The sequence below is a fragment of the Danio rerio genome, chromosome 5 (genome assembly GCF_049306965.1).
Source record: "Danio rerio strain Tuebingen ecotype United States chromosome 5, GRCz12tu, whole genome shotgun sequence".
Lineage (NCBI taxonomy): Eukaryota > Metazoa > Chordata > Actinopteri > Cypriniformes > Danionidae > Danio > Danio rerio.
The window spans coordinates 9,609,896-9,728,423 of record NC_133180.1 but is presented as its reverse complement, the minus strand read 5'-3'; the positions used below and the strand labels follow the sequence as shown (position 1 = coordinate 9,728,423).

General features: G+C 35.7%; 2 protein-coding genes and 1 long non-coding RNA gene across 9 annotated transcripts; 1 reads left to right on the top strand and 2 right to left on the bottom strand.

The window, feature by feature from the left end:
- Positions 1-822: 822 nt before the first annotated feature.
- tnksb (tankyrase, TRF1-interacting ankyrin-related ADP-ribose polymerase b) lies at positions 823-64,034 on the bottom strand. Of its 6 annotated transcripts, none has more exons than XM_073950814.1 (28): positions 63,490-64,012; positions 58,077-58,301; positions 51,553-51,648; positions 51,264-51,300; positions 47,707-48,688; positions 44,596-46,433; positions 40,289-40,383; positions 38,729-38,795; positions 37,079-37,265; positions 35,222-35,340; positions 34,388-34,479; positions 32,033-32,111; positions 30,301-30,472; positions 28,646-28,725; positions 24,747-24,892; positions 24,293-24,458; positions 19,855-20,074; positions 19,662-19,771; positions 19,342-19,530; positions 16,109-16,346; positions 11,518-11,597; positions 11,305-11,425; positions 8,812-8,909; positions 7,199-7,273; positions 6,594-6,699; positions 5,262-5,448; positions 5,025-5,181; positions 823-1,260 (listed from the first exon to the last, which is right to left on the bottom strand). In XM_073950814.1, exons 6-28 carry the CDS (start codon positions 44,599-44,601, stop codon positions 1,174-1,176), a joined length of 2,877 nt encoding a protein of 958 aa, XP_073806915.1. In that variant the 5' UTR covers positions 44,602-46,433; positions 47,707-48,688; positions 51,264-51,300; positions 51,553-51,648; positions 58,077-58,301; positions 63,490-64,012; the 3' UTR covers positions 823-1,173.
- A 1,577-nt stretch (positions 64,035-65,611) lies between these two features.
- Positions 65,612-69,747, top strand: si:ch211-155m12.5. Its single transcript, NR_104068.1, has 4 exons — positions 65,612-65,783; positions 66,019-66,073; positions 69,185-69,245; positions 69,338-69,747. It is a non-coding gene; the product is annotated as a si:ch211-155m12.5 (long non-coding RNA).
- Positions 69,748-72,579: 2,832 nt separating this feature from the next.
- On the bottom strand, positions 72,580-110,206 carry agpat9l (1-acylglycerol-3-phosphate O-acyltransferase 9, like). Of its 2 annotated transcripts, NM_001099450.1 has the most exons (13): positions 110,112-110,191; positions 105,514-105,687; positions 101,685-101,751; positions 96,804-97,098; positions 95,311-95,385; positions 93,549-93,638; positions 88,921-89,014; positions 83,402-83,517; positions 77,430-77,485; positions 77,243-77,328; positions 74,370-74,498; positions 73,735-73,814; positions 73,129-73,642 (listed from the first exon to the last, which is right to left on the bottom strand). In NM_001099450.1, the coding sequence occupies exons 2-13, from the start codon at positions 105,655-105,657 to the stop codon at positions 73,543-73,545; spliced, it is 1,332 nt and encodes a 443-aa protein (NP_001092920.1). In that variant the 5' UTR covers positions 105,658-105,687; positions 110,112-110,191; the 3' UTR covers positions 73,129-73,542. The 2 variants fall into 2 exon arrangements, with proteins under 2 accessions (XP_068077371.1, NP_001092920.1); XM_068221270.2 differs by lacking the exons at positions 83,402-83,517; positions 88,921-89,014 and having other exon boundaries at positions 72,580-73,642; positions 110,112-110,206.
- Positions 110,207-118,528: the final 8,322 nt, after the last annotated feature.

The following is a 118,528-nucleotide window of genomic DNA, read 5'->3' as shown; positions in this document are numbered from 1 at the left end:
AACCTCAGGCCAGAGAAAGGCTTGAACCCAGAGGACTCCAGGGAGCAGGCGGGGACCCAGACGAAATGGTTTAATCGCACGGCTCAGACATTCCCATCTCTGATAGCTTCTTTTCTTGATTTTCCACCGAGAGTCTAGTTAAGTTTAGTGCGCCGCAAACCAGTAGTCATCACAACTGTTGCCGATTCAAACTTGAGACGACCGACTCCAACCCACTCCAAGCCTCGTGAGGACAAAGAACAACCAGCCAGCCACATGCTCAACAGAGGGAGCTTCTTCACATCACATCGGAACACATGTAACACTTCCATCTGAACTGGTGTGAACTAAATGCAACCCTAAAGAGACCATAGAAGGGTTAAATTGATTAATTTTGTTTGGCTTGGTTTGGTCTAACAAAATCCGAGGTTTTCCATCATTACATTCTCTCAACCTGTTATTTTACTTTCTTTACTCTTCTCTACACCTGTATGAATGCGTGTTTGTTTTAGATAGTCAATAGTTTCATTTTGTATAAAGAAAGGTGCCTGTGCATATTTATGAATCGAATGTCTTAAACTTTGATCATGCTACCCAGCATAAACATAAATGGGTTTTCATTTTGATAGCAATAGCCGTAATTAAAGTCAACTGTCTGTTCGAACGACCGCTGGACGATTTGTTTTTTTGGATTTAAAGAGTCGATTCCTTTGAAGCCCCGTTCAAATGAATCTTCTTCTTCTTTTTGAGCTAATTATTACTGGTGGAGAACGCATGGGCAGTTTAACTTTGAGCTATTTCGCTACAATGAATAACCAATAAAAGGCAAGTCCTATGAATGAGTCCTGTTCTGATGAGATTTATTTAAAAGAAATTTAACAGACTCCAAAACAAAAAGCAAAAAAACAAAGTTCCATTAAAATACAACTCAAATAGCATCGTTAAACACAGTCAGTTTTACACGTTTTCTTTATACTACCTGTACATTAGACTTCACAATTGCGACTATTTTCAAATAACTTAAGTAACTTGTTTTGTTTCTTTTAAAAGTGCAAATTCATAATTCATACATGGGGAATTTCATGGGTAAGACGTGGGTACATGGGAAAGTTCACATTTCCTTTGTGCAACGAGAGAGTGAGAAAGAATGAGTGAGTGAGTCAATGAGTGAGTGAGTGAATGCAGTGTTGCTGACTATGATTTCTGCTCCGCTCCTGTGGAGGACTGAGGCGTGCTGTCCGGCTTCATTATCTGATAGGTGATGAGATACTCTGGGTAGGCCTGGATGAGAAAAAAAAAAAAAACGATGACAAAACGTTAAATCCCCCTGAAATCAATTAACACAAGTGATGGGAATAACAACATTATAAATAAACACTGCTACTAACAAAGTTACTTTTGTCAGTAACAAGTTATCAAACAAACGACTTTTTTCTTTGTTACAATACCGTTACTTACAATAAATGCTGCATTTAATATTTAATATACTGTATAATGTGCTGTAACTGAGCTTATTCAAGCAGTTTGTTCAGGGATGGGACATCGGTCAGTGTATAATCAGGGTATTAAACGGAAGATACCATGATTGTGTATGCTTTGGTCATTGGATTTTCATTTGAGAAACGGATATTGGACAAACAAAAAACGAGTCGTTTTTGGATTTTCATTTTAAAATAAAATAAAAAAAACGAAAATTGAAATTCAAAGCGTTTTTTTGATTTTTGTTTTTGAACTTTAAGACGAAAATCAAAACAACGGCTTGTTTTCTTTTTCATGGTGAAAAGCGGAAAAGCAAAATTCAAAAATGATTTGTGATTTCCAATAACAAAAGTAAAATCACCAGAAAACAAAAACGAATAAAGGCTTGTTTTGTTTTTATTCTGAAACCAGACAGGCCGACTCATTCACAGTGACGCAATGCTGACCTTCTCGCCTACTATAGGCTATTATTTTTCCCACATAATAATGGTATAAAAGACATTTTCTTGTAATAACGTTAAGACATATTTTCCTCATTAAAGCCGTTTATATGGAACAACATAATTGAGGATATATGCATTATTTGCATTGCTGAATAGTTTTCTGAAAATAAAGTTTATTGTTAAAATCACTTCCACTTCGGGAAGTGTTTTTAAAAGACACGGGATGTTTGTGCAGCATGCCTCCTTTCAGATAAAATTAATTGTTCATTTTTATTTTAAAATACTATGGCTTATTGAAATGTGCATAACGAACAACTGTATTAATGCCTCCCTCACTTGAAATGACTTGTGATTAAACTTCGGGAAGCGGAAGTATTATGGTTTTAACAATATTAAAACTTTCTTTTCAGAAAAGTGTTCAGGAAAGCAACCTTATGCTTTCATGCTTACATAAGTAACCCAAAAGGTATTACATGTCCTAACACTAAAATTGAAAAAAAAATATATATATACAGATAATAATTTATTCAGATGAGGTTCAAACTTGGGTCAGCAGCGTCGTAACGAATCGTGCTAACCACTAGACCACGATGGCGCTGTTAAGCTGGTGCGTTTGGGATAAAGAATAAGTATTGCACTGTTATCTGCTGCTACTGATGACTTGATCTTTTTCCTCCCCTTTTTAGATTTCTGATCAAGTTACGTAAGATTTATTAATGTAGTGAATCATCTGATTTCTTTGAGCAGGTGTAATATTCATTCATATTAATTATTCAAATTTTTTTTATTTACTAAGGTGCCTCTTTTTGGAGTCGAATGATATCATCATCATTAACCTGCAGGCTGCATTTTGCTCACGGGGCTGTGAGAAAATAAATAAAAAGAGCAAAGCTGCGGCAAAATAATGAATAAAAAGAGTGAGGCTATGGTCAAATAAATAAATTAATGAAAAAAGTGCCAGCAGCTAGGGACACCAGCCCTCACGGCCAAAAAAAAACGGACCGGCCCACCGGGAGTTCTACCGGTCCTGCTTTTATGTAATGTCAACATAAAGGTTGTTTCATGTAAAACATGCTAACAAAACATAAATATATTCGATTACCGGCCCTTATACGAGAAATATGTTGCCTTAATGAGTAAAATAAGTCTTAACAAAATCCCGTTATAGCAAGAAAATATCTTTTATAACATAATTAAGTAAAAAAAAATAATAGCCTATAGAAGGCGAGCAGGTCAGCATTGCGTCACTGTGCATGAGTCGTTCTATCTGGTTTCGGAATGAAAAAAAAAACAATTCTTTATTCCTTCTGGTGGTTTTATTTTTTGTTATTGGAAATAAAGAAAGAAAAATCAAAGGATTTTTGAATTTTGCTTTTTCGTTTTTCACCATTAAAAAGAAAAACGAGTTGTTTTTTGGTTTTCGTTTTAAAATTCAAAAACAAAAATCAAAACAACGCTTTTGAATTTAAATTTTAGTTTTTTTTTAAAACGAAAATCAAAAAACGGCTAATTTTTGTTTTTTAAAAACCATTTCTAAAATAAAAATCCAATATCCAAAACATACACTGACCGACAACCATCAACATAACTGATAATGACTGGTGTGTGTGTTCGGGGGTGGGACATCAACATTACTGATTGTAAGCTGAGAAAAGTTTATATACTATTCCTTCTATGCTAATCAAGGACTACTGAGACATTCCAAGCATGGGATGGGTCCTCACAGCTACAATACACATCTCTGCCATTTGCTTTAAGAAACCATGTGCTTTTCACCATACACACATCATCTGCTCGTGATCGTCCTTCATATAACTGTGTCATGTTTGGTGTCATTTGGAAGTTTATGACTTCAGTGTTGTAGTGATGAAATCAACAGAGACATTGATTGATTATATTTCAATATACAATATATTTACTATTGTTGAGTTATGGCCTGAGGAGAGTATGTTAATGTTCTTCTCCCCCACTTTATCTCCTCAACTTTGCTCTCATGTCCATCTGGTTTTGGGGGTTGGTTTTCACTCATGTTTGACAATGCTTTGCTCAGGGAATAATAAGGAAAGGTAACTGTTGATCTGGGAGAATGGCTTTCACTCTGCATCTCCCGCACACCGCTGCGCACAGGGGCGGACTGGCCATCTGGCAATTCTGGCAAATGCCAGAAGGGCCGGACCAAATTTTAAATGTGGGCCGGTCAGTTCTTTTTAAATATGTATTGTTTTTAAGTGCAGACAGCTTTTATCTCTTGCTAGATGTGGTATTATGATGATGATAATAATAATAATAATAATAATAATAATAAATGTTAAGCATTTGGCCCAATCGGCAACTGCCGCCTGGTTTCAAGATGGGCCGACCCAATCCGAGGTTACCCGGACATAATTAAAATCTGGCAAGAATGTCATATTATTTTACCATCTGTACACTAAATAGTGAATGTGCGTGTCTGTGGGTGGGGGTCGGTGTTGTAATGTGGGCTGGTGTGGCTACAGTGCCAGGGCTGAATTTTTGTCCCAGTCTGCCCCTGGCTGCGCAGCCTCATATGCTAACAAAGTTTTCACTGGCTTTGTTGCTCAGCAGAGCATATGTAACAGCTAACTTTTTTATACAGTATGTTAGTTTGTTTCATTCTACAGTATATTTAAACATGTAACTTAATAAACAACTTTGCCTGCTTTTAGGCGTTAAGATTCCTCTCTTTATCAATGATGGTAACAACTTTAATGGAGTCAGATTAATTACATTGGAGTGAGATAAATAATGGATTTAAACACGCCATCCTTCAACTGCTTTCTGTTTCCGACTATTGGAGACTATTGGTTAAGAATAGCAGCGTAAGCTTCAAGCCTTAAACTGATGATGACTGGTGTGTGTTACACTTAAATGAATGACACATGTAAAATCTCTCTAATCTGTATTTGATGACTAGTCTATGCTTGAGCTATTCTTAGATGTTCAACGACAGCCCAAATTAAGCCTTGTTTTAGCTAATACATCTATGTTTAGATGTCGATTAGACTTCTTTTGAACACAAAAAAATGGCATGTACCTAATGTGAGTCTATGATTTTATTTGCTGTATTTAGACGTCTATTAAACAAAAAAATTGCACTAAACGTACCTGTTCTCCGCGATAGATCACATACTCTGCGTAGGCCAGGCCGTTGACACTGGGACGGCCGATCACAGAGTGGTGCCCAGGCGGAGCGTGGGCCATCTTCATGGCACTGAACTGCAAGAAGGATTTTCCCAATGTCACACGGCAGAACAACATTTGCCTGGAAATCAACACAAAGGAGAATTAGGACATCATCCAGTGCATTATGCCGTTGTGTGTTATTGTGGTTGTTTGTGTTACCTGTGGCACAGGTAACAGGAACGATCCTTGTGAGTTGGGCATCCTGTACCACCACCGATGCCGTAGACGTACTGGTTACTCTTTGAAGAGTTCTCTGCAAAATATATACCCGCTCCAAACATGCCGCCGATATACGCATGACGCTCATCAAAGCCTTTATGGATGATGGCGTTTATAAACGGAGATCCTGGAAAATAAAAATAATATTAATTGCACATCACTTATATATTGAACCAAATCTATAACACGTATTCCATAAATGTGTGGTTTGATGAATACGAATTTAGCACTGAACTATGGAGGTATTAATTATAATGCAGATCAATGTTTAAAAAAATACATTTGAATGTTTATCTGTAAATAAAACATGGTCAGATTTGTACAACTGTTTCTGAAATACATTTTTAAGTAACTGTTTTCTATTTTTATATATATTTTAACGGTGAACTATTATGCAGAAATCACTTTTATAGGGGGTTTAAACAGTTGTGTGTCAGCAGTGCATGAATATAACCAGCTTCTAATGGTAAAAATGTATTAATTTAATTTTCATAATCACACTTGATAAACAGAAACACTTTGATTGGCATTCTCTCTTTGTACGCGTCATCAGAGAGAGAAAGCACCGCCCACTAGTGACCATCTCTCCCTCACTAGCATAGGACGTTAGTCTTGTTTTTAAATCTGCCACTATGCTGACACACAGGCATTTGTAGCTTCGCCCTCTTTTGAAAAGGACACAATCACATTTGAATTTAAAGCGACAGCCACCAAAATGGCACAATTAGGATCAAAGCCTAAAAAGGAGTGTTTTAAAGAGTTATAAAACATGTGATATGTTGAGCTAAAACTTCTTGTAAAATGGGGCATAATAGATTCTCTTTTAAATAGGAATTTATTCAGTTATGCAAAGCTAATTTTTTAGCATAAATGCTCCAGTCTTCGGTGTCGCAAGATCCTTTAGAAATCAGTATAATATGCTGATTTGGAGCTCAACATAAAAAAAACTAAAGAACCATTTACTTGTCTTTAGTAATATTAATAATCTTAACAATAATTTTTGTGAAAAGCATTATAAATATAAACTTTAATTGAAATGAATTAAGATCTTTATTGTCATATTTCACCAATTGAATGCAATCCTACTAAAGAAAAGCTAAAATAAGTGTTTTTGGAACATTTGAAGACTGTTGTTGAATATTTCTGCAAAGACTATGACACATTTTTAAGAGAATCTGATTGATAGATATTACAAGAATACATTTCTTTTTTGTTTTGAAATAAATACATTTCAATTGCACAAACATTTTCCTTATTGTTTTTGGATCTTACCGTGAAACAGCATTCGCTCATTGTGGTGATTGTGATTCTCGTCCGCGATCTCTTTCTGCCTGTGTGTGTATCGTTCTCTCAGTTTCTTATTCACCACCTTCTGGATCTAAATGCACACGACAATTTCAGTTTTAGACTGAATATCTGACTACAACAGACCTATTTAACATGTATAACACACTCAAATATGGTGCCAGGTCATATACTGTCAAGCAGTTCAATCAAATGTTTCAATTAAATATGTTTGGTAACAGTTTACATTAAGGTTGTATTAGTTAACGTGAACTACGAAAATGAACAAACAATGAAAAATATATTTGTTACAGTATTACATCAAAGTAGTTAATGTTGGTTAATGAAAATAAAGTTGCTCATTATCAGTTTACGTCAACTCACAGTGCATTAATGTTAGCAAGCATGAATGTGGTTGATATAAGGCAAATGTTGAAACCTCATTAATAAATGCTGTTCAAGTATTGTTCATTATTATTCCACGTTAGTAAATACATTAACTATTGAAAGCTTACTGTAAAGTTTGACCGTGTGTTCCAATTTAAACAATAGATTTATTTAATGTGTAAAGGTGTATGTGGACAACGTTTTACCTTAATGACATTGTAACGACTGAAAACGCCACCTGCATTTCCGCCATCCCTGTGTTCCCGAATTGTGCTTTGCATCTGTGACAAAAACAAAAACCCCATCAAACACAAATCCAAAGCGGACAGATATATGAAATAATCGAAAAGTGTTCATGCAGGGTATATAAAGGATTCAGAAAATGAAATTCAAAACCTTTTAGGACTCTTTCCATACATTTCAAGACCTCATCTGCACTTTAGGTTGTAACCGGTAACATTGGCGACATTTTAACTTGCAGTATATTTAGCTAATAACAATTGTAAGAACAATCTACATTAGTGTGGGCAGATAGTGATTTAAAATAAAAACTGAAATATGTTGTAAAAACAATTTGTTTTTGTGAAATGATACAAGATAAAACATACCTGCAACCTAGGGTTATCACGATACTGGAATTCGATACCAATCGATACCGAAATTTTAAAAACGTCCTTCTCCCGCTAACATTTAAGTGTTGTTGAGCTCGTTCTTAAACAGCGTTGATTGGCCACTGTGTTCACGTGCTCAACAGAAATGACTGTGATTGGCCGTGAAGGTCACTGAACTCACCGCTGTTTACTGAGTGTAACCACAGATACAGGGACACTGGAGCGTTTTAAAGATGCAAAGATCAGCTGGTCTGTTTATGAGCTGACATACGAGCGATTCGCTGATGAATTGACTGATCCACGCTCAAATGTTAGCTGGAAATGAACGTTTTTAAAATTTCAGTACCGATTGGTATCGAATTCCAGTATCGTGACAACACTACCTCCACCTAAGCTAAAATATCGTGATATACTGAATAAAAATGCTAATTTACTCTCTTCTAGCAGGTGGCTCCTATACAACAACTGCAATGACAGCGTTTCATTGCCTACTGCAGTAAACAAAGCAGCGTGCTGTCAAATCTAGGTATGGGACAATAACCATTTTCAAGGTATATATTGGTTTGGAAAAGTCAAGATTTTAAAACCATCAAAATTTTCGTCCATACCGTTTCTATGGTATATTAAACATTTTTTATTTACTTTTTTCACATAGTTTATGCATCTTTTAAAAGAAATCCAAAATTTTTTTTAAATTGTAAAGAAATCAGTGTTTTCGAAACTATTGAAGACAGCAGAAGTCAATAAGTCATTTGAATTAATTAGCCTGGCTTGTTTACTGCTCCAAAATATTTTAAATGTTTCTTAAAATAAACTAAGTTGTGTTCAAAGGGGAAAAGGTTGTCATTATTTACCCAGATGTTTAAAAAGAATATATGTTAGAGCAGTGATCACAATACCATGAAACAGTGATATTTTTATCCAAGGTTATCATAGATATCAAGGTTGTAAGAATCATTTACCAGGCCAAGCCTAGTCAAATCTAGCAGGACTTTACCGATTGGATAAACTATAAAACAACCAAATATTCTCTGATTAAATTCAGGCAAGTTTTAGCATACAACGATACATTTCATGAGCAAAAATGATACATAATTTAATAGCTTATAAAATAGCATTTAAATGGCTTAACATTTTTAACGGCTTTGAATTTCTTTAAATTGATTTATTAACTTTTAATACTTTAAGACCCTTTTAAGATGCTTTACCTCTTCCTCAACGGACTGAAACTCCTTATCATCCACAGCCAGGTCAATCAATACTGTGCCCTGATTGGTGCAGTGGAACGTCAGGTATGGATTGGCACCTGTCAAATCACAGTTAACCAGATTAAAATGCAATAAAAACAAGCATGTAGTGATTCAATAATCTCTCGACTCATATCACGGTTTTAATTTCACTATTTGATATTTGAGATTAGAGACATACAGGTATTAAAAAGGTGTTCTTTCATGAAGCTATTGCTGCACTTGTCTTTGTGAAATTGAAAAATAACAAAAGTAAATAGAAATTTTTAAATATACCTCAAATTAAATAAGTTACACAAATCAATTTCTTGGTTGGTAAAAAAGGTGCACAACCAACAGCAACCAACCAACCAACAGTATCTGAGGTTTTCACTAAAGTTACAAGTACAAGCGTGAAAGCAAAGATTGAAGGAGTATACGGACGCTGTGACACGTTACGTGATAGATTCAAAAGACGGAAGAGTCTTTATATATAGACAAGATTAATTAAATATCACGTTTAACAACTATAATGAGACGCCATCCAGCACTGCTCTCTTGAGTTTTGTCCTCAAAGCACCCACTGACTGCTGGAGTTTAGACGCGCGCATACACTGCAGCGCATGACAGAGTGTGTGTGTGTGTGTGCTCATGTGTTTACAGCGAAATAGTGTGGAAGGAGGGCTGTTCAGAAATGCTAGATGAAACGCTAATGTGGATGTGGATCGTTTTAATTCTAAAATGACATTTTAAAACTACACACGACGCATGCAACGTGCGTAGCTGTGCATTCATACTTCTGCACGCTGTTATGTTTTGCTCAGCAATAACGCTTCCGAAACGCTAGTTGGCACTGAGGTGTAATATTCTTCTGTGTCGAGTTTCTTCTCTGGTATTTTGTTGTTTCTAAATGATCCCTAATGTACAAGTGGCTCAAACTTGCTCATTTTGAAGCAGGAACCGGCGGACGTGCAACAACTGTAACCATGAGGTAAACACAAAACAAAACTTTCCATACGGAGCTCCTTCACGGGACTCCACACTCGCTCCATCAGCCCCTTCCACACTCGTCAGCGCTAATCACAGACCAATTCGACCAATCACACAGCTTGCGCTACGCGTCGTTGTGACGTGTAGGTACATTTTTTGAGAAGGGAAGGGGGGGTTGAAGGATTGCGATGTCGGCTCCGCATCGTGATGTCTATCGGTGATGGACAATAGCATTGTCTATCGACCCAACCCTACTGCAACATGAACCGTTTTTCATCTAAACTAGACGGCATCATTTTAAAATTTGAAGCAAAAATGGAAAGGTCAGACTTTAGATTTGTGAAACTATTTTCATTCTATTTAAGGGAGAAATCCCAGCCTGTGAACCAATGAAGATTCTGAAGCCCGCTGGGATTTAAATGAAACTTGAATGGTGTCTTTTGGAAATGCAAGTGTAATATGTGGAAAAGACTGTAATCACGCTAAAATAAAGTATTTATCCTAAAAATTCGGCTTTGCATAACAGGAATAAATTCCAATTTAAAGGGGAACTATTATGCCCATTTTTTAAAAGATGTAATATAAGTCTCTGATGTCTCTAGTGTGTGTGTGTGTGAATTTTTAGCTCAACATAGCCTTAAATAATTTTTTATCTCTCTTTAAGGCTTTGATCCTAATTGTGCCATTTTGGTGACTGTCACTTTAAATTCAAATGAGAATGTGCTCTTTTGAAAAGATGGCGGAGCTACAAAAGCCTTTGTTTCAGAATAGTGGCATTCAAAAACAAGACTAACGTCCTGTGCTACTGGAAAGAGCTTCCCCCTCTAATGTTGTACAACGGGAGATTGTCAATCAGTGTTTCTGCAGACATTTTTATCATTAGAAGCTGGTTATATTCACACACTGTTGCCACACAACTGTGTTTAAACCCCTTTTTAAACGTATTGTTTAATTCATTGTGTTTGGAATTTATTGTAGCTGGATGGGTGTTGGGTAGCTTTACACGGACATTCGAAAAATAATGCCTCATTCGCTCTGGGTGGCGACCTGCTGCAAATGTAGATCTACAGCACGGAGAACACAACCGGCCACTGAGCAAGCTGAGAGAGGATCATGTGAGCTCCACTGGTTCTCCTATTGGCTGTCGCTCAAGAACGTCGCTCTTCATTTGCATAAATTTGAAGGATTCTTAACTTTATCTATTTGCTAGACACGCCCACCTGGTCTCCAGTGGTCATTGATCCTCACCTAGGTCACCGGAAGTTGCTCACTCTGCTTTGAAATGAACAGTCGCTTGTCGCTGCGAGTCGCTCGTAGTGTGAATGAGGTTTAGGATTAAGACCTACAACACTATTTCAGTGGATTTAAGACTTCGTTATTAATATTTAAGACAGTTTAAGACCCTGCAGGCACTCTGAAAAATATATAATCAAAAAAAAGAGGAAAGACATGGTGTATAGATGTTAAAAAGAGACAGATGCTCACCCTGCTGTCCTCCCAGCAGCCTCTCAATGCCTTTAATGAGTTTATGACGGTGTCCGTAAGCGTTGATTCCTATCTCCTTGAGTTCCTCATGACCCATATCAGCCAATACGTCCAGGGTGATCTAAACACACATGCCATTACAGATATGATGAAACCCCGAAACACTGTGTCAGAAGAAATCCACAATTTAAAAATGATCTCTGTGTTTCTCACCTGTTCTCTCTCAAAGATGTCCCTCAAATGTTCAAGGCCTAAACTCTTCAGGAACTGGGAGATGTTCATATCCAGGACAGCTACGGGTAAAATAAAAAGTAGCCAATTAACATTAAGAGTTTAGCCAGATTTTTAAGTGGATCACAGTATAAGCAGTGTTGTCAGATTTCAGAATGACTCTCATGAAGCGGTTCTTTTTAATGAATTAAAGTCATGTAATCTAATCAATGCAAGACTTAGTCCTAAACAAATGACTCTTTTGAGTTTGTAAATCAAAGTCATAGAGTGCAATGACTCATAAACAGGTTCTTTTAAGTGAATCTAAGCCACAGTGATTCACAAACACATGCATGTTTTGAAATGTTTTAGTGATTCAAAGTTATACAGAGTGATGTAATTCCTGAACAAACAGTTCATTATTTAAAGAAGTTCTTTTTAGTGACTCAAAGTCATTCATGTGATCAGTTTATTATGGGTTTTCAGTAGTTTCTTTTTAGCCAATCAAAAGTGATTCAGCATGATTAGACTAGATTTAATGTGAGACTAGATTTCACATTAGACATAATTTCAGAACAAATTATTCATATGGTCCAGTTCTTATTAGTTAATCAAAGTTCTATACAGTGATCACTGTAGTCTGATTTCCAAGTGGTTTTATTACGGGAAAACAATAATAGAGAATTTAAAAAGCATATTAATAGAGAAGAATTCTGTATGTTCAGTTTGAAGTTATGATTCAGTTCTTTTCAGCTATTCAAAGCAGTTTAGCATGATCAGTGTATGCTGACTCCTAAACAAATGACTCTTATGAGGCTGTTCCATTTAATTGAACCAGATTCTTACAATGAAGACATATTTCCAAATGAACAGCACTCAAAAGCGTGTTCTTTAAGTCAGATACATCTTGATCAATGTAGTCTGATTCATAGACAAGCGATGGCAGGCATTTCTGTTAACTTACAAATTGCGCAAACTGACAATATGCCTAATGAAAATGCGTCCGTTTTGCAAAAACACATGCAAAAGGATGTTTTTCAGGAAATTAGAAAAAAAGAAATGTTATTTTGCAAAACTGCAAAAGAAACTTTTTTGTGCGTGTATGTGGTTTTATCGATCTTTTAATGATTTAAATGATGCGTTCATCTGGAAGTTATGAACCTGCTCTGGTCCAACTAAAACACTTACTAATACATATAATCATATTCCTTGTATTCAATATGAGAGTGTGAATTAATCAAATGTAGAGTCCAATGTTGGATGAATAAATAATAATAAAGAAAAATAAACCAAAAAATGCTCAATTTATTGATTTATATATTTGTTTTGCCTCTACAGAAAATAAACGTTTTAAGGGTGCTTTTACACCTGTTAATCGATTCATTTGCTCCTAATAAAGGATTAAAATTGTTACATTGTTGCTCTTTGTTGTTGGTGTGGTTCGCTTTCACATGGCAAAGTTTCTAAACGGACCAAAAGAGCTGGAACAAGTCACGTTGAGTAAACTCTCCTCACATTGGTCAGAGTTTCACGATTTATTTTGCAGAGTCCCTCTCAGCTGTCAGGGGGGGTGGTGGTTTAGTGGTGTTTGACAAGGTTCACGCAACGTGTCTGAAGAGCGAGCAGGGATCCGGTGGGGAGGGGTGAAAAGGGAACACAATGTATTTGAGGACCGGGAGGGAGACGCGCGATTTACGGGAGATTGTCGCTCATTTGCGGGTATCCGGAGTCTTTGCATTTGCGGATAACTCCCGGAACTTCCAGCCCTACTCATCATTCTCTCTTAATATAGCCGTATGCCTATTAAGTGTCCATAAAGCACTGTGATAAAGCAGGGCTTGGATCGTATCGCTTTCTCACTACAATCGATCCGCTCCAGAGTTAGTCTCAATCAAGCTGAGACCACCTCATTCTGGCGATCTCGGACCGATTGATTTAACGCAGATCCGAGCGCGATTTCTGGTTTCACATTTGCCAAACGAACCGCCCTAACTGGGAAAACGAAACAAATTCCGAAACAAAAGTCTAGGTGTGAAAGCACCCTAACTACAGACTACACTGAATTTTCCCCTCAAATAAATTGTACAGGTGCTAGAGCTGGGCAAAGATCAGTCGCAATTAATTGCATCTAAAATAAAAGATTATTTTTGTTATATGTGTGTGTATAATAAATATTTATTATGTATATGTGAAACACACACATATAGAAACAAAACTATACACAACAATTCTGTTTACTTATATTTAATTTATATATAATTTGTATCATATATATATATATATATATATATATATATATATATATATATATATATATATATATATATATATATATATAAACATTTTCTCAAATATATGTGTGCATGTGTGTATTTATATATGCATAATAAATATACACAGTACACAAACGTATAATATGTCAAAAACAAACTTGTATTTTGGATGTGATTAATAGCAACTAATCTTTGCCCAGCCCTAATTAATGCATTATGCCACGTTTAAACCACATGCAGTGCTCAGCATACGAGTACACCCCGACAAATCTCTCATTTAAATGCATATTTTCTGTAGGAAGCTTTATAATATTATATTTGTGCATATACATTCGATTAGTCAGTACTGAAGACAAATCTGGAGCTAATCTAACAAAATGACTTACTGTAATGCTTCAAAAATTAGTAGCCTAAATGTATATGTTGGGGAAAAATATTAAATGAAATGTTTAAAAATCAAGAGAAACACAAAATATATGCAATCTAGGTAAAATGTTTACTTTGTAATTGTTTTTGCAATATTTTGCATAAATTTAAATGTATTATCTTTCCATTTCTAAAGAAATTCTGTGGCTAAAATATTATTTTAATAAATACACCCGTTTAATAAATCTGTTCTGTTCAAATTTACCAATATATATTACCCATATTCTCTGAGAAATGGATAAAAATATTAATTTTCAAAATGGGGTGAACTCATATCTGCTGAGCACTGTATGTGGCCGGTCTCAATGGCATTCTTGCCATTAAAGCTTTTATAGCATGCATACGTCTCCTTTGGTAAAAAATAATCATGTGTTGACAGCGATACAAGTAAACAAAACATCTGTCGCAATGACTTTAGGAGTGACTTAATCACGAGAGGTTGAAATTTAGTCTCATAACAATGGTAAATGGAACAACATTATTTTATAATAGTTATTTATCGACACCTAAACTATAAAACTATTAGAGCTGTGAACCTACACTGGTCTCACGCTTCGGTTACGATTATCATGCCATCAATTCGGTTCAATTCGATATCTCGTTGCATTGACGGTGCTTTCCATACACAGTTTTATATTTTCTTCACAGCAGCAGTTCTTGTTTTAAAATGTATGAATATATTTAGATTTATATACTATTTGTAACGCAATTTTGTCATTTAATATAAACAGTCAGATAGCTATTTAAACTTTACCTTTAAACAACACGAGAATTTATAACAATTAATATAAACTAATATAAATATCCCGCTCGCTTTCTGATCCTTGTCAAGTTCTCTTACACCCCTTTGATTAGTCACACCCTAAACAAAAACAGCTGCGATTGGCTCTTGCGCCCTGCGCTCTTCACAGATGAGTGACACGGATAATCGGTGATCACAGCTGATCCATGATAGACACGATGGAGAAAAGTCTGCAGACACGCGCTCATGTATGTATCCGATTCCAGAAGTAGGTAAAACAGCTGAGAAAAGAGGAAAAACCACGCCAGCAGGTCAAATGGGCTCACAGTGAGAGTGTGTGTGTGTGTGTGTGAGAGAGATTGAAAAAAGAGAGAAGGAGAGAGAGAGAGAGAGAGATAGTGAGGGGGGGGGGGGGGGGGGGGGGTGGAGTACTTTTTTTCTCTCAATCACAGTGAAATAAATAAAAATAGGGGCTTCTGCTGTAAGCGACAGTGAAAGACAGTCCAGCAAACACACACAGTGAAATTGTGTACAGCTTCTGATTTTTATGTAGTTGGAGCGTTGTAAATACTCGCGGTCGCCTTCCTCACCATAGTAAGCTACTGCGACAAAGCGCATATGAGATAAATGACGTCAGTACACAATAACCAGTTATGATTATTACTGAATCGATACCGAATTGTCCGCGTCTGCATCGCGGTGCACCGAAGAAACAATTAATTTTGACACCCCTAAAAACTACACTGAGAACTTTTGAGAATAATTATAATGAGCTTTTCTTATTTACATTGGGACTCTTCAGTTTCCGTTTAGGTAGGACTTGCTCCATGATTATTGGTATGCCTGAGTCTAGCAGAATTACATGAGCAGCAAATGCTCGAAGTGTAATAGGAGAGGACTCTCATCCTCTGAGGTCATATTTTAAACTATTACCCTCTGGAAGAAACCTGAGAAGCGTCAAATGCTCCTCTAACAGATATAAATTAATTTTGCTTCAGAAGCCATAAGGTATTATGAAGTTATTATGAAGCATGCTGGGATGTGTTTTTTAAATATTGATTTTAAGTGTTTTCTGTTTGCATGTTTGCGCAAATTTGTAATGGGAATGCGCCTGCTTACGAACCAGTTAGTTTGTTTCCTTGTATTAACGCACCATCTCCTTCTTTGCGATCAGTGCTGGAGGCTCCATCAGCGGGTCCCGCGGCTCCTCCACTGGCTCCGTCACATAGAGGTCCAGCCAGGTTGTCGATGCTGGAGGCGGCGGAGAGGCAGGAGGGTGTGGAGGCGGGAGAAATGAGCGCGGCGCTGAGCACGGTGGCCTGCGGTTTGAAACAGCTAGGCAGGGCATCAGGGGGCATCGCATCCATCAGCAGAGCACGGATGTCATCAGCCTGACAAACACACATCGATTACAATTATTAACTTAATACTGTTTAGGGGTAAAGTTAAATTTAAGAACTCCTCAAACACTTTCAAGGTGGAATTTCAATTAATTATCTAATAAAAGTAGAATTCTAGACCCTAAATGCATCAAATTTTATTTTTAGTGTGGTTTATTCATAAACTAATTTCGAGAGGATCACGTGCTTATAATCAACACGGCTGGCTCCTTATTAGCTCCGTAATCAGCCCCATTAGATGATTACGGAAGCATTATAAATAACCTGAGTTTATCACTCCAGTTATCTTCGTCTTCGTCTTCTCACGGTGACAGCAGGGGAGTTTTCGAGACCTACCTGATCTCGAACTCTCCTCTCGCCCTTCTAACGGGAGGGAGCCCCGGGCTCGAGGATATTACGAGCTCAGGGCTCTCTCCCGGGACAGCATGCCAAATACGCTTTATTGATTATCAGCTAAGTGTGAACTCTTAAAATGAAAACATTTATTTTTAGATACTACATCTTGAAAATTAAGTTACTTAAATAGTTGAAATGCAATGAAATAACAGAATCGTTTACTTTCCTAAACAGCAAATGCATGAAATTTCTATTTATTTTGATGAAAACATTTTATTTCAGAATATACTGAATATAGAAAAATGTATTATTTTTAATACAGGGGACATATTATGTCCCTTTTTTTAAAGATGTAAAATAAGTCTCTGATGTCCCCTTCCCCCTGAGAAGTTTCAGCTTAAAATACCCCACACATAATAGCCGCATTTCCACTATCAGGCCAGTGCGAGCCAGGGCTTTTATTGGGCCGGGCCAATCGCCCGGAAGGTTGAGTAATGAGGCCGAAATCATGTTGCGTCTCCACTGTCGGGCTAGTAGGTCACAGAGCGTCACGCAAAAACCGCCCTCCCGAATCAAACGTCACAAAACCTGCCCACTTTAGCGGGAATCAAGCAGATAAAGCACACCATAGAATCATCATGAAACGAAACCATTAAAATGAAGACAACCGAAACAAACAAATGACACGTTACTGTACAGCAGTACATTATATGTCTATACGCACAGACCTGTGTATTTACATTCATTACATTTGTTTACTCACCGAACGACTGATTGTGCACCGAGTGCTCTCGCCACTAACGGAGGGACCCAGCACAGAGAGCGAAAACATCCATAATATAAAGCCACAGAAATTCTCCTTTATAACTCGATATGGCATGTATTTTATAATATCCTCGTTTTGATAGTCGTGTTAAGTGTTTCAGCACAAGAGAGAGTAGCCTAATAAAATATAGCCATATTTGTTGCGCTCAGCAGCTATTCACTAAAGCTCTACATTTAAAGTTTCATTTATAAATTTGACCACGTCATACAAAAACACAAACACTTGTTTGAGGATATAGAACACATTTTGTGTTTGGACTTTCCCCCAATGCGTTTAAAGCTGCGCTGCGCAGGACTAAGTGACAGAAAAAAAAAGGTTGGCTAGATTCTGTTTTCACTCGAAAAATGCTGTTTGCGCGATTTGATTAATTTCATCGTATCCAAATACTTTATAAATATTATTTCAAACCTTCACCGGTGTTTATTATTTTTAGAAAATATCTAAAATCTTTTTTTTTCAGACAGGTCTTTGTAAAATGAAAGATATATATGGCTTTAAAACGGTTTGATTTATGTATTGTATATAGGCAACCTACATTGTTCTAGCTAGCTTTTGTTTACTTTATATTGGTCTATTTATTTAATGCAATTTTATATATATCTGATATTTGTAATTCTTTAAATTATATTTCAATATAGCTTAGGCTATTTTATCAAGATATGACACTATATGGTTTAAAGTCTACGAAAGTGGGCACGTAATTTATTAAGTTTTATGTCTTTCTGTTGTATTTATATTGTGTATTAAGAAAAGGCCGCTCGCCGCATCAACAGAGCTGTGAAGGAGCGCTCTTGCCCGGTCTGACACACACATACAGGCATTTAAACGCGCACAAAAACACCTTTTAAACTTGACAAAAACATACGGGTGATCATACGCAAAAAAACCCAGACTATAAGGCTAGATGTTTTCTTTACCTTATTTATTTATTTATTTGTTTGGCGCATGTATGTGCGATCAGAAAACTGCCCGCCTCTCCTTTCACTCCGCCCCGAAGCCCCAGCTGGCCCTCCTTGGCCCAAGGTATTCGGCGGGCCAAAAAAGGCCGGCCGCTGGCCCCAAGAAAGCCCCGCTTTGGCCCGATTAGGCCCCGGAAGAGACAGTGGAAACGTGACTGGCCTTGGCTTACCCTGGCTCGCTCGCTTTAGGCGCGGTAGTGGAAACGCGGCTAATGTTTTATTACTCTTTGAAGCTACCCCTTTTAGGCTTTGACCCTAATTGTGCCGTTTTGGTCACTTTAAATTAAAATAAGAGTGTGCTCTTTTCAAAAGAGGGGGGAGCTACAAATGCCTATCAAGGCTTGAAATAAACTTTTTTTTACATGGTAGCACAGCTGCTCCCAACTAAAAAAAAAATTTTAGAGCACCAAAAATAATTTCAGAGCACCTACCAAAATTTATGAGGACCACTGCAAATTCAGAATGATTTAGTATAGGCAACAGTTATATCTATATATATATATATATATATAGGAAGTTCTGGAAGTTCTGCTTGCCTGTACATATATATATATATATATATATATATATATATATATATATATATATATATATATATATATATATATATATATATATATATATATATATATATATATATATATATATATCCTATGTACAGGCAAGCAGAACTTCCAGATTGAGGAATAATTATGTATCTCTTAAAACTCTATAAAAAAAAAACCTCATTAATAAACAAAACATTATACATCTGAGCAGATGAAACTATATAAAAAATGTCTTTATTGTTATCTTTATAGTTCTCATGCTTGATGTAAATGGCCTTAAGGGAACACTATCTTGCAGTATTAGTGTGATTATATACCGTGGCGAGGTCCAGAGCAGTCTGTCCCTCTTGATTCTTCATGGTGGGGTTTGCACCATGTGCCAGTAGCAGTGCACACAGCTGTGTTCGGCCCTTCTGAGCAGCTTCATGCAAAGGAGTGAAGGCCCACTTATCTGTCGCATTTACACACGTGTTGAACTTGATCAGCAGGGCGGCGATGTCCACATGCTGGACAGAACCAGAAAACAGACCATTAAAAACAGCATTAATGAAGCCATGATCATTGCAGCTCATAACTGGGCACAAGCACTACGACTAGACAGATGATTGATATATTGATATATTGTGTAGCCTCTCACCCCATATGAAGCAGCATTATGCAGAGGAATCAGTCCTCCTTTATCCTGAGCGTTCACATCCGCTCCATGCTCCAGGAGATACTCGGCCACCTCCAAGTTATTATAGCCAGCTGATCAAAGACAAGTGAATTCACCATTAAAACACCAGACAGAGATGACGAATGGATATTAAAGGTCTAGAAAACCACTTTACCCGCAAGGTGCAGCGGTGTGGAGTTCCTGCCCTGTGTGTCTCTGCAGTTGATGTTCTCCGGGCTGCAGAGTTTCTGCACTCGGGCCAAACAGCCCTTCTTGGCAGCGTCCAGCAGAGCGGCGTCTCCACGCAGCAGGTCTTGAATGTCCGTGTCTCCATCTTTCACCATGTCCAGAGCCATGTTACCATCACGGTTCTTCTTAGACGGGTCTGCACCATGCTAAAGACAAAGTAGGGATCATTAAACGTACTTTAATTATATTTAAAAATGTATATAAGAAAATATTTTTTTTTTTCGGCTAATGCCAAACATGAACTTCAAATAAGGGAAAATAAAGAAAATGAGTCTGGTTGAAAAGAACTTGAATATTACATTTTATATGGGTATCACTTTATTTTGATGGTCCCTTTTTCTCCTTTTTTCCCACTTTTCTACACAACATCGTTGGGATCAGTCATCCAGAAACATGGATTCTCCTACCACTGCTATGCTGATGATACCCAGCTATACCTCTCTTTTCACCCTAATGATCCCTCGGTTCCGGCTCGCATCTCAGCCTGTCTATCAGACATTTCACACTGGATGAAAGATCATCATCTTCAGCTTAACCTCGCAAAAACGGAAATGCTAGAAGTTTCTGCCAACTTGACTCCACATCACAAATTTTTAATCTAGATCGATGGGGCAGATTGATGACCAGCTAAACTTCTCTAACCACATCTCTAGAACTGCTCGATCATGCAGATTTGCACTCTACAACATCAGAAAGATCCGACCCTTTCTATATGAACATGCAGCTCAACTCCTTGTTCAAGCTCTTGTTCTCTCCAGACTGGACTATTGCAACTCTCTACAAGCCAGGCTCCCAGCTAACTCAAACCTCTTCAGATGCTTCAGAATGCAGCAGCAAGAGTGGTCTTCAATGAACCTAAAAGAGCACGTCACTCCGCTACTCACTAGGGCTGTAACGATACACGATATAAAATCGAAATCGCGACACTCAGATCTACGATCCTGTGTCGCGGTGTGATAAGGGAGAATCGCGACACACCACGTGACTACCTTTCCAATAACGTCACGCGTGCCTGCAAAAGTTGAGCTAATGAACACTTTTTTTCGTTCGACATTACAAGCACTGCTCCGTTAAAGCCCTCGCAATATTTAGCCGGGAGAGCTCGCACGGAGCTCTTAGTAAGGGACCGTCTGAATGTGTCAAGAATATCAAAAACAAAACCAACTTAACCCCGCTTGACAACTGACAACGCCAGAAACATTGCCAATGCTGTCAAAGCGGCCGGATTTTCAGCGCATATACGATGATTTGCTCACACTAATAATGTGGCTGCGCAGAGAGGGATGGTCGTTCACCAGATGTCAGGTAACAGCGCAAACCTTTCTGTAACCGTGCTGTGCGCTTTCTGTTTGAACCTTTGAGAGTGTTGACTGACAGGTGCGTGAGGTCAGAAAACACGACGAAGCTTTAAGTTAAGATGAACACAGTTTCTATAGTTATACTTTATTTAGAGATAAAGGTATATGGCTCTGCATATAATCACTCTATCTTGCTGGAGTTTATAGCCGTTTCGCTTTACTTCAGGACGCATTAACACCGCTCGAATGGTCTAATCGTTTTTTTAAGTTATTCAAAGCTGTATGAATATACAAATCTTGAATATCACAATAGTATTAAATATTACAATTGTAACAACACAGACAGCAACACTTTTGCACAATTGATACCCAGCTGATTCAGTCGTTTCATAACATGACCGCGCTTCTTTTCTTCCTTTTTCCTTGTCAACATAAAGGCAGTGAGGTGCGCCTTGTTTTTGGCCCCTTGTTCAACTGCAAGACATGCTTAATTTGCGGGACGATAACGTATAACCCGTGCCTACAGACACATTTGCCAAAGAAGCAAAATGGAAAAAGAATATTGCTGTTTGATACAGACCTGTTAATGCTTAACCAGCGCTTATGTTGACCTGGATCTGCGTAATAAACGCAAGAAATAGGCTTTACTTTTTATTTTACAGCTTAAAGCATGTACGCAGATTAATGCAATATCATATTTAAACAACAAAACTGTTTACAAAAAGTCAACATATGCACGCGTTGTTGCTGTCTTTTCATCATGCAGCGCGCGCACTTGAACCGCGAGGGAGGGAGATGAAACCATAGGCTATATCAGGACATAATCTTTAAAATAATGATTTCTATTAAAAATGTAAAAGGTTTTGTGATTATAATAATAACAGCGGGGCATTAAATAAATGCATATTTTCCGTGGAGCGGGCAATTTGAGGAAGTCAGCTATTTTTATTTGACGGAAGAAAAAAACATATGATTGGAAAAAAAGCCCATGCCGGTTATTAAAAAGAATCAGTCAGTATTTTCGTTTTGTAATATAAATTAATTATTTAAGTGAAAATAATTTAGGGAAGTCCTATTTATTTTATTCATTTTATTTAGATTATTCTGCTCTTCTGCTTCTGCTAAACACTGCAGGTGCGTGAAGATGCTCTGTTGTTCTGTTCCACTATTAATATATAAAAATAAATCAGTATTTTAAAATGCAATATTTAATGTGTCAGACACAAAATAGACACGTCAATTTGTTTAATATAAAATTAATAGTAATCTGACCAGTTAACCGGTAATAACCGATTAATGAGCGGCGGTTGTCGATTAGCAAAATTAACGAAATGAGCATCCCTAGTAGCTATTTAATTTACTTTTTCTATGTAAGAGAACTTGATTGAAAAATAATTTTCAACATGCTTGAACCATCTACACAATGCAGTTTAGTTCTGTTTGGTTTTTCAACAGTATTTTGTTACAAAGAAAACAGAAGTGATATAGCTTTGGCTATTTATTTATTTTATATATGGCTATTTATATTGTTAATAATTTGCATAGTTAATATTGTTCTTTGATGTTTAGTTTATAAAGATTTTTCCAATGTTATTTAAGAAAAAATAGTTTTAAAAATCTTTTTTTTCCCACCCCACACGAAAAAAAAAAATCGTGATACGAACCGAATCGTGGGTCAAAAATCGTGATACGAACCGAATCGTGGGATTGGTGTATCGTTACAGCCCTACTACTCACCCATTTGCACTGGCTGCCAGTTGCTGCTCGCATCAAATTCAAGGCTCTGATGTTTGCTTACAAAGCGATTTCTGGCAGTGCCCCTTCTTATCTGCTCTCACTTCTTCAGATTTATAGGCCCTCCAGAAACTTGCGTTCTGTGAATGAACGTCGCCTCGTGGTTCCATCCCAAAGAGGGAAAAAACCGCTTTCCCGAACGCTCGTACTCAATCTGCCCAGTTGGTGGAATGAACTCCCTAACTGCATCAGAACGGCAGAGTCACTCGCTGTCTTCAAAAAGGGACTAAAGACTCAACTATTTAGTCTCCACCTTCCTTACTAATATGCAACTACCTCTCCGACTCCTCAACTAACTAACTACAAAAAACAATAAATAAATTACTAATGCTTTCCTTCTTAAGACTTTACACACCGGAAACTTGCCTATAGCACTTATTCATTGTTGCTCTTATAGTTGTGTAAATTGCTTCCTTGTCCTCATTTGTAAGTCGCTTTGGATAAAAGCGTCTGCTAAATGACTAAATGTAAATGTAAATAGAAGTTATTTAATTTTTAGTTTTTTACCCATGCCGTACTAAAAATGTAGCAAACCATGACTTCAAATCTGAGGTACAATCAACTTTGTGTATATCATTCTACCACTGTAGATATGAATACAAAACCTGCACTCAATGCAGTGACAGTCATTTACATTCTGTGTGTGTGTGTTTGTGTATCTGAGTCAGTAGTTTATTTTCAACATTTTATTGCATTTTTTCCAAATAATATACAAACTTACAAATGTGTATAAAAAATAGAAGTCCAACAACAACAACGTTCCCCCACACCACTACCGGTGTGTGGTACATTCTACGTCACTTCCGGGGTGTGGTACATTCCCTTTCCGCAGGGAATCTGTAATTGTAAATTTGTTTCGGGATTTGTAAAAGTGTTTTGCGTCTTGTTTATTTGTTTTCTAAACTGTAAATTTGTTTCGTCCTTTGTAAAATTGTTTTTCCTATGTAATTGTGTCTGATGATAAGTAAAAATGTTTTTCAAAATGTAAATTTGTCTCGAGCTTTGTAAAAGTGTTTTAAACTTTGTAATGTTGTTTTGCACTTCCCGGCCACCGTAGTCTACAGAACAAACCATCGTTATACAATGACTTGCCTAACTACCCTAACTTGCTTAATTAACCTAATTAAACCTAGTTAAATGTCACTTTAAGCTGAATACTAGTGTCTTGAAAAATATCTAGTAAAATATTATGCACTGTCATCATGGCAAAGATTAAAGAGTTATTAAAACTATTCTGTTTAGAAATGTGTTGAAAACATCGATGCGTCAAACCTTGAGCAGTAGTTTGCAGATCTCGTATTTGCCCTTTGCTGCAGCCTCATGTAGTGGTGTGAACTTCCAGAGATCGGCCACGTTCACAGATGCTCCATGTCTCACCAGCAGCTCCGCCACCTCGTAGTGACCATACGAGCATGCGTTGTGCAGAGGAACCAGACCCCTGATGAAGAGAGTCGACAAAGAGCAATGCAGTAGCCTAATGATTGTACATGTATTTGTACATGTAAAATACTGAAAACATGTAACCACCGACTTCCATAGTATTTTTTTTTCTAACTAAGTCAATGGTTACAGGTTTCTAACATTCTTCAAAGTATCTTCTTTTGTGTTCAACTGAAAAAAAGAAACTCAAAAAGGTTTGGAACCACTTGAGGGAAAGTACATTCAATCTTTTGGATGAACTATGCATTTTAAAATTGAGATGTAATGCTATTGAAGATGATCATACCCTTTATCTTTAGCGTGCACATCGGCCCCGTGATGGAGCAGATACTCCACCACAGCCACCCGGTTGTAGCCTGCGGCGAAGTGTAGCGGTGTAGAGTGACGGCCCTCCAGATCCCGACAGTTCACGTTCTGAGGAGAGCACAGTTGCTGGAGGAGACGCAAACAAAACATTTAAATAACAAATCAGACTCAAATAAATAACACAGTACTGCATCATACAACTAAGTGAACTCCAATACTTTATTTCAGTCCTTTTTAAGAGATTATCTTAAAAATAGTGTGGTCTAGAACAGTGTTTCTCAACCACGTTCTTGGAGGACCACCAGCACTGCATGTTTTGGATGTCTCCTATGTCTGTCACACCCATTACAAGTATTTAAGTCTCTGCTAATCAGCGGATGATCTGAATCAGGTGTTAAGTTAAGGAGGCATGGAAATGTGCAGAGCTGGTGCTCCATTAATGTGGATGAGAAACACTGCTCTAGAGTACTTCAAAAGGAAACACAATGTGCATGTTGCTCTTGTATAATGCAGGGTATCTGCAGGTTATCAAGAGTTATATTTAAGACTTGTTAGAACACAAAATGAAATTCAAGACCAATTTTATAGTACAGAATTTACAAAAAATAAAAAATAAATTCTACAATTCTGTCTATTTTGTTCAGCAGTAAGTTTGACACCCAGTGGTTGAACTAGGTATTGCATTGCTGGATAAAACTAACAGGAGCGCCTAACGATCGAGTCTAATAGCTGATTTAAACAGTGTTTTAAATAAAAGTAACGGCATACAATAGAAGGAATATTTTCCATAATAAAAGGAGTTTTTGTTCTAATCAAAATCTCGAATTGATATATTAGAAACGGTTTCTATTTCTTGCAGCTGAACAACAGAAAACTTTGACAATGATCACCTCTGGTACACCTCATGTTTTTAAATAAGTGTTAAATGCTAATAATGTGAGTTTGAATGCAATTTTACATGACATTTCATGGTTTCCGCTACATTCAATCTTCCATAGTGGGGCGCCACACCTAAATTCATCCCGCCACGGCTACATTACAGCTTCTCATTCATTCATTCATTTTCTTGTCGGCTTAGTCCCTTTATTAATCCGGGGTCGCCACAGCGGAATGAACCGCCAACTTATCCAGCAAGTTTTTACGCAGCGGATGCCGTTCCAGCCGCAACCCATCTCTGGGAATCATACACACACACATCCACACACACACTCATACACTACGGACAATTTAGTCTACCCAATTCACCTGTACCGCATGTCTTTGGACTGTGGGGGAAACCGGAGCACCCGGAGGAAACCCACGCAAATGCAGGGAGAACATGCAAACTCCACACAGAAACGCCAAATGAGCCGAGGTTCGAACCAGCGACCTTCTTGCTGTGAGGCGACAGCACTACCTACTGCGCCACTGCCTCGCCCCATTACAGCTTCTCATTCAAAACATTTTTTTTTTTTTATCGCGGGTTATAATACCACCAAAACGTATTAAAGGGTAAGTAAATTATAATAGTGTGAACTTTTCTATAACCGTAGTAGTGATGTGTGTCATTTGTTTACCCTTTAAGGCAGGGGTCTCAAACTCGCGGCCCGCGGGCCATTTGCGGCCCTCAGTGCAATATTTTGTGGCCCGCGCCGACCGCTGTACACTGACAGAATCAGCGGAGCGGGTAGAGAGAGCGCTCCCCGCTCGGCTGATTCTATCCATACACAGCGGTCACTGGCATTCCCCGCCCGCCGTGTAAACAAAGGGGCCGGGATGCCGGTGACGTCACCACGCACCCCGCCCCTTTGTTAGACGCTGTGACGGGCGGGAAGTGTTAGGAGGGAACTCGCGCTGGCCAGAACCAAGGTAAGCTGTTCCCGCCCCTGCCTGCCACTTAGCTACCTATCTGCAGCCTGCCACCTACCTAGCTACTGCCTGCATCTTATATATATTATAGGTAGATACAGACTGGTACAGACTGATGTGACTGGAGTGGGGTGGGGGTGTTTTATTTATACATATATGCGCCTTTTTTTAGGTGAGGGAATGGAAGTTTTGAGTGAGTCTAGACAGGTCTAGACTTAATGATGATCATCTTCAAGCCATACTGAGGGTCTCAACTGCTTCCGCTCTAAAGCCAAATGTGGTTCAGATTTGTGAGAAGAAGCGCTGTCTCTGGCAGCAAGAAGTAGGCATAAGATGACATGTTCAGAAGAACTGTTCATAATCTTCACTCAATGTTCTATTAATGTTCAGGAAACTTCATGTTCAGAAGAAATAATTAAAACTGCTAATAATGACATTTGAGGACTTTTTTTTTGTGAAATCCCTTATGCGGCCCAGCCTCACCCAGACTTTGCCTCCTGCAGCCCCCAGGTAAATTGAGTTTGAGACCCCTGCTTTAAGGTGTTGTGCTGACTGTCGGACAGACAGGCTGACAGGTGCGTCATGCGTAAGGCCAGCAAACATGACGTATAGCAGTTTCACTTTACTTCAGGACGCATTAATGCTACTCTGAAGGTCTATTGAAGACATTCATAAATATTCCTAGCAAATCAAATAGCTAATTGCTTGAGACATACTTGTTACACAAACGCACTAAATCGCACCCAGCAGTGTTTGTTCGAGAGCGCACAAGAAGATCTGTGCTCTTGAAGCGGCTTAAATTTGAGGGGTGTGCAAGAAGTTTTGTGCAAGAGCAGAGGAAATCGGCGCGCAAGCACAGAGATTCGCATGCTCATAGGCTATTACATAAAAGCGACTTCTAATACTGCACTCAAGACATTTGTCATTGAAATAATAACGCCACAGGTAGTTTGTAGATCTGTGTAAAAAAAAAAGGCCACAGCTGGAAAAAATCCTAGAGGAAACACTGCATTTATTGCCATACTACAGAAAGCAGCAGATAATCCACCTAAGATCTAAATAAACCATCTGAAACTGAACTTTAGAACTGTGACAAACTAACATATCAGTGATTCAGCTTCTACATTTAATGATGTTAAAGAGGTTTAATATGTATTAATTAGATTATAAACTTTACTATTTCGTTGGAGAGCAGTGAGTGCACTATTCTGTGCTTCTAAATGGCTGTGTTTAAATTACTGTCGTGTTTTGTCTGGTGCAAACAGCCAAATCGCTAATCACTGTGAATCTTGTCATGTAGCATGTTGTTAGGACTCACGGTTACAATGTGACCTAGGGACTGTTCCATGGACCAAGCTTAGAGAAAAAGCCAGGCTTATTTTGGTAAGTCAGGTTTATTAATGCCGGATTTGGTTTCATAAATAAAATTTACGATAGTTCAAACTCAAGTTACTCTGGCAACTTATGCTGGGAAAGTAGCCTGGTCTGGGGCAGGCTAACTCTCAGGCTTAATCAAGGTTATGAAGCTTAATCAAGATAATATTAACATTCACCTGCTGTATTTGATGCCATTTCAATTCACTTAACCACTTAATAATGATTAAAACTTTAAAGTCACTTAATAGTATATACATGTATGTATGTATAAAAAAAATGCTGAAATATAATCGGCTAAACTGGCATCAGGCGGGTTAAAATTACCAAAACAAAGACAGACGTTCTGGCACATATTTTGCATTTTCAAAGCAGAATATCTGACTTCAGCATTGTTTTTCAGATACACAATAATGTTCATTTAGGATGTTTACTAAATATCTGCAAACAAACGGTATTTTAATGCTTTAGAAGAGTCAAAAACTTGCATACAGCACCTTTAAAACAATTGGAGGAAGAGTAAATGATGGCAGAGTTTGTTAATGCCCAATGGAGTCGCTAATAATGAATGCTTCTGTATTCTTTATGTCAAATTGCAGAAGTGAAACTCATTAGCAGCATCTAAAATAGCATCTAAACTCGGATAACATCCTTTACCTTCACTGTATCAAGGTCGCCAGCTTTAGCAGCTTCGAGCAAGCGGTAATCCACATCTGAATTACGGGGAGGAACGTTCTCTGGAGAAACAAAGACAGGGAAATCATTATAGATTCAGTGTTTAGTGTTCCTTGGAAAAATGGACAGATAATTAATTCATAAGCCTGTGATAAGACATACAGCTGAAGCACTCCTGAATTAAAATTTTAAAAAATATTTCCCAAGTGTTCATGAAGAGAGAGAAGATTTTTAACATATTTTTAAACATAATATTTTAATAACTAATTTCTAATAACTATTTTCCTTCGTCTTTTAAATATTGACAGTACACAATATGCTTATGTCATTTAAAATTGAATTTTAACTATAAATTTATTTAAGTTTATTTATTTATTTAAGTTATTTTGCAAGGTACTAGTTTTCAGCTTGCACTCAAGTGCAATTTAAAGGTTTAATTAGATTAATTTGGGAGTTATGTTAATTATGCAAGTCATTGGATAACACTGATTCGTTTTCTAATATAATACTGTCATGGTTTATGGGTCTGTGTGTTCTTTCTGTATGGTATGTGTTATGCTGTGTCTGTTGTAGTGTGCGAGGGTGGGTAAGTCTGTTTACCTTTTTCATAGTAGCTTGCGTTCGAATCAGCTGACCTAATTAGCTCGCTCCAGCTGATGCCCGTTTTGCTGGCTATATATACAATCTGTGTTTTACTGGATGATTATCAGTCCATTGTTGTTTTCACGTTCCTGTCTGTGTTATGTTCAGGTTTTCTCTCTAGTCTACATCGTGGGGTGAGGTGCTCGTTGGCCATGTGGAAGCTCTCTGTTTCTGGATGTTCTGCAAAGTCTTTCTAAAATTTTGATGACTTTAATACTGACCACTGTTGCACTTCTATTAAAACTGTCCTTTACTCACATTTGGATTCTTCCTGTGTCTGTCGTGACAAATATTAATGTAATATAATATAATATAATTAATATAATATAATATAATATAATATAATATATAATATAACAAAATATATTATTATACAGTATAATATAAAATAATACAATATAATATAATATAACATAATATAATGTAATATAATATAAAATAATTTAATATACTATAAAATAATATAATATAATACAAAATAATATAATATAAAATAATATAATATGAAATATAATTTAATACATTATAATATAATAAAAATATAATATATTATAAATATAATATAATATAAAATTATTTAATATAATATAAAATAATATAATATAACATAATTTAATATAATATAAAATAAAATAATATAAAATAAAATACTATAATATAATATAATATAAAATAATATAATATAATATAATACACAATTTAATATAATATATTATAATATAATAAAAATATAATATATTATAATATAATATAATATTTTTGACCTCACAAAAATGGTTTTAAAAATGTTTAAAAACTTACAGAAGTCTATTCTAGCCAAACTAAAAAAAATAAGCCAGAAGAAAAAAAAATTCAAATGATATTATAGCAAATGCAGTGAAAATCTCCTTGGTCTGTAAACAGCACTTGGGAAATGTTTGAGTATAGAGTACAATTTCACAGGAGGGCTAATAATTGTGGCTTCAACTGTATGTACTGTAATATGGCAATCGTACCATTGAGTATTTGCTGAACGGCTTCATTCCCCATCTGTGATGCAGTGAAGCCCTGCAGTGAGACGATTGAAGGATCTGCTCCGTAACTCAGCAGTAATCTGCAGGTCTGGATGTGACCAGCAAGAGCAGCCCTGTGCAGAGCCGTCTGACCCAGTGTGTCCGCAGCGTTCACCTAAACACACAGATGCAAAACTTATTTATGAAGACCAGAAAAGTCAGCTTTTCCATTACAGAAATATACTACATTTAAAAACACTTAAAATAAAAAACCAAGTAACATTTTAATGCACATTTGCATTTATCAAATAAAGGCAAGCTTCACAAGCGTAATAGACTTCTTTGAGAAACAAAGATGTAATGAGTCCAAATCTTCTGAATTTCATCTTAAACACAAATAAATACGATATAAAAAAACTTAAACAGAAAAACGTTAAAATATGCTGATTTTAATTCATTTTTGTGCAAACTTATTTATTTTATATACATTTCTTATATATATTGTCCTTATATCTTATATTTGTTTATCTTATAATTAGGATAGCAAAATGTTACAACTATGGATTCAGTACATAACAAATAATGGGGCTAAAGAGATAATCAAAACAAAACCGAAATTGCAAATTTCACATTTTTGCAAAACATTTTTTTTTAATTTTGACATAAATAATCATAATCAACAAACGAGAAGGTCTCCATGTCATAATGAAAGTGTATTATGGAAATTAAGTAATTAAAATAACAAAAAAAAAATACTAGCAATTAATATTAATTATTATGCTGCTAAGAAAAATACAATTATCAAAGTTTTCTTAAATATTCATTTCACAAGTAAAATTTCTCCTACTATTGTTTTTTAGTTTTTAAATTAATCTTTTACTACAACTACAATTTTAAAAATTTATTAATAGTATTATATTATTATTTTTAGTATTGTACTATTACATATATTTATTAATATTAAGCCATTTTGACACAAATAACAAGATTTAATTCCATTTAGAAAAAAGGTGTAAATTCACGAAAAATAAAAAAATTTCCCCAAATTATTTTAATGAAAATATAGTATAGACACTGTGCTCAGCATATACGAGTACACTCACATTAAAATCTCACATTTAAATAATATTTTCTATAGAATGCAGTACAATATTATATTTGTGCATATGCATTAGATTAGTCAGTTCTGAAGCCAAATATGGAGCTTATGTAACAAAACAACTTACAAGATCCAAAAACAAGCTAAAAAAAAAATACAATTTTTAAAATAGGACAAAATACATAAAACAAATTAAGAGAAACAAAAACAATATCAAATTTCGTTGATATTTTGTAGTTTGTAATATCTGTTCAAAATTTTGCATGGATTTAAACGTATTATGTTTCTATTTCTAAAGATATTTAGTGACTAAAATATTATTTTAATAAAAATACCTGTTTAATACATCCGTTTTAAAACGCTCTAAAATAAATGACCTAAATTAACTGAGAAATGGATAAAAATATTCATTTTCAAAATAGGGGGTATACTCATTTATGCTGAGCACTGTAATAGCTTATTACATTTGAATGAATAATAATATTAATAATAATAAAAATAATAATAAAAGAATTGCAGAGTAACATCCTAACACATTTAAAATATTTGGTGCGCAGTCTGATAACAGTTATTTTATGTTTAAACTAGTTGAAAAGTTAAAAATATGTTTTAACTTGCTGTTGAAGACATTGGTACCTTTGCTCCGTGTTTCTGCAGGACTTCAAGCACATCATTATGACCTCGTTCAGCTGCTACGTGAAACGGGGTCATGAAACTATGAGGAGGGACAATAAAACAATGTTGAGAAACAGCAGCCAGGAGAAAAAACGGTATCAAACAGGGTTCCTGACTTTCGCTGAATAAAAAGCTGAATTTCCATGACATCTAATAAACATAAAAACAGGCTGGTGTTGTGCTTATACATTACTAATACAAAATGATAAATTAAAAAAGGGGTTTTTGCTTGAATATAATTTTGCATGACTTTAAAAGCAACAATGGATCATCTTCTTCAGATTATATTTAAAAAAGTACTTGTTTGCATGTCTGTGAAGAGCTCCCTTTGCCATGTGTGATAGCTTGATAGTAGTTTTACCATTTAGCTTATTTAGCCTTTCTGTCATCTTCTTTTTAACATACAGTTTTTCAAACGCTCAATTTGAAGCCAACGCTCTTAAAATGAATACCATCTTGACATGCTTGGCATATTTAACAGTCTGGTCGCTGCATTTACTGTTTGTTGTTGCCTGTCTGCTTTCTGTTGATTTTTTAGAAAGCACATTAGCTAACAAAAAGCATTGCGCTACATAAAATTGTCATTGCCATAACGATAGGCGTAAAACAACAAACTATATTTATATACAGTCGAAGTCAGAATTATTAGCCCTCCATCATTTCCTAAATGATGTTTAACAGAGCAAAGAATTAGTAGTTGCTTAGGGAGGTGGTTCGTAGGTTGCTAAGCGACCATCAACTATTTTTTGCTGACAAAACATCGCAGTCACTCTTATACAAGTTTTATTTATGGAGAAAAATTACAATGCACTGCAGTGTATAGGTGTTCTGTGTTTGTCTGAGATAATTAGTCTTTATAAAATATGTGTATTCCATATAAAGTATTAGGCTGATCAGTCAGTTCTTCTCACGCAACTCACAATGCACTTGGGCATTCATTCAACTGGGTGTGTCTGGAAGGCGTGAGCACATCACGCCACGCACCTCCATTGGAAATAACGAAGTTGCGTGAACTCTAGAAAAGACGCGATATGCGAACAGCCCCTAAAAGGCCGCCATCATTTGCGATCTCCAGCAGTTAATCTTGCACAGACATGGTGGATTCACCTGATTCGTTGACAAATGGGTTGCAGATTTATTGCATTGCAGTTCGCAGGTCCTTCACAGAGCATTTTCCCCTTTGCAAAGAAACTTTTCAAAGACATCTGTTTCTTACTCATTTTGCTGCTTGTGGGTTACATTTGGGCGCTCGAGTGACTTGAGATGTAAGCAAGAGAATATGGTCATTTTTCAAAATAAAAACCGGTCAGACTCTAAATAAAAGGAAAATAATGAATAATTTCTTGTGTGGCCCAGTATCAATTGATCCACGGACCACAAACCACCGTTATACAATGGCTTGCCTAATTATTCTAACTTGCATAATGAGATCTTTGAACAACTAGAGTTTTAAAGCCAATGATACACTTCCAGTGAAAGGGTAATGTGACTGTTTTCAATTTGACAAGGTTGTTTTTACAGCATCGATGTTGAAATGTAATTACAATACATTCAGTTAAATAGACTCAAGCATTGATTTAGTTTTTTAAGTGTAAAACAAGATGAAGGACTGATGTAATAACTACTAACGCCGTTAGTAGCAGCATGCTAGCACAGAAATTCCATTGAAAATACTGAGGTAAAATAAACGGTCATATTTTAAAGACATGGCGAGGGGAAATGGAATTTAATACAGTGCTTCTTGTCCGGTCTGAGACTGTGTTCATATTGTTAATCATCAGGCAGTAAAGATTGCTCATTTGTAAAGAAATCAGATCTTAAACGTGGGAATTTTGTAATGGAAAGACAGTTCACCGGAGGCCCTTGGGCTGCCTGGCTGAAAATTAAAAGTCCATGTGCATATAGCCCACTAACCAAATTAAGCCTTTAAATGTCACTGTAATCTGAATACTAGTATCTTAAAAATATCTAGTCAAATTTAATGTGCTAACATGATGGCAAAGATAAAAGAAATCAGTTAGTATAGAAAACAGTAATAATAACAATGTTTAGAAATGTGTTGACAAAAAATCTTTTCGTTAAACGAAAATTGGAGAAAAACATGCAGGGGAGCGAATAATTCTGACTTCAACTACATATTGATAAATAGACACATAAATATAAAACGACAAACAAAAATACCTGATATTCCATTACAAAAAATATACAAATATCCCGACTTTCAATGCCTGGAAAACAGCTTTTAAAAATTCTATGCTATTCCAGAAATTCCATGACTCGTGGGAACCCTGATCCAACATGAAATCAAAGACTCACTCCTTGTTCTTCTCGTGAATGTTGGCACCTTTCCTCAGCAGTAACTCTGTGACCTGTTTGCGTTTGGGATGAGGAGAGGCTACGGCGCAGTGCTGTGCATAAACAGATGGGGAGAGATTTTAATAAAGACATCATTGGCTAGATTCCCATCCAAAGATGCTAATTAAATGTATGCACAAAACTGGAATATCCCATAAAACATTTATAAATATAGCACAGTTTCCAAACAACGTGTCAAAGAGAACAAAATCATCCTTCCTGATAAACTAAAATTAAATACCAGATATTAACAATAAAACCAAAATTTGCTGTATTAAGAAAAGCGACTGTGGGCCTTTTTTTATTAAATAATAAAATACTTGTGCATCAGAAGACAAAGACGTGGCTTTTGGAGACATGAGATGCTCTTTCGGAGCGGAGATGCTCAAGATAGTTTTGGAGGTAATAATAATACTGAACCACTGTGATGATGGACTTTGGCTGAGGGATTTTAGAAAGACCAAAACAACATTTTAGATGGTTTAAGATGTGATCGGCCTGCAATCTCATTGTGCCTATTTTTATCATCACATGATCACTTAAAACAAAATCAGATGACTTCAATGCGTACACTGGAATTATTTAGTAAAAGTTCGTCTTTATCGTAATTTATTGACATTTTTTTCTTATTTGATAGTAAGTGTATTATACTTTTTATTAAAATTTATGCACATCATGGCATTTTTATTAAACGTTTTTTCATGGGATATTCCAACATGTGGATAAAAACTGGTGGATGGAAATACTGCTATTTAAATCCTGATGTTCCAGAGAAAACAATGTTCTTGCACTCACCAGAGCGGAGTCGTGCGAGTGCGGGTGTTTGAAGCTGATGATTTCTTGAGCTGTTTTCTTGACCTTCGCCATGTCCGCCTCACGGGCCGCTTGCAGAAGCGAGTGTCCTTTAAATTCATCTGGATGAAGGAAATCACAGAAGCTCAAGTGACTGAAATCGAGGCACATTTTGCAAGCTTGTGTTTTGATTCAGTTCTTATATAGATTACATTCAATTTTGAATATTTAGAAAAAAAACTCAGGGAAAGTTCATTAGGTAAAGAAAAAACATCCTAATTGTTGTCGCAAACTCAGTTATTAGATTAAAATTATATTAAAAAGGTAAAACTGAACATTGAGCTTTATACATTCATATTTAATAAAGTCATAACTAGGCTCACACGAAACATGCGCTCGCAGAAATCTGAAGATTTCCACCAATTTTTTGCCCATCGAGTCAACTTTTTTTTTTTTTTTTACTTGTGTAAATGCATATAAATTTTTAATTATTCAGTTTTTAAATGAATTTCAGTAATATTATTGACTAATAAAGCTGGGCGGTATCTATATTTATTATATGACTGAACACCATTGTCAATATCGGGGAAAAATTCGGTGTGAAGCGCTACAGTTTTATTAAAATGTGTCTACTAAGCGCGCGAATTGGAAGCAGTGCAAATAAGCTTAGGGTGTTAGCTTGTCATTTCCAATGGAGGCGCATGACTTGCACGGCATGCGCACTAATGATGGCTGGTTCCTTTACTTGAAAGCTCAGATTTGATTATCATAATTTGTTTTGTTTACAGAGTTTGAGGTTTACTGTATCATTATTATTGACCCCTTAAAGTTTGCTTTGATTGTTTAGTATACACTTTACTATTGCATCAAATTATCAAGTCTAAAAGTCTCTTTAACAGTTCTGTTTATTTTATTATAACGAGATCAGACATTGTTTAAATATTTTTTGTTTTTGACTATTGAAGTTATTTACCTTAATAATGTTGGTAGATAAAAATAAAGTTGTGAAATAAAACAAAAATTCTAATATTCCTAAATGTATTGTTAAAAAATATTGAATTATTACCGATATCAAATTATATGATATATCGTGACAATTTTTTTGCAATATCACCCAGCCCTATTGACTAATATGAAAATATTAATTTGATTTATTTACATTACAGTTTGTAAAGTAATCTTTCCTGTCTTTTAGTAGATATATTATATGAGAGACTTGCTTTGTTTACCAAATAAGTGGATCTAATTGGAATTTAAAAATGTATTATTCTTTATTTCACATATTAAGTTTTTAGTTATGATACTCTCAAAATCATTCCACATATATCTGCAGATTTTGTACAAATTTCTGTGCAGAAATAGCAAAAAATATCAGCAGATTTTGTCTGGCTAAGGTCATAAGTAAAAAATAAAAGAAAAAGAAAGAAAAAGAAAATAATTTGTAACCAAAAATAAGAAAGATTAACTGAATTTTTTATATATATTTATTTTATGAATATGAACTTATTTTATTTCAGTTGTTTCATTACAAAAACTAATATAAAGATGAATAAAAACTATTATATACTAACAACTATATATACTAATTTATACTAATATATACTAAATAACAACTATATATACTAATTTGCTATAAAAATACACCAGTTTTGTTTAAACAGTAAATAATAACAACAGTTTGAGTAAAACACATAATACAGTACAAAAATGCATCACTGTTCCCCTCTAAAATTCATATTTCTAACTAAAGGTTAAGTTGGTTAGTATGAAATATGTGATGTTGAAAAGTTTAATCTGACACTGATAATACTTCAAATCAAAATTAAGACACCCAATCTCTGCGCGGTGAAAGTGACTTACAGGTGAGTCTCTCTTTCAGCTCAGGTGTGGGAGCCACATCCACCGCACTCTTGCCGTGGCAGTTCAGCAGTGTTGGATCTGCGCCGTGACTCAGCAGCAGAGAACAAACCTCCACTCGATTCTTACTGGCCGCCTCGTGCAGCGGCGTGAACTGCCAGAGGTCCATGGCATTAACACACGCCCCATGCTGAGAGTGACACACACATATACAGCACTCAATCATAAGAGAAACTCATCAAAAAACAAAGGGCGACACTACATATTAAGTGGCCTTAACTGTGATGTAATTACATTTAAATGAATCTTTCTTTGCAGTTAGGGATGCAACGATTATAGATTTTGGTTGTACGATTATAGTCTGAGGAATAAATGTAATGTAATGTATTTTTTTTTATTTAACGCCATCTCAGCAACCAAAGCTATTTTAGAACATTTCAATAATAAATATACAATTAAAAATCAACAAACAAGTCGGCGCAATAGCCTAGTGGTTAGCGCGTCAACATATGGTGCAGTAGCACGTCAGGGCGTCCCGTGTTCGAATCACGGCTCAAGGACATTTCCCTACCCTTCCCCGTCTATCTACAACTTCGTTTCCTGTCTAAATACTGTCCTAGCTAATAAAGGCAAAAAGGCCAAAAGTAAAATCTTTAAATCAAATGAATACATAAATTGAATAAGATTTTTAGCGCTAATTCACTTGGCTAAAAATGTCCTTAAGAGAGTTCATTTAATACAGGACAGTCCAGTAAAATGTGTTTTACAGTAAGAGGAATAGTGCAGCACAAACACTGAGTAGGGTTTTCACCTTGGAGAAAAAAAACAAAACATGGGTTATTCTTGTATGCACAATACGACATCTGGTGAAAATTCCTTGATCAAATCTGATCTTAAAATGTCTTAAAATTCTATGTGAGATTTCAGGTTAAACTTCATGTGATTTATTATTTTCTAATGCATCCCATTCCTCTTGCCACTTGCTTAAAATGTAAACATTGATAAAAGGTAGTCTTAGAAATAAACACGATTATCACAGATTCATTAATTTCAAAACACTACTAGTTTAGAAAATCACATGAAAACTCCTTATATTTTAAGTGTTATTTACTGCTGCTCAGTAACTAAATATAGCATAAACATTTAACATTTAAAAAACAAACAATAGCCCAGTTCTCTTTGAACCTAAAAACAAGTGAATAAAAGTTTTTGCGTTTAAAAAGTAACAATTTTACACTAAAAATAAATGACAGAACAACGAATAAATAAATAAATATATAGAAATAAATACATAAATAAATAGTATTTGTTTAATGGAAATCTAAGGGTGCTTTCACATCTGTAGTTCGGTTCATTTGGTCTGGACAGAGGGCAACAAATGATACATTGGTTTGATACATGATACATGATACACTGGTTTGTTCAATAGCCAATCAAAAAAAGTCTTCATTTCTTAATGTAATATTTCATTGACCTTGGCAGTATTAAGCTTATTTTATTTTATCTGGAATAAAAAGACTTTCCCCAGAAGTAAACAACATAAGTGATAAGATAATCCTATTCTCTTCTACTGTAAATCATAGTTAAAGCCACTTAATTCAAAGTGTGATTATATCAGGGTTAATTTGGGATCAGATACACATCCTCCATTACCTTCAGCAGGAGTTCTGTGACCTCATAGTGACCATAAGAACAGGCATTATGCAGAGGAACCAAACCACTGATGGAGAGAGTGAACAAGCAAAAGATGATTATTTCAGAATAATAAGAGCATCATTAACAACATTTACAGGATAAATGAAGTCTCTGATGTCCCTAGAGTGTGTATGTGAGGTTTCAGCTCCGAATAAGGCACAAATAATGTGTTGTAACTCCTTGCAGCTGCTCTTTTTAGCCTTTGTTCCTAGTTGTGCCGTTTTGGTGACTGTGGCTTTAAATTCAAATGAGATTGGTTTCTTTTTAAAAGAGGGAGGAGCTAAAAATGCCTATGTGTCAGCATAGTGGCAGATTTAAAAACAAGACTAATGTCCTGTGCTAATGAGGGAGAGATAGTCACTAATGGGCGGGGCTTCCCTTTCTGATGACACGTAAAAATGGAGAAAGTCAATCAAAGTGTTTCTACAAACTGTTTTTATCACGTGTGATTATAAAAATAAAATTAATACATTTTTACCATTAGAAGCTGGTTATATTCACAGACTGTTTCCACACAACTGTGTTCAAACCTCTTATAAAAGTGATTTCTGCATAATAGGTTTAATCCTTCAATGCTCACAACAGTGGTGTCTATATGCAAGGTCAGGTAAATCCTGGTTTAAGAAGATGCAAAACCACTCTAAATGCACTTCATTACCGTACGTTCACACCGAAAGCGGCGAGAGCGTCCAAGGTCGCTCTGGCCGCCCTGGCGACAACGCTGTCTGCCTTCAGCTCCGGCGGCGAGAGCGTCAAAACTCGCTACATTGATCTCGTATTTAAAGGAGTCGTTGCAGCATGTCAGTTACATTCCTGCATTAAACAAGTTTCTAGCGTGAAAATGTTGCGCACTTCTTATCAAATTCATTTAACAATGGAAGATCAAGTTGTGTGTGGTGTGGCTTTGCTCTATTTATCCAATATGTGTCCATATGTCTGAAATATCCTGAAGCAACAGTACTGTTTTGTACAGTCACGTCGCTTTTTTAAGATAAATTTATGTAACATTAATGAACATCAGTAACCCGCCAGTAACTTATTTAATGTATGTTCCTGTAAGAAAACATTGTAAATAATTGGAAATCCGGCGACCACAATCATTAAACCCTTGGGAACAACTGTGGTCGGAACCAAAGTTCACAGGTCTGTGTTACTTTGAACTCCGATCAAGCAGTGGACGTCTTCATTCTGATTGCTTGCCGCCGAACCGCGTAATAGCTCATTACCATAAAGTTGACTTGATTTCAACTTTCCTCGACGCCCACGCCAGAGAAGACTGGCTGCGCTGCTCCTCGCCGCTTATCGCCGCCGGCTCTCATTGAAAATGAATGACTTCTAGCTACTTTGACGCTCTCGCCGCTTGCGGTGTGAACATACGGTTAGAATGGACAGGTTTGAATAGATTAGTTAAAACCAACGCTATTGGCTCTGATCACATGACTGTGCTAAAGAAGTCTCTGGAGTTGAAATTCGGGGAAAGTTTAAAGGAAGATAGACAGAAATATAGGCGCTCCTCACCCTTTGTCTTTGGCATGGACATCTGCACCGTACTGCAGCAATAACTGCACGATACGCACACGATTATACCCAGCGGCCAGGTGGAGAGGAGTGGACTGCAAAAGAAGACAGAAGTTTAAAAACCTGTGTGAAATGTAAACGGCTAACTTAGTCAAGCTAAATTAATGATCATCAATAATGCTCAATGCACATAACCACCAACCCAACCTCGAACTTAATTATGTAAACCTGCGTGTAACCCATCCCGTCATTAATTTAATCACTATGATGGCTAATATCAGCTTTTCTGTGTAATGCGTTTCAGTTTTAAAATGATGTTTAAAGGGTTTTTTGTTTTACAAATGGAGAAGCAGTTACCCTAAATTCTACATTTTGTACTGTAAACATATCGCCATAGTTAAACATCTTAAAGGCCTACTCACACCAAGGAGAACACAAATGTAGAACCATCAAAAGATAGGTGTCTTCACACCAAAGCACAAAAAAAGAACATGAATCAAACCATTTGGTTTAAAGGGGTCCTATTATAGTTTTTACTGTTAACTATTTATTAGAGCAGGGATTCTCAACCGGTGGGCTCCAAGATAGCTTAAAATAACTCACAACATAATACTACAATTTTGGGATTTCATTATTAATATGCTATATTAAAATGATCAAAGTAATGCACTTTCACCTGTTCTCTGATTTATCAAACTTGGCGCAAAAACAGCCTCATGATCACGTCTGCAGCTAATACACGCAAGTCTGTTTATTCACAAAGTGAGGTGAAAGTGAAAGTCTCTCTTTGTGTATCAATGGTGTTTCTGCCATACAATGTAAAATAAACTTGCATATGAGCTTCAGATGAGCTCTGGCAGAGCTGTTTACTGTTCCTGTCTGCGATCTCCCAATAATATCTAGCCACAAACTCAACCGCCATCAGATCGACGCGTTTGAACAGATTTAGGGTGTTTTACATTTTTGAATAGTAGATATTCAGTCAATCTAGTTTAAAGCAGAAGCTGGTAATTAACAGTCTTCCTATTGACCTGTGATTCTCTTTGAATCTGTCTTGAGTATGTCTTACAAAAAATACATTCATCTATCTATCCATCTATCTATCTATCCATCAAATTATCTATCTATACTGTATAATATATTTATATATATATATAAACAATTTTCATAAAATTTTATAGAAACTGTCAGACAAGCTAGCCTTCAAAAATTAATCGGAGAAAAAAGTGGCCCCGAAGTGAAAAAGATTGAGAACCCCTGAATTAAGAGACAAATGGTGCCGTTTATTTATGAATTCTGCAGTGACAAAATCATTCCAACGCAGTTAGGGGCCAGTCACACATTTTTCCTTTCCAATGCAATACTTTTCTATTGTTTTTGCACATAAACACATGCTTGGTGGACATGTGACTATTACGTATTACACACTAGGCTTGCACGATTAACCGTTTTAAAACGGAAATCACGATCTGAAATAGTGCTATTTTCAAATCACAAAAGCAGAGATTATTTTAATTATTACAATGGAGAGGAATGTAAGAAAGAGTAGCCTAATTAAAATGTTCCAACTAACGTTACTTAAAAAGCAGACAACTGATACGGAAAAACCCATGAACCCCTATTTCACTGCTATAGAGAAAATGAAAGCTGTAAACACTCTCTCTCTTTCTTTGTGTGTGTGGACCTTTGACCTCATTCAGAGGCGGGAACTGGCAGACGGGCAACAACTTCAATTATAAGACAAACACAAAACAAAAGTTTCCATCTGGAGCTTTCACAGCTTTCTAAAAGTTTCACAGGACTCGAAACTTGTAAATACTCGCTCCATCGGGCTCTCAGCTCTCAGCACCACCCTTGCTCATCACCAGTACACCAGCTCGTCACTCGTTGCGACGTGTAGTTACATTTTTAAGAGGTGCGGGTCAACATATAGGCAAAGAGCATAGAATCGCCAAGAGGCAACACTCTGTTGCTATTTCGGAAACAGCCACTAGATGCTTGTGTCACGCAGTGGTCATTTTGTAGTGAAAATTCCAATAGGAAAACGTCACGGTTAACTAACACAAGACAGAATGAATCAAAATATAGAGTTAAGTATGAGTTAAAACGAGTGCGTCCCCTTTGAAAAGTAACATTTTTAAACTTTTTAAAACAATATCCCAATGAAAACATACAATTTCTAAAATGTTGACAAGACATTTAATAGATCTAATATCTAAAATATCTGCTTCACATTTAACATAAGGTTAACAAAATAACTTGGAGTACTATTTTTTTTTTGTTTTACTCAAATTAGGGTGAAGCAAAAATGGGTATACACAACAAACACTACATTATCTGGTAGTTTATATGGCCTCTATGTTTTTAAAAGACAACATTAAAATTATGAATATATATATATATATATATATATATATATATATATATATATATATATATATATATATATATATATATATATATATATAGATATATGAATATAAAAAATATTCTTGAAAAATACTTGTATTATAATAATAAAAATAATAATACTCCAACAAAAAGCACTGATATCAACATCCCATTTTGAAAGTCATGCTAATTTAATAAACATTTCAGTATTAATTTGTATTATGCCAGTGTGTAAACTATTAAAGTCATTTAAAGTAATTTCACCTAAAAGTGACAGTTTCAAGAAAACAAGTAAGGTTAATACATAAAGTATGTGCTGATAATCACCAGTCTATGATAGTAAGTGTTGTTTCGTCATCTTTCAGGTTGTATTTCAGCTTTGATGCGCTTTTTAAACGAATTAATAAAAAACAAAGCAGCTGCTTGCCATCGCGACAGCAATAAGATCCAATGGACAGCCGATTGCTTTCACCCCAGAATGGTGGGATCAATGGGCGCCACTTTTGCAATGGATTGTTCTATTGAGTGTTGCCTCTTGGTGATTCTAAGCTCTTTAATATAGGCAAAAAATATGCAACCGTGCGAAGGCTGGGCCGGAAAATTCGCGTGTGTTTAACGCAGAAGTATAAATCAGCTTTTAGACTCTCCAGAAGACAAAAAAAAGCTGTCTCTTTGATTTATGAAGATTATCTGTCCTACAAAGTCATCCTAATCAATTTAAAATGTAGAACTCTTCCCAAATTGAGCTATTAAAGTAATTTGCTGAAATTATATTTCATAATTTCATACATTGTCGCAATGTATAATCACAGAAAAACAAAACATCGCGTTGGCAGTTTTTTCCAATATCATGCAGCCCTACTTTAAACTATAAAAAATGGTCAAAGTAACTTTTCCAAACTAAAAATATAAAAAACATAAATCACAAAATACAGAAAACTGCTCATTTTCGGATTCGTTTTACAGTATAGACCAATAAGTTTGTAATAGCAAATTGGCATGGTTCATGACTTAGATCCTTTTATTGCACAATTATTTTGAAAAGAGAAAATGAAGGGGTTAAAAAAGTCTGCAATACTGCACCTTGGTGCAAATAGGCCTTTATTCTGAATCACGTTAAAAGAGATGATTGTAAGTGACCAGTAATAGTAACTTCAACTAATCTAAGCACAAAAACGTTAACAAATCTGTTCCCAGTTCATGCAGTGAATACTGATGACATGCCATTACGATAGCCTGAACACAACCACAGCAAACAATCAGCAAGACAACATCTCAACATCCAAATGAAGATCTGCCTCAAAATTATGATGCATTCTCTGAGAATATTATTCGGTGCAGGATGGAGAGGCAACATTCATGTTCATATCACTATTAATGAGGGCTAAAAATAAAAGTACAGCACAAGCAATGGGCAACAGTGCAACATTTCTAGCATAAACACAATGGATCTAAACAGGATAGGATGTCAATCAAAAACCAGGAGTTAAACACCATATTTGTGGAGAGCATGCGTGCTGATCACAACAAATCAAACAAATGGTTTCAAGAACGTGAGATAAGATGCGTGGATGTGCGTTTTACAGCTGGAAACATGGTGGAGCTCTGGCAAAGACAGACAATTTAGAGAAGTGTTGTAGTAGAAGAGCAAAACAGTTAAAGGAAGATAAATGAAAGCCTTGTTTTGAGAACCTGCAGGAGCTGTTGAAATGTTAGCGGAGCTATTGGTTGATTGATGGATTGTGACCAGCAGAAAATAAGGAAGGTTTCTGTGCATTTTTAAGTGTGAACCAGCGTATGGATGGATTTTTAGGGACAAAAATTAACAAAAATGAATACAAAATTCATAAGGTAAATAAATGAAAAATCACAGAAAACCAAATAGAACTAATTTCTGTTTCACAAAATAAACTTACCAGCATTTTTTGTGATGTTGACTGAATGTCGCCAGAACAAAAAACAAAACAAAACAAAAATTAGCTATGATCTAGCATATTAGCCCACTGTGGTGCTTAAAAACTAATAGCTGAGCGTGCATAAAGGACTAAAGTATGCACAATATCTTCAAAACGATTTTAAGTCTATAACTACTTTCATTTTGAAAAGTGTGTGTCAGACAAAAGTCTTGTTGTCCATTCTAGTTGTAAGAGCAACGAATAATAACTTGACCCTAGTTGATCATTTGGAAAAGTGGCAGAAGGTCAATTTTTCTGATGAATCATCTGTTGAACAGCATCCCAATCATCACAAATACTGCAGAAGAACTCATTCTTCAGCAGGATAGTGCTCCTTCTCATACCTTCACATCAAACTTCCTGAAAGCAAAGAAAGTCATGGTGCTCTAGGATTGGCCAGCCCACTCACAAGACATGAACATTATTGAGCATGTCTGGGGTAAGATGAAGGAGAAGGCATTGAAGATGAATCCAAAGATTCTTGATGAGCTCTGGGAGTCCTGCAAGAACGCTTTCTTTGCCATTCCAGATGACTTTATTAACAAGTTATAAATAAGATATATTACTATTAATAATTGGATGAAGTCGTCAAAACTTATGGGAGTCATAAACAATACTAATACTTTTCACACTACACCATGACTTTATATTCTATACTGTACATTATTTCTGTTAAGTGACAAGACTTTTGTACAAGTCAGACCTTATTGTGCCAATGAAATCATTCAAAATCAACCCATGATCATGTGTTATTTTGGTCAAATAAGTGTAATCTAGAGGCCTTTGCCTTTTATATTAGCCACTTCTGATAGCAAATGATCAACTAGAAGCCACGTTATTATTTGTTTTTCCTCAAACTTGAATAGGCGACAAGACTTTTGTCAGGTAGTGTATACTCTCATTCTGGACTAATAATAAATGAACTTTGCTGCTGACTGCAGCAGATAAAATAATATGTATATAGGCCTGAAAATAGTCCCCAGCTAGGTAACAGCAGTTAATTAATTCTAACTCTTCTAACTCTAACTCTTTTAAAATTAAGTAAGATGCTAATGCTCTAATTTGATTCAAAGATTTATGCTAAGCTAAGCTAATGGCCCGTTTCCACTGAATGGTACGGTATGGTATGGTTCGGTACGCTATTATGGCCGTCAAAAGGCTCACCAAACCAAACTGGACCACTTTTTTGGCACCCTTTTGAAAGGGTACCAAACACGAGAAAGGGTACCAAACACGAGAAAGGGTACCAAAAGGCGGAGCTAGATGCGCAGCTGAACGCTATTGTTTAACAGAGATACATCACCCGCTTACGCAACAAGCCAGAATGAAAACACAGCCGAGAGATCTTTTACAGCGTAAATACATAGACACAGATAAGAGGCTTTCACTGACTGTCGGCTATATTTTGTGTTGTTTTTGAACCTAAATAAGCACTAAATGTATGCTGTGTGAAGTTCTTCTGTAGTTGGTAACATATCAGAGACTGTAAGTGGCTGTATGTGTTTATATATGCTGCATTTATTAAATTATCTCATAATTACAGACGTTACAGTAGGTTATTTCGCACTGTCATTGATCTGCAGTTATAATTAAATCATGTTCATAGAAAAGTTAGCAATAAACATTCAAACATAAGTATTTATGTGTAAAAGCATGTGTTTTGTGAGAAGTGTTTCTCATATGTTATGCGAGCGACCCTACAGCTTTACTGTGGAAATTTTCTCGAGCGAAAATTACGTCGACTGAAACTTTGTTGTACACCACGCCCACCAAAAAGGTACCCTTAGGCCCCGTTTACACTAGTACGTTTTAGTTTTAAAACGGCGTTTTAGAATGAAAACGATCCGCGTCCACACTCGCGTTTTGCCCAGCGTTTCTGAACAGCTCTCCGTCCACACCAAAACGCTGAAAACGCACATCACGTGACCACACACACACTCTCTGCCAAGCGCTGCAGCCTGTCTACCCAGATGAGAGCTCTGCTAGTCGGACTTCTCATCAAGCATCTCCCGCTGGATCTAATCTCACTATATTTATTAAACGGGATATTTCATTCATCTTGTTGTCTTTATATAACGACATATTCCCTGACTTTGGTCATTGGATTTTTTCTCAGGTAACGTGGCTGAGCGCAAAGATAAGTTAATGATTAATGAAACCACGTAGCCTATTCTGTATATTGACTGATCGCTTGCCTTTATTTCCTATAAATGTAAAAACTTATTGTATGTTATACTTTTATAATGGCCATTATCGATTATTAAAACTGATATTCAGCAAAAGAGAGGCTGTGTTTCGTATTTTCACTGATATTGAAAGGAGGCAGTTGTTATCGGCTCCGTTTTGTTATAAATATCCTCACAGTGAAGATGACGCTCATATATGCAGCACGACGCCTCAACATTTCTGCTGTCTGTTAAGTTGCTAATATTAAAATGAAAATAGGCAGTTCCTTAAATCATGTTTACATTTTATTGTTGAGAAAGTGAAACAACGAAGCCAGGGTGATGTGAATGAAGTTATAAAGTACACTGTTCCCTTTGAAGATTTACCCGTGTCCTCGGTATAGTCTGCTTTTCCATATCAAACTGAGAAGAAGAGACTGCAGCCTTGATCAAACTTGCGAAGTCTGAACAAGGAAAAAATGCGAGACTGAACTGTGCGTGTTAGGCTACTTAATATTCAGGAAAAGCCCCAATCAGAGAGGCGAATGTCAGCAGCCCCGCCTCCGTTTTCAGATGTCTCCGTTTTCCATCATCCACACAGAGACGGAGCAGCAGCGTTTTAGAATGAAAACGGCCTCTCCAGCGTTTTCGAAACGCTCCGTTTTCGGCGCTCGAGAACTCCGGCGTAGTGTGGACGGATGGCGTAACCGTAGCAAAACTTATGCGTTTTCAAACTAAAACGCACTAGTGTAAACGGGGCCTTAGAAGTGGAAACGCAAGCCTGATAAAGGTGACCCGTACCGACCCGAACCGTACCGTACCAGTCAGTGCAAACAAGCCATAAAAGGGCTCCCACTAGACCCATAGATGGGTCGAATGGATTTAAAAAAATTCTCAACCGTTTAACTCTAGGTATGTTGTAAAATGTAAAAAAGTGGAGCCTTACTTTAAGCATCAGAATACAAAAATGAAGATGCCAACAATATTCAGGTGCTACTAATAGAAGATAACTTAACTACAGAACATTTCACAGAAAATAATACAGACTCTGAAGTCAATAAGAGGAAAATCACACAGCGAACTCGTTCCTAAAAAGCCCTTCTATTATAAAGACCCAGAGTTCCAGAGGGAAATCTGACGTATGAAGTGACCTGAAATCATCAGGGATTTAAAGGGAAGATTGAGGTCCTGTTATTATGTTGTGATTAGAGAAAGAAATAGATCATAAAAGCTTTGAGCTAAAACTTCGTGAAGGTCAGATGTGCATCCGATGGGAAATAATTATCCGTAGAAAAAATCCCTTTTAAAAATGACCGACTTCTAAAAGCAGCACAGGGTGAATAAAGGGGCAGTTAAGCCTCTAAACAAACATTTTAAGATGACATCAGCCATACGTTGTCCAGACATGAACTCATTATAGAGGGGAAAATCTGGGTCAGAGCCGTTTCCTCTAAAACACACAGTATTACAGAAAGAAAACACTCACATGAGGGGATTTGGGATTGTCTTGACCTACATCAATATCATTTACACAAACATAGAAATACATGAAATCACATCCTGTGTTTGAGATTGAACTCAATTTAGAAACAATGTGAGACATTTTGGGCGTTTACGACTTTCCAAATATATTAAACATTAAATCATTATTTCAATAGTGATTTTTACAATGTAGATTGCATCAAAGCTGCTTAACATAGATAAATGTTCATTATATTTCAAATTGTAGAACATTCCAGTATGTCAAATAGAAGTTAAACATCAACATCAATATGATTAATGCAGATTATAAGAATTAATTCGGATCTGTTACCTTGCGTCCATCACTGGCATGACAGTTGACGTTAAGCGGGGTCAAAAGTGCCATCAGTTTTTCCTCATTTCCGCTCCTAAATAGCAAATGGGAGATTTAAAAAATTAAATTACGGTTCAGTCTGAAAAATACAACACTCTTAGAAAGGGACACAACATCTTTTGGAATTGTGCAAGGTTGTGCAGCTTTTACCTTTAACGTTTTGCTATACCTCTATGCATGTATATGTATGCAGAGGTTTACATTAGGCATGGGCCAGTTTAAGATTCTGATGGTATGATAATAACCTTAAATAAAAATATCACAGTATTGAGATTACTGCTCTAAATTATATTCTTTTTAAATGTCTGGGTGAAAAACAATAACCTTTTTTTTGAGAAACATTTAAAATATTTTGGAACAGTAAACAAATAATTGACTTCTGATGTCTTCATATGTTTCAAAAAAATTTTTTTTTTTTACAATTTAAAACAGCATCATTGGATGTCTTTTCTGCTGAAGATGTCTAAAAAAAAAAAAAAACATGAACAGTATAGCAGAAAATTTTGATTGTTTTAAAACCTTGACTTTTCTAAACCAAGGTATACCTTGAAAAAGGTTATTGTCCCATGCCTAGTTTACATATTTGGTCATATATGGTTTATATATACACGAGTATATTTTTATGTGCGCAAATATATGTATGCATATGTATGAGTAAATTGTACTATAATCCACTTTTATTGACATTTTATTCACACTCATTGTTTGTGAGTTGTATATGCATTTCTGATTAGGCCTGTCATGATATTTATTTTTTGTTGTACGATATATTGCATCAAAATATATGGTCATATTTACATTTTATGCCACTCACTATATATAATGCCAGAATGACAATATATCACCACAATGCAGGTACACTCTTCCAAAGAACAGATAATATGTTATACTTAAGACTACAATAAGCTACAATTAATTGTAAGAATACATTTACGCTACAATATCTGCTACCAGATCTATTTTCAGCTGTCAGGCACCCACATGAAAATATACTATAGTAATTTAGACCAAATACTATAGTGTTTTTTTTTACCCATACTGACACTAACTCATTTTGTTTGTATTTAACAGCATTTCCATTTCAGGGTGAGAAAAAGTTCACTGGAGATAAAGATTATATTAAGATTTTGCAACTTTTTTTTTTTGCTAAAATCTCTAAACCTGTATTTGGACTAACACAACAGTGTTAAGAATCGATTCTAAAGAATGAACTGAATAAAATGAAGATGAAAATGAAAGCCAACACAATTGGCTATATTTATGAGCAATATCACACGAGTAGCAGTGTAATATGGCTGTATATCGGCACTAGTGGGAGGCCGCAGGCCGAGTGCCCCAACCAGTGCCGATATACAGCCATATCGCACTGCTACGAGTGTGATATTGTGTTTATACAACAGTTTGACAGCATAATTGTGTATATAAAAACAAAATCAAACATGGAGAGTCTCAAAAACCCTTTATGAGGAACTACTTTCTTCCGCTTTGGATTAAAATCATAAGCTGACAGTTAAACAGCTGAGCAAGCATCTTTTAAACTTTAGATCGGTAGTGTCTGCTTTTTGCTGGCTTTATTTTTTATTACTTAATAATATCATGGCTATCAGCCAATCAGATTGGAGAACCAGACAGAACTGTTATATATATTATAAATATATATATATATATATATATATATATATATATATATATATATATATATATATATATATATATATATATATATATATATATATATATATATAAATATCCCATTCTCTTTGCCATACTATTATTATTTTTATGAACAAATTCAGTTGTACTCGTGACTGGTATTTGATAGTTTGGTGATTTATTTAACTAATTTAGAAAAGCAAACATCATTTTGCTAAACATCATTTTGGAAACTGTAAGAAATCCTGTTAAAAAAACAAAACAAAACATTGGTTTCCATTTGTAATGACACTACATTTATACACTACATGTTTGACTGTATAAGTGCATGGTGTGTCATTTGGAAATTAACTATAGTGACTAGTCTTTAAAAGAATAGTAGCAAAAATGGATAACTCAATTGTAACTAAATCTGGAATTGTCTGGATTTTTTTAAATATTAACACATGGTTTAATTTAATTTTGCACAAGAAAATGCATTGTTGGAGCCCCTACAAATTAAGACTTTCACAGATTCTGTTTTATTCCTGTTAAAACTAAAACATGGAATAACAGTTGTGCAACTGTTTTTGAATGATATTTTATCATTTCTTTAGTTTTATTATTCTTACATTGAGTTTCATATGTTTTGCTGTACAACAGTAATATATTTCTATCACAATTTCTTTAAATTAAACAAAACCTTAATTACGATAGGTTGTTGCCAAGTACATTTCTGTGTACATGACACAATAAGTTCTCACATAAACTGTAAAACACTGAAGATGAAATTTATATCCTCATACAGTGAAATAACACACACAGAAAATACCACATGCCATTCATTCATACAAACAAACAAACTGTGATTTATTCATTCAAAACTACAACCATCAACAACTGACCAAAACTCACTTGAAATGTTTATTTTAGCAAACCATTGATATTAAAAGACAGTTATTGTGCCATAAGCTTACCTCGCTGCTTCCAATAGTTCATCCTTCTTATATTCACCTGAAAAACAAAGACAGCAGGTGTCAGGCAGACTCTAGATGATGATTTTGTGTCAGACAGAATCTGCAAAAGTCTAACATGAATACAATGGAAAAGCATTGGAATGGAAAAACGAGTCAATGAACTCTTACAGTGTGTAGAACACATACAGCACATTATCGCAATATTAACAATGCCTTCAATTTATGTCTCTTGTTCATTATCGGCCTGTGTGTGTGTTAATAACTGTAAAGCATTAACTCTGAGTCTTACCAGTGAGGACGGTCTTAGCAGAAGGGTCTGCCAGATCCAGAGCTGATTTGCCGTCAGTGTTTCTGATATTTGGATCAGCACCGTGCTGAAGCAACACTGTGAAAAACATAACACCGTCACAAGACTGAAACTAAACAATACTAAACTCAGTGCAACAGATAGTGTTACGGTTACCACTAATAGATTTCATTAACTCTTATTGTGCAAATTGACCTTTCATTATGTTTGTGGCTGTAGCCTAGAGTGCAATTTGCTGTAAAAAAAAAAAAAAAAAAAAAAAAAAAACTACCGTAGAGCACCGTCTGCAGTTAAAAACTAGCCTAAAGTGCCATCTGCTATAAAAAGTAACCTAGAGCGCCATTTGCTGTTAAAAACTAGCCTAGAGCGCCATCTGCTGTTAAAAACTAGCCTAGAGCGCTGTCTGCAGTAAAAAAAAACTAGCCTAGAGCGCTGTCTGCTGTAAAAAAAACTAGCCTAGAGCATTGTCTGCTGTAAAACCTACCCTAGAGCGCCATCTGCTTTAAAAAAAAAAACTAGCCTAGAGCATCGTCTGCTGTAAAAAAACTATCTTAAGGGCCTTTGTTGTCAAAAACTAGCCTAGAGCGCTGTTTGATGTAGAAAAAAAACTAGCCTAGAGTGCAGTCTGCTTTTAAAAACGTGTCTAAACGCTGTCTGCTGTAAAAAAAAAACTAGCCTAGAGCACTGTCTGCTGTAAAAACTAGCGTAGAGCATCGTCTACTGTAAAACACTAGCCTAGAGCACCATCTGATGTAAAAAACTAGCCCAACGCATCATCTGCTGTAAAAAACTAGCCCAAACAACATCTGCTGTAAAAAACTTGCCAAGAGCACCATCTGCTGTAAAAAGTAGCCTAGAGTACTGTCTGCTATAAAAAACTAAACTAGAGCACCTTTTGTTGTAAAAAAACTAGCCTAGAGCGCTGTTTGATGTAAAAAAAAAAAAAAAACACTAGCTCAGAGCGCAGTCTGCTTTTTAAAAAAACGTGTCTAGAACACTGTCTGCAGTAAAAAAAAACTAGCCTAGAGCACTGTCTGCTGTAAAAAACTAGCCTAGAGCATCGTTTGCTGTAAAAAACTACCCTAGAGCGCCATCTACTGTAAAAAAACTAGCCCAGAGCATCATCTGCTGTAAAAAACTTGCCTAGAGCACCGTCTGCTGTAAAAAAGTAGCCTAGAGCACTGTCTGCTGTAAAAAACTAGCCCAGAGCACTGTCTGCTGTAAAAAAACTAGCCTAGAGCATCGTCTGCTGTAAAAAAAAAACTAACCTAGAGCGTCATCTACTGTAAAAAAACTAGCCCAGAGCATCATCTGCTGTAAAAAACTTGCCTAGAGCACCGTCTGCTGCAAAAAAGTAGCCTAGAGCACTGTCTGCTGTAAAACAAAACTAAACTAGAGGCACCTTTTGTTGTAAAAAACTAGCCTAGAGCGCTGTTTGATGTAAAAAAAAAAAACTAGGCTAGAGCACTGTCTGCTGTATATAACTAGCCTAGAGCACTGTCTGCTCAAAAAACCAGCCTAGAGTGCAGTCTGCTGTAAAAAAAAATATTTAAAAAACTAATCTAGAGCACCATCTGCTGTTAGTAAAACTAGCCTAGAGCACTGTCCGCTGTAAAAAAAAAAAAATAGCTTAGAAAACTGTCGGCTGTAAAAAAAAAAAAAAAAAAAAAACTAGCCTAGAGCACTGTCTGCTGTAAAAAAACTAGCTTAGAGCACTGTCTGCTGTAAAAAAAACTAGCTTAGAGCACTGTCTGGTGTAAAAAAAAACTAGCCAAGAGCGCTGTCTGCTGTAAAAAAAACTAATCTAGAGCACCATCTGCTGTAAAAAAAAAACTAGCCTAGAGCGCCGTCTGCTCAAAAAACCACCCTAGAGCGCCATCTACTGTAAAAAAAACTAGCCCAGAGTATCATCTGCTGTAAAAAACTTGCCTAGAGCACCGTCTGCTGTAAAAAAGTAGCCTAGAGGACTGTCTGCTGTAAAAAACTAGCCCAGCGCACTGTCTGCTGTAAAAAAAAAACTAGCCTAGAGCATCGTCTGCTGTAAAAAACTACCCTAGAGCGCCATCTACTGTAAAAAAAACTAGCCCAGAGCATCATCTGCTGTAAAAAAACTTGCCTAGAGCACCGTCTGCTGTAAAAAAGTAGCCTAGAGCACTGTCTGCTGTAAAACAAAACTAAACTAGAGCACCTTTTGTTGTAAAAAAACTAGCCTAGAGCGCTGTTTGATGTAAAAAAAAAAAAAAAACTAGGCTAGAGCACTGTCTGCTGTATATAACTAGCCTAGAGCACTGTCTGCTCAAAAAACCAGCCTAGAGTGCAGTCTGCTGTAAAAAAAATATTTAAAAAAACTAATCTACAGCACCATCTGCTGTTAGTAAAACTAGCCTAGAGCACTGTCTGCTGTAAAAAAAAAAAATACTAGCCTAGAAAACTGTCGGCTGTAAAAAAAAAAAAAAAAAATTTTAAAAAACTAGCCTGGAGTGCAGTCTGCTGTAAAAAAAAATGTAAAAAAATAATAAATCTAGAGCACCATCTGCTGTAAAAAAACTAGCCTAGAGCACTGTCTGCTGTAAAAAAAACTAGCTTAGAGCACTGTCTGCTGTAAAAAAAACTAGCCAAGAGCACTGTCTGCTATTAAAAAAACTAATCTAGAGCACCATCTGCTGTAAAAAAAAAACAGCCTAGAGCGCCGTCTGCTCAAAAAACTAGCCTAGAGTGCAGTATTTTGACTAAAAACTACCCTAGAGCACCATCTGCTGTAAAAAATAGCCTAGAGCGCCGTCTGCTCAAAAAACTAGCCTAGAGTGCAGTATTTTGACTAAAAACTACCCTAGAGCACCATCTGCTGTAAAAAAAACTAGCCTAGAGCACCGTCTGCTCAAAAAACTAGCCTAGAGTGCAGTTTGCTGTAAAAAAAAAAAAAAAACTAATCTAGAGCACCATCTGCTGTAAATAAAACTAGCCTACAGCACTGTCTACTGTAAAAAAAAAAGTAGCCTAGAGTGCTGTCTGCTGTAAAAAAAAAGAAAAAGAAAAAAAAAACTCATCTAGAGCACCATCTGCTGCAAAAAAACTAGCCTAGAGCACCGCCTGTTTAAAAAACTAGCCTAAAGTGCAGTCTTCTAATTAAAAACTAGCCTAGAGCACCATCTGCAATAAAAAGCTAGCCTAAATCACATCTGCAGTTGGACTTGAAACTCTTTGTTTCCATGGTATTATGGAGCAGCTGAGCTTCTTGGTGCCTAAAATCCAGAATTGGTGCAATCTAAACTGAAACTGGCTTTAAAGTACAGGCTCCTGATTTATGGAAAACTTGATTTCACACTTTTACACAGTTACAGTTATCATACTCTGACAAACCCCATTCACAATGTAATCATCTGATCAGAGCCACTGTCAGTTTCCCACAGTCACACACACACACAGAGTGCTGTTTCAGCACAGAGGTATTCAGAGCTCTATGACATCAGGGTGTAAGAGACAAACACTGCAGGACAACAACATTACTATCACAACACAGCCATACTGCAGCATGCTGGAACACAACATCAGCTGGTTTCCACCATTCCATTCCACCATTGTGTTTAGAGAATATAAATCTGTTATAAGCATCCAAAGCTTGCAGTTTGTCACCTCCGCCTAACTGAATCAAAGGTTTTATTCACGTCACATCATACTTCAGTTTCTTATCAAACCCTGACCAATCAAATGCTTTCTAGTATCTGAAATGCCTCAGTCTCTTCTCATTTGCTTTTCATTTGATGCACTTAAGCACTCTCACTGGCAGAACAGTGATTAAAAAAACAAAACGCTATTGGCTGATTTTTTTAAAGGGGAGGAGCTACACTATGTCCCACCCTCTCTTCATTTCTCAGTTGCGATTACATCAAACATTAGCCATGTTTCCATTCAAAAATGCGAATTAACTTTAAGCGTTTCCATTCAACAAGTCAAAGAAAAAAAAAATCCCTTCCTGGTTAAGTGTCACCACATATCAACAGTAAAGACGGAATTTGCTGCGGAAGGAGAAGCTGCGGGAATCTTTTCTTCCTTAATAAATGACTTCAGAAGGCAGTATGCTGACACGCAGTGAATACACGGTGGTGCTTGAAGGTGTGAGACGTGGAGCACAGATGCTCTTGATTCTGGAAGTCATTAATAATATGATAACACTAATACTGAAACGGTTAAGGCATTTTAGGGTGCTTTCACACCTGTGAATCGATTCAGTTGTTCCGAAACAGGGATTAAAATTGTTACATTGTTGCTCTTTGTTCTTGGTGCGGTTTCCTTTCACACGGCAAAGTTTCTAAACGGACCAAAATAGCTAAAACACGTCACGTGTGAGTAAACTCTCCTCACATTGGTCAGAGTTTCACGGTTTATTTTGTAGAGTCCCGCTCAGCTGTCAGGGGTATGGTAGTGGTTTGGTGGTGTTTGACAAGGTGCGCGCGACGTGTCTGAAGAGCGAGGAGGGATGCAGTGGGGAGGGGTGAGAAGGTGCATGACGTATTTTAGGACCGGGAAGGAGACACGTGACTCCTGAAACTCCCGGGAGACTTAGGATGTCTGTTGAATGACCTCCCGGCTCCTGCCCTACTCAAAATCTCTCTCTTAATATAGCCATATGCCTATTACATATCCATAAAACACTGTGATAGAACTGGCTTCAGAGTGTATTGATTTTCACTACAATCGATCCGCTCCAGAGTTCGTTTCAATCGAGCCGAGACCACCTCATTCAAGCGATTGTTTTGGCGCGGATCCGACCGCAATTGCTGGTTTCACATTTGCCAAACGAACTGCGCTAACTGGGCAAACGAGACAGGTTCCGAAACAAAACTCTAGGTGTGAAAGCACCCTTAGATTGACCAAAACAACATTTTAGATGTTCTACAATGTGCTCAGCCTGCTGGTTTGTCCATTCACACACATTTTTATCATCACATGATCTCTCACAACAAAATCACACTTTTTAAAACACATACTGGAATTTGTGCTGTAAAAGTGTTTCCATCATAGTTTATTCGCATCTTTTCTTATCGAATAAAAAGTTAATCCTACGCAGTTATGCGAACAAATCTTTTTATGCGCATCTTGCGGTTTCCATCGACTTATTTTTTTTTTTTTGCGCATATCCAAAATATGGATGAAAAAGCTAATGAATAAAAAATGCACATCACAAAGCACTTTATGGAACCTTTAAAAAGATTTGCTTTACGTTAGAATGGAAGCCCAGATTCTGAGTTATTAGATAAGATATGAAATCGTTAGAATTGCAGCAATCTCTGCAGCAAACTATTTTGTCAGAAAGGTGGCTAATTCTAAAGAAATTCATATTATTTGATTCCTTCACCTCATTGAAGGATGAGCAAATCATACTAAAACATAAGAATCATTAGAATTAAATACATAATCAATAAACGAATATAATAATCAATAAATTAAATGTAACTAGCTACCAAATCAAAACTTTACGAATCGCCATGAGTTTAGACTGGAATTTGGTGTCATTTCAGAATCAGTTCACTTGCAAACCAAATATATACAGATAATTTACTCACCCCCTTGTCATCCAAGATGTTAAAATCTTTCTTTCCACAGTCTAAATGAAATTAAGTTTTTTGAGGAAACATTTCAGCATGTTTCTTCATATAGTGAACTTTGAATTTCAAAAAAATAATAATAATAATTTGTGGTATATATATATATATATATATATATATATATATATATATATATATATATATATATATATATATATATATATATATATATATGTATATATATATATATATATATATATATATATATATATATATATATATATATATATATGCTGCATAATATGTCGTTTGAACATCGATACCGCAATGTATCTGCAATAGTCACATCGCAGGATTTGTTAAAGATTAGAAAAAAAAAAAAGAAATTATTATTTTAAAATCATTTATACAATGATGATCATGCTATTTTACGCTTGATTGTTAAATTTCTGTACCTGAATACGGTTAGACTCTCCAGAAAACCTTTCATCTTTGCTCTGTTGTATGTGTGAAAGCTTGTAATTTATTATGATCAATATTTTATATATGATACAATGCACAGAAAAAGACTTGACCATACCAACCAATCGATATAAAATCAAATCTTCCCAAAGAGCGTTGCAGCTAACAAGAATACAATATATAATGACAGAAAAACTAAATATCGCAATGTCAGATTTTTCCAATAACATGCAGCAATTAAATAAATAAATAATATTTGTTAAATGGGGTCATGTTGAGCTATTTGAAGCTGCATTGATTTGAAAGTTCAGGCATCTAAGCTGAGCATCATATAAGTCCATTAAATATAGAAAACATTAAGATTCCCTTTCGACTAAAGAAAGAAATAATCTAATTGGATGACAAGCGCGTGAGCTGTAAATGATATGTTCTATTCTGAAAATTAACCAATCCTTTAATGGCCTGAAGGAGCTAAACTGATATAATATGAATCCATACCGATGCAGACGTCTATTTTGCCTTTGATGGCGGCCTCATGCAGAGGTGTGTAGTTCCAGTTGTCTCGAGCGTTGGGGTCGGCGCCGCTACACAACAGCAGGCTGACCACTTCTGCGTGGCCGAATGAGCAAGCGTTATGGAGCGGGATCAGACCACCATCATCACGGGAATGAACGTTGGCTCCGGTTTGCAGGAGATGCTCGACAACATCCTTTCTGCCGAAGCCTGTCAAACATCACAAACGCCAATCAGTTTAAAATGGAATCAATCGAATATGAAGAAATGAATTAGAATAGTGCATAAAATCATGAACAACAGGTTTAATGTTAAAGGCATAGATCACCCGAAAGTGAAAATTCTGTCACCGTTTACTCTGCACCATTTCTTCCTGTTATGTTAAACGCAAAAGAAAATATTTTGAAGAAAGTTGGAAACCGGTGGCCATTGACTTCCATAGAACTGTTAATCTCAATGACTGCCTTTTTATATTTCCAACATTATTCAAAAAATCTGTTTTCAACAGAGAAAATAAACTCATAAAGCTTCGTACTACATATGGAATCTGTACCATTGCTGTATTTAAAAATACTTTAAAGTCTGTCTATGTTTTAATAATTGATTATGGTTTATATTATTTTTGAGTGTGTATAAATGTTGTGATATGTATATTTTTGTAACTTTGTCCTATGCTTGACCAGGACTCCGCAGTACAATTTTTTACTTGTAGATTAATCCCAAATTTGTAACGATTGCAGAGAGATCAGCTCTCGCCTCATTCAAATCAGTTCACTTGACACTCAAAATTGAAAGTTGTAGGCAGCAATTACATTATTTAAGCAATAGGTGGCGACAACCAGCCATCCAAAAATATGCCACTGAATAATTCTTCAAAACTGATCATCTAGCAATGAAACATGAAGTTTTATAAGTGAATAACTGAAGAATTTATTGAAAATGAGACTAAAAATAAATGTGGGTTGTACAAAGTAAAATGTTAGATTTCTGCATATAGCGTTATCAGCAACAGTAGTAGTAACAGTGAATTTTTCACAGTACTAAATATTTAATTTTTAGTCAGCAGATTTTTTTTTTTTTTTAATTACAGCTTCTGTGTTCTGTTTGTTATAACCAAAAGTGTCTTGCAGTGCTGTTTTTGTAATAAATGAAAAGCAAATTACATTTGTCTCCTCCCCTATTTGGCTGATTCGAAAAATGGTCCGATCTGTGACAAAAAAACCCAGTGTGATTCGAACCCTGAGATTTGTGATCTAGGGTCCGTTCTTCGTATCTCGCTTAAAGGATCTAAGATGATTTGGCAGATCCTGGATCTTTCAATCTTGATAACTGATCTCTCGCTAATTTGGTTCTTCAAACAAGTTCATGAATCAGATTAAAATGTCTGGATGAACTGATCTGAGATCGCTGCGTGTTGTGAAGGACAGATCTATCGATCCTCGAAATCATGATCAGCAATGCAGCGATTGGCTGACGGCACAGCAGCGTAATGACATCATCTGATGTCATCATCCATGTGAGCAAAATTACATCAAATTAGTAGTAAACGGCTTGTTAAATATGACACGCAATAACTTTAACTTAACAATAACCACATTTGTTGTGAGCTGCAGGCTTTACACTTTCATGTGTCAAGAGTATTCATCATGTATTTAAATGCAAATCAATGTATTTAGTTCTACATTTAGAAAAGATTTTCTTTATTATACTAGCCGTTTTTTTGACCAGTGTAAAAAATAACTGGTTGTTTACAAAAGCATTTTGATATTGGTAAAGGCGTCTGCAACTTTTGTGAAGCATCAAATCACTGGCATATTAACTATCAAAACATGTTTATGACTGCATAAATGTATTATTGCTTTTAAAAAGTCACATATTGTGTATTTCTATTATACACAATTTGTACTAAAGCGATCTAAAAAGTTCATATCAATACATTTTCTCTTTGCACCACCAGGTGGCAGTCTTTGTACTTTCATTTCGAGGGTGCAGATTGCATAAGTTTTATTAATATGTATAACATTATTTATTTTATAAATAACTATAACTTTATATATATATAGTTAAAAAAATATTTACCATTTTCCCAAGTGTATATAACTACTACTGTAAGAAAATATCAGAATTCGGAACATACTTTCTGTATTATCTTTGCTTGAACTGAGCCGATCTAATCCTGTTTATATGAATTGAACCTGCTCCCGATCAGGTTTGACCTAGCAGAACTGTTGCTATGACAACAACTCTCGGATCAGCTTTGAAGAACGAAACGATCCTGGATCGTGTCAAATCGTCAACATCCAAATACAGCCAACTGAGTAATCCATGTGCGAAGAACGGACCCCTGTTACCCCACTAACTCAATGGGACTTTTTAATTAATTAATAAATAAATAAAAATAGAAATAAAAAACACTTGAGGGTGAGTAAATGTATTTTTTGGGTGAACTATCCCATTTGAAATAATGTATTTGTGTTTGGTAATTGTGCAAGTTTAAAACTGCATTTCTTTAAAATGGGTGAACTACAATTTTCATGACATTTCTTTCTTCATTAAACATAAAACAAGATCTTGAAAGACTAGCTGTCATTAGTCGGCTAATTTAAACACTTCTGCAGCATTACAGACAATCCATACAGTCAGTTGATATGAGATCACCCAAAATTGCACCCTTAGTAATGGTGAAAATCTTTTGTTATGTAGAGATGCCACACTGCGGGACTTTACCTGGCTTATGACATAATAGACCTTTAACCATTAAGCAAGCTTACAAAGGTGTTATTAACTAATTTTGGATTCCTGAACAGTAAATCTAAAGGTATCCATAATTAAATATGTACTTAGACTATATGATTCACGGTATGCACAGACATACATTTTCAGCGTCAAATTTAAAAAAAAAAGCTCCACACCCTAAAATAATGCTGGTTAATTTGCATTTCAGTCCACGCTGCTCATTTTCGACTGCAGGATAATTTACAGTTTAAAATAATAATTATAACACATTTTTAGTAGATTTTCAGTTCACACTCACAGGCATAATGTGCAATAAAGACGGCTCTTTCAGGACTGTGCAATCCATCACAGCTTCGCATTTACACCTCAAAAAACTTCTTTTACACATGCAAATTGGCTTCAAATGACACATTATGAGAGATTATGACGTGACACATGAACATTGAGAACAGACAGTACATAATTTCTGTATAAACACCACACACTTGTGTATTAATAGTTATATTTCTATATTAAAATTCCATGCTTATATATATAAAAAAATTATAGTAGCTCCAAAAAAACACAAGTATGACATTTTATTGTAAGTAGAAGCATTAGCATAAATATAATAAATGCAATTGAGGTAAAGTTGGTTTTAAATTCATACATTCAGACTTTCACCATAATATAATCTCAGAAAACTATGCTTTGCAAATTATAAAAGGGGAAATCATATTAGCTATGGAAGGTAAATCCTGCCAATTTTAAATAAATCAAATAAACATTGGAAATGAAAATGAAAATCAGATTAACAATTTCATTTAAAAACACTGTTTGCAAAATATCTGCGAAAATTGAAAAGGAAATTAAATTATTTAATTTTCATTTTCACTTTGACAACACATTGTCCCTGTCAAATTGATAATTAAAATGAAGTTGCCAATTTAACATTTCATTTTCACTGCATTTCCACATCAAGTGCCACTTCCACTGCCATTATTAAAATAAAAAGCCAAACTGAAAAATTAAATGTTAACAGTTGATTAATTATTGCTAACTTTGTTTTGAAGTCATGCTTAAATGCGATTTGAGACCGAATATTCAAATAACGTTAGTGTGGTAAACAATATAGGGACATTCCAATAGAGATAAGCATGTTTTGTCCGCTTTTTTTGTTTGTTAAACTGACAGTTACTAGTGGTGTGATGGATCATAAATCTCACGGTTCGGATCACACTATAGTTTTTGAGTCAAATTTTTCTGATCAGCAAAAAAGGGAGACGACAAACGTAATTTGCTTTCCATTCATACAAGAATATTACTTTAAAAAGCATTGGTTTTAACAAACAGAACTTAGAACCTCATCATCATTTTCATCTGCTTATCCGGGGCTGGGTCACAGGGGCAGCAGACTAAAGCCTGGTTTATACTTCTACTACAAATTATATACAAATTAATTAATACAAATTAGCCACTAAATCAAAAAGTTACAAATTGGCGTGAGATTGTGTTGGTTTAACAGTATTTAAGTACAGAAATTGAAGAATCAAACATAAAATAACATGGTCATCATGAATCTAATCCTGTGATGTAACTAGGGCTGCACGAAATTGGGAAAATTTAACATTGCAATATTTTTTTTAATTTTGCGATATCTATTGTGATATGAATACAAATTCACCAGATGACTTAATATCTCTATTTGAAAAGAATTTAGAGTTAGATTAATTGGGATGATTCTGCAGTGAGAGTGCATCTCCATAAAATATAATAAAAAATCCTTTAAAATTTTGGGGTCTATTTTCGTTGTGGTCTGTGCTATTTGCAGTGCATTTCAGTAGCTGCAAGTGTTGATGGTATTTTCATGCACGTGTTTAGTCAGATATTGATGAACAAATTATTACTATTTTCATCTCCATAAAATCTAATAAACAATTTATTAACTTTTTGTTGCCCCAGACACATTTTCGGTGTGGTCTACGCTATTTGCAGTGCATTTCTGTATTTGCATGTGTTGTAAGTATTTTCACGCATAACAATCTATAAATACAATCAAGAAAAGGACATAATTGAAATAAAACGTTTTATTGTTTTCCGAGTCTAACAGTATTCAAATATAGTAAAATATTAAAATAATAAAAAAATAAATAAATGTAATAGTTAGTTAAGGTCGGAAATAATGCAATTTCTTATATCTGAATGCTTACAATTACAGGCATTAAAAACACATGCAAATAATAAATTAAAACTTAAAATTGCATTTATCCTGTGGTGTGACTATTGCGAATCGATATAAGTTAATGCTGAATGCTAATGCTGAAACGATATATTGTGCAACTCTACTGTATACCACGCTAATTTGAATAATCGGCCTGAAATCGCATATGAAGCATTCAAAACAACATAAGCATTATTTAATTCACTGTGAAAATAATGTTGTACTTTGATAGTCATTAGCTGCTAATGTGATTTTCCTATTTAGAATGCTTTTATGAAACTGTAATAAGGAGAAAGTCCGAATGTATAAAACCAACTTTACCTCAGCCAGTGTTTATATTATGGCATGTATATACTCACTCTCCGACTTTCGCGTTCAGTAAAATAGTAAAGCATAATTAAAAAAATGGTCGGAGTGTGCGAATATAAAACCAACGTTATCCTCAATAATATAAACGCATACCTGCAGCGAAATGCAGAGGGGTTGATTTTCGTCCGGCCATGTCTTTAGCGTTCACATTCACCGAGTCCACCAGCCTCTTCACCCGCGACACATCTCCATTCCGACAGGCCTCGAACAGCTCCCTGAACGCCCCGCCAGCCCCGCACACCGCCTCCCCGGGACTGGCGGCTCCGGATCCGGGGCTCTGGCTGCCCGCGGTCGCGCTGGAGCTAATGCTGCTACAGCTGGAGCTGCCGAGGACTGACGGTCCCCCCGCGGCCGCTGCTGTTACCGGGGCGGGCCGGTCTGGGGAAGAGGCGGAGGCGGAGGAGGCCGCTGCGGACTCCATCGTCGATGCGCCACATTCTGCTGCGCCAGTGGCTGAAGGGCTCAATAAACTCGCGGAATCGGGAATAATAGCGGACGGCGATTCAGGAGGAGGGGAAGCGATTACGGCGTTTCGCGGAGACGGTTGTAGGCTGCTTTGTTGGTGCTGTGAGGATCGACGGGACACCGCCATTTTCCCCCCGAAGCTCCGTCTGTCAACAATAACAGCTGGAGCCGCAGCGCTTCCGTTCAGTGCGAGTAGGCTTCCGGTTGGGGGAGCTAGTGATCTTGTGGAATGTTTCCGTTTTAAGATAGTTTATTATATTAATTTAAATGCACTTTAATGTCATGTTAAACTTTTGTTATTATAAAAATATTATACATTTATGTGTCTGTCTACTTACCCTTTTATTTATTGATCTCTCCATATCTGTCTATCTGCCTCTTTATTTGTCTGCCTGTTTTTTTCTATCTATCTATCTATCTATCTATCTATCTATCTATCTATCTATCTATCTATCTATCTATCTATCTATCTATCTATCTATCTATCTATCTATCTATCTATCTATCTATCTATCTATCTATCTATCTATCTATCTATCTATCTATCTATCCATCCATCTATCCATCCATCCATCCATCCATCCATCTATCTGTCCTCATTTGTAAGTCGCTTTGGATAAAAGCGTCTGCTAAATGAATAAATGTAAATGTAAATCTATCTATCTATCTATCTGTCTGTCTGTTTGTCTGTCCATCTAACTGCTTATCCATCTGTCTGTCTATCTGTCTGTCTATCTGTCTGTCTATCTATCTATCTATCTATCTATCTATCTATCTATCTATCTATCTATCTATCTATCTATCTATCTATCTATCTATCTATCTATCTATCTATCTATCTATCTATCCATCCATCCATCCATCCATCCATCCATCCATCCATCCATCCATCCATCCATCCATCCATCCATCCATCCATCCATCCATCCATCCATCCATCCATCTATCTATCTATCTATCTATCTATCTATCTATCTATCTATCTATCTATCTATCTATCTATCTATCTATCTATCTGTCTCTCTGTCTGTCTGTCTGTCTATCTATCTATCTGTCTGTCTGTCTGTCTGTCTATCTATCTATCTATCTGTCTGTCTGTCTGTCCATCTAACTGCTTATACATCTGTCTGTCTATCTGTCTGTCTGTCTGTCTATCTATCTATCTATCTATCTATCTATCTATCTATCTATCTATCTATCTATCTATCTATCTATCTATCTATCCATCCATCCATCCATCCATCCATCCATCCATCCATCCATCCATCCATCCATCCATCCATCCATCCATCCATCCATCCATCCATCCATCTATCTATCTATCTATCTATCTATCTATCTATCTATCTATCTATCTATCTATCTATCTATCTACTGATTTGTCTGTTTATCCATATATTTGTCTGTCTGTCTGTCTGTCTGTCTGTCTACTTATCTTTCTGCTTATTGGTCTCTCCATTTGTCTATCTGTCTGTTGGTCCATCAGTCTGTCTGTTTTCATGTTTCTGTGTTTGTCCATGTACTTATCTTTCTATTTATTGGTCTCTCTACTTGTCTGTCCATCTCTTTAGTGCAGGTGTCAACAGTGAACACTAAACTGAATCAGTGTTCAGAATCGTTTGTCTGTTTTGTGACTCTCCTCTCTGTGCTTATTCAAACTGTTCTGTCAGGCTTTGTGAGGCCCTGTTACTATGGAAACAACAACAAAACCCTCCTGTTGCAGTAGATCAGGGACGCACAGGTTGTTTGCAAATCTTTAAAGCATTTTAATAGATGAATGAATTCAGGCTGAGATTATTTTGAGTGTTTAGAATAGATGTAAAAGACTTGTGTTTTAGTGAACTGTGTTGTTAATATGTAGTTGTGGAGATGTCTGTTTCCCCTCGAGACACTGACGGAAAGCAGGATTCCTACTTGAAGAGGTGAGTTATGGTTATGTAGCTACACGTTTGAATTGGATTTAAACACTTTTAATAGTTGTGATGTATTAATAGTTTTTATTATAATCAAATTTGGGTGTCCGGTTTGTATGTAAGAGTCCAACTCAGAACCAGGCAAGTTTTTAATGCTTTATGTGTGATATAAATGATGGTGTTGTGTATATGTTATATTTATATGGTGATGTAAATGATATATAAGTTGAGTGTTTATTCACAGGTATTACAAAACCCTTCCTGAGGAGAAAAGATTGATGATGGAAAAGTCTCTAATGGTATGCTGCATACAAAATGACATTGTTATGAAAATATTGAGATATTCAATGCATTGAAATGTATGAATGAAAGTTTTCTTGAGGTGTAACAATATATAGCATTAGAAAAGTTAAATATCATGATTAGTGTCCACAAAGTGAAGGTTTAGACCAGGCGTCACCAATCGTGGTCCTGGAGTGCTGGTGTCCCTGCAGGCTTTAGCTCCAACTTGCCTCAACACACCTGCCTGGGTGTTTCAATTATAGTAAGACTTTGAATAGCGTGTTCAGGTGTGTTTGATTAGGGTTGGAGCTAAAATCTGCAGAACACCGGCCCTCCAGGAACAAGTTTGTTGACCCCTGGTTTAGACAGATTGTAGTATTACAGTTTTTCTCAGTGGCTTTAATACATCTTTTAGATCAGAATTGAAATTCTCAAAACTCCCTGATCAATCTTCAGATCATTGTGTCGCTTGTGCACATCAGAAAAAAAGCAGTTTCTCGTTTCTTTTAACAAGTTGCAAATGCTTGTGTACATTCAAATGGTTATGTACAATTCTCTGATGTTTCCTACATTATCCACTGCTTATATCATGTTGATGCATTATAAATGCATTATAATGGTCTCTGTTGACCCCCACAACATGTAATCATTTGTTCAAAGCCTTTGCATGCAAAATGGCGGAACAAGCTTATTCATTCATTTTTCTTTCGGCAAGTGTCTTGAAAAATATGTAGTATTTAAATATTAAATATTATTTTCTGTCATCATGGCAAAGCTAAAATAAATCAGTTATTAGAGATGAGTTATTATTATGCTTAGAAATGTGTTGAAAAAATGTTCTCTTGGTTATACACACATACACAGTTGAAGTCAGAATTATTAGCCCCTCTGAATTATTAGCGCCCCTATTTATTTTTTTCCCCAATTTCTGTTTAATGGAGGGAAGATTGTTTCAGCACATTTCTAAGCATAATAGTTTTAAAAACCTATTTCTAATAACTGATTTATTTTATCTTTGCCATGATAACATTAAATATTATTTTACTTGATATTTTTCAAGACACTTCTATACAGCTTAAAATGACATTTAAAAGCTTAACTAGGTTAATAAGATGAACTAGGCAGGTTAGAGTAATTAGACAAGTTATTCTATAACGATGGTTTGTTCTGTAGACTATCCAAAAAAATTTGCTTAAAGGGGGTAATAATTTTGACCCAAAAATAGTCATAAAAAATTCCAAACTGCTTTCATTCTAGCCGTAATTAATCAAATAAGACTTTTTCTAGAAGAAAAAATATTATCAGACATACTGTGAAAATGTCCTTGCTCTGTCAAACATCATTTGGGAAATCTTAAAAAAAAAAAATAAATCAAAAGGGGGCTAATAATTCTGACTTCAGCTGTATATATATATATATATATATATATATATATATATATATATATATATATATATATATATATATATATATATATATATATATATATATATATATATATATATACACTGTATATATATACTGTATATATATATATACTGTGTGTGTATGTATATATATATATATATATATATATATATATATATATATATATATATATGTATGTATGTATATATATATATATATATATATATATATGTATGTATGTATGTATGTATATATATATATATATATATATATATATATATATATATATATATATATATATATATATATATATATATATATATATATATATATATATATATATATATATATATATATATATACATACTGTATATATATACTGTATATGTATATATATGAGCAATTCCAGCGTTATGGATGTGACATTTGCAGTTAAAACTCAGAACATAAATTTTTTATAGAAAGTATATGTTAAGATCATACTGAAACTTTTGTTCATATTTTCCAGAACAACTGACCACAAAGTTATGGGACCAGAAAAATATAAATCTGTAAACATGTTTTGTACTGTAAATGAGGAAAATAAACAAGTGTTATGGATGTGACCACAAAGTCTGCGGGTTGACAGTAGACAACAATCTTTGTAGAAATTCTGTGAATTGAACTGCACAACCCAAAAGAAACAATAAAAATCAAAAGGATAAGAGTCGGCTCACTATAGAACAAAAATGATTGGTTTTATCTTATTTATTATTTTCACTTTTATGAGGAAAAAGTGTCGTTATGGATGTGACATCTCTCCGTTATGGATGTGATGTGACAGTTGTGAAATTGCCACTTGTGTGATTTTGGTAAATCAAATATAGTAGTTTGAAAACATGATGGATGCAGTTTTGAGTATTTCTAAAGTACTGTAAATTACTTGCTTACCCAAAAAACCCAGCAATGGCTTCCGTATATTGGTGAAAACATAATTTTTTTTGTGGCAAGGTTGACATTTGCATGGAATTGCTCATAGTTTAAGTCAGAATTATTAGCCCCTTTTGATTTTTTTTCTTCTTTTTTTAAATATTTCCCAAATAATGTTTAACAGAGCAAGGAAATGTTCACAGTATGTCTGATAATATTTTTCTTCTGGAGAAAGTCTTATTTGTTTTATTTCGACTAGAATAAAAGCAGCTTTCAATTTTTTAAAAAACATTTTAAGGTCAAAACTATCAGCCCATTTAAGCTAATTTTTTTTTCAATAGTCTACAGAACAAACCATCATTAACTTGCCTAATTACCCTAACCTGCATAGTTAACCTAAATAACCTAGTTAAGCCTTTAAATGTCACTTTAAGCTGAAAAGAAGTGTCTTAAAAATATCTAGTCAAATGTTTACTGTAATTATGGCAAAGATAAAATAAATCAGTTATTTGAAATGAGTTATTAAAACTTCTATGCTTAGAAATGTGTTGAAAAAAAAATCTCCATTAAACAGAAATTGGGAAAAAAAATAAACAGGGGGGCTAATAATTCTGACTTCTGACTATATATATATATATATATATATATATATATATATATATATATATATATATATATATATATATATATATATATATATATATATACATACATATATATATACACATACAACTAAACAAAAAAAAAGACTTTCTCCAGAACAAAAGCAAGTTTAAATGTATGGGCTAAAACACATGTCTCTCTTTATCCAGGATGCAGATAATAATGAGCAAGCACACACCATTGGTCTAAATAAGGGTGTTTTCTCAAAAGGTGAGACGTAAAAAACCCATCCAGATAAATGAAAAGTGTATGATCAGATGTGTGTATAAAGTTAATATATGTATCTCTGTGTGTATTTCCAGATCCCAAAAAAGAGCACATTAAACACAGAAAGGCTGAAGATTCTGAAGATAATGATGCCAAAAAGGATAAAAAATCATCCACGTGCACTGTGTTATAACACATCATACACATCACACATCTTACCCATGCATAATTACAGTACCTCTCTTTGCCAGTCAGATACAATTGAAAATGCCATATCTTGTATTAGCAGTATTATTTGTTTATTTTAGATTCTGAACATGCTTTTAGAAATGTTCTCCTTTTATATAATAATAAGAGGTTTTGTGGCAATTTAATATAAAAAAAACTAAAGCTAAGCGGCAACGTCTTTACTCATAAGGCCAGGTTTTATCATTGTTTTGAATGGAAAACGTGAATCTATATTTTGCCCAATTCAATACAGCAAAAAAAAAAAAAAAAAATGGAGACAATATTTGAGTGATACATTTAAAACAGCATCTACAGTGCATTACAACATGGAAATGCAACAGACACACAAAACCACATGGGGTTTACCCATAATGCCTTGTGCATGAGCAAATGGTGCAGCTGAGTGTCATAAAAGCAGTCAACAACATAATACAAGTGTAAAGTAAACACAACACAGCTTCAGTTTACCTGCTCAAACAGAAATTACATATAATGTTGCCTTTTGCATGTTGTTTCTTGCTTTTAATTCATTTAAAGTTTTCTCAAGTATACACTGATGAGATAAACCTGATCTGAAGTGAAGAAACACATGGTCGGTATAGTTAAAGCTTCTTTGAAATGTGTTTTTTTTCCCCAAATTCGACTTAGTCCCTTTATTAATCTGGGTTTTTCACAGCGGAATGAACCGCCAACTTATCCAGCATATATTTTACGCAGCGGATGCCCTTCCAGCTATCACTGGAAAACGTCCACACACTCATTCACACCCATACACTGACAATTTAGCTTACCCAATTCACCTATAGCGCATGTGTTTGGACTCGTGGGGGAAATCAGAGCACCCGGAGGAAACCCACGCAAGTGAAGGGAGAACATGCAAACTCCACACAGAAACGCCAACTGACCCAGCCAAGGCTCGAACCAGCGACCTTCTTTCTGTGAGGCCACAGCACTACCTATTGCGCAACTTTAAATCATTACAATTAAATCAAATTTAATTTGACATAGGCTGCATAACAACACAGCCAAACAAGAGCGGATTATGATTTACTTAGCTGGGGATAATGTTAGCATTTTAAAAATCTTTGTTTACAGTGAACTCTTAACTCAACTATTTTTCTTACCTCCGTCTAAAATATCTTAATTTGTGTTCCAAAGATGAAAAAAGGTCTGGTTTGGAACGACACAATGGTGAGTAATTATTAACCTAATTAAACATTTTGGGTGAACTAACCCTTTAATATTACACTGCTCGATTCTGATTGTTCAATCATGACATTCATTGGTGCATAATTAAACCGAAACTAATAACCGGGGCTCATCTGTGCATAGGATACTTACAAATTATTTAGAACTTTTGTGAGTATTTTTGATAAACTATACCCTGCTGAAAAATCCAGCTTAAACCAGCCTGGTTGGCTGGTTTTAGCTGGTTGACCAGCCTGGTTTTAGAGGGGTTTTGGCCATTTCCAGCCTGGTCTTAGCTGGTCAGGTTGGAGAATGACCAGCTAAATCCAGCTAAAACCAGCCTGGTTTAAGCTGGACATAGCTGGTTTGGGCTGGGCTCCCAGCCTGGCTAGGCTGGTCAAGCTGGTGTTAGCTGGTCATCTCCCAGCCTGACCAGCTAAGACCAGGCTGGAAATGGCCAAAACCCCTCTAAAACCAGGCTGGTCAACCAGCTAAAACCAGTCAACCAGCCTAGGCTGAGGCACAATATGCTGTTATTCATGCCTCTGTTCTTGACTGTTTGGCGCCATCTTATGACTGAAGGTTGTTGTTGGTTGTGACCAATGACTAGAAAATGGTTGTGACTGAAGGTTGCGTAGTTTGAAAAGTTGCATTCAGCCGTTATTCTTTCTGTAAACTTTTAATGAAATGGTTAGTAAATTACATCTCAGATCAATGTTTTATGTCTTATTGTTTAGTTTTGGGGAAAGCAAAAATTAAAGCCCTTAAAATCTTACACAACAGCTGCTAATAAACCTGTCAAGCGTTTTTTTTCCCGACAGAACCTACCGACTATAGACACATTTGAATGAAATATTACTAAAAGTTGAATAATTAACCATATTTTTTTCATTGTTAGTTCACGTCAACTGAACTAGCGCTAGTAAACTTATTGTGAAGTGTTACAGAAAAATACACCACCTGACTTGTTTTGGATCATTTGGTATTAAAAGTGGCTTATATGAAAGGCAAAGCCTTCTAGATTACGCTTATTTGACCAAAATAAAATGTGATCATGCCTTGATTCTTAATTATTTCATTAGGACAGTAAGGTCTGACTTGGCTTAGACAAAAGTCTTGTTGCTTGACAGAAAAAATGTACAGTATAGAATATAAAGTCATGCTGCAGTGGAAAAGAGTTACTATTGGGTCTGACTCCACACATCTCTGCAATGACTCAAATCACTGATTAATAAAGTCATCTGGAATGGTAAAGAAAGCGTTCTTGCAGGACTCCCAAAGTTCATCAAGATTCTTTGGATTCATCTTTAATGCCTCCTCCTAAATTTAACCCCAGACATGTTCAATAATGTTCATGTCTGGTGACTGGACTGGCCAGTCCTGGAGCACCTTGCTTTCAGGAACTTTGATGTGGAGGCTGAAGTATGAGAAGGAGCGCTATCCTGCTGAAGAATTTGCCCTCTCCTGTGGTTTGTAATGTAATGAGCAGAACATATGTCTTGATACCTCAGGCTGTTGATGTTGCCATCCACTCTGCAGATCTCTTGCACTCCCCCATACTGAATGTAACACCAAACCATGATTTTTCCTTCACCAAACTTGACTGATTTCTGTGAGAATATTGGGTCCATCCAGGCTCCAGTAGGTATTCTGCAGTATTTGTGATGATTGTGATGCAGCTCAACAGATGATTAATCTGAAAAATCCACTTTCTGCCACTTTTCCAAATAATCAACTAGAAGTCAAGTTATTATTTATTTTAATACTGGTATCGACAACAAGACTTCTGTCAGGTACTGTATACTTAGTAGCCTATAAAAATTATCAATTCGTAAAATGTTACTAATTTCCATAATTAAAACTGCATAATTTTTGTGAAGTATTATTACACATGATATTAAACACATCTGACAAAAAAGCATTAAAACCACAAATGTTTATTTGCTCTGGGAAATAAATTAGCATACAGAGAAATTTATGTTAACCCCCAATCACGCATTTACAATTGTGTCCTTTATAAAAAGAAGAAAAAAACATCAATGAAATGCAACTGATATCATTTCTGACAATTACATCTCTGCACAGAAAAGCAGTGCACCCTATATGCCAAACTGGGATGTAATAAAGCATTGGCATTTCCATTCATATCCCCCCAATATTTAATAAATATCTTTATTTTTATTAGCAGCAGTAGTGTAAACAGTCTATTTAGCACATTTTCAAAAGTGATTTATTTTCTCTGCAACACCAAAACTGAAATTACAATTCTGTGCTTTTCACATGACTAAAAATACTGCATTCAAAAGCTTTTTTACCCAATTATTTAACTCTCAACTCTTCACAGAAAAGCAGTGCAGCCCACGCCAAACTGGGATCTACAGCATTTGCAATTAAAATTTTAGTTTTATTTATTTTTAATATCTTTCGACTATATCCTCCTAGGGCCTGAGTGTCCACATACATAGACAGCACATTTTTAGCTCTTAAGTGGCTATTTAAAATACTTTGAATGTTTTATATTTTGTTACAGACATAGTGTCATCCTACAAACTGTTTTGCAGCATATGAAATGTCCCAAACCCTATTTTTAACTGTCTAAAATAAGAAACAATTTAGTTTTTACTCTCTGATAGCAAGTTTAAAAAAAAAAATCTATGTTAAATATGCATTGAAAAAAAATTTGGGAAAAAGTGTTTTATGCAAAGTCGGACCACAAGTTCACATATATAAACTTAATTTTTCTCTAAAAGTACATCATATCAAAAGATGATTTTTAGATATTCTAATTAGGTTCCAATAAGGCCAAATAGCCAAGAGAGATAAAAAAAATGCATATAAAAACCACCTTGAACCTTAAGAGGGTATTTTCTGGTATAAATAGTGTTTAGTCGCTGCTGTCTTCCCCCACCACCATGTGGCTGTACTTCTTCTGCTGTTGCTCTTTAAATGAATCCTTCACCTTTGCCCTCTTCAGACCACCGTCCCTGTAAAACACACAAACACACAAAATAACAAACCTTCCCCTTCAATTCAATCAATTGAATCGGACAGCTGAATACAAAATAACTTCACTCACCAGGCCAAATCTACTAAACCTCCTTGTTGAGCAATAGTTGACTTCACCCTGTTGGCAAACTGCACAGCGTCCTCTCCTTCCTGTGCACACAGGAAATGAGTCAGTAAGTGTCATCAGTCATATGAACATTCACAGTGTGGCACAAAAAAAGTCTGGTGAAGTGTTTTGAAGTGTGCATTTTTATTCCATGTTTGACGTAATCTTAACCAAAACATGAAGAGAGGGTGCAACAGTGTAGCTCCTCCCTTTAAAAAACAGCCAATAGCTTTTTGTTTTCTCACAGCTCTGCCAGTGAGAGTGGTTAAGATAAAGAGCATCAAATGAGAAGCGTCTTAAAGGGGGCGGGGCATGTCAGATACTAGAGAGCATTTGATTGGTCAAAAGATTTGATGAGAAAATGAAGAATGAGGCGAGCTGAATAAAACCGTTGATCCATGTAGGTGGAAGTGACAAACTACAAGCTTTACATGTTTATATCAGTTGTACATCTCCTAAATGCAAATTTCGTCACTTTTTTGGTGCGCACTAGCTTATAGATATCCTAAAAACTAACAATACTGTCACTAATATCTAAAAGACTTCATTTTAATTTCATAAAACCTTTAAAGTCTGTTTGAAACTGCTCGATCGCTCACCTCGTGTGTCATTGGGGGCAGATACCAGACGTTGCACACAATGGCCCAGCTGGTCATCATCCGCAGTAGATAACTCATAATACTATATTTGCTGCTGTTCCAGAAGGCATCTCCAAACTGAGGATCATACTAAATATAACACAGACACTGCATGAGTATCAGAGGGCCAACACACACACACACACACACACACACACACACACACACACACACACACACACACACACACACACACACACACACACACACACACACACACACACACACACACACACACACACATAGCAGTATCCTAAAGCAAATTTTATTGTATAAAAAGTAATGTATATATATATATATATATATATATATATATATATATATATATATATATATATATATATATAATCATAAATATAATAATTGTATTAATTGTATATACAGTATATATACAGTTGTAATCAGAATTATTAACCCCCCTGAATTATTACCCCTCCTGTTTTTTTCCCCAATTTCTGTTTAACGAAGAGCAGATTTTTTCAACACATTTCCAAAAATAATAGTTATAATAACTCATTTCTAATAACTGATTTATTTTTTATCTTTGCTTTGATGACAGTAAATAATATTTAACTAGATATTTTTCAAGACACTCCTATACAGCTTAAAGTGACATATAAAGGCTTAACTAGGTTAATTAGGTTAACTAGGCAGGTTAGGGTAATTAGGCAAGTTATTGTATAATGATGGTTTGTTCTGTAAACTACTGAAAAAATATAGCTTAAAGGGGCTAATAATTTTTACCTTAAAATGTTTTTTTTTTTTAAATAATTTTATTCTAGTTGAAATAAAACAATTAAGACTTTCTTCAGAAGACAAAAATATTATCAGACATACTGTGAAAATTCCCCTGCTCTGTTGAACATCATTTGGGAAATATTTAAAAAAGAAAAGAAAACTTCAAAGGGGGGCTAATAATTCTGACTTCAACTGGGTATATATATATATATATATATATATATATATATATATATATATATATATATATATATATATATATATATATATATATCACTCCTCAGAATTTCTTGGACATATTACAAATAGTATTTCGCATTATTGCACATTATTTTGTGTATAATTACATATACTGTAATTACATACATAAATATATAATTTACAGTATATATGCACGCATATAAATATTTGCAATATATTTGTTTTTACAAAACACATATAGTTTCTATATACTTGAAGGCTATATCACAAATTTCAAGTTTTTAAGCAATACATGTATTTATTATGCATTTATTCTTTTTTTTGATACTTTATTAATCCCAAAGGGATATTCATAAATTCCAGCAGTATCCACAAAAAGTATAGATTAAAACAATAGCAAAATAAATAAATGCACCCATACTCAAAATATATTCACATCTATGTGTTCATATACCTATATAAACATGCATATACAGTGATATACATCAGTCACATACATACATTCATTATAAAATCGTTTATAGTGCGATTTTCAGTATAAAAGGAAACACAAACAAGGGTGTAATTGTAACCTTGGGGATTGACACAAACAACTGAGGTTGGATCTACAAGCAGGTTTATTCAGTGTTCAGGCAAGCAATGGTCAACACAGGTGCAAACAGATGTATAAAGGCAAATCCAGAATTGTAGTAAATATAACAAGCAAGAGGTCAAAAGGCAGGCGGCAGACAGGGATAACTAAATAAACAAGGCTGGGAAAACAAGGCTAGGAAAACGCGTTGTAAAGTCACTGTGGTAGATAACAAGACTCTGCAAACTGAATGAGTGAGTGTGTAGCTTAAATAGTGTGTGCAATCAGTCTCTGACAATCCTCAGGTGGTGTGAGAGTAGCCAGTCTAGATGAGGAAGCATGTGTGAGTGTGAGCAGAGTGCATGTATGAAAATGTAGTCCAGAAATGGCGGATTTGTAGTCCATGGTGATAGTTAGTGAAATCCAGCGATCTTATGAAAGATGATCGCTGGTAATCGTGACAGTAATAGGTGCAATATGTGCTATGTTAGTTATAGTCTAAGGGTGCTTTCACTTTTTAATCCCGCCTGAAAGAGGTGGTCTGGGGTACGGTTTATGCGAACTCTGGTACGGCATCAATACAACAAACTAACATTTTCATAACGTTTGTTCGTTCGTTTGTGTGTGTGTCTGGGTTACATTTCGTACCTTGATGACAAGCGGGACTGAGCCAGGGCAAACACAGTGATAATGTCTGCTTGTCTCCTCCAAAAACAGCTTCTGCAGACACTGTGTGATGTTCTGAATGTTTATAATATTTTTGCAGCAGATGGACGCGAGTCGCTTTCTGTATGTCCAAAACCAAAAGCTTCAGTAAAAGCAGAATGACTGCGATGTGCGGAAGTCTTTCCATTTTGGCACTTTCGTGACCGTCACCTAGCAACGGCTGTAAACAAAACAGCAGCTCGATGACGCAAGTGTACCGGTGTTCAGAAGGAAAGAAGACAGTGTGAACACAAACCAACCGAGGAGGTGGCAAGAGGGGACAAATCGAACTTGGGTCAGTCCACACAAATAAACCAAGTGTGAAAGCACACTAAAAGCAGAGGACGAGAGATGAAAAGTGTCGGCATGTAACTCTCCCACCCCGTGTGGAATTAAAAAGCCAATAATGACCTCCTTAGTCTCTCGGTTAAGAATGTCAGTGACAGCAGTGACAAAGGATGCTGTGTATTAGGTGTATCAGATCGTCCTTATTATAAGTTCAACTTTAAATTCCTAAACAGTCTCTCACTACACCGTATGTTAAAATGAATTCAAAACTGAGCTGATCACCTTTGCTTTATAATGAGAATGTAAATAAAAGACAAGCATCGAGACTTACCTTTATAGCCACGGGGTAAATAGTTCCTCCAATTTCGAAACTTCCCTTTTTAAACATCATTACTGATGTATTATTGATGCAAGTTCCTGCAGGGGCAACCAGGTGCAAGTGTTAAAACTTCAGGCTGGACCTGACTTACCACAGAAACTGAATCTCAGTGTTTTTCTCACTGTCATTATGCTCTTACCCTCAGGAAAGATGAGTATTGGCAGCTTTGTTTTGGCATTTACGTGATCTTTTAACCTGTGATAGATGAGAAAACAAGAGATCAATGAACAGAGCTGAGAGGTTATCAAATGCACTGCAAAAACATTGTTTTCCTTATACTTACCCTAGATGTTTTTGTCTCGTTTCTAGTACAAAAACATCTAAAAATTCTTATATCAAGAAGCATTTTCTAGTCAAGCTAAATATATAGGTCTCTACCACAGACCCAGCGCAATAAGGCGCAAGATGTATAGGGCGTGCTTTGTTGCTATTTTCAAACCAGCGCAGCCCTAATTTTCCTGCTTTGCGCCGCATTGTTTAAATAGCAAATCCATTTGCGCCACTTTTTTGACTCATGGTTGTTTCAGTCTAAAAAGCAGGTGTGTTAGGCGCATTGTTGTAACAATGCTATTTTGAAGAACTAAAATAGACTGTGCAGTTGACCCGCTAAAAGCAGGCCTAAAGTCCAGCGCAGAACAAGTTAGTTATGTGCCTTAAATGCGTACACATTGCTTAATACACACAGGATTTACAACAAAACACAGATATCTTCACAAATGAAACAGAATTAATTGATTAAAATGTTACAAAAATTTTTACTTTATACACAAATATAAAAACCATGCAAATCCATGCTTTTTTCATCTTGGGGGGGCTTTTTTCAGTTGCTTCATGACAGTTTGCTTTTTTAGCAGTATTATTTCTTATATGCATATTTATATTTGTTTTAATAAAAACATGTTTAGATTTGTCCCCCTGTCGGATTTTGGAGACGTATGCATCACCATGGGTCATAAGAACAGGATGTGTGTTTGGATAGAACTCAGTTTCTAAATTGTTCATTTATTTGTTTGCTGGATATTAGAACAGAATTTAGAAATAGTTTTGAAAGTTTACAAACAAAATTAAATAGGTAGGCTAATGGATGTCTTTAGGAGTGCATACAACACTATTTCCTTATCCATGTAAGTAAATGAGTAAAGAGAAAGTAAAGAGGCTGAATGGAGGAGGCTCATTCTTGATCCTCGTGCTGCAGATGCTCTGTTCAACTGTTTTCTCGCTAGTGAAGCACTCAGTTTTTCTGCCTACAAAGTTTGTCTTGTAAATAGCAAATGTGCCATGGTGTGATGCAACTGACTTCTAAAGGGAATTGGAAATGAGACTCTGAGTGGTTTATGCTCAAAACACACCTATAACTCAATAAAAGAATAAGCTCAACCCTGTTAGACCATGCACCAGGGCGCAAAGCAGATTTATCTGCCCCTAAAATAGCAAAAGCTTATTCAGGCACATCCTTAACGCTTTTGCGCCATGCGCTTTAGACTTTGTGCATAGATCGTTAAAATAAAGCCCATGGGCTTGTTTTAAGAAATAGTATGTCAAAATGAATTGAGTTTTTCCTTAAAACGAGCAAAATAATATTGTTTTTCCCTTTGACATAAGGTTATTTTACTTACCCAACTAGCTGATTGTTTTTCTTCATTATTTTTAGAGCTTCTTTTTGGTTAAAGTAGCTATTAAAGGCTGAAAATTGAATTTTTTAATTGATTACTGTGAGTTCAGTTCCTGTTCATTTTATCAGCATTACGTCACTGTGTGAAAACAAATGGTGTATATCCTGAGCCTAACCCTGTGCGGATTAGCTAGGTCAATCTGCAGTTAATGTCAGAATTATTGACGTTATTAGTATCTTTTTTCCTTTATTTCTGTTTAACAAAAAGAAACATTTTTTCAACACATTTCTACACATAATAGTTGTATTAACTCATTTCTATTAACTGATTTCTTTGCCATGATGATCATACATAACATTTTGCTAGATGTTTTTCAAGATAGTAATCAGCTTAAAGTGACATTTAAAGACTGAACTGGGCTAAGGCAAGTCACTGACTGTATGGTTTGTTCTGTAGCTAATCAAAAAAAAAAAAAAAAAAAACTTAAGGGGGCTAATAATATTGACCTTAAAATGGTTTTCAAAAATTAAAAAACTGCTTTTATTCTAGCCGAAATAAACCAAATAAGACTTTCTCCAGAGGAAAAATATTATAGGAAATACTGTGAAAAATTCCTTGCTCTATTAAACATCATTTGAGAAATATTTGAGAAAAAATTCACAGGAAGGCGAATAATTTTGACTTCAACTGTACATACATCACCGCTGGCAGATTTTATTGGCGATGTAAAATACTGTATGTTATTGAAACAGTAAATAGTTTTGGAAAGTCTCATTCATGCAGAGAGGAGCTGTACTGACATGACTGTGGAAGAGCTGCCCTGGGCGCTACTGAACTGAGCTTACTCGATTTAAAGGGATAGTTCACAAAGAAATTAACATTTAATCAGCATCTATTCACCCTCAAGTAGTTCCAAACTAGTTTCTTTTGTCTGTTAAATACAAACAAAGAAAACTTTTAGACACTGACATCCAGGGGAAAATGTCAAGTCAATAGTTACAGGTTTCCATTCATTCATTTATTTTCTTGTCGGCTTAGTCCCTCTGCTAATTCAGGGTCACCACAGCGGAATGAACCAGCAACTTATCCAGCATGTTTTTACGCAGCGGATGCCCTTCCAGCCGCAACCCATCTCTGGGAAACATCCACACACACATTCACACACACCCTCATACACTACAGACAATTTAGCTTACCCAATTCACCTGTACCGCATGTCTTTGGACTGTGGGGGAAACAGGTTTCCAGCATTCTTCAAATGATCTTCTTTTGCAATTAAAGGTATGTATGTAAGTTTGACACCCAGCGGTTGAACCAGGTATTGCATTCCTGGATTAAAACAAACGCAAGCGCAGGTTTCCAGATTGAGGACTAACAGGAGTGAGTCTGATAATCAAGCTTAAAGGCTGATTTAAATTGTATTCTATATGAAAGCAACGACACGCAATAGATGGAATATTTAGCATATTAAATGGAGTTTTTGTTCCAACCAACTACTACTTGCTATTTCTTGCAGCTGAACAACAGAAAACTGACAATGATCACCTTAGGTAAACCTCATGTGCTTTATTCAGTGTTGAATGCTAATAACGTGAGTTTGAAGGCCATTATACATGACATTTATTGCCATACTACTGAAAGCAGCAGCAGAAAGTTCACCTCAGATCTTGAAAATAAAATAAACCATGTGAAATTGATCTTAAGAACAGACTCAAAACCAACACATATCAGTGATTCAGCATCTCCATTTAATAATGTTAAACAGTTTTAATATGTATTACAGTTTTTCTCAGTCGCTTTGGTGCATTTCTCACTACACTATTTACATTTGCACAACAGTTAATGCATTTCTCAAAACAATAAGTGCAAACTGCAAAACCTAGCTGATAACCTGCAAAAGCGCGTCACATGCTCAAAATGGATAGTTCATTCCTCAAAAGCAAGTATTCATGTCAATCAAACTGTGAGTATTGTCGAAATGAAAAGTCCTGACACCATTGTTTATGAACAAGATAGTCAAATGGCTTAGTCATGTTTTCATTATGACAGTTTACTCTGTACATTTTTTCAACGCAAAAAAAAAGTCAGACTTTGTTGACACTTCCTGAAAATGCTCAAGACAGCACTATAGACTATTTGCACAGCCATTTGAAAACTACAGTAAAGTGAGACATCACTGCATTGAGTGAGTTATCTGAGTACAAGACACTGAATATGTATGTTTCACATTTTTACTGCATTTGCTCTTTGCAATCCTAATTTACTCACAGCATTGTGCAAAAGAATAAATACACCCTTATTTACAACAAGCATAAACTCCCTTTAGGTAGAGCTGTGCACAACTGTACACAATATTGCAGTACATATTGGAACTAAGCCTACAACATACACAGGTCTGTAAATCATGTTTCTTAAATATCAACAAACATATAATGGTATTTTAATGCTTTAGAGGAGTCAAAAACTTACACACAGCACCTTTAAGATGAACAGTTGATCACTGCAAGTTTTTGTTAATCTTTAATCAAAAATTAAACCATTTGCTCTAAAACGGCAGTCCTTATCCGATGATGTGAGGTAAAATAACATACTTAGCCGTGCCCCCTCCACCCATTGACTTGGTCGGCACATCCGGGAACGCCCACAAAAACATCACTACCGTTTGTGCTGTGTTGGGAAAAGAACCCATCATTATGAATGTATGGAGAGCTTGTTTGGTGCTTTGTCTTAACTTTATTCATTTATTCTCCTTCGGTTTAGTCCCTTTATTTTATCAGGGGTCACCACAGTAGAATGAACTGCCAACTATTCAGCATATGTTTTACACAGTGAATGCCATTCCAGCTGCAAAACAGTACTGGCAAACACCCATACACACCTACACTCATCCACTACTGCCAATTTAGCTCACCCAATTCACCTATGGCGCATGTCTTTGGACTGTGGAGGAAACCTGAGCACCCGGAGGAAACCCACACCAACACGGGGAGATTTTTTTAATCATTAAAGACATTTTTGACCAAGGAACTATTAAAAGAACACGAAATGTGCACTTTTATGGCTGTGTCTTACTTTTGAAACCATCTCCATGTATGAAATTAACAGAGTGTATTAGTGTGCCACTAATTCCCAATGCAACCTGAGTCTTGGATGCATGTCAGAACAACGTGTGTTGTTTTAAATAAATGTTTCTGTTGTGCTGTGAGGCACATAGCAGCTGACTCAGACTGATGTGTCCCAGCATGCAACCGGGAGAAATTCTGTCTGAGAAATATGACTTTATGCATGGATAGTGGAAGTCAAAATTATTTGCCTTCCTGTGAATTTTTTTTCATCTTCAAATATTTTCCAAATGATGTTTATCAGAGCAAGGAAGTTTTTACAGTATTTCCTACAATGTTTTTTCTTCTGGAGAAAGTCTTATTTGTTTTATTTCGGCTAGAATAAAAACAGTTTTTAATTTTTGTAAAACATTTTTAAGGTCAATATTATTAGCCCCCTTAAGCAATTTTTTTTTTCGATTGACCACAGCAGTGGCTCTCAAAGTGGGGGTCGCGAGACAATGAGGGCGGAAGGGGGTCGCTTGGTGATTTCTAAAAATCTCACATTTTATTAAACTATTAAAATGATAATATTTTATTAATTATTATATTTTAATGTTGACCCCTGGGGTTATTATGCTGGATTAACATCACAGCAATAGTGTTAGTTGCAGTAGATTGATTTTGTGGTACAATATTAAACTTTGACACCTTTCTGGCAGTCAAATACATTAAAAATGAAGTCCACGACTGAACAAGGAGAATAATCTCCAAGTGGCTCCAAGCCTAAAAAAATGTAACCAAGAATAGTCTTTTTCTTATAAACATTGTGCTTACCATTCTCATGAAGTGAGGTTAATATTAAATTAAACAAATGAATAATGATTGTAAAAAATATATGGTTGTTAGACTTACACTTTTTTTTGTTGCCAATATGCCTATGTCTATATAGTTCCTATTGGTGTGTGTGCACCATTGTGTGCAATATTTGTATGCTTATAACCACTACAAGCATAGTGGGGGTTGCGAGCCACTGGAGTTGTTATTTTAGGGGTCATGGGCTGAAAAGTTTGAGTATCCCTGGACTACAGAACAAACCATCGCTATACAATGACTTGCCTAATGAACCTAGTTAAGGCTTTAAATGTCACTTTAAGCTGTATAGAAGAGTCATGAAAAATATCTAGTCAAATATTATTTACTGTCATCATGGCAAAGATAAAATAAATCAATTATTAGAGATGAGTTATTAAAACTGTTATGTTTAGAAATGTGTTAAAGAAATCGGAAATTAAAGAAATCATTGGGGATAAAATATACAAGGGAGCTAATAATTCAGACTTCAACTGTATATATACAAAATGCAAATGGCAGAGACATTTTAAAAAGCTTAAAACAATTTTATAGTGATTTCTAATTGATTAAAAGCAATCTAGTATTGTTTATTGCTGTTTTACCTCTGTGTCACCAGGTGGCGGTCTCTCATCTCTGATCTCTCGAACCAGATATGAGGGCAGGATCGCTCCATGGCTCGCTGGAGGACTCCCATTAAACCACCATGAACCTGCCCCACCTGTTTGGCAACAAAATGTTTTTTTTTTTGTCAGCAGTTAGTTTCACCTCTGAAGTGCAGTGTTAATAAGGCAGATAATTTAATCCTCAATAACTAATGCAGCAGCTCTCAGATGTTTGTTTGGGTTACAAATGTAAAAACATTCATTCATTCATTCATTTTTCTTTGGCTTAGTCCCTGATTTATCAAGGGTCACCACAGCGGAATGAACCGCCAACAATTCCAGCATATGTTTTACACAGCGGATGCCCTTCCAGCGGCAACATAATACTGGGAAGCATCAATACACACTCATTCACACTATGGCCAATTTAGTTCACCCAATTCACCTATAGCACGTGTCTTTGGACTTGTGGGGGAAACCGCAGCATTTGGAGGAACATGCAAACTCCCCACAGAAATGACAACTGGCCTAGCCGGCACTCAAACCATTGACCTTCTTGCTGTGTGGCGACAGAGTTAATCACTGAGCCACTGTGTTGCCAGATTTAAAAAAAATTATACTAGATAAATGATGTTTGTTGGAAGTAAATATCCAACAAAATATTTTAAACGTGTTAAAATATTTGAATTAAAAAAAAGTTATAAAAACAGTTTCAAATGTGACTTAAAATATCATAAAAATAAAGAATGAATAACAATTAATAAAAACTTTAACTTTCTGTGTTTTTTTCCAGCTTCATACAATTTTAATACAACGTAAAATATAGATACACAGTAAAAAAAGTCCTAATTTTCACAACTTGTTACTGTAATTTTTCACATTACATTACATGAGTATCACTTTACAGGATTTAACTGTTTAAAATTATTTTAAAACAGTAACATAATTTTATTGTGAAATTAAAGCAGGTTGCATGATTACTGGAAATTACTGTAAAAAGGATCTATATCTTTTGCATGTTGTTTATAGGAATTCAAACTCTTTTTATTTTCATTCAATATAGACATTACTACAAACTAATTTTCATGCTAGTATTGGCACTTTTTCATATTTAGAAATAACAGAATGTTGTTTCTAGCCCATAAAAACTATCTGGTGACATATTTAAAAATAACTTGAAAGAAAATCATCCTGTTTTGAAGCGACATGAATGTCATAGTAAATTTCCGTTTTTGGGTGCACTGCACCTTTATTTAGTTTAATAAGGCTAACATGGAAATATGAAATCATTTTTAAATGAATATAACTCTGTGCTTAGCCAAAAACATAATAAACTGGAACAAAAGTAATTGACTCACAAAACCAAACACTGTTAAGCATTTAAAATGATTTCAAAGTCAGGGGAAATGCCAGCATGAATAGCAGAGGAAAGCCTGCTTCACAGTAAAATAGTTTATTCTTCAAGATAATACTGTGAAACCACAGTAATGGACTTCACTATCTGCTGCAAAGTTACACTATGTGGCTATAAATTCACAATAATTTAACAAAATCACAGTAAATTACTGTGAACTACCTCACAGTAAATTCCTGTGAATTCACATACAGTATTTTACTGTGAAAGTATTGCAATTATTAGCCAGTAATTTACATTCAATTTATGGTCAAATATTTTACAGTGTATATATGCTGGAAATCAAAAACGAAGCATTCCAAAATTACTCATAATATAAAAAAAAGGAAAAAAAACATGAATTTTCTGCATTTTCTTTATACATTTTTAATGTGACGAATAATGTAAACAATTATTATAAAATAGCTCTTGTAATATCCTGTAAAAAAAAAAAAGTAATTATAGAAGATATGTGAATTTTTAAATAATAAAACATTTCGGGGCATTTTCTTTCAGCTTTATTTGTTTTATATGCTAAAACTAAATTATTATTTACATTAATAAAATTAATTTATTAATGTATAATTTACAATAATAAAATTACATTCTCAAAACAACATGGACAAACCTCCAAACCACTTGGCAATTGTTCACAACAGAATTAAATTTCACATTCATTTCATCAAATTGCAAATGTCCAAGTACATCTTTGCAGTTGATTAAAGAGCCCATATTATGGGTTTTTGAAAATTCCCCTCCATGTACTGTGTAACACAGCTCTAAGTGAAGTGAAGTATCCAGCTAAGGCTTAAATCTGTTAGTGTACAGTGTTTAAAACGGTTGATTCATCTATAAAAGAGTCGACTCATAGTGCTTCAAACGAGTCGCCTTGATACCGAGTCATTAGGTGTTTCGCCATGACGTACGAACGAAACCAAGTTATTCACGTGCACGCGCAAACCCGGGAGATTTCAAACCTGAGGCCCCGCCCTCTGACACAGAAACCCAGACACACACACACCCACAAACACACGCACACAAACATGCCGGTCGATTAAAGTCACACTGCAGATGGATATATTGAGTCTCTACCCAAACATGAAACCTCAGCATTATAACCAAGCAGTTGGAAACTACTGGAAACTTCTGGAAGCTACATGCTACAAAGAATACTTCATCTGCGTTTGTTAAAGAAAGGATCAGTAAAGAGTAACTTACTGATGGACGTCAGGATGGATTTTTCTTCCTCCATTTCTCAAGTGTAAGTACGTGCGATTAAAGTTGTTGCCTCGTTGACTCGAGCTTGCAAATGTATTTAGTTGTGATTTGTTACTTGTAACCGCGTGTACTGTATCAGGTTAACTGGCTATATTCTCTTATCGCGTGCAAAGACACGTTAAAAACGCGACGCGTGCTGCTTTGTTAACGGAGCTCCGTGGACGAGGAGTAGTGTGTGTGTCTGTGTGTGCGTGTGCGCGCGCTGTCGTCCGGAGGTGTGTGTGTGTGTGTGTGTGTGCGCGCGCGTTGTCGTCCGGAGCAGGGTTAAGTGCGTGTGTGTGTTTGTGCAATATGTGTGTGTGTGTGTGTGTCTGTGAAAAGAGCAGAGTGAGAAGCAAGGAGATCTCCTCAACTGTTTTTGGAGTTTTTGCTCAATAAAATAGTCAGTCGTCTGTATTTTCATGTCCATTGTCTGTATTTACATTGACCCACTGGCAGCTAAAATCCACGCCTACACTATCGAGTGTGTATGAACTGTGATTACTTTTTAAATTGCTGATTAGCTGTTGGCCATTTCACTCTCTGACTGAAGGCAGTCGACCAATCGCAACAGACTGTCATTGGTCCAATCAGTGCAGATTAGCTTCGCGCTAAGGAGGGGTTTGGGAACAAATGAATCACTGGACGATTCATACGGGAGTCGCTGGGATAATTAGGTAAAAATAAATCCAGATTATAAGACCATGAAAGTGTTTTTTGACCTTGCATGCATATTAGACTGTTGTTGGAGACCCTTACAACCAAAATATGACCCTATTTCATGTATAATATGGGCTCTTTAAGTACAGATAGCCGACATTTAGCACACTTTCCAAGAGAATAGATCTTGTTGATCTAAACTGATTGTTGATTCTCAGTCTAATGATTGTTCTCTCCAAAATGTGTCAGCATCATTTTATTGTATATGTCATTACATGCACTATAGTCTGGTTAATTGTCAAAATACGTCAAGACCATAATAGCATGAATAACATACAGTAGGCGAAACCTTGGAACATTTTAATACAATTTATTACAGCTTTTTATTCTTTTTGCTCTGATAAATGGAAGTTACTTTGTGTGTAGTTGATCATTACAGTAAAAAAGGAGTGACCATTTCCTTGGCAGTATGAGTGCAGTGTGTGACGTCAAACCCTGGAGACTACTCTTATCCTAAAATCCTATTTCTTTTTTTCAGTTTTATATACAATTGTGTTATGTTAGCTAGTAGGGGTGTCACGATTTCGATTTTTAATCGAAATCGATCGAAATTTATGCTCAATTTCGATTATCGAATCAAAAAATAGAATCGTCGATGCTGCCACGCCCCCATGTTAGCTTGGCTTGCCAAGCGGGAAAAAAACAGGCTTGTTGAAATGCTTGTTGAACTGCAGAAGCAGGAGACCCGTCGACAGAACTTAAACCCTCTCCTCTTTCAATGAAGTTGCCGGTGTTTAAACATTTTGGATTTCCAGTGAGTTATGTTGACAACGTTCTTGTTGTCGACAAAAAAAAAACACAGTTTTGCAAGCTCTGCTATGTACGCATTACGTACGGTTCGTCCGATAGACAACACCGGCATCGCGATCCTCCGCCTGCCCCCATTGCAAATGCGCTCGCGAAAAGTACACACTCAGGCCCTGTTTACACTGTCTTTGTTTTTAAATGGCATTTTAGAACGACAACGATTTGACACACACAGTGGCGTGTGGCATTTCTGAGCAGCCCTCCTTCCTCTCTACCTCTGAAAATGCACATTACGTGACCACACAGACGCACATACAGCCTTGCGCTCGAGACAGCAGGTCCAGGCAGTCAGAGGACTGCTTCAATCTTTCACTCACTTGTACTTAGTCATTTTAGCGAACACTTCAGATACTGTTGGCTGGTTCCTGTTGGTTGTGCGTCTTTTTTACCGACGCCATTATAACGACACAGATCACTGCCTATTCATGAGTCCCTCAGAAAAAGTGATTGACAGGTGGTAATTATGTGTGTATCTTGCCTTTATTCATTTACTGTATGATTTGTTTATGGGTAAAACAAAGACCATGCAGGTCAGGTAGTTTAAACGGTGGGCTACAAATAATTAATTCGTCATTAATTAATTAATTATTCATAATCGAAAATCGAATCGAATCGTGCCTTTAGAATCGAAAATGTAATCGAATTGAGGATTTGGAGGATCGTGACACCCTTATTAGCTAGACAAAAACAGTACAGTAATCATCGTCAGTGAAGGACTGGGCTAAGACTGTAAGGTGGACATGAGGGATATTTTAGCGGTCCTTTGCTATAATGACAAAGCATCCAAACATTTTCACTTGCAGTGCTTACACAATGCTAAAGGAACGAAGCATTTAGGAGGCACAGACTGTTCAAATGAGAAAGAAACTTAGTTGTGACACATGAGTGAACTGTTTTTGGAAAGGTATGAGTTTTTGCAAGTGAGCTATAGTGTTGTGCTAAACCAGGGGTGGCCAACCCTGTTCCTGGAGAGCCACCTTCCTGCAGATTTCAGTTGCAACCCATATCAAACACACCTGAACCAAATAATTAGGACCTGAACACCACGTGATAATTACAGGCAGGTGTGTTTGATATGGACTGCAACTGAAATCTGCAGAAAGGTGGCTCTCCAGGAACAGGGTTGGCCACCCCTGTGCTAAACTGTAACGCTGTTTTGCCAAATGATCTTAGAATTTTGAGAATGTAATTTCTGTTTCAAGAAATGAGTCAAACCAATGGAGAAAAACTGTAACATGTTAGGTATTCAAATAATCTTAAAATATTCGAAAAATAATTTAATTAATCATATAAATAATCAAGTGACGAAAGTGCTAATGGGTGTTAATTCTGTCTCACTCACCATGGCATAACAGCCGTCATTAGCCAAAATAACCACATCAATGGGTGAAGTGTGATTAGCCACACAGATGCCGCCTTTCTTAGGTCTGTTCTGTCTGAAAAATGGAACAGCATTGCAGTTAGACTGATTTAAATTACACATTTGTCAACAGGTTTGTTTTAGTAGATGCTATAATTACACTATTATATGTAAATAATGCAATTATCTCCACTGACAGTCATTCAAAAGTAGTCCTTAACAATAATAAATTACTATGACAAATTAAGCAATTGGCAAGCCATCATAATACTACACAAAAATTCCATTATGCTAAAGTTGATGCACATTCAGTGACTGCTGCAAGAACTTCATATAGAGCGATCATGGTCGCATGACGTTTCCAGCTCATGTGATTGGCTAATAAAAACGTGAATTTTGAGCAAAACATTTAAACAACTGCAATGGAAATCCAAAACAAGTGGTAGGGATGGGCAGTGCTGCCAAAACTTTACATAGTTTTAAAATTACATTAGTAATTTTATTTCACAGTAACAATACATTTTGAGATATAAAATAAACAAAATGGATTACTTCTGAAATCAAATAGACTTCACCTTTGTTTCTTTTGTTTGGGTTAAATATATTAGGAATGCACACATTTGGATTTTTGCAGATATTTATTGAGATTGCAGATAAACTTTTTGTTTTTGAGAATTGTTCATTTACAGGTTAATTTACACTCAGGTTTGTGGTTTTGAATCCCCATAAGTGTTAGCTTCTCACAATTTTATGACCCCGGTTGATGATTTCTTCTAGATAGAACTAGCTTTTTTTATTACTGTAACACAGCAGCCTCTGACGAAACGTATCATAGGGTAGGCACTAGGACCCAGCGGGAGACTCCTTGGGAGCAATATTTTTTCAAAAAAGCAGACACTGAATGGGGTATATGCCGAGCTAGTGTTTTTCCCATACTGATAAACTTCCGGTGACCTGTTATTGTGAATTTTTTTTCTAATTTATACGGTTCCTTTAACAGTATCGATGTTGTAATGTCATTAAAATACATTCAGTTATATAAACTTTGGCATTCATTTAGCTGCTCAAGCGTAAAACGAGACAAAAAGCCATTTACTGTCAGAATAGGCAGTTCATTGAATAGACTGGGGTAAAATAAATGCTCATATTACAAAGACATGGCGGGGAAAAATGTAATTTAATGCAGTGCTTCTTGTACAATCTGAGACCCACTTTATATCGGATTTAACTCAGCCAGTGGAGATCGCTGATTTTGAAAGAAAACTGACCCTAAATGCGCCAATTTTTGCATTGGCATACTGTTGACCGGAAGCGCTTAACCCAGGTTACTTGCAAATTCAAAGTCCTATTAGCATGCCTCAGCATATACCCTATTAAGCTGTCACATATGAAAAAGTATTGATTTTTTGACAATTCTGACCAATATATATTAATCAAGATTAAAAATTTCATTAAGATTAAGCACTTCGTGTTATTTGTATGTTTTACTCTCATTTTCCTAGCTTAACGTCGTATAACTAGGCAAGCATTAGGACCTGGGGGAGTCTGTTAGTCAGCAGAGGCTGCAAAGCTACTCAAGTAGGATATTGTACACAGTGTTATTCTGTTCTCACATTCCCAGTTTTAATTCGGTAACCCAAAACAAAGGTAAAACCCAAATCACAGGTAAAAGTTCATCTCAGATTGCTGACCTGATCTTACTACGAGCACTCCAGTCACACCGACTTAAGCCCCAGTCAGATCACATGATTTTTATCCTCGGTTACGAAAGTCACTATGTCACTAATTAAAATTTTTTTTTATCAATAACCATATATTTCCTTTTTAATATTAAGATATGAAATCTAAATGTATTTTTTCCTGCCAGGGTTGCTTATTAAACACTCCCTCGTCTGAACTTATCGCGAGTGAGACAGAAAAAATGAAAGCACATCAGCAGCAGCAAGGAAAAATCAGATGCTCAAGACATAATCTTTAAAATAATTACATATTTTAAAATTAGGAAATGTATGACAGAGGTTTGTGATACAACAATTACAGTGGAGCATTCATTAAATCATTATTTTCCTTGGAGGGAAACAAATCATCCACCCGTATAGTTGAGTACTGAACGGGAACAAACAAAAATATAATTCATGTATTTTTCCTGGAAATATATATTTTTTAAAAATTTAGTTTTGTATAATTTTTATCTTAATTTTAATGCATCTTTTGTTGGTCAGTTATCTATAAACAATAATAATGAATAACATTTGAGGTGGTGTGCTTCAAAACAATTTCGCTATATGTGCCAAAACACAAATTGCCGTGAGATAGTGTTGGTTTGTTAAATAAAATAATAATCTAGCTTAAATAAAATTAACATGAAATATCCACAGTTTTTAAGAAGTCGATATTAAATAAGAAGTCTATATTGTTTTCACTATTAATGACAAATTTGAATAAGCAGGAAATGCCAATGTATTCACAGCACTGAACATGTTCCCTGATTACTTTGGAAGAACAAACTCTGTTGGAAGGATGAGAGAACTCAGAAACTCATTGTGAATGTAGATATTTGCAGAATGGAGAATTGCATATTTGTTCCAGTCTGTCAGATAAAATTGCTTAAAACACCTTAATATTTTAGAAAAGGTAGTTAAAGATTGCATAACCAATGATTAATCTTATCCACCCACGACTCACCCATATGTAAATATGCAGCCTATTTTTTGATTACCTGACCAGCTCATTAACGGCAGCACCAGTGGATTTAACTGAGAAATTCCTATTCCTATCCTAAGTGTTCCTATTGCACAATGTTACCCATGCAACAGAACTCTTTGTGAAGAACAAAAAAAAAACTAAACATGCTAGACTTTCTGCAATGGTGTCATGAGGGGTCGCATACATGGTATTGGTTGTCGTGAACTATGCCATATTACACAAGAGGAAACAATTGAATCTTGTGTCACGACGCCCATATTTAGTTTACGAATCCCCACAACACTCTATGTCAAGGAAATTGTGCCGAAATCGTATTAATTAATTAATTATAATTTCTGAGAGACAGTGCATCTGCGTCCATTAGCCAAAGATGGTTGACGTTGTCTATCTACAAGATGGTGCCAGGACCGCATAATAAGCCCTTGCTTAGAAGATTAAAACTGTTTGTTTTCTATCTACAGCTGATCAAATCATTATTAAAATTGTTAGTAACATTCTAAGTTGATTTCTCTCATTTATATAGATTGCAACTATGCAGTTTATTTATAAGGACAGTGCCTATTTTAATAGTTACTTTCCTATCCCGGTTTTCAACAGTTTTATTCAGACACCTCACCCCCGAACACCCCTTCCTTATCGCAAACACAACAGCAGTCTGGTAGGGATTGCGCCACTTTTTCCGGGGTTAATTATTGTGATAACCCGATTGCAACAGAGAAATACTGTAGACTGTACCACTGTAAGAAGATATCTCTGTAGACGGAGGGCATTTCATGTCAAGTTCAGCCTTATAATCTTCAAATGTCGGCAAAATCACCTGTTTTGTCAACACTTTATACATTACACTTGAGAATCATTCAGAAACTAGCTATAAAGTGACATTGGTGAAGTAGTACCGGCTTCTGGTCAACAAAGACATTTTACCGTAATTTTATGGTTTTTGTTTGGCAGCCGTAGCTGCCAGTCATTTGACCTTTTTTTTACGATTTTTTTTTTACAGTGTGTAGTACCGGCTTCTGGTGTTTTGACGTCAGCTGCTGATGTGAATGAATGGTAGAAGAAATTAGTTCCTAATACAAAAGGGTTTTTAGACTCTCTGTGTTTGTTTTTCTGATGTGCTATTGTGCCGTCGAATTGTTGTATAAACAATATTACACGAGTATCAGTGCTAAATCAAATCAAATCAAATCAAATCACCTTTATTGTCACATCATCAGCAGCACGTGTGCTATGATGATGGAAAAGCTTAGGTGCAGACAGTGCAAAATACAGACAGTGCAAATACAATGACTTGTGTGATATTGCTCATATATATATGTATACAAAGTTTTTCCCTTTTATACTTACAGGTTTCTGTATGTATGTGTGTATGTATATATTTGTGTATGTTTGTGTGCACATACATATATATATATTTTGTATTTGTTTTCTATTGTATCAACCATGCTATATACATTTAACTAAGTCATAATTAAAGAATACTGTTATTACCATTGCTGATAAACATGTTCACTAAAAACACAAAGTTTAAGTCAAAATTCCCAAACAAAATCTATTACAATTTAGCATTTATTCAGTGGTAACACTATCGACATACTGCACAGCCCTAATTTGTGGGTTGCGAAACCGTTGCTGAGTTTTTTTTTTTATGATGTACACAAATTGAACAGTTTAATATGTGATCCTAATCCATATCCATATTTTTTAAACAAATGATTCTTAAAGCTTTTTAAAGCTCCTTGAAACACCCTTTACTAATTATGAGCTGTTATTTAATTCCAGACACCACCTCTGTCTGAAAGCAGCCGCCTTTGTAGAAAGTTGACAACAAGCTTGTTCATGGAGCTTCCGTGTCTGAACAAGTCTAAAGCAAATTAATTGAATGGTTGTTAAATGAAACTCACTTGTTGTGGAAGTGAATTGTAGCTGAAAGGCCTCTTGCACAGATCCTGTAGCACATCAGGTGGACCAGCTCACTCAACCAATTCTTCACTCTGAAACAACAAACGGCTGTCATGAATATAATTAGGATTATGTAAACCTTTGATGGACGCACCCAGATAGAAAACACACACATGGATATGGACAAACAGGTGCAGCAGGGGTTGAATTGAAGAGCAGTTCGTTTGAAAGAATTTTTAAATATATTTTGCCATTTTTTAAACATAGATGTCTTCCAATGTAAACAGTCTTTAAATTTGTTAAATAAAAAGTGCATGATTAATAAAGATAGATTGTAATATATTGGTAACACTTTACAATAAGGTTCATTAGTTAATGCATTTACTAACATGAACTGATCATGAACAACACATGTACAGCATTTATTAATCTTAATTAAACATTTACTAATGCATTATTAACATCCAAGTCCATGCTTGTTAACATTAGTTAATGCACCGTGAGTTGACATGAACTAACAATGAACAACTGTATTTTCATTAACTAACGTTAACTAACATAAACAAATACTGTAGTAAATGTATTGTTCATTGTTTGTTCATGTTAGTAAATTCATTAATTAACATTAACTAATGAACCTTATTGTAAAGTGTGACCAATATATTATATATATTCAGGATATTACAAGAAGGAGTCTATATTTCCTTCTTCAACATAATCAAAGTAATATATTTAGATAATTTCTACCTGCCTGTGAAATACTTAAATGGATGTTTTATTTCAGATATGGAATAGATACAAATAGATCAATCAATGGACTTGGCCAGCAGACCAATCAGAGCAGAGTTGGCTTAGAGAAGGGAGGGGCTTACAGACTTTAAACATTTGAACATTTGATTCAAATTAACCAAAATCAACATCACTGCAAAATGTTTCTAATATTAACTGCAAATTCGGAGAAAATGGCAACGCTTTCTGACCCAAGATGTATTTAGAATCCAACACTATATTAGGAAACTTTAAAATACCATATGACTTGATATCCAAGAGCTGTATTGTATTTGTATGATATATAGTGCTGTGCAAAAGTCTCAGGCCAACATTAAATCTGTTGTTTTACTGATAGTATAATGGATATATGTGATCTTATACCACAAAACCAGTCATCATTTTTGTATTTTTTTTTTAATTAAGATTTATACCGGGTGAATAAATTATCTCTCAGTCGATGTAAGGTTTGTTAGGATAGGAGTTAGGTTAGACTTGACAAAAACACACCTGATCATTCATTTCATTTTCTTGTCGGCTTAGTCCCTTTATTAATCCGGGGTCGCCACAGCAGAATGAACCACCAACTTATCCAGCAAGTTTTTACGCAGCGGATGCCCTTCCAGCCGCAACCCATATCTGGGAAACATCCACACACGCATTCACACACACACTCATACATTACGGACAATTTGGCCTACCCAATTCACCTGTACCGCATGTCTTTGGACTGTGGGGGAAACTGGAGCACCCGGGCGAAACCCACACGAACGCAGGGAGAAGATGCAAACTCCACACAGAAATGCCAACTGAGCCGAGGCTCGAACCAGCGACCCAGCGACCTTCTTGCTGTGAGGCGGCAGCACTACCTACAGCGCCTCTGCATTTAATCAGTTTATTAACCTAATTCAGCCTATTTTATGTTGAAAATTCATTACTGTGCAGTCGTGAATGATTCATGCGTTTGTAAGTGTTATAATGTCACTATAGCATTACCTGCAGTTAGGAAGGAAACCCACTGTTGTTGTGCCGATTACCAACCAGGTCAGCCCTATAGTTGTAAGAGTAATTCTAGAGAAAGGAGGACAGATGCATGAATTGAAGGGGAAAGCATACTCATAACTGAGTAAAAATAGTGCCTTTATTCAACAAACACACCACGCCAATGAAAAAAAAGCACTGAAAATAACAAATACACTAGTGATGATTTGAGCTAATTAGCTTTTTTTAATGTAGGGCTGTCACAATTATGAAATTTGGTTGACGATCAATTGTTTAAGGTGCCATAAAGTGGATCGATTCAATAACTAAAATTGTTCTCTGTTGTCTACATTGCATATATTCATAATCTATATATCATGCATTTTGCATTCTTTGCATTCCATTTTGTTACAAACTAAGAGTCCCGTATACATTGTGAGTTTAACGTAACTTGGATAAACTTTAAATGCAAGAGTTCACACTTGGCTGATGATTGATAATAAAGCTTGTTTGGCATGTTTGGCATGTTGTCCCGGGAGAGAGCCCTGGGCTTCCTCCCGTTTGCAGGGCGAGAGGGGAGTTTGAGCTTAGGTAGATCTCGATGAACTCCCCTAACTTATTTCTGGCTAATAGAATGGCTAAGAAGAGATGTACACTTTCAAAGAGCTTGGCTATGGTATCAATTTGGTATGTTCAAATTACTTAGATTGCTTGTTTTTGGACTGTGGGAGGAAACAGGAAAACCCGGGAAAAACCCACGCGATCATAGGGAGAACAAGCAAACTCTGCACAGAAATATCAACTGGTTTAGTAGGGACTTTAACCAGAGACATTCTTACTGTGAGTCAACAGTGCTAATCACTGGGCCACCGTGTCACCCATCTGGAAAGAAGGGGCAGTAGGGGTGGGTAGAGGGAGGGATTCTTCAAGACGAAGATACTAAGATAAAAACACTGGTTATTTATGGCAAGTTAGGAATAGTTAGGCCAGCATTAGGCACATTCAAATCAAGACTGAAAACACATCTGTTTAGCTGTGCCTTTACAGAATGAGCACTGTTTTACGTCCACTATTATGTCTTTCTTTTCCTTTTTATTCTTTTATAACCTGTTTTTAACAAATTTTAATCTGTTTTTATATGTTTTAATCACTTTTATTTGTTTTTATGTCACTTTTATTCCTGTTTATGTCAAGCACTCTGAATTGCCACTGTGTATGAAATGTGCTATATAAATAAACTTGCCTTGCCAACCTTAATTCTTCTGAAGGTGAAAACCAAACAATATTTATACTTGGTCTAAGAATTCTTTTGATATTTGAACTAGAAACGTGACAAAACAAAGTAAGTAAAGCTTTGTTTTGCACTGTGATTATTCAATTCCCCAGAAAAGTGTCAAACAGAGCAATTCAAATCATCTTGTGAAATATCATATTTTTATTATAAAACATCATATTTTTCCAATATCACGGAGCCCTAATATAAATTATCTTAAAAAATGTGACTCTACCGTAGAGGAAGAAGTATGCAGTATCGCACAACCACACCGACCACCCACAGTACAGTGAGCCTGAGAGAGATGTACTGGAAGTTGTTGTTGGTTCGTGTGAGCAGGTTCCAGGACACCAGCTCCTCTGAGGTGAATCTCTGCGTCACATCGTCCTCCACGATACTCTCGAAACCTTTCCTGCTGAAGTACAGGACGTCACTCAGAGTGAAGTCTCCGCGATCTGCAGACTTCGGCCTGTTCCGACGCAACTCTTCAATCTCCTGCTCCAATGATGAATTATCACGCTGAATTAAACCTGAGGCACACAAACAGGGGTTAATTATTCGCTATAATAAAGATATGAATGCCTCGTATAGTCACAAATGCTGTATTTGTTTAAGGAGAAATACTGTAAAATAGTGATGTTGTAAAACGACTCTAGACCACAAAACCAGTCATGAGGGTTTTTTAGTTTGTTTAATTTTTTAAATAGAGGTTTATACAGTATCTGAAAGCTGAATTTATAAGTTTCCATTAATGTGTAGTAAATTTTTTTCCAAAATGAAATGCAAATATTTAAAAATCTGTCTTTTATGTTAGAAGTCTTTTATTTTCATTCATTCATTACTTTATTCATCAGGGGTCGCCACAGCAGAATGAACCGCCAACTTATCCAGCACATCTTCCAGTTTCAACCCAGTACTGGGAAACATCCATACACGCTCATTTACACACATACACTATGGCTAATTTAGCTTACCCAATTCACCTATAGCGCATGTCTATGGACTGTGGGGGAAACATATAAACTCCATACAGAAATGCCAACCAGCGAACCAGTGACCTTCTTGCTATGAGGTGACAGCGCGAACCACTGAGCCATCGTCTTTTATTAAATTAAATAGATTTTTTTAGGTTTGTACATAATCTGAAAGCTGAATAAATAAGCTTTCCATTTATTTATGGTCAATATTTTTTCGAAGAAACAAATATTAGAAAATCTGGAATTTAAGGTGTTAGAAAAATCGAACTATTAAGAAAATGGCATTTAAAATGGTCTAAATTATGTTCTTAGCTATGCTAATAACTAATAAAAAATTGGATTTTGATTTGCTGATTTCAGGACATTTACAAATTGCTTAAAATTGCAAAAAACAACTATTTTGTAGCATATATATATATATATATATATATATATATATATATATATATATATATATATATATATATATATATATATATATATATACATATATATACATACACACACACACACACACACACACACATATATATATATATATATATATATATATATATATATATATATATATATATATAAACATTTTATTATAAATATTATTGACTGTCACAAATGTATTCAATAATAAAATGCTTGTAGCAAAATAAGCTTATCATGAGTAAATCATGACAGGACTTTTAATTTGTAGCTAACCTATCTGTTATAAAAATAGGGAACGCAGTGCCCAAAGAAGCACATTCTTCATACTGTATGTCCAGGTATAAAGTATTCTTTCATCAACTGAGATGCTGATTAATCAGTGATGATCAGTAAGGTATTGATAAAGTGTTTATAAATCTACTGGAAGGTTTCACTGATAAAGATGGGCTGAAGTCCACCACGAATACAGCAGAGAGCAGCTTTAGTCATTGTATAACGTCTGATTGCTTAAGCAGTAGATAAGCAGAAATCTGCCTGTGTCTTCACACATCGCTGATCAAATGCAAAGGAACACAGCCGTCAGGAAGGAATAGTTATGAATCCTGAAAAATCTCATTCAATAACAAAACAATGGAGATTTCAGTCATTATTTACATTGTGCATATCATTTGCATTCTATTTTATAAACCTCGTGTTATTGTGTTGATTTTAGGGAACACTCCACTTTTTTTAGTAATAGGCTTATTTTAGAGCTCCCCTAAAGTTAAACATTTGAGTTATACCATTTTTTAATACACTCAGCCGATCTCCATGTCTGGCGGGAGCACTTTTAGCTTAGCTTAGCATAATCCATTGAATCGGATTAGACCATTGGCATCTCACTCAAAAATGTCAAAAAAAGAGTTTTGACAATTTTCCTATTTACAGTTTGACTCTTATGTAATTAAATTGTGAACTAAGACCAACAAATATGAAAAGTTGCTATTTTCTAGGCTAATAGGAACTAACCCTAATTCCACCAAAGTAATCAAAGAACTTTACTACCGGACCATTTTTTATTACAGATTGGTGGGTTTTTACCAATTTTTGCAGCTTGACAGTGACTTTAAACTGACATTGAGTTTTGGTCTGTCAATATGTGCTACACACGAAAAAATGCTGGGTTTATTTAAACAAACATAGGGTTTAAAATGTAATTTTATTATTAACCAAAGGTTAGGTGTGTCCATGTTCGATCTAACAATATGTTAGTACAACCCAGAATGTTTTATAGCGTTCTGCTCAAAGATTTATGTTAAGTTATTGTTTTTTTATTAGTCATGGGCAAATTCTATTTAATTTTTCTTTTAAATGTATAATAGTTTTCTAATATATATATATATATATATATATATATATATATATATATATATATATATATATATATATCAGCACAAATCAATCATATAAGAAGGATTTCTAAATTTCCAAATGATTTGTCCACATCAGCCGGAAGTTGCTGAAACTTTTATTTCACTATATTGTTGTACCATTTGCTTCAGTATTTGGAGTGACGGTCCTTCTGTTATCATCATTAGAGGGTTTCCATAGTTAATGCATATTAATACCTTCTATTACTGTAGATTGTTATGAGAAAATGATGCGCAAAAAGAAAGCCCCGCCCCCTACTCAATATCCAGTTTAAGTTTGAGAATGATTTCTAAAGGACCATCTGAAAAAAAATGACCATGTGAATAACTAAACCAACACCAAAGTAAACCACAGTAAAAAAAAAAAACCACAGTAATGACATTAAAAATTAAGCTTTGCATAACTGAAATAATTTACATTTTAAAATATATTAAAGTAGATTTCAGTCCATCTAGAGCAGGGGTCTCAAACTCAATTTACCGCAGGAGGCAAAGTCTGGGTGAGGCTGGGCCGCATAAGGGATTTCACAAAAAAAAGTCATCAAATGTCATTATTAACAGTTTTAATTATTTCTTCTGAACATGAAGTGTCCTGAACATTAATAGAACATTGAGTGAAGATTATGAACAGTTCTTCTGAACATGGCATCTTTTGCCTACTTCTTGCTGCCAGAGACTTGACAGCGCTTCTTTTCACAAATCTGAACCACATTTGGTTTTAGAGCGGAAGCAGTTGAGACCCTCAGTATGGCTTGAAGATGATCATCATTAAGTCTAGACCTGTACTTTGACTTATTGAAGTCCTAGGGAAAAAAGTGGGGGAACTCACTCAAAACTTCCATTCCCTCACCTAAAAAAAAGGCGTATATATGTATAAATAAAACACCCCCACCCCACTCCAGTCACATCAGTCTGTACCAGTCTGTATCTACCTATAATATCAACACAAGATGCAGGGCAGGCACGTGCACACATAGGGCTCAACCTGTGCAGAGCACATGCCCTTTTTAGTCTTGCATAGAAAGTGCCCTTCCAAAATGATCAAAAGTGCCCCCGCGACGCGACACACCCTCGGTCCCGCCCTTCAGTAGGTGCGCGATAACACCGCTCTTGAGTACGCGCGCGACAACACAGCTGATCAGAACGCGCGCGACAACGCGCATTGAGTGACAAGCGCGCTGTGTACGGATAGAATCAGCGGAGCGGGGAGCGCTCTCTCTCCCCGCTCCGCTGATTCTGTCAGAGTACAGCGGTCGGCGCGGGCCACAAAATATTGCACTGAGGGCCACAAATGGCCCGCGGGCCGCGAGTTTGAGACCCCTGATCTAGTGTGTAATAATATTTTACAGTATTACTGTATTTGTCTGCATGAGTCGGAAGTTGCTACGACTTTTATTTCAGCATGTTGATGCACTTCCAATTGAAATGGAAAATTGAGCAGGGGGCGGGGCTTTCTTTTTGCGCATTATTCCCTCATAGCGATCTAACTGTAAAGGGGCGTGGTTAGGAATACTGTGACTAAAGCTGTCAAATGGACTGACTTAAAATTCAGTTAAAATTTTATTTACATTATTTTTATTTTGCTAGCTCACATTGTTATTCTTAAGGGGAGTAATTATTCCGTTCATTAATTAATCCGTTTGTTTTGATAATCTTTAATGAAAGTCTGACCATTTGCTTCAGCATTTGGAGTGGCGGTACTTCTGTTGTTGTCATTCAGAGGGTTTCAATAGCAACTGCATATAATTACCTTCCTTTAGCCTTAGTTTGCTATGAGGAAATGATGCGCAAAAAGGAAACCCTGCCCCCTACTCAATATTTCGTTTTAGATGAAAGTACATCAGCATACTGAAATAAAAGTCTCAGCAACATCCAGTTCACGCTTTAAAAATCCTATGATAAATAATAAAATAAATAATATAAATATAATAAAACAATTTAAATTATAAAATGTAATAATATTAAAATAAAAATAATATAAACAATAAAACTTATAAAATAAAAAATAAAAAATATTTTAAATCGCCCAACATTTGGACAGTAGTCTAGATGTTTGGGAAATTTAGATGAATTAGTATTTTGAAATAACTTTGTTTTTAATATTAAACACCTGTATCTAGATGGAATGTATGGATGTTTCCCAGTAATGGGTTTTAGCTGGAAGGGCATCTGTTGCGTAAAATATTTGCTGGATAAGTTGGCGGTTCATTCCGCTGTGGCGACCCCTGATTAATAAAGGGACTAAGCTGAAAAGAAAATGAATGACTGAATCTAGATGTGTTTTGTGACTGTATATGTGTGTAAACTCACCATTTGATGCAGACTCTTTCAGTATTTCCTCAGCTCGACTCGCTCTTTGGATTCTGTGTGTTGCCCACTGTAAAAAAAAAACACACACCAGACAAACATAATACATTCTGCATTTCTTCCTGAGTATAGGAGTTACAATTGCATAATAAATCACAGGTCAAAGGACAGTAAGCATAGTGATGATGATACAGCACATTTCAGTTTGAGAAATATACAGTACATCATCTGATTGAGCCACATAGTGCATTTGCCAACAAAACTGCTTAATTTCCCTTTAGCTAGTATGTGCAATGGACTCTTTTCACAAGACTGTTATGACGCGTTTAACAGTCATCATCATTTTAAATCCTTGGAACTTTTTAATATTTCGATTTTTTTAAAGACATATGTATACACTTATCGGCCACTTTATTAGGTACACTTTACTAGTACCAGGTTGGACCTGCTTTTGTCTCCAGAACTGCCTTAATTCTTTGTGGCATAGGTTCAACAAGGTACTGGAAATGTTACTCAGAGATTTTGGTCCATATTGACATGATAGCATCACACAGTTGCTGCAGATTTGTCGGCTGCACATTCATGATACCAATTTCCCGTTCCACCACATCCCAAAGGTGCTCTATTGGATTGAGAACTGGTGTCTGTGGAGGCCATTTGAGTACAGTGAACTCGTTACGTTCAAGAAACCAGACTGAGATGAATCATGCTTTATGACATGGTGTGTTATCCTGCTGGAAGTAGCCATCAGAAGATGAGTACACTGTGGTCATAAAGGGATGGACATGGTCAGCAGCAATACTCAGGTAGGCTGTGTGGCGTTGACACGATGCTCAACTGGTACTAATGAGCCAAAAAAATATTTCCCACACATTACACCACCACCAACAGCCTAACTGTTGAAACAAGGCAGGATGGATCCATGCTTTCATGTTGTTGATGCCAGCCGAATGTCACAGCAGAAATCGAGACTCATTAGACCAGGCAACTTTTTTCCAATCTAGTCCAATTTTGGTGAGCCTGTGTGAATTGTAGCCTCAGTATCCTTTTCTTAGTTGACAGGAGTGGCACCCGGTGTGGTCTTCTGCTGCTGTAGCCCATCTGCCTCAAGGTTGGATGTGTTGTGCGTTCAAAGATGCTCTTCTGCATACCTCTGTAGTAGTGAGTGTTTTTTTGGGTTACTTGAACTATTCTGGCCATTCTCCTCTGACCCCTGCCGTCAATAAGGCATTTGCGCCCACAGAACTGCCAATCCCTGCATACTTTCCTCTGTTTCAGACCATTCTCTGTAAACCAAGTAAATCAGCTGTTTCTGAAATACTCAGACCAGTCCATCTGGCACCAACAACCACGCGACGTTCAAAGTCACTTTAATCCCCTTTCTTCCCCAATCTGATGCTTGGTTTGAACTGCAGCAGATCATCTTGACCATGTCTACATGCCTAAATGCACTGAGTTGCTGCCATGTGATTGGCTGATTAGAAATTTGCTTTAATGAGCAGTTGGACAGCTGTACCTAATAAAGTGGCCAGTAAATGTATTTATTTTTATTTATGTTTTTTTATTTATGTATGTATTATATAATGTATTGTATGTATTACATAATCTTTGCATTAAATTACAAAAAAAACAAAAAAACAATTACTGCTTATGTGAGGCTTTCTAATGCAGTGTCTATGGGGCAGGACAGTAAATTTGACGTTGCTCTCTCCTCTGGCTCCGGTCTCACACTATTTTTGTCCTTTTACTGAAAGTCTTGATAACATCATCGTGGAGGTTTTCTTTTATTTTTCAGCAAATAGGATTGTAAAAAATTATTTGTTGTATTCTCCTATTCACTCTCCTCTAAGTTTACCCAACTATTACCCAACTTCTGCAACTGAGAAACCTAAAAGGGAGATGTAAGATCTGTTTCACGCTGTAATTCTTAAACTTTAACACAGTTTTATTAAAAGTAATACATGCAGTATTGTGATCTCATATCAGAATAGATTATATGGAACTTATCATTCATTCAATTATTCATTTTCCTTTGGCTTAGTCCCTTTATTTATCAGGGGTCGCCACAGCATATGTTTCACACAGCGGATGCCCTTCCAGCTGCAACCCAGTACTGAGAAACATCCATACACACTCATTCACACACATACACTATGGGCAATTTAGTTTATTCAATTCACCTATAGCGCATGTGTTTGGACTGTGGGGGAAACAGGAGCAGCCGGAGGAAACCCACTCCAACAAGAGGAGAACATGCAAACTCCACACAGAAACTCAACTGAACCAGCTGTGAATCGAACTAGCAACCTTCTAGCTGTGAGGCGAAAGTGCTAACCACTGAGCCACCATGGAGCGTTTCATGTATGCAAAATGATTTGACACAGCTGCACTTTATTTGACGTAGGGCATGGTTTTATTAGACTTTTTGGAGGTGGACAGAATGAAAATTGGGTGTTAAATGCTACATAGGAGTCACATTTTGTCATTGGTTAATATATTACCCAACAGCGACGTCAACAAGAAAAAAAAGAAAGACGTCACAGCAAACAGTAGTAGAGGTTGTTGGTCATTTTTGTTTAATTTCTAAAAATTATTATTTCTATTAGAAAAACAAACTGCACAACTAATTTACATTAAGACCATTTATATTTATGGTTTTCATTTCATTACAATTTTTATTCATTCTTTCATTCTCTTTCAGCTTAGACCCTCATTTATCAGGGGTCTCCACAGCGGAATGAACCACTAACTATTCTAGCTTATGTTTTACACAGCGTATGCCCTTCCAGCCATAACCCAGCAAGGGAAACACCCATAAACTTTCCCATTCACACACACTCATACACTATGGCCATTTCATCTAATTCTCCTATAGCACATGTGTTTGGACTGTGGGGGATACCGGAGCATCTGGAGGAAACCCACGCCAACACGAGGAGAACATCCAAACTCCACACAGAAATGCCAACTGGCCCAGTCAGGACTCAAACCAGCGACCTTCTTGCTATGAGGCGACAGTGCTAACCACTGAGCCACCGTGTCGCCCAATACGATAGACAGAGAATCACATGCAGAATAATGTAATTATTTCAAGAAAGAAAAAAGAAAAAATATTACAGAGAGAGACTTTCTTTTTGAGTAGCTACGAGTCAGAATTACAAAAAAAATTGATTTTGGATTTAAAAACTATATTTTTTGTATTTGCCAACATAGTTTTGTAAAATATTTTAGCTTCTTTGATTGTATTTTTTAATTGTTTTCTGTACAATAAAATAAACAATTTTATAATTATTAATATTATTAAAATGGTGTTACGATGACTCAGTGGTTAGCACTGTCGCCTCACAGCAAGAAAGTTGCTGGTTCAAGTCCTGGTTTCCCGCACAGTATAAAGACATGCGCTAAAGGTGAATTGGATTAACTAAATTGGCCGTAGTTAATGAGTGTGTGTGTGTGTGTGTGTGTGTGTGTGTGTGTGTGTGTGTGTGTAAATGTGAGAGTGTGTAGGGTTTACCAGTACTGGGTTGTGGCTGAAAGGCCATCTGCTGTGTAAAACATATGTTCGTATAGTTGATGGTTCTTTCTGCTGTGACGACACTAAGCCAAAGTAAAATGAATGAATGAATTATTTTATTATTATGCTATTTTTATTTCTGTTTTAATTCATTTTAGTTCATTATCATTCTTTAAAATATTTAAATATTTACTATTTTAACTCAAACATTATTTTGCCAGGACACCTTTTTTATTATGTTTATGTATTCAATGTATTTTTTTCATTTGAGCTTTACCGTTACTCACAAAAAACAAAACAACGTCATACAGTACATACCTCTAAGGTTTTGATAAGGAGCTTCATGTAGGTCTCTGTGATGCCCAGCGAGATCCCAAACATTGCAGGCAACATGATCAGGACTATAACACAGCTGAACCAAACCTTTAGCACGGGGAACAAAACCGCCCAGTAGCCCTCCATGACCAGACCTTCAACACATTCACCACAACACTGGCCCAAAACACATCAAAACAAATCTGTCATGCAGCATCAGCATTTGTGTGAAATAAGCACTAATTAAATAGCAATAATACATAACCTATGATATGAAATGACAGATGATGTAATACAAAAAAGTCTGAAAGTCTTTTAAATTTTAAATACCTTTTAACCATCTATCACTTAAAAGCAACTTGAATACATCCCACATGAAAAAACAGCAATTTATAGTAAGTACTGTAGTGTTTTTAAAGCATACTATAGTAAAGTACTTGATATAATCTGTTGTGGTGATTCTATAGTTGATATAATAATACAATTATAGCAACATAAACGAATTGCCCTCGACTGTACTACAATTTCTTCAAATATAGGGTATACTGTATATTTTAACAATTCACCACAGATTGCTATAGCAAAATCTAAAGTATACTACAATTTTCTGTAGTATACTTTAGTAAAAGTAGTTACTGGATATATTATAGAGTTTATATACTACACTGTAAGATTTGTAACTGAATCTGTGAGGTGCTGTGAATCTGCATGTGAAGTGCATGCGCACAGATTTTATCTATTTTATTTATTGAATGGATTTAATCGTAATAATCTAGGAAAAGTCTGTAAAATGACAGTGTTTTTCTGTAAACATTTAAATGAAAATATCTGTAGATTTCTTATTTTTTGCACTTTATTTTAATAAAGAAATTTTCCCGTAATTTTATGGTTTTTGTTTAGCAGCCGTAGCTTCCAGTCATTTGACCTCTTTTTTTAACAATTTTTTTTACAGACAAGTATTTACAATTTATTACTTTAATTTAACGTCATTTAAAATATACTTAAAAAAAAGGAAAAAAACGGGAAAACACACTGTTTTAATAATATGGGAATTGTATTGAATGAAACAGGAAAATTGCTGCAATTTGTCATTAATTATATAGTTAAAGTACATAAAATAACAGTCAAGCTGTCAATTTACAGATATTCTTTGTAATTTTTACAGGCTTTTGAATATTAATTTAAAATAACAGAAAAAATACTGTATAAATAATACTGTAATTTCCCTGTATAAAAAACAAAAATGTCAGTGAATTGTCTTTAATGATAAAGTACCTAAAATGAAAGCCAAACTGTTAATTTAGAGAGATTGCTTGTCATTTTAATAAGATTTGAATATAATTTGAAAAGACAAAAAATGACTGTAAAAGATTTAGAGATATTTTCTGTAAAATTAGTTTATTATACAGTGTATAGAACCCTAACTATTATACTTATCCTGTAGTATACTGTTATTAAATACTACAGCATACCATGGTATTAACTGTAGCGAACTGTAGTAAACCTGTTGTGTTGCAAAAACTACAGTACACTACAGTATTTATTACAGTTTTACAGTTCACAAAAGTTAAAACTACAGTATTACTTCGTTACTAAATACTACAGTATTTAACACAGTTTTACATTAATACTACAGTAACATTCAATAAATACATGTTGTAAATTGTAATTCACATATTACAATATAACTTCAGGAGGCGGGGTGATCTTAATAAATTGCTGTGGCAACGTGAAGCCTTTTGGATTTTCACTTTAGACACATTGTCTCCAAAAGGTTTAAATGAGGAGTTTGACATTCGTTCTTTTCTTTAATATTCCTTAAAAATTCTATAATGTTTAATTAGTTTTCCAGGGATGGGTTGCGGCTGTAGGGGCATCCGCTGCGTGAAAATGTGCTGGATGAGTTGCCGGTTCATTCCACTGTGTCGGCCTCGGATTAATGGGGTGACTAAGCCGGAAAAAAATTAATGAATGAATGAATGAATGAATTAGGGGTTTGGTTTAAAGGTTTTTTGGCTATATTTTGTTGTATAGTCTGGTGTATCCTGGTACATTGTTTTCTTTTTTATAATTTGTGATGTAATATTATGGTTTATTTTATTTTGGATTTTCACTTGAAATATCTAAGCTATATTTATGAATGAGTGTGTCTGTATGCATGTATTCATATGTATATATTTATATGTGTATATGAATGATTGTATGTGTATACATATGCATGTATGTATATGTGGACATATGCGAGAGGATATCATGTGATCCGGAAGTGTACAAAAGGAGCACCTGATTGTGATGAACACTGTATGATGAAGAGCCGTGTGGCTCGAAATGTTTCACGCTTTGTGTCAGCTTTTTAAATGTAATAAATTTGTATTTGTGGAGCTTTAGTGTTGCCGCCTTTAATAAATATGTAAATTATAATATACACAGTATAATTCGCTTTGTGGTTGAAAACAAAACACTATGGCAGTGGTTCTCAAACTTTTTTCATCAAGTACCACCTCAGGAAAAAAATTGTCTCTCTAAGTACCACCAAAATGAGCAGTATTGAAATACAGTAGCGTAGTAGGCCCAGTAAAGCAGCTACAACTCTGCAAAGTAAAAAAATAAATAAATAAAAAAAAAAAAAAAAAAAAAAAGGGGGCAGATTACCTCAGAAATATAGGCTATTTGTCATATTGGCATATTATATACATAATTTTTGATAAATTTTGAAATGTGTGTAGCATGTACATGACATATTTCATTCCTCTGCGTACCACTAGAAGGAAGCCTGCGTACCACTAGTGGTACACGTACCATAGTTTGAGAACCACTGCACTATGGTATTTACTCTAAATTACTATGCCATTTGTTTACTTTTTCAAAGCAATATAGCTCAAGTATTTGAATTATTCTGTTGTGGTAATTCTATAGTCATTATGTTCATGCAATTATGGCAATATAAAAAAGCTGCTATAATTTAAACTACTTGACTATGTTTGCTTTAAATATGAGGTATATTTTAAATTTTTGTTTTACTGTTCGCTATAGTTAATATTACTGTAGCATTCAATAAATACATGTTGTAAATTCTATAATATACAGTATAATTCACTTTAGTTTGGTTCAAAAACACTTTCATATTTACTGTAGATTACACTGGCATTTGTTCACTTTTTCAAAGCATACTGTAGTATTAACTGTAGTGAAATGTAGTAAACCTGTTGTGTAGGGAAAAACTACAGTATACTATAGTATTTAATACAGTTTTACAGTAATACTACAGTAGCATTCAATAACAACGTGTTGTAAATTTTATAATATACAGTATAATTCGCTTTGTGTTTGAAAACAAAACACTATCATATTTACTATGGCAATTTTTTAAAACTGTTTTAAGGTATACTGTTTACCCTGGTGCACTAAGATTTATAACTAATTTTAAATCCCTTATTCATTATTGTGTGCTGTATGCTAGGGTAGGTTGGTCTGCTTTGTCTATTCGAAGGCTCAAGCATTCGCATATCTTTGTTTACAAATCTAAATAAGCTTTACTCCAATCATATCTCCAGAATTACATATGTAAAAAAAACTGTCCTTAGCTATGGCCTTCGGTCACAGGATATTTATTTACTGTCTGTTCCCAAAGTGTGGACTGAGATGGGAAAAAAGGCTTTTAAATACGCAGCCCCTTTTGCATGGAAATAATCTACAAAGACAGTTGCAGCTTAAAGAATTGATTTCGCTAAGGGTATAAATGATTTAGAAATTGAAACACGGGCTTGTAGATGTTTTGAATAGTTTGCATGTCAATGTGTGATTCATGTTAACTGTTAATGGTTTTTTGTTTGTTGTCTGTTGGACCCATGTGACATGTATACTGCCTAATCTTGACCAGGAGGCTCTTGTAAAAGAGATTTTTAATCTCAATGTCTTTCCTGGTAAAATAGAGTTTATAATAGTAATAATAATAATAGTAATAATAATAGTACAACTTGTAGTGAACTGTAGTAAACCTGTTGTATAGCAAAAAATACAGTATACTACAGTATTTATTACAGTTCACTATAGTTAATACTACAATATCATTCAATAAAGACGTGTTGTATAGTCTATTATATATATATATATATATATATATATATATATATATATATATATATATATATAACTATATATATATATATATAACTATATATATATATATATATATATATATATATATATATATATATATATATATATATATATATATATACAGTATAATTACTTAGTTTGGTTCAAAACACTATATTTATTATAAATTACTATGGCATTTGTCAACTTTTTCAAAGCATACTGTAGTGTTAACTGTAGTGAACTGTGATAAACATGTTGTGTAGCAAAAACTACAGTATACTACAGTATTTATTACAGTTTGTACTTTAATACTACAGCATTCAATTACATGTTGTAAATCCAATAATATATATGGAGTATTATTCACTTTGTATGGTTAAAAACACTATCGTTTTTTATAAAATTACCATTTAATTTGTTCACTTTTTTAAAGCAATATATCATAAACAAATAGATGAAACTAAGCTTTCGTTTTCTCAAGGAATAAATCTCCAACTCACCCAGTTTCATGAACAGACAGCAGCTCTACAGGACAGAAAGCAGAGAATGCTCCTCTCTGTCATACTCCACTGACCCTTAACATGATTCTTCTACTGAAGGTGTTTAAAAGTCCGTTTGAGGAACTTCTGCTGCCTTCACTCGGAGATTGAGAAATAGCAATGCTGGAAGACATCCTAGACCTGTAAAAAATGTAGAACAAAGTTCAGCGGGAACAATAGAAAGGCGCGCCATCTTGCGGTTGTATGGTGAAATGCGCTGGACTTACGCACAAAGATGAACTTTAACCATGGAGTAAAGATGGTTAATGAGGACATGAACTTTTCTCATTATCATCAACGGGTTAATATAAAACAATTCACCTTTACTTTTACGCATTTAGCAAACAATTTGACTTAGAGTATGGGGTTCCGTTTGTGCCAAAATTTCCATGCCTGGTTTCTGCTTTGTACTTTACATTTGTCTTTGTCTACTCTCATTGCCCTCATGTTCAGGAAAATCAGCATTGTTGACGTACATGTTGTCTGTTGGTGTCGTCTTAATCTGTCGTCCTGTTGGTTTTTCTCTGTTTTTTACTGTCATATTTTATGGGGTATTCTGTCATCTGGGGCCTCATGTACGAAGACTTGCGTGGAAATCTTACTAAAACATTGCGTACGCACAAAGCTGTAAATGTGCGTACGCAGAAAAAAATTCAGATGTATGAAACACTGCGTACGCCGAGTCTCACGCATATTCTTTTGTACATCCGAATGAACGTGAAACTGAGCGCAACATGCACGAGCACAAAACCCCTCCCTGCCTCCTCCCCCGTATGAATATGCTAATGACTATGCTAATGTAAAAACCCAACGAAAAAGCAATGGCAAAAGCAAGCAAAAAGAGAAACTTTGAACAGAATGTGAAATGGAGGTGCTGCTTTCGGAGGTAGACCGGAGAAAAGCGGTGTTATTTGCAAGTTTGTTCGGCGGAATTAACAACAAAAGAAAAAAAATAGAGTGGGAGAGTTTAGCTGATACGGTTAACACAGTTGGGTCTGAACATCGCACTGAGTGCATTTAAAAAAGAAATAGTGTGGTTTATATCTGTAAAATGTTGTAGTACCCTTCGCAGTCTCAGTGGCGCACCTCATAAGAAGCATATGATCATGTACTGACACGTTCTAGCATAAACTCGGCTCGAATCCAGTGTCTGATGAATTCATTCTTCTTTTTTTTCCCCGCTACATATCAGATTTTGCCCACTATTTATCACGAGAAAGACAAGTAGGAATCATCAATAAGTTTGTGCATCATATTTTATTTGCACATTTATTGAATGGAAATGTTTCTGATTCACGCATGCAAATTTATCTTCACATAGTGTCTTTATAGCAATGTGCGTGCAGTAGATCGCTCAGATTACATTGGGAAAACAGGCGACCGCTGCAAATTGTGCTTTAATGTTTAGCTGGTCAACTGTATGGTATGGAAATCTTACATACCTACTATATGAACCCGTCTCATACAGACGCCATTGCAAGGATCAGACACTTTGTAGAGAAGAATTTAACACAACTGCCTCTAGGAGTCGCCAATGGAAATAAAACAGACACGCACAAAAAATGTGCGTACGCCTGCCAGAAACCTGCCGTGAACCTGCGCAAATTCCCACGTTCAGTTCATTGTTAGTAAATCCAAACGTGAGCGATTCTGAGCGTGAAACCTGGCGTACGCAAAGTTTTTGTGCGTACGCAGCGTTGATACATGAGGCCCCTGATCTGTTGTATATTCATCTTTACTGTCATCCTTACAGTTGTTTATGCTGTCGTCCTTATGGCCATCTGTTCTGTCATCCTAACCGTCGTCTATGCTGTCGTTTATACCGTCATTCTTACCCTCGTCTTTGCTGACGTTTGTTCAGTCGTCTATGGTGTCGTTTATAATGTCATCCTTACTGTCATGCTATCGTTTATACTTTCGTCTATTCTGTTGTTTATACTGTCATGTTATAAGGATTACAGTATAGACGACAGCAAGGATGACCATATAAACTGGGGACTAAAAAAGGGACTAAGCTGACAAGACAATGAATGAATGAATGAATGTCTTATAATATGCATTTAGCTTTACCTAATTATCCCAGCGACTCCTATTTGATTTGCTCAGCGATTCCAAACCCCTCCTTAGCGCGAAGCTAATCCGATGACCCAGTCTGTTGCGATTGGTCGACTGCGTTCAGCGTCCAATCGCCAGGTTCGCCTTAGTCCCTTTATTAATCAGGGTTCACCACAGCAGAATGAACGACCAACTTATCCAGCATACGTTTTACGCAGCGAATGCCCTTCCAACTGCAACCCAGTACTAGGAAACACCCATACACTCTCATTCACACACACTCATACACTACGGCTAATTTAGCTTACCCAATTCCCATATATATACTGCATGTCTTTGGACTGTGGGGGAAATCAGAGCACCTGGAGGAAACCCACACAAACATAGGGAGCACATGCAAACTCCACACAGATATGCCAACTGACCCAGCCGAGGCTCAAACCAGAGACCTTCGTGCTGTGAGGCGACGGCGCTACCCAGAGTTAAGTTTTTTTGAAGTGTAAAAGAGCACATTTTTCCTGTAAGAGTTGTTTTAGGTGTTTATTTGGGTGAATAGAACTGATTATACAGTTTGTACATTATAAAAATCACTCAATGAGAAGTCGCTATATACACACACAGCTGTATAAGTGTGTTGGTTTTACTTTATGACTGTAAATCAGTGTATTCTATGTAAATAAAATGACAAATGCTTGAAATGGCATGACTATACTAAGAGTTAGACAAGTGACCAAACTAGTTATATTCGAAAATTTGCATGAAACATTGCCACCTACTGTACATGGCTGGTTTAATGAATGCATTGAATTATTCAGTCTTTCATAGCCGTCACCACAAAAATAATGTGTAAAATTAAACAGTATATGAGGTTAAGCATCTTTGTGTTTTTAAATCCTTGCAACATTACAGTGACTCTGGATATATGTGCAGGCTGTGAAAAAGCACATGTGATCCATATGGATAAGAAATCTGTTCTAAAATTATCCAGTCTTTAATTAAATAACCATATCAAGATGAGACAAAAGAACTCAAGCTCAAAAACAATATTTCTGAGAGATGAAGCAGGAGAGTGGTGTTGCAGAGAGCGAGCGAACTCACAAACAGTTCACAAGGTAAACATCAGAGGGTAAGCGATCTCATACACAGTTTATCAGGTAAACATCAGATCTTAAGTTAAACACAGGGCCGGAGTGGGACACCTTTTCAGGCCTGGAGTTTCAAGCCTCAGACCCGCCCACTTCAGTTCCCGACTGACTATATTAAAATAAGGTCATTTCGAATCAGTTTCTAATGACACTATCACGTCTTTTTTGGAGAAAACAAAAAGCTGCTTTAGAACTTCAAATGTTCAACAACCCTAACAGTATTATGTCTTAACAATAAAAATGAAAACAATAAATTACTCTAACGAGGATCGAAGCCGGGTCCGCAGCATCTTAACCTAACGTGCTAACCGCTGGACCACAACAGCTGTGTACAGTAAGGAGACACAACTGAGTTTTATCATCATTAAAATAGATGAAAAGAGAAGAGTTGTGGTAAAATTATCAATAAAAAGGCTGTGGTCAAGTAAATAAATAAATTTAAAAAGTTTGACTGCTGAGAGCAACAGATTCTGGAGCTAGGGACACGGCCCTCGCGGCCAAAAAACGGACCGGCCCACCGGGAATTGTCCCGGTCCTCCCGATTAGCCAATCCGGGCCTGGTTAAACACCAGATAACCTTTAGACACTTCCCTTATCCAGTTGTATTGGCATCCATAGGCAAAGACAGACATCCATGGGAGAAGACTAGAGGGAGAGAAGATGAGGTGAACCATCCAACTTCGATTCTATTTGGTGAGTGAGTGCACTGCAAAAAATGCTTTTCTTGTTTAGATTTGTCGTTTTTAGTCCAAATATCCAAAAGTTCTTAAATCAAGAAGCATTTTCTAGACAAGCAAAACAAAGTCTTGTTTTAAGAAATAATATGCCAAAATGCTTTTCCTCAAATCAAGCGAAATTATCTGCCAATGGGGTAAGCAAAATAATCTTGTTTTTCAATTTGTGAAAAGATTAATTTGCTTACCCCATTGGCAGATTATTTATCTTGATTTAAGGAAAAACCCACTTCATTTTGGCATATTATTTCGTAGACTAGAAACAAGACAAAAAAAATCTAAGTAAGAAAAAGCATTTTTTGCAGTGTGGAGGAGGTAAGTTTATATAGTGTGCGGTGATTGCGGGTACAGGTGCATGTAATTAGTATTCAGGTGATTGTGCACGGGTGTGGTGAGAGGTGGCTGGTGAAGGAGACTAAAGCTGCGTCCCAAATCGCATACTTATGCACTATTCTACGCCATTTTGTAGTATAAATAGTGTAAGTAGTGGGTTCACACTGAAAACTCTAAAAATAATAAGTGCACTTTAATCACCCGGATGATGCACTCATTCAGCCGCTAAAATGAAGTGTGTAATGATGGACACTTCACGCACTCAACGACCGCAGGTTTGCTTACGTAGCGGAAGAGGCGGAGCTATCGGACGCACATGTTGAATAACTTTATTTAATTTGGATGGTGAAAGCAAAATTCTTTTACGAGAGTGATTATAGCGCCTCCCGATAGTGATTGCGGCAATACTCACGGCAGGTATTATTAGATAATTCGGCCGTTTACTTCAATGATTTGGCGACCGTCAAACGTCATCAGGGAAACGGTTTGAATTTCCGCTTAGTAAAAAAAACATTAGTGTGCCATTTGGGACGACACTACATACATATACTACCCTGTTGAGTGTGTAAGTGCATAAGTACATAGTGCATGAGTGCATAGTGTATAGTGTGCCATTTGGGACGCAGCTTAAGGCTGTTTCTCAATATGCGTTCTTCAGCGGTCTTGCGTCCTCGTGTTCTCGTGCAACGTCATCATCAGCTGCCTAAGTTCAGTTCCAATACTCAAGACCGCAAGTACGGAGGACGCGTGAAACTTCCCGGATGTGTTCTTGATATCGAGGACGCACCGATGCAGACTTCAGCAGCGAGCTCGCTCTGGAAGTCCCAGAAGTCATTTCGACTGGGGGTGGGAAGCGCTGCATTTTATTTAGATTTATTATTAAAGTTCAGAGATATCACTTATTTACCTCAGGAGTTTCCCTAAATGAAACGGTGTAAGTAAACATTAACATGAACATCTTAATAAAGGAATAAACACATTAAGGGTGTTTGTTTGATGAAATTCGTATTAAAATTCGTTTTATTTATATTGTGCAGAGTATATTTATAATGTTTTTATGCAAAGTATATATTTTGAAGAGGGGGGGAAACAATAAATCGTTGTATGAAGGCTGTAATGTTTAAATAATTTCCATTTAAAACGCGTGAAGGTCACATGACCATCAGGAAGAACGCAGCATCCCATTCCTCAAAGGACGCATTCTCTGCCCTCGCGCTCTCCTGAGTTCTTTCTTCCGAGGACACCTGGCAAGACCGCACTCTACAAGAACACAATTCCATTCTCTGCGTTCTTGGAATTGAGAAACAGCCTAAATGACTAAATTAGCCAAAGTGTATGAGTGTGAATTAATGCGTATGAGTATTTCCGAGTACTGGGTTGCAGCTGGAAGGGCATCCATTGCGGTAAACATATGTGAGGTTGGTGGTTCATTCTGCTGTGGCAACCCCGGATAATTATTGGGACTAAGCTGAAAAGAAAATGAATGAATGAATGAATGAATGAATGAGTTAATGGCTTTCCGGTTACTCCAAAGGAGTATGCTATTGTATTCGATGCCATACCTTAACAACTTCTTCATTTTATAAGAGAGTATGGAAATTAGAAGGTCTTTAGGCAAATATGTTAAAGAAAATCCTTTTTAGGAGACCTTGATATTATTTAACAAGGTTATACTAATAAATATATTAGAAATATTATAACAGGTGATACAGTTATATATAAAAACTTAAAATGGACCAATGTCTTTATGAAATATATTAATATAATGAAATATATTAATTCGATAATTAAGTAAAAGTTACTTTTAAAATTTTGCAGTTGGAGTTTCTGTGTGGAGTTTGCATGTTCTCCTCATGTTGGTGTGGGTTTCCTCCAGGTGCTCCGGTTTTCCCCACAGTCCAAACACATGTGCTATAGATGAATTGGATTAACTTAATTGTCCGTAGTGTATGTGTGTGTGTGTGTTTGAATGCAAGTGTGGATGAGTGTTTCCCAGTACTGGGTTGCAGCTGGAAGGGCATCCGCTGCGTAAAACATATGCTGGATAAGTTGGCGGTTCATTCCGCTGTGGTGACCCCTGATTAATAAAGGGACTAAGCTGAAGGAAAATGAATGAATGAAGTTACACATTTTTTTTGCATTTATTATGTCAATATATGCAACAAATTTATCTTCCTTGTAGAACTTTTTATTATTTTGGGAAAGATTCATATACATAAAAAAATTGACTGGATCAAAGCTAAATTTTGTTCACTTTCTTTAAGAGACTAAGGACTACTGCACAAGTCTGGAGAACATTGTTAAAGGGGTGGTCCACTACAATATCATATTTTAAACTTTAATTGATGTGTAATGTAGCTGTGTGAACATAAACAACATCTCTGAATATAAGATGTTTAAAGTTCAATGCTAAGGGAGACATTGGCTTTTACAGAGTTAGCTTAGCAAAGCCTTCAGCGAATGAAGTTTGGGTACTGCAAAAATTAATATACATCCGGGCTAATGAGATCACAAATGCTTCAGGTTACACGCATACACACAGCGCAATGTCCAGAGGCGCTGTAAAGCTAAAATGGCGTCCAAACGCTGCAATTTCCACAGAGCTTGTTTTGTTTCTGTATTTGGGTTTCCAATAGACATGACACAAGTAGAAAAGTGCTTACAGTTTAATTTTAATTATGTTCCAGAGAATTATAATAAATATATAGCTCTAGCATTTGACAAAGGACAGCTTTCAGAATCTCTCCCAGTTCAGTGCTGGATTCAGCTTCAAACTCCTCAAAGAAGGAGCATCTCCAACCATAATAGACAAAGCTGTGGATTGTGAGCCACAATCTGTAAAATAATCTTGTTAAAATTGGTCTATGACATGCACAGTGTCTAGCGCTAACAGTATGTTGTAGCATGGATGTAAATGATGTAAACAATTGGTAATTTAGCTACAAATTCATATTTATCTGTCAAACCGCTGTAAACACCCACAATCTTCACCAGCACTGCAGTGTCTCTCTAACATTATGTTAGCTGACAGTCGGCGCCAGTAGCCTAGTGGTACTGCATGCTGACATATAACACCAAAGTGCTCATGGCGACCCAAGTTCGATTCCCGGCTCGAAGTCTTTTATTGATCCTTCCCCTCTCTCTGCTCCCAATGCTTTCCTGTCTGAATTCTTTACTGTCCTGTGATTATAAAGGTGAAAAACCCCTAAAAATATTTTATAAAAAATGTTAGCTGACCAATCAGAGCCTCTTTAGGACAGGCCTTTCAGAGGAACTAGGAAATATGACTGTCACTTTCATGTTAACTGAGTAGCAGTATATAATTAAAGTAAGGTATATGAAAAAAATACTGTGATTTTCTACAAATAAAGCATAAGCACACATTTGCATCTTATAAACACATCTAAACCTTAAAAATACACTCTGGAGCACCCCTTTAGTAGCAAAGAAGACTTATAATATTCTTCAGGGATATAAGATTTTTAATTACTGTATGTTTAGTATGTACACTCTGGCGTATTGTTTTGTATATTACTGTATAATTCAGTTTTTTTGTTAATAAAAGAAGATAAAACAGTGGGCGTTTCTTTTTTTTTTTGCTGCAAGCTGACTGGATGTGGTAAAGTATGCATTTCAATCAGAACGATTGGGAAAAGGGTTTCAGGAGAGTTATTACACCTTTTTCTTAAGCCGCCTTTCCACTGCACACGAAAAACGATAAGCAACAAGCGACAGACCGAAAGTCATTAATTTGCAATGGAGAGTAATACGGGAGCTGCGTGGAATTCCGATCATCTCCTTATGAGAAAAATTTGGATACGAATTGAGCTGCGGATCCGTTAAAATATTTGAACTCCTGCGACTAGACCGTATGTGACCGGCCGACCGGATGTAATGTATTCCAGTGTTTTCCAAGCAGGTCCGTGCATGCTAGATGAGAAATAGTAGTTTTTTCATTATTTTTTTTGTCTCCACATTCCCTCCAAAATTTTTAGCGGTCTATGAGTTTCTGAAATTCCTTCATTCAACCATAAACGTACAGAGAATAATGGCTCTTGCTTTTGCACCCGTAATTTTAGATTACAAGAACAAACTTTTTTTCTTAAAAGAC

Bases quoted from the DNA above. Each gene is read 5' to 3' on its own strand.
- tnksb (XM_005171743.5), bottom strand. From the start codon at position 63,988: ATGGCGGTGTCCCGTCGATCCTCACAGCACCAACAAAGCAGCCTACAA. The intron at 32,112-34,387 runs GTGAGTCTTTGA...CCCTCCTCATAG, and splicing joins ATTCACGAGAAGAACAAGGA to TTTCATGACCCCGTTTCACG. The intron at 11,426-11,517 runs GTGAGAAACACA...ATGTGTGTTTAG, and splicing joins ACATCTTTGAGAGAGAACAG to ATCACCCTGGACGTATTGGC.
- agpat9l (NM_001099450.1), bottom strand. From the start codon at position 105,657: ATGGAGGGCTACTGGGCGGTTTTGTTCCCCGTGCTAAAGGTTTGGTTC. The intron at 101,752-105,513 runs GTATGTACTGTA...TTTTTTTTACAG, and splicing joins TCCTTATCAAAACCTTAGAG to TGGGCAACACACAGAATCCA. The intron at 83,518-88,920 runs GTGAGTGAGACA...GTTGCCAAACAG, and splicing joins ATGACGGCTGTTATGCCATG to GTGGGGCAGGTTCATGGTGG.